The 141951-nt window shown below is 40.4% G+C and overlaps 11 protein-coding genes and 1 pseudogene across 20 annotated transcripts in view; 5 read left to right on the top strand and 7 right to left on the bottom strand.

The window, feature by feature from the left end:
• Nucleotides 1–5273, bottom strand: part of cse1l (CSE1 chromosome segregation 1-like (yeast)) — a 9489-nt gene extending 4216 nt beyond the window's left edge. Inside the window, exons 1-18 of the mRNA XM_073468861.1 lie at nucleotides 5169–5273; nucleotides 4243–4335; nucleotides 3957–4099; nucleotides 3713–3814; nucleotides 3470–3615; nucleotides 3272–3362; nucleotides 3033–3140; nucleotides 2455–2547; nucleotides 2176–2343; nucleotides 1960–2089; nucleotides 1743–1808; nucleotides 1281–1483; nucleotides 1090–1174; nucleotides 888–949; nucleotides 656–792; nucleotides 363–466; nucleotides 141–238; nucleotides 1–29 (exon numbers count right to left, since the gene is read on the bottom strand). The exon at nucleotides 1–29 is cut by the window's left edge and continues 122 nt beyond it. Coding sequence (XP_073324962.1) covers nucleotides 1–29; nucleotides 141–238; nucleotides 363–466; nucleotides 656–792; nucleotides 888–949; nucleotides 1090–1174; nucleotides 1281–1483; nucleotides 1743–1808; nucleotides 1960–2089; nucleotides 2176–2343; nucleotides 2455–2547; nucleotides 3033–3140; nucleotides 3272–3362; nucleotides 3470–3615; nucleotides 3713–3814; nucleotides 3957–4099; nucleotides 4243–4327 — 1850 coding nt within the window. The 5' untranslated portion in view covers nucleotides 4328–4335; nucleotides 5169–5273. The remainder of the gene's footprint in view (nucleotides 30–140; nucleotides 239–362; nucleotides 467–655; nucleotides 793–887; nucleotides 950–1089; nucleotides 1175–1280; nucleotides 1484–1742; nucleotides 1809–1959; nucleotides 2090–2175; nucleotides 2344–2454; nucleotides 2548–3032; nucleotides 3141–3271; nucleotides 3363–3469; nucleotides 3616–3712; nucleotides 3815–3956; nucleotides 4100–4242; nucleotides 4336–5168) is intronic.
• A 269-nt stretch (nucleotides 5274–5542) lies between these two features.
• Nucleotides 5543–18107, bottom strand: LOC140998442 (protein polybromo-1-like). 3 transcript variants are annotated; one of them, XM_073468734.1, is made up of 30 exons: nucleotides 18028–18107; nucleotides 15820–15969; nucleotides 15592–15689; nucleotides 15362–15509; nucleotides 15087–15236; nucleotides 14245–14361; nucleotides 14090–14158; nucleotides 13903–14001; nucleotides 13732–13817; nucleotides 13556–13641; nucleotides 13219–13435; nucleotides 12429–12570; nucleotides 12246–12340; nucleotides 11888–12167; nucleotides 11684–11789; nucleotides 10963–11602; nucleotides 10630–10841; nucleotides 10335–10520; nucleotides 10065–10222; nucleotides 9719–9970; nucleotides 9480–9646; nucleotides 9035–9192; nucleotides 8736–8919; nucleotides 8297–8498; nucleotides 7990–8191; nucleotides 7743–7895; nucleotides 7066–7224; nucleotides 6611–6660; nucleotides 6234–6447; nucleotides 5543–5952 (listed from the first exon to the last, which is right to left on the bottom strand). In XM_073468734.1, the coding sequence occupies exons 2-30, from the start codon at nucleotides 15958–15960 to the stop codon at nucleotides 5789–5791; spliced, it is 4935 nt and encodes a 1644-aa protein (XP_073324835.1). In that variant the 5' UTR covers nucleotides 15961–15969; nucleotides 18028–18107; the 3' UTR covers nucleotides 5543–5788. The 3 variants fall into 3 exon arrangements, with proteins under 3 accessions (XP_073324835.1, XP_073324836.1, XP_073324837.1); XM_073468735.1 differs by having other exon boundaries at nucleotides 9480–9625; XM_073468736.1 differs by lacking the exon at nucleotides 7066–7224 and having other exon boundaries at nucleotides 7827–7895; nucleotides 9480–9625.
• A 2105-nt stretch (nucleotides 18108–20212) lies between these two features.
• On the top strand, nucleotides 20213–23588 carry wdr77 (WD repeat domain 77). Its single transcript, XM_073468566.1, has 10 exons — nucleotides 20213–20588; nucleotides 20826–21011; nucleotides 21102–21243; nucleotides 21353–21402; nucleotides 21728–21798; nucleotides 22010–22067; nucleotides 22588–22659; nucleotides 22744–22852; nucleotides 22936–23004; nucleotides 23094–23588. The coding sequence occupies exons 1-10, from the start codon at nucleotides 20480–20482 to the stop codon at nucleotides 23236–23238; spliced, it is 1011 nt and encodes a 336-aa protein (XP_073324667.1). The 5' UTR covers nucleotides 20213–20479; the 3' UTR covers nucleotides 23239–23588.
• A 669-nt stretch (nucleotides 23589–24257) lies between these two features.
• LOC140997776 (uncharacterized) lies at nucleotides 24258–33968 on the bottom strand. The gene is made up of 5 exons (XM_073467801.1): nucleotides 33873–33968; nucleotides 30552–30640; nucleotides 28024–28117; nucleotides 25377–27528; nucleotides 24258–25270 (listed from the first exon to the last, which is right to left on the bottom strand). Exons 1-5 carry the CDS (start codon nucleotides 33949–33951, stop codon nucleotides 25177–25179), a joined length of 2508 nt encoding a protein of 835 aa, XP_073323902.1. The 5' UTR covers nucleotides 33952–33968; the 3' UTR covers nucleotides 24258–25176.
• A 237-nt stretch (nucleotides 33969–34205) lies between these two features.
• On the top strand, nucleotides 34206–43429 carry guca1ab.2 (guanylate cyclase activator 1Ab.2). Of its 2 annotated transcripts, none has more exons than XM_073467803.1 (6): nucleotides 34206–34353; nucleotides 38145–38246; nucleotides 40286–40485; nucleotides 41323–41472; nucleotides 42484–42574; nucleotides 42702–43429. In XM_073467803.1, the coding sequence occupies exons 3-6, from the start codon at nucleotides 40288–40290 to the stop codon at nucleotides 42830–42832; spliced, it is 570 nt and encodes a 189-aa protein (XP_073323904.1). In that variant the 5' UTR covers nucleotides 34206–34353; nucleotides 38145–38246; nucleotides 40286–40287; the 3' UTR covers nucleotides 42833–43429. The 2 variants fall into 2 exon arrangements, with proteins under 2 accessions (XP_073323904.1, XP_073323903.1); XM_073467802.1 differs by lacking the exon at nucleotides 34206–34353 and adding an exon at nucleotides 35558–37510.
• A 2026-nt stretch (nucleotides 43430–45455) lies between these two features.
• irf6 (interferon regulatory factor 6) lies at nucleotides 45456–52225 on the top strand. 2 transcript variants are annotated; one of them, XM_073468529.1, is made up of 8 exons: nucleotides 45456–45681; nucleotides 46011–46189; nucleotides 48394–48589; nucleotides 48680–48778; nucleotides 48901–49167; nucleotides 50222–50614; nucleotides 50739–50857; nucleotides 51200–52225. In XM_073468529.1, exons 2-8 carry the CDS (start codon nucleotides 46016–46018, stop codon nucleotides 51428–51430), a joined length of 1479 nt encoding a protein of 492 aa, XP_073324630.1. In that variant the 5' UTR covers nucleotides 45456–45681; nucleotides 46011–46015; the 3' UTR covers nucleotides 51431–52225. The 2 variants fall into 2 exon arrangements, with proteins under 2 accessions (XP_073324630.1, XP_073324631.1); XM_073468530.1 differs by having other exon boundaries at nucleotides 45594–45681; nucleotides 46015–46189; nucleotides 51200–51587.
• A 1914-nt stretch (nucleotides 52226–54139) lies between these two features.
• Nucleotides 54140–61028, top strand: eps8l3a (EPS8 signaling adaptor L3a). Its single transcript, XM_073467690.1, has 19 exons — nucleotides 54140–54189; nucleotides 54769–54848; nucleotides 54964–55037; nucleotides 55123–55187; nucleotides 55271–55429; nucleotides 56299–56448; nucleotides 56537–56601; nucleotides 56690–56763; nucleotides 56859–56983; nucleotides 57114–57222; nucleotides 57297–57370; nucleotides 57487–57561; nucleotides 57763–57908; nucleotides 58675–58873; nucleotides 59156–59242; nucleotides 59333–59437; nucleotides 59886–59971; nucleotides 60615–60747; nucleotides 60832–61028. Exons 2-19 carry the CDS (start codon nucleotides 54784–54786, stop codon nucleotides 60841–60843), a joined length of 1803 nt encoding a protein of 600 aa, XP_073323791.1. The 5' UTR covers nucleotides 54140–54189; nucleotides 54769–54783; the 3' UTR covers nucleotides 60844–61028.
• A 176-nt stretch (nucleotides 61029–61204) lies between these two features.
• LOC140997740 (AMP deaminase 2-like) lies at nucleotides 61205–96096 on the bottom strand. Of its 6 annotated transcripts, none has more exons than XM_073467731.1 (19): nucleotides 96031–96096; nucleotides 95612–95683; nucleotides 72628–72758; nucleotides 71994–72124; nucleotides 71335–71403; nucleotides 69827–69938; nucleotides 69526–69712; nucleotides 68286–68427; nucleotides 68107–68196; nucleotides 67880–68009; nucleotides 67593–67787; nucleotides 67341–67472; nucleotides 67087–67250; nucleotides 66560–66686; nucleotides 66304–66467; nucleotides 66074–66194; nucleotides 65298–65471; nucleotides 65016–65126; nucleotides 61205–64904 (listed from the first exon to the last, which is right to left on the bottom strand). In XM_073467731.1, the coding sequence occupies exons 2-19, from the start codon at nucleotides 95619–95621 to the stop codon at nucleotides 64686–64688; spliced, it is 2409 nt and encodes an 802-aa protein (XP_073323832.1). In that variant the 5' UTR covers nucleotides 95622–95683; nucleotides 96031–96096; the 3' UTR covers nucleotides 61205–64685. The 6 variants fall into 6 exon arrangements, with proteins under 6 accessions (XP_073323832.1, XP_073323833.1, XP_073323834.1 ...); XM_073467732.1 differs by lacking the exon at nucleotides 96031–96096 and adding an exon at nucleotides 95969–95987; XM_073467733.1 differs by lacking the exons at nucleotides 95612–95683; nucleotides 96031–96096 and adding an exon at nucleotides 93746–93811.
• Nucleotides 96097–102942: 6846 nt separating this feature from the next.
• LOC140998905 (G-protein coupled receptor 61-like) lies at nucleotides 102943–104346 on the bottom strand. The gene has a single exon (XM_073469322.1). It carries the CDS (start codon nucleotides 104344–104346, stop codon nucleotides 102943–102945), a length of 1404 nt encoding a protein of 467 aa, XP_073325423.1.
• A 13339-nt stretch (nucleotides 104347–117685) lies between these two features.
• Nucleotides 117686–119179, top strand: LOC140997708 (amphoterin-induced protein 1-like; the record flags this gene model as incomplete). Its single annotated transcript, XM_073467689.1, has 1 exon — nucleotides 117686–119179. A coding segment is annotated over one exon (1473 nt), but the record flags the coding sequence as incomplete, so codon positions are not given.
• A 6108-nt stretch (nucleotides 119180–125287) lies between these two features.
• On the bottom strand, nucleotides 125288–130057 carry LOC140998303 (pepsin A-like). Its single transcript, XM_073468549.1, has 9 exons — nucleotides 129999–130057; nucleotides 128089–128227; nucleotides 127889–128006; nucleotides 127499–127617; nucleotides 127021–127217; nucleotides 126787–126903; nucleotides 126515–126659; nucleotides 126328–126426; nucleotides 125288–125413 (listed from the first exon to the last, which is right to left on the bottom strand). The coding sequence occupies exons 1-9, from the start codon at nucleotides 130052–130054 to the stop codon at nucleotides 125288–125290; spliced, it is 1116 nt and encodes a 371-aa protein (XP_073324650.1). The 5' UTR covers nucleotides 130055–130057.
• A 4684-nt stretch (nucleotides 130058–134741) lies between these two features.
• LOC140998342 (RNA-binding protein 15 pseudogene) lies at nucleotides 134742–139340 on the bottom strand (annotated as a pseudogene).
• Nucleotides 139341–141951: the final 2611 nt, after the last annotated feature.

Raw genomic sequence — 141951 nt, 5'->3', positions numbered from 1 at the left:
TAGTGGTTAAAGTGAGGCTTGCTAGGATTCTGAAAATGGGAGACAGATTTTGGATTAGTTGACATGTGTATCCCAGAAACAAACCAGCATGATGGTGAATCTATCTGTAACCATAAATAGTAACAAAGTGTGTGTGTTACCTTGCTGACTAAGAGGAGCTTATGAGTGAGCTGACCGATCAGAGTGGGAATGTAGGGAACAATGGCCTCCTGCAGCAGGGAGAAGCTGCGCATGATGGCTTTAAAAATTAAAGAAAACAAAACAAAGACATGATGAGGCTACTGAACATAACTCTGGAAGTCTGACACTGACTGGGGAATATTAATGAAGAGCTTTAAATGATTGGGAACAGTCAGGATTACCTTTCATGATGTATTCATTTTCTGCAGAACCAGGAAGAGCAAGCGACTTGAACAAGTTGTTGAGCAGCTGTTCAGTAAAAGGTGCCATCTCTACAGGAGTGATACTGAAACACGCAGAAAGGATAAATAACTAAATATTAGCTTAATAGCTATTATTATTATTATTATGATTCTTGTTATAGAATTTTCTTCTCAGTCGTTATAAAACTTCTTTGTGAAATGTGTGTTTGTACAATTACTCTCACTGCCAGAAGCTGGAGACAAAAGTTCCACACTGCAGGTTTAATACTCACAGCGTGGTGTTGTTGGGGCCTCTCATCGTGAACAGCCTCTCCAAGGCATGGGCAGCATAAGTGTGCTCAACTGTGCTCTCTGCCTGCAGGTGACTGATCAGAAGAGGAACTGCCTGCAGCAGCTGCTCCTTGGGAAGCTGCAGGAAAAGGACAGAGAAGAAGAAACCCTCTATAATGCGCCCAGTTAACTTTTGAAGTTAAACAAATTGTGGAGGAAGTTAACAGTTCATACCTGGCTTCTGAAGATCATGACATACTTGATGGCATCTGCCTTCAGCACTGGGAACTCATTAACTACGATGACAATGAGTAAATGATGTTTATTAACATGTGTGCACAAATAAGTGTGGGCAGCGAGTTGCTCATGTTTATATTAAACACGCAACCCATTTTGTAACTGTAAAGCATAGTGAGAGCAGTAAGGGGTTTCTCACCATTGTGGGATTTTAAGTCTGAGAGAATGTGGTTCACAAAGAATTCGTTCAGATTCACCAACTCATTGGCTTGTGTTATTCCATGCTGGTGGGAAAACAAAGACAACAGCAGTTTTTAAATGTTAACTGTATTAGCTGCTTAATCTTCAATAATCCTCTGAAGATTAAAAAAAAAAAAGAGTCATCAATACCTTCTGCGTCTGCGCTTTAGATGCCAGTGATGTGACCAAATAGATGGCAGCATCCTTGTGTTTCCAGTTCTCACCGGGATTTTTGGCATACTCTGCGAGCATCGAGTTCACGTAGCCGGAGAAGATTGCCGTGACGGGACCCTCGAAAAACTTACAAAGGCCTCTCACCAAGTCACAGGCCGCCCTACGACGAGTGTCGATGTCTGAGGAAGGACAGGAAGATGATTAACAATGGGGATGTGATTGTAATTGTACACTTTTGTTAACTGTACATTTCTTTGACAAATTGCCCATAATTCCTCAATTGACTATGTAACTATGCAGATAGAGTTCAACTTGTATGCCACAAAAAAGACAAACAACGACAGACATCAAATAGCAAGGCGAGTCAACATATTTTTTCAAATATTCATGTGAATAATGTACATTAGGGGAGGTGATAATAATTAATGAAACATTTACCAGATCCTTCAAGGTCCCTTCGAATGTATTCCTCAGAGTTATCTTCAAAGGCCTCCTCATCTGCGCCTAATGTGGCAATACAGACAGTCTGGTCAGTATCACCCAGTATACAAGCACATGTTTGTTTCCAAGCAGGCAGAGTCTTGAATCAGCCAACAACTACTGTTCACATTTCTAGGTGCAATACACTGACTCTAAAGACAAAGCATTTACTTACTTCTGAACTCCATGTTGGGCACAATGACCTTCTCACAAATGCTAGTGAGTGTGTTCTGGTCCTCAAATAGATGCTTATAGTGTGGCCTTTCACAGACTGACGCCAAGAACTGGATAGCATTGCTTACGAGCTGCAAAAAAGACGAGGAGTATTGTTAGCTCGAGGAAAGTGAACTTCACACAGAAGAGACACACAGTCTGGGATCAGAACTCTCACCAAGTCGTATTTGACTTCCTGGCCAGTAGAAACTAAAAGGTTCCAGATAGCGGTGACGAAGCGCGGCAGATATGGCTGGAATTCTTCATCGTACTTCTGAGCGTAAAGAGCTGCGTTGTCACATATCTGAGACTTGAGCAGCTCCAGGAGACCTGCTTCCTCCTCGTCCTGCAGAGTTGTCATAAGAGATAGAAACACACAAATGTTATGTTATAAAACCAGTTTGTAGCACAGCAGTGGTGAAAATGTGCATGAGTGGGGAAAAAGAATTAAACTCACGTCTGTCTGTAAAAGCTTATTATCCAAAGTAAGCAGGCCGTGGAAATTGGTCATCCAGGTTTCCATGTTGTCTTCAAAAAACTCTGGAAGGTCCTGTGTAATCATACAGAGGAAAGTTAAAGTCAAATGTTTCACATCTATGATGACAGTGTAAATAGATTACTAAGACAGAAGCTGTTTGACTTCTACATGGTCCAAATACATCATACACTTCAGTGGGAGATGTTGTCCTTCGCAATAATTACAAATGTATTTCAATTCAATAATGATGAACTATCTGACAGCATCCATTTCCAATTCATAATACAAGTAATATTAATAATAAAACCAAGAAATGATGATTGGCTGTTGAGGGCTTCAGCTTTGGGATGCGACGATATATCAGCTGAACACTGGTATCAGAAGATATTTGCCTTGTTGACAGCCATTAGCGTTTTGGCAAAAAGATGACGCTCACAAATAGCAGTTGCTGATGTTTATCTCACATCAATTTTGCACTTGCACATTCATGCTACGAAAGAGACAATTCAACTGTTCATAGGAGCAAAGCCTTGAAGTACAAAGAAACTTGAACGGACCTGGAAGTTAAGACTGTAGAAGAGCTTGGAGATGAGTGTGAGGGAAGAGAAGAGGACCTTCAAGGCATTGACGTCTGTAGCATGAGTCTGACACAACTCAATAGTGGCCTACAGCAAAGAAGAGACACAATTAACAAAGAAAACTTCTTCAAATTGGACTGTCACTATAACTATGTCATACATTTAAATATTTGTTAAATGCTATATAACTGATAAATGAACTGCAAGTCATTACAAACCTTGAACAGCTCTGTCAGAGGGAGGGCAAATGTGTCCAGTACTAGTTTGATCTCTGACCAAAGCTCATTTGACTTGAACTCATGGCGATACCTTAATAAAATAGAAAAATAATAAAAATAAGGGAGGACAGAAGATAGACAATTTCTGTTTGATGCTAATGATGGGAACATTTTAAGCTAGTAAGAAGTGAGCACTACCTCTTGAAGAGGGAATGTGCGGTACGAAGCACTCCATTGATGATGTGGAAGTCTCCACTTCTGAAGCGGGTCACCATCTCTGTCAGCAGGTCGGGCCATTTTTGAGGGAAATCTTCCCTTCCTATGATACTGATGGCATCACTCAACTGTGGAAATTCAGAGGATAAAGAGGGGCTTGGTTAAGCATCTTCTTCACACCTTCAAATAGGACAGTTGAAGGCACTGTGACATGTGACAATTTACCTGTTTTTGAATCTGCTCTGGGCTGCTCAGCATCAGATTTACTATGTTTGCTTTGATCGCTGTCCGGTCGGGATCGGAGACTTTGTTTGGTTCATCTTCAATCTTTGGGAAAACATAAAATAATCAACAAGACCAAAACAACTACGGTTCTCTTCACACAGTACGTAATCTTTACTTTATGTACAGGTTGTCCCATACAGTAAAACATATCTATGTAAATGTGCTGCTATTTGGTGAGACTCACAACACGCCAGTTTCTTTTGATGTAGTTCTTGAAGGTGACGGCAGCACAGACACGAATCACGTTGTCTTGGGACTTCTCAAGCAAAGTGAGCAGTAATAAGGGGTAGTTCTGGTTTCCCTCCACAGACTCAAGAAACTTTTCAGCTAAGAAAGAAAAAACGATACACAGAAAGGCATTGGTTTCTCTAGCAAGTTAGTGCTTTCTATAAATAGGTCAATGAGTGCAGTTTTCTTTAGGAACTGTACTGAGACATGTAAGTCGATGTTATGACATGAGGTTGTATTACCTGGCCGTCTGACAGTTGGGTCTGGGTCCAGTGTTTTCCTGAGGAACTCGGTGAGGGTTTGTAGGTTAGCATCATTCAGTTCCATGCTCGTAACTAAAGGGGAGACAAAACCAGTGACAGGAATTCACTCAAAAGGCTAACTGCCTTACTACATGTGAATGGACTTTATCTAAATGCTGAGTAATTCTGTGCAGAAATGTTAGCCATGCGTTATTTTAACGTGTGCACTGGATCCTGTAGTATCACATTACTTAAAGTTACTAATGTGTGCCTGATTTACTTGTTGAAATAACCCGTGTTGTGATTAAAACGCCTTAAAGTGTCACTTCCCTGTGTGACGAGACAAAGTGAATCATGGTACTAGCTACTAGTTTACAGCTTCGCCGCTAGTTTTTCAGTCATTCATGCATTCAGCCGGTACCGTTAGCTTGCTAGCAGCTAACCTAGCTAGACAGGCTAACATCGCCTCAATCTGGCATTAGCTCAGCTGGCCCCGCTGACTCCAGAGCGGTTCATGCAGTGTAATGTCTAAGCTAGCAGTGTCTAGTCTTCTCACAGTTCAAACATAAGCACATGGTGGTAAGGATATCGCATCAAGTTGATCTTACATTAAGTTATATTCAACAGAAGTTATCTATTGATCCACTGTCCCGAACTAACATTATAACGTACAATACTATCTACAGCGGCATGGAAAGCAATAACCCAATTCCAGTGAATAGACTGATCCAGCAGCAGGTCTCCTCCAAGTCAGCCTGCTAATGTTAGCGTTAGCTTGCTAATGTGTTTTGAGCTAACCATAAAGTTAGCTAATTTCCGAACGTAACGCATCCGCTCGCAAGATACTGCACTGTGACCCAAAAATTCAAAAGTCTGAATCCCGTATTGCTGAATATGATATCTGTTGAAGCATTGGGGCGTCATACCGTTCCAGTATATTTCAGTCAGGATGGGATGGGAGGCACTCCAAACCGCTCAGACGTGCTCTCTCTGCCAGCTTTCAAACGTCGTCTGGAGCAAAAGGAACTGCGCGGTCACTGTACTGCGCATGCGCAGATGTCAGACGAAGGCTGTAAGACACGCCCCTTCCGGGGTCCCTATCAAGTGCAGCAACACAAGGCTACTATTAACTAATCATTCAATAGTCCAAGTATAGGTTATTAATAAGCGCCACTGTGTGAATATGTTAGAAATATATTTGAAATGCCTTTTCTACATCACTCATGGCTTTTAGAGGATACTTAAATTTAAACACAGACATGCGATAAAGGTCCAACTACGTAAATAAATCACACCGAACTGAACTCTTCACATTTTAATCGTGAAAGCATGAAGGCAATCATCACAGAATGACAATCATTAACAGTAATGCACTTAGAACAGTATATCAGAAATGTAAAACAGAAAAACAGCTTCAACACAGAAAGCTTTTTGGACTACAAACACGTTTCTTTTAACGACAACACAAAATGAACACTTTTAGTGAGCTTAATCCTCTCCCTGTCTCACAGGTACAGAGGGAACAGAGGCTCAAAATACGGGCATGCTACAGGTTGTGCGACTGACGGACGTTCAGGGTGTCGCGCAGCATCAGGTCACGGATTCGCCAAAGTGCATCTGCCATTGTCTTGTGGGCCCCCTTACTCTTCAGCCAGTGGGATGGTAGTCTGCTCTCCTGCTCTTTTGTCAGGCGCACATCTTGTTTTTGAACTGAAAGTGCACAAATAAAAAAATTACACACCTGGGTATTTTCATTCTACATTTGTTTGTTAATAACCTATAAGGATTAGAGAATATGACATTGTTGTTATTCTATTAAAGCCTTTAATAGTGTGTAAATAATATTTTAGTGCATGTGTCTTGCAAATCAGGTTTTACTCTTTAAAATTGCACAAGCAAGACCCAGAAACCCATATCTCCAAGCTATGTCAGCCAGTGTGATCATCATTTTCAGCAGTCTTCATCACTGGAAATAGAAAAACAGGATTGACCTGAGAGAGTGTGGTCCCATTTGCTAATGGTTGAGGACTCAGCGGTAAGGCCCTCGATGTATCTGAGGTACGCCTCAGAGTGGAGCAGCCGCTGAGACTTGGCTGGTGGGGACACAAACACCGGGGTGGAGGGCTGCTGGAGCGCTGGTTGTCCTATCTGGCCTTGTCCTGGGTACGGAGGTGGAGCCTGCTGACCCGGGCCCATCAAACCCATCTAATGAACATATTGTGTTATGTAAACTTAATTTAATACAAATCTTTATGATATCCAGGAGTCTCATATTCACCTCTGAAGACATCAAGGCAGCAACGTGTATCTAAACTCTGATCCTACATGTGGATTGGTCATTTCTTTCTTACAGAGCTGTATAGATTACCTGGGATCCATGGTTTCCTGATCCAGGTCCACCTCCCATGCCACTGACACCTGTGGGGATATTCAACATCAAGACAGTGTCAAAAACCACAGTGGGCCACCTGATATTGGTTTGTATTTCAAATACATTATTCAAAGTCCAATACTGAATTTAACCAGAGTTTTAATTTATTTTAATCACATTAGAACACCTAAGAATGCCAATTACAATTAAATAAAATTTACTTTTGTTCTCATTGGAGACACAGAATTTCTCTCAATGACACATTACGTCCGAGCCTACTGATACTGAGAAGGACAAATAACCAACCCCCAGTTCAGGATATGTGCTCTCAACTGACTAGTCATCAAGTCAAGGACCTCAGCCTATTGGTACAGGTAGCCCCTCCAGCGAGTCAGATTGGCAGACAGGAAGCAACTGCGTGGCAGGTGGGGTGGCTATGACAGCACTCTTACCAAAATAAGGCATTCCAGGAAACCAAGGAATAACAGGCAGGAGATGTTGGGGATAGACAGGCACCCCAATGTGATGTGTTGGTATGCCAGTCATACTAACCATGCCTGCAACATGGCCCCGCGGGGGCATCATTGCTGACCTATACGCACCCATCACACCTTGTTAGGAAGGAACAGCAGTAACACAAGAAAGCAACATGCATCAGTCAGACATGCATCAGCTAGTTCACAACCAAGCATGCAGAAGTATGTTAATCTGCCTTCATATAATGATCAGATTATGATGGATATGCATGGAAATAAAAGCAACACACATGAAAAATGCATGATGAAAACAACTATGTGCACATGCACTACTGCCAAGCACTGACTCATTTTCAAGTCCCAATTCTCAAATGGTGTACAGCAAACTTTTCACTTCAGGTTCTGCATTCAAATAAAGGCAAGTGGTGTCTCCCATGATGTGAAGGTTGAAGAATAAAGAGTACTGTACAACAATCAAGGTTTTGGCTTTTCAAATGATTTCTAGAAACAACATACGACACTGCAACACCACAAACATGCTGACATGGGTGTGATTAGAAGACTTAAACAATGTGAATACATCTAGCAGTTCAGCTTCTTATTCCAGCCTTGTAGTGAACACTGGAGATCCATCTGCATCTATGAGGGGTTACCTGACACAGGCGTCATGCTGGGATTTAGCATCCCCATTGGGGTTGGGGGAGGCACCACCCCCATCAGTGCCCCTACTGGGGTACCTGCTCTAGGGGACGTCTGATGATGGGCCCTGTCACGCTCCTGCTGCTCGGCCACTTTAGCCGCTCGCTCTGAAGCAAAAATAGACAAGCATAGGGTGTTAACTTTACATGACTCACATTTCCTCAAAGAAGAATCTCTGGATAGAGCTAGAACTTTGCTCACCTTCGTATTCTGCTTTCTTGGTGGCCTCCAGGTTCCTCCACTCTGTGCCAACGAGGCGGCTCAGCTCCCCGAAGGAGAAGTCTGGGTGCTGGGCTTTGATGACCGCTCGCATCTCGCTGCTGAACAGGATGTAGCCGCTCATGTTGATCTTCCGCTTTGCACCCTCCTTCTTTGAAAGGCCCTTTATGGATTTTGGCGTGGACTGGCACCCAAAAACAGGAGAAACATTCACAAAAATGGTACAAGCCAAATGATCGCTTGTTAGTTTGCAGGGAAAATTTACATTTGTAATTACACCAACCCTGACCTGCGGAGGTGTGTAAGGCATGATATCCATGTCACTAGACAAGGAAGACTGCATCATAGGTAGAGACTGGTCCCCTAGCTCGCCATCATCATCTCCAAGATCCTCTAGCTCCTCATCTGTCATATCAGCAAACTTGGCCTCCAGTTCCTCAATTTTCTTGTCCAAGAGAGGGGACGGCTCCTTCTGGGGCACAATGAGCTTCCTGTAAAAGACCATCAGAAAAATATACTGTGCAATTTATCCACCTTTTCCAAATAAATCCTTTAGTTAGGAAGAACTGACCACTATACTGTAAGTTATTTCATAAAACTGGAAAATAGGTATTGACAATCAAAAAATGTCTCTGCATTTGGGAGTTGTGCTTTGTTGTGCTTTGTAGCTCTTTAACAAAGTTTTTTTTTCTTTTCTGTTCCGCTGCTCTTAGTAATAGTTTTTTCACCTAAAATAGTAGGTTTCATCCTCCACCACCTTCCCAGAGAGTGAAAAGCGCTTAAGACCCTTGAACTTCTTCATCTGCTTCTCACTCTCAATGTAGCGGCTCTCACAGAGCAGGACGTTCTCTTCAGGCACTTCAGTGGGCCGACATGACAGGTAGTCTTTGAAGGACGACACTATGCACTTCCCTGTGAAGCAAGAACACTGACTCAGTAAATGCATTTAGCTATTTTTATCAATTAAATACATTAAACCTTATACACTGTAAACAAAGCTCAACCCATTGTACAGTAAGCAGGGTACCTATGATGCAGGTCATAGGACAAGTCTCCTCCAGGTTGCTGAGGAACACTTCCTTCTTGTAGAACATCTTAGTGGGCTCATGCTCCGTTTCCTCTGGATGGATGAAGATCGGACCAAAGAAGTAGCCTGCTCCATCTCGCATCCACATTTTCTCAACCCTGTTCATTATATATATATAAATATATAAATATATATATATCCATGTATATAAGAAATATAGCTGCATTAGATACACCGCAAATATCAGAAAACCTTTGTATCTTTGTAAACACACTAAAAAGCCACTGCACCAAGCTCCCTGTGTACCATATGTTTAATTAGCATGTATGCCTCTAAGAAAAAAATCCTTAAAGAAATTAAACAAAAGTGAGTGGGAAGGCACTACCATTCAAATACAATGCATTATGAGTATGTACCTAAAAGCCTGCAAATGTTTTTACTCTACCTGCCCACTCGGTGGCGCACTAGCCCATGTGAGGCGATGTAAACACAGTCTCCCACTTTCAGCCAGTGGTTGTTGTAGCAGAGCTGCTCATAATACTGACAACCCGGCTCCCCATTGGTCATATCCATCGGAACATCCTCTCTCTCCTGCAGACACAAATTGTTTTCCTGACAGTAGTTACTTCACGTATTCTCCGTCAGAAAAAAAACAAACAAACAACAAAAAAAAAAAACATTTACCTTGTCTACAGTGACATCTGTCATTTTGCTTTCTTCAGCCGTCTCTGGTGGTTTTTCCTCTTGTTTGGGAGCAAACATGGACGCCACACGGACGACAGGTAGAGGGACCTCTCTGGGAAGAAACCGAACAGAGCTCAAGGGCATGGCCCACAACTTGATCTTCTTGAAGGACTTGGACTTGGCGGAGTAGCGTGACTCACAGACGTAGACATCCTCAGCTCTGAAGCCTTCTGGGTGAAGTTTGAAGTATTCCTTAAATTAAACAAACCAAAAGTATTTGGTCAATACACATTCAAACAGCCCAAACTTATATTTAACGAATGTATAGGAAAAAGACAGCATTTACCTTCACAAACATGACCACACATTTGCCCAGAATCTTGCTGACAGGAGCTTTGTTGTAATAGTCGCTCTTAAAAACTTCCTTCTCCAAGAACTTCCTTGTGGCCAGATGAAATGTTTCATTTGGCCTGTAGAACCAGCAGCCATACAGCCACTTCTCACCTGCAAATATTAGAGGAAACAGATGAATAAATTAGAACTGATCTCAATAAACAGTGTGTGTTACTGAACTTGAACACTACCTGAAAGTACTAACAAAGACACTGAAACTAACCAGTGTCGTCTTGCCAGAGGCGTTCGATGTAGATGATGTGAGGCTGGAGGTTTGGCTCTGCCGGCTCCACGTACACATAGTCCCCCACGTGGTACATGCTGTCTTTGAAGCTGCAGTCCTGACTGTATGTGCGTTGCAGGTTTGACTGCCATGATCCTCCAACGGAGTCCTCTCTCTTCTCAGCTTCTGGGAAATCACAACTAACTCAGTAAAACAATGCCACAGTATATGCTGAGACAATACATGATTTAACTCCTATGTGCTGCGATCTTTAATATAATTTGTAAGAGAATACCCCTTTTTTCTTCCTCCCTCTTGATTTTGTCCTCTTCAAACTCCTTGGGAAGCTTCTCTTTCTTTTCCTTTTCCACGTCACTGTGCAGGTGTTTGGAGGTATAGCTGAGGGCAGGAGACATCAAGATCTCTCCGTTCTTACACAACTCATCTCTGATCCGGATGAAGAACTGCTGCAGCTCCACAGCATCTTCAAAGATCTCTGAATCAGTCCTGTAACGAACATATGGTGTAACAAAACTTTCTTTAATACAACAAACCTACAACATCAATGCATTAAAAGTTGATTAGACAATCTATTTGGTTTTGTATGGGATGGTCAACAGTACCTCACCTATTCAATCGTCTGGCCTTTTCCAGCACTTCAAACATGTGATCCTGGAATACATCCAGCCTCTTATACCTCCCTCGATCCACATTAGTCCTGATGATCTCAAAATTGAGTCGTGGCTTCTCAGGATTAGCAGGATCCAGGGCGGGGATCTCAGCGAGTGAATCACTGTAGCAACGGCCCTCGTCGTCTTGGTGACCGAGCACAGAGACAAAGAGGCTGCGGATGAGTTCCTGGATGAGGCGGGGCACATCAGGCACATGGGCGTCGTCTCCACCCTCCAGGTCACGCCTGGTCTCTAACAGCACCCTGTGCAGCACGAGGGCGTCGCGGTAAATCAGAGACTCGGGCTCGTTGTAAGTACAGGCGTTGTTGAACATGAGCACCAAGTCCTCCACCAGCGCGTCCACATCCTGGTACTTATTAGCCAACATGTGGCTCTTGATCTTCTCCATGTCCACAGGTTTCTTGATGGCGATGTAGTAATCGGGCAGCTCGGCGCGAGACGGCAGCCGCAGGAAGATTGTGCTCAGGCGACGGCCCCGCTTATCGATGAAGTTTTTGACGGCTTCGTAAAGCTCATTCAACTTCTGCTGTAAAGGTGTCAAGTACTTGGACTTCTTCAGAGTAATGTTGTTCTTTCCTGCGATCAAACACAGTGTATGTATGTGAATTACAACCAATCTTACCGCTGACTGATTTCATTTAATTTACTAAGACATACTTATTTTCAACTTTGGGGACATCATGTCATCATCATCTGTGGCTGGCCCAAGATCCTTGCGTCTGTCTTTCATAATCTTCTCTAAGATGTCAGCATCATTGTACACCTTGAACAAAACCTTGTGTTTTTCAGACTAGAGACTGACTTAGAGAAAAATAAATTATAATCATTTTTATGTGGGCACAAACACCGAACACATCTTACCTGGGAGCCTTCTTCATTGTAGTGTCGAGCATTGCGGAACATCAGCTTCATATCCTCCACCATTGCGTCTTCAGTCATGTACTTGTCTGAGCGGATGTTGTGCTCAATGGTCCTGAGGTCCATCGGTTCCAGGATGACCTTGTAGTAGTCGGGATAGTCCTTCTTCGAGGGCTTGACCATGAAGAGGTCGCACAGCCTCCGCCCAGTGCTGGCTTCTCGCGCCTCAGTTACAGAAGCTAGGAGGACTTTCATTCGGTTTTTCTTCGTGTTTTTCTTGTGACTGAAAACAAAATTCTAAAAGTCAAACTCGCACAAACCAATGAAGAACTGAGCATGAAAAATGTGACAAAGTACAAACCTTTTTCGTTTTGTGCTGCTGGTGTCAGACGTGGCAGAGGAGAGCATGCTGTCTCCATCGTCATCGTCTCTCTGCAAAAGCTCTTTTCTCTTCATCTAGACGGAAACGAATAATACATATATCAAATGGTTATGCTGCCTCTTTAAAATACCACAACTCCATCAGGTACGCTTTGGGACTGACCTGCTGAATGTGCTGGAGCTTGAGTGCACGCTTGTAGATGGACGAGTGAGGAACATTGTAGCGTTTGGCATTCTCGAACATCAGCGTCAGATCTGAGTCAACATGCTCGACACTCTCATATTCGTTGTTCTTCATCTTGTTCCTGTGGGGAATTACGGGCTCTCACATTTGGGAAGGAGGGCACAGAAATACTGTACTGTACAGTGAGTGTGTGTGATGCCGTAGGGGTAGAAAATAAAAAAGAGAGAATGTTGGTGAAACAAAATAAAACATGAACAAAAATTTGAAGAAAATGAAGCAAAACGGGTTCTCATCCAGATAGTGTTTATAAATTCTGATATATTTCTGTTTAGAAAGATTGTATAACGGCAAATGTCTATGTTATTTCCACTGCTAAAACCAATTGTAATGTGTTTATTGAAAACATATTAAATTTTTCTGATAGATGTGTTTTGTGACATTGAAATCACAGCATTTATTGAGACACTACCATTTTAATAACTTAACCTATATTGCAATTTAAATGAAAACAAAAGAGTCATATCTAACTTAAGCTGACATTAAACCCCTGAATCGATACCGAATATCTTATTTTGTAAGAGAATTTTTGTTAATAGGCTTTCCTGGGCTTTTTAATGAACTCTTGAAAAGGGATTTAAACTAAAGAATGATTCGGGTGGCGATACTGCAGGAGGTGGAAAAGATGTGGACAGGTTTGAATGTTGCTGAGTATTAAATGATTCTGGCCTTTGTGAACACAGACATGAAAACACACAGAGTTTGATCCTACTTGATCTGATGGAGGCAGATGGGCTGATTGATCTGGTGGAAGTAGTCGGGGTAGTCCTTCCTGGAGGGCAGCTGCAAGAAAGGCTCAGAGATCAGCTGGCCCTGGCTGTTCCTGGCACCTCGCACGGCCTCATACAGCTGGAAGATGGGATTAGTCATGTCCATGTTAGAGGTCATACTCTCCGCCTCAGATTCCCCCTCGTCATAATGGACAGAACCTGAGAAAAATAGGCGAAGATGAATAAATAAAGACACACTCATCAATAACAACAGAGCAACTTCATCAGTGCCCGGTAGATGCATGTATGTTTGATGAAGATAATGAAGTGCAGATGTACCAGAGAGTATGCCCTCCTCATCACTTTCATACTGAAGAGCCATGGTTATGGCTGAGAGGCGGTCTCCCTGGGCGGACCTTCTGTTCCTGACAGAGCAGGATAGAAGAAGAACAGCGACAGAGTTAAATGTTAACGAGACTTTTTCCACATTGTTCCCAATGTTGTCTCCAGTTTACCTGATACGAATGCTGGACTTGATCGGTTCACCATGTTCCATCTCAGACTTCTTTTGAGAAAAAATCTTTTTGATGGTGTTTGCATCCTGGAACACAAAGTAGCTCATAGTATGTATGTCACACACTGCTAATGTACTCCAACATGTATTATATTCTCAGTTACACACTCACCTTAAATACTTGCGATCCAGGCTCATTGTAAGTTTTGGCATTCTTGACCAGCAAATCTATGTCTTTAGCCATGGCGCCGACACTCCTGTAGTGGCCCAACTAATGGCAAATACATTTATTCAGCATTTTATCAAAAAAAAAGGAAATAATTAAATCAATATTTAACAGAGAAAATGTAATACCATACCTGAATCTTTTGAGCGATGATTTTCAGATCGATTGGTTCCTTAATGATGGCATAATAATCTGGGTATTGCTAAATGAAAAAAGGCAAACTACGAATCAAAGCCAAGTCACTCATTTGAATAATAATGTCTTAAGCCACACTGAAGGTGCTCATACCATTTTAGAGGGAAGCTTCTGGAACAGCTCGCTGACCAGACGGCCAGTGGGTTCAGTGTAAGACACCACAGCATCAAGGAGCTGCTCGAGGACCTCTTTCAAGCAGGAAGGTGTACTCTGTTACACACAAGTGGTCAAACAGTTTAGGTCAGGAAATACTGTGTCAGCCTTAGTGATACACAGTATTCGATACATTATGCAGTCATAGGAGAGCCATAAAATCTGTGGGGGGAAAAAAAGAAATAGAAAATAAATGTTGCAATATAAAGAGGAATAAATGAAAGAATAACTAAATGCAGAGATTAAGACAACAAATTATAAAATAATAACTGTACACATCCTAATTTATTGTCAAGTTTATATACATCTGTATGTGTATTATATATATTTTAAAATATATATTTTACTTTTCGCATATACATTTTTTTATTTATTCATTTTTATAAAATGTAATTTACTTTATTTTATCCCTTTTTTTCTCCTTATTCTTTCCACATATTACTTTTGCGTTTCCTTATTATGTGTGTGGTTTCACTTTTTAATAATGTCCTTGCTACAACCAAAAACATCTTGTTACAAGACGCACCTAAGGTGCATAACATCACCTTTAAATCAAAAAAACAGATATATAATACCAACATTATAAGTAATGGAGCTCATTAAAAATCATGCTTTAGCAAAAGCTACATAGTTGTTGTTGTTAAAATGAGCACTGTCATAAAAGTACGGTAAGTCAGTGTAATGGAAAAAAACCCACATACTTTGTATTGTTTTAATAACTCTCAAGATGAATGTTATATGATATGATAAATCAGTGTCATCAGTAATGTTATGAGTGTCACCTCATCCTCAGTAGACCCTCCAGGATTGTCTCCCGCATCGTACCCATCTTCATCATCCTCATCATATTCCCCACGCTGAACAAATTCATTCTTGGTTCGCAGGTAAAGGTCCCACAGTTTACAGGCTGCTCTGTACTCAGGACTGTCGGGCTAGACGGACACAAGCAGCACATATTCATGCAGGTGCACAGCCTGAGCCATGCATAAGATATCATTTCTGCCAACACACACAATTTTGAACTTACTGTAAGTTGTTTTTTTTTTTGTTTTTTTACCTTGTAGTATGTTTTTGCGTTGTTGAATAACAGCTGAAAGTCACTGGTGAGCTGTTCAACGTCATCATACTCCTCCATCTTTAATTTCTGCTGGATCTTCATCATGTCAATAGGCTGAGACACCACATGGTAATAGTCGGGTTGATTCCTGTAAGAAACAAGGACTTGAACACTTTCTGTGGGATATAATCATATGCACATATCTAATGACCGCTCGTTTCTTTCCTCACCTTCGTTTGGGCGCTCTGATGAACAACTCACATAACATCCTGCCCTGGTCGTCTTTATAATCTCTGATTGTGTTGTACAGTTCATGACACACAGCAATCTGCAAGGCAGAGATTAAACACTGAAAAATATCCACATCCTTTCCCATGTCAACTACTTAAATTGTGTAGGTAGTTTAATTCTGACAGTACGTCAAAAACAAGTAACTGAAATTTGTAAAAACAAATTACAGGATCCACAGTTGGAATGTTTGAGGTCCTTCTCCTCTTTCTCCCAATTGAAGACACTAACGATGAAGTCTGGCTATCGTCAAAATCTCCTCCACTCACACTGCTAGAGGGGGATGTCGCCCGTCTCCTTTTCAAGGCCATGACGAACCCCTGAGGTAAAAAGGCACGGAGAAAAACTTTACATTAAAGCTAGAGACATTATGTAGTCAGTTTTCCAAACTATACAGTGATAAAATAATCACAATGAGGGACACTGGCTGTGCTCTGAGCAGTCAGTTACACCTGCTGATTGTGTTGCCACCCATGTCAGAACTTGATACAGATTACATCCTCCCTGAAAAGCAGTGCATTCAAAACACTGTTCCTAATAATATAATAAATTCATGGAAAAGCATAAGTACAGAGCAGAAGTCAGAAACTGGGGGACAATATGTATATACAGACTGGCAATAAAGCAATATGTAGGTCTGAGGAGGAGCCAAGCATTTTTTTTTTTTTTTAAATATTGTGAGTCATGATATGCAGTTCCTGTCTTTATCAATAATACAAAAACATAGAAGAAGAACAGACCAAAAACATCTAAAGTTTGCTTAAGCTTTAAAATGACCTATTGGGAAGAACAACTGAACAACTTTCAATGACTAATCAATCAGGTTTTTCACAGGCCTTTAGGATCCGTTCATGTGTTCGTCTACAGATTGAACTTTTCACTGACAAGTTTTATGTTTTACAGCTTCACTTACATGATGTTCTTTAAAAAGGGGAGGAAGGGCCCTCCTTTTATTTCTTTTGAAGAAACACGATATCTTTGTCAAGATGGTAGAAAACTTTACATCAAAAATGTTGGATATTTTAGTTAAAGTTAAAGGTGCACTGTGTAGTTTTGAAAAAACAAATCAAACTCAGAAAGTAAATATTAACAATCTTAATGAGGTAATAATACCAACTCAGAAATAGTTATTTGATATATTTGCATATGAACAAGCCGCCCTCGAGGGAAATAAGGTCCCCAAAACATTAGTCACATTAGAATATTTACCGACAGCGATTATATGATGCAATTCAGAGCAAAAAACCTATCTTTGTCACTTTTCACGATGCATGGTGGGTCAGGATCTCAATCACAACACATTATAACAGCATCCATGTGATTATAAACAGTCGGCAAATACATTTTTAGAAGTACAGGTGGAAACTGGAGGAGGAACCACATTAAAAAAAAACACAGATCTCAACGTCATGATGCGTACCGTCACGCCTCTTTTGGTTGCACAAAACCAGCATGCCGTATGAAATGACACAGTGGAGCGGCTTTATTGTAACTCTGTGTGAAAAGGGCTATCGTTTAAAGCTGGAAAGGTAGCTACTTTAACACAGTAAAAGAGTCTGAAATCGTGTTGTCTTCAGAGGACAGTCATTATCATCATCAGTCATTTTATTCAGCCGTAAAAATCAATCAGTTAAGAGTTTTCTCTTGCCTAAAAGTTTCTTCCCAAAACTTCATAGTGCACCTTTAATATTTTACTTTACTGCAGCTCACAGAGTACTCCATTATAAATGCTCACATGATGTCTACTGGGAGCGGGGCCATAGGGATTGGAGACACTCACATGTCATCCATGAGGAGTAATGTCATGTCACCTCAGATGAACTCTGAACCCTGATTAAATTCAGACAACTGGACAGGCGTGGTAAATTAAATTCTCCTCTCTGATGGCAACAATTCACGGGTGTTTCCCACAGACCCTCTGCTCTCCTGGCAGGCTTCATGTCCCTTATGTTCAGATTAGAGAGGTGACATCCACGCCAGCTGACTATCATCACCTGGAATGGTATTTCCAGCGACGGACATTAATGATGCTGGCACGTCTGGAGGTTTGACTAGCCAAAAAATGTTAACCGCTCCCTCTTAATGCCATGTAGCTGTGTGCTCGCATCAGCTGCAGTAAGCTAGCAGACGGACCGCAGCAGCCGTCCACGGACCTGTCACTCCGTGTGGACAGTCGGGTCCAGACCTCAGCGCGGCTAATGTTAGCTACAGTTCACGGTTAGCCTTCAACATCATCGGACGTTAGTTAGAGCCGAGACAAAGGCATCACTGTGACAACGACCAACGTTACCAAGCTACCGCTCAGAAAAATCGACGACACTTGATTGGAAAACATGTCATTTTATAATTCTGTCCACTTCACATAGTTGCGTGCTTACCTTCTGCGGGCACGTTACTAGACCCGCAAATTCTTAACCATCAAGAAAACCAATCACTTATCGATTTTAGACAGAGCGACACAAGTGCCAAGCTAGCGACACTTCAACCGTCGCTTCCGTTTTCTCGCCTTCAAAATAAAAGCGTGTACCGTTTCGACGTGTTACAAGTGCGTGTTGCATACGTGTAAAGATTATTTCGCCTTTTCTCCCGTCGGTGTTGGGATTCTTTGATAAGTAGGTCGCATGTTAGGGGGCGCTTTAGTGTTTAGAAACCATACCCATGGCACAATTAAAAATCAAAACGTCTAATCTCCGACGTCGCAGACTCACTTCCTGTTAGTTAAAGTCCACTTGACACTCGTCGTTTGGGCTGAAAAAAACACTTGAGAAGTGGTTTTAGTTCAGGGGAGGGCAGGGTGAGATGAGACACTCTTTACATGTGAGCATTTCACTGCAAAATATAAGTGTATTGATGTCAAATAATATTTTGTTTACTATTTATACCTCAGGTTGTTGCGTGCCAATGGAAATTAAAACAAGTTATCAAATTTAATGACCAATCTGAAGAAAAGTAGTCCTATGGCACAACTCGCCCCAGTAAAATAAGCATGGAGTTGGGGTATATTGAGCCCTCTAGGGTTAAACAGCCACCTTTAAAGGTGCACTAAGTGGTTTAGGGGAGGAAATTTGAATCTTTATTGTCTGATTCTTATGCCTAAACAAACTAAATAAACCATCTCTCTTTGTTTTCATGACTGAATTAACAAACTGACCTTAAAGCACAACACGATTTTTACTTTTTTGACCTCATTCTCCTCTGAGAACAGTCCGGTCATTCAGTTATGGAAAAAATATATATATTTCTAGAATATTTATATTTATTTATTTTAGAAAGATGAACTGAAATATAAATACTTTAAAAAAAAATCAGAGCAAGGGGACCTGGGGACCTCCACATGGACACATGTTAATATTACAAAGGTGTCCTATCTGCTAATATGAAGATCAGGAAGAAGCAAGAAGAATCTGTGTAGCCTGGATGATTATAAATATCTGTGACATACCAAGACAGAAGATGGAAGAAGCAGAACCACACATTGAAAGAAAGAATTACCTCTAAAGTGTCGTAAGTGCCAAGAATGAGAGAATTTTCCTTTCATTCTTTTACGCATTGGATTCATGATTGCAACTCCCATAGCAGGTTGTTGGCAGGTTGAACTGCATTTTTCAGAAATGACCAATAGTACCAATGAAAACAAATGAAAAAAAATATGGCATAGTTTAAGTGTCACAACGTAACAATAGACAGGCAGGAGCAGAATTAACTGTAGTGCCATCTGACATCAGAAAAATGTCCGAAGTGAAACCAGTGAGAACTGTTGGCAAAATGAGTTGTATTCCAAGCAAAGGAAATTAAATGTTAATTTGTTTGAGGAAGTAGAATAAAGTACTATGATAATGTATAAAATCAAAATGAGAATTGCACAGATGTTTTAAACACGGTTGATGCGGTTTGATGTTCCTATTGTTGATGTATTCATGGAAAGCTGTGCACAGAGCAGTGTGATCCCACTGAGTGATCTGTTGGAAAAGACATTTTATGCATGCAGGTTTCTTGTCTGCCATTTTGAAATAAAGAATAAAACATAACACAACATGCATCGTGTTATGATGCATGAAATCAATATTTCAAATGGTGTAATGGATGTTGAGGACAAGCAGGAGATGGTTTCATTATGGTGGGTGACAGGGTTACTGGTAAAAAACAATAATTATAAAATAAGGACACTGAGCAGCCTTTGTTGCTATGATTTGGGGCACTCTGTAAATAAGTTATTTTAACTTTTATAATAGTCTTGCATAGCCAGACTACTTCCACAGCGTGTTTGTGTATATGTCTTTATTTATTGTTTGTGTTATTTGATTTAATTGTATTTTTTTTTTCAAGCGTCTAGGTTCCAAGTTTTTGTTTTTGTTTTTAGAACAATTATAGCCTACAGCTGTATTATGTGTATATTGTTTATGACAAAATAAAATAAAATAAGATAGAATGAAATGAAATGAAATAATAATTTAGCCCACGAGATGGCACTCGTGCGCCACCAAGGAAGCCAACTGCCTCGAAGCAGAAGAAGACGTAGAAGAAGAAGAAGCGGCCCAATCGACGAAGAAGAACGGGGCAGGAAGTGTTTGTCCATCGGTTCCATGTGTTGCCGTTCACTCGTCCATTCATTCTTGAAACGATAAGTTAAGCTACATCACATATTTCAGTCTCTCACGGAACACGGACATCATTGCTGTTTCAGGATACGATAAATAATCTTTCCCAAATAAACCAAAGACGAAAAACTAGTGTCTCTGTACGTAAAACAGTGACGCTAGCTAGCTAACGTAGAAACAGCATTAAAAGTGTTTGGAAAATCACACTGGGAGACTCGAGTTCATCATCTGAATGAAAAGCGCAGTGGATACTAGCATGATCAAGGAAAACCGGTGGAACATACCCCCCAATGCCCCTGCATGCATGGAGAGGCATCTGTGCGCGGCGCAATACAGAGCAGGTAGGTAACAAGACGAGCTAGCTGAAGGTTACTTAGGAAAACACGTGGTGCATACAATCCGCTAAAATGTATACAAATAAATTGTTTATAACAGTTCTGCACATGCTCAGAACCCCAGCTAGGGTCTTCATTCTGTTGATGACAAGTTAACATCTCAGACAAATTGCATTTCGCAGCTTTACTATGAGCGAGTTGGTTATTGTTTTAATGTTTTCTCTCTTAACATGTCTTTTACAGATGGCACTCTGCTGCTTGGTGCCTCCAGCCTCAGTGGCAGGAGCTGGCAGGGATCTGTGTGGATCTTCAGTGACCCAGCGAAGGCCCCTAATGAGGAACTCTGCAAAGCTGGTGTGCAGACTGAGGCTGGGGTCACAGATGTCAAATGGGTATCAGAAAAGGGTGTCGTTGTCGCATCAGACTCAGGTAAGGAGCAGAATCACAGCAGTCACCAACCAAGCACTGGTCTTGAGACTTGAGTGTTAAACTGATTTTGTTTGACTTGGTCCTGTGCAGGTGCCCTGGAGCTTTGGGAGCTGGCGGAGGATGAGCGCCTGCTGGTTAATCGCTTCACCAAACATGACCATGACCACATTGTCACCACAGTGAGCCCGGTTACTGGAGCAAGCAGTGCCGTCACTGGCAGCATGGACTGCCGGTTAGACCCTCTTCTATACTGATGTGTACACGGTCTTTTAATCATTATTATTATTATTTTTTACCCCTTTTTCATTGCAATGCATGATTTTTTCCTTCCTTCATTATAGAGTTAAAGTCTGGGATCTCGGTCAGGAGACAGCTGTCAATACCTACAATGGTAAGAGAGCATCCCAAAGCTGCACTCAGAGTATCTAGATAATAGAGATGGGAAGTGATGTGCTGAAATTGTGACATGGTCCTTTTTTTGGAAATGTATCATTTTCTCATGAACTACTGCGCTTACTTGAATTGAGATAATTAGGTAACATGTGTCCAATTGTCCAGTTGCCTCTTATGTGCATTTTAAAGGAGAATTAAATAAATTTGAAGCATTTTATAGTTACAATATGGCATGTCAGTAGTATTTTAAAAAATGAAAATGGTGATTGATAAAGATTGTAAAAACCTCAACTGAATATCTCTGAACTTTTTTGTTCCTCAAGCACACACGCAACCTATCAACTCTGTTGCATGCAGTCCTACAGACGAGTCCCTCTTCGTTTCCTGTGGGCAAGTAAGTACTAATAAACATCTTACTGTATGTGATGTGTTGTAAACACAACAAATAACATACATAAAGTAATGGAACTGCTTTTTCTGCACACTGCATAAATGTGCAGCTTAATAATGAAGAACAGATTTTCCTCTGTGTCATACTCGTAACACAAGAAAGCTACTGTGAGACTTTATTCAAACTCAACCTGTTGTGATCCTCCATCCATTAGGATGGCCGGGTGCTGATGTGGGACAGGAGGAAGCCCAACAAACCCGCTTCTAGAATAGGTGAGTATGTCCAAGCTTAAAAAAACAGGTTCTGACTTTGTAAATTTTCACTGCAGAAGAAATATCGCTAACAAGTGTCTAACCAGCTACCTAGTGTCTTTATCTTGCGACTACAGATCCCAGAATCTAATAGTCTGCCTAAGTAATTTAAAGGGGCACTATGTAGTTTTCTACAAACTCAGAAATACTTATTTTTTCCATAACTGAATAAACAAGCTGTTCTCAGAGGAAAATAAGGTCCCCAGAACACTGTTTGAAGCTAGAAAGGTGGCGGGTCCACCACATATAAACAAAGTAAAACAGAATAAAACTGTGTAAGGTCTGACTTTAAGGTCATAACAAAGAGAGATTGTTTATTTAGTTTGTTCAGGCATAAAAAAAAAAAATCAGTAAACGACGATCAATCTCTTCTGATTTTGAAAATTTCTTCCCCTAAACTACATAGTGCACCTTTAATGTCAGGACATCTTTTTTTGTTTTTTAATCATGTACGTTATTTATATCTTTGTTTTTGTCTCAGATGTAGGGAACCTCTGCTGCTCCCCTACCACTGTAGCTTGGCACCCCCATCACAGAAGCACCATTGCTATTGGTAAGGCCCAGCAGCAGACTAGTGAGTGACAGTGAAATGAAATTGGCAGTCCCTGCGTGTTTAATCATGCTTAATGTGCCTTAGGTGATGAGCTGGGCAGAGTGACTATAAAGGACTTCCTGGGAACAGAGCCAGCCCGGGTGGAGACCGTCCACAGCCGCAAAGTTACTGGGCTTGCCTTCTCTACACATAGGTAAACATAAAACCTGGCATATTATCATTTGCTCTTACATTGCTCCTCTGTAATATTCCTAACTCCTTTGTCTTCCTCCCCAGTGCCTCCATGCTAGCCTCCATAAGTGATGATTGTTCCCTTGCTGTTTTGAACTCTGAAATGCAAGAAATGTGAGTTTTTGAGCTTTATAGTAAAACAACTGGTTAGTCTTCTGTACAATTACAAAAAAAAATACTAATCATGTGTTGTTCTTCTGTAGACTTCGAGATCGGCAACACCAGGACTTTGTCAAAGGTGTGTGCTGGCTCCACGGCGGCTCCAACACCCTCACAACTGTAGGATGGGATCACCTTGTGCTTCACCACACGGTGGGTCCGGATGCTGGAGCTCCCAACTCCACTTAGACCAAACATACCTTGGAGGAGCCCTGTTTATAAATAACTACTTTCCCCCCTATTTTTGAGGGGCGTCCATGTGTATCTAAGATAGTAAAATCTACCTTGTCAGTCAGGAAATATGGATTAATGTGTTCATTGTCATGTAGTATTGCAGATATGTGTACAGTATTTGGACTTTAGCTCTCCCGGTCCTGGCTCTGGTGCTTTACTACTCCACCACGCGGTCTCTCCATTCACTTCTTTCATACTGTATAGAACGTCCATGTGTAACTACACTTTAAGCAACCAATTTGTATTGCATCATTTTACATTAAAGGTAACTTAATGCGGCAATAGCCAGAGCATTTTGGAGCATATTTCTTTGTGTTTCTTGAAATCTTATATACGATAGTCACACCACTATATGAAGAAACTTTGAATGTGCAGGGATGAGAAGAACAGCATATTGTGTCAGAATTAACCTAAAGGTCTTGCACTGATAAATCTGCATGACTGACGCAGACCCCATTCACCCACTGTCAGGTCAAAAGAGGGAAGTGTGTTTATGTGTGACAAGTGTGGGCGGTTGGCTCAGAAGTTAACAAGATTACATGTGTGATTTTCACTCCAAGTGGCAGGTATGGTGTCATAGCTAATCTGTGGTCTGACTCAGTGAACTGGAATGGTCTTGGATGCCATAATCATCATCACATGCACAACGTGGCACACAGCCACAGCAGCACCTTAACAAATGCTACATTTAGTGCTGTCATAAAGTTACTACATTTATATTGACAAATAGAGTAATAGAAAAAATACATTACAGAACACAGCTGTTAAGTTAGCATATAGTTGGTACTTGAGTATATTGGCCCTTAAATTCTGAGCCAAAATATAAATAGCTTTTATATTTATTTAAAATGTATATTGAGTCAGAAAGCTCCATTTATTCCACTGACTTTATCTGCAGCTACTGTATCATTATATGATGAGATGCCAGATTTGTGAGTATTTCAGTTTATAAGAAAAGCACATTTATTCAAACATACATTTACTGCTTGGATTTATTTTCCAGTTATAGAGTTGTTGGACAGCATTTCATGTAGATAAACAGCTCCGCTTAAAGACCATCATTGATATTTTAAATATTTTGATTATACAAACTTAACAGGTATATAAAACTACATCTTATAGTATCTAGGTTCTATTTTAATCGTATACAAACTGATATGTACAGCATAAACACGAGTCTAGGCGCACTGACATTTTACTGCAGTAGAATATTACACAGGTGAGAAAACATTTTCTAAATCAATAAATATGAGAAACAATCCTCTGACACGTCTGAATTAACTGTTAGCTTTGTTCCAATGGGACCTACATAGCGTACATGTAACAGTGAAAGAGCATTTCAGTAATGGGACATGTAAATACAGCATGAGCCACAATAATTACATTGTACATTATTATTGTATTTTACAATGAAGATTTCAGATAAATCTGTTAATATTGTAGATTAATTTTCACGCGTAAAAGTTTTATGAATAAAATTTGCTTACTACTTACTTAATTTACCCATGTGGCAATGAAACTGATTAAAAGCTCTGGTTTAAAAAGGCGACATATTGCAACATAAATCGCTACATTGAATACACAGCAGCAGCCAAATAAAAACCTGACTGACACATCAAAAATAAAATATATAAAAAAGAAAACACTATTTGACAGTGTTGGTGTGTTCTCCAGAAATTGAGCAATACATTCAGACTCTCAACTTCCAGAACTTAACAGACTCTTCTTACGAGACATTCGTAACATATTTAAAAACCACATTTGTGTAGCTCATTTGTTCAAAGTGCTTTTTTTCCCCCCATTGTACAAATTCCTTCTGATGCAAAATCACATCATCCAATCACATGCAAGCTGTGTTAAACAGAAGAACACCTGTCTCTTTAACACATCTCGTTAAGACTCCCCTTGACGAACAAGAGTAATGGGCTCTTTGGTTCCAGGCCGAACTGTAAAGGTCCTACCAAACTGATGTTTAGATGGTCCGTTGCTGCAAAGAAGAACACATTCATGATCATGAGTGGATACTGAAGCTAAACACTGGGCTTATTGTCTCAAGAAGTGATGGTGGCATACTTGAGTAGTGGAAGTCTTACCTGGTGGGAACTTTGACTGAGGATGTGTCCTGATATTTTTTGATCACTTTACCCTCCAGCTCCCGCATGTCCAGGGTTGCTGCTTTGTTGACCACAGGGGTATTCTTACTCTGTGGTGTGGCCCAGGGGACAACAGGGACCTGACTGTCCTCATCAGACAAGGGGGTGCCCCAGTCATCTGAACTAGACTCTGCCTCCTTCATTGGGGCCATTTTGTGGTCCATTTCCAACATCTTCTTTTGTAAGATACTCAGGAGTGTGGCCTGACTGGGCGAAAGATTAGGTGGGAGCTGAGGAAGAGCCACCTTGGGTTTTGTCTGGTCTTGGGGCTTTGGTTTGACATCAATGTGCGGTGGTGGGAGTTTTGGAGGTGTTGGGGGTGCTGGGGGTTTAGGTTTTGGAGGAGGAGCTGGAACTTGAGGAGGAGGAGGAGGGGTCACAGTTGGCCTTGGGACTGTCTTCATTGGAGGAGGAGATGGAACATGAGCTGGAGGAGGAGGGATCATAGTTGGTGTTGGGGCCTTCTTCGTGGGAGGAGGAGATGGAACATGAGCGGGAGGAGGAGGGATCACATTTGGCATTTGGGGGGCCTTCATGGGAGGAGGAGATGGAACATGAGCTGGAGGAGGAGGGATCATAGTCGGTGTTCGGGCCTTCTTCATGGGAGGGTCAGGTGGAGGGATGGAAGGAGGGGGCTCCATAATCTCATCTAAATCATCAAACTCTGGAGGCGGAGGGAGTAATGCCATACTTAACTCCTCTTTATTATTCTCATCCTTTGTAGATTGAGGCATTGATGGACTTTGCTCTATGTTTTGCTTCTGTGCAACCAGGTTGGTCGGTCTTGGGGATGCAGCCATTCTATTGAGAGCTGGACTGTTTAACGGCATCTGATCCCTCACCAGTGCAGGACTACTGGATTTCTGTGGAGTCTGAAGTGTTTGCGTATGTTCCACAAGACTGGCTGGCTTTGGACTCTCCTGTATCATGTCTTGAGATGTTAGAGAAGAGGATGAGCCAGACCTTGGGGTGACAATAAAGGAATTTGGACTTGAGTCACTTGGTTGAATGCTTGCACTAGGATGCTCGGTGTTCTTGCTGCTGTTTTCCCGTGACAGAGATAGAGTTGATCTTTGTTTGTCTCTTTCTTTAGCAGCCATTAAAAGAGCAAGTGGGGAAGCTACAGGCCCTTCTCGTGCCACGTTGGTTTCCATTCCCTTCAGGTTGCGTAGTTTACGATCTAATAACGGACTGAATCTGTGGCCTTGACTTGGAGTTACTTCAAATTTGTCCTTATTGGGCTCTGAAGGACTGTTCACTTTTGGAAGCTGTGGCGATGTCTTATGTATAGTTGGGAGAGGTTTGTCTACCTCTGATGGTGCTGAAACTGTCTCTGCTTCAGCCTCCTTTTTTGGCTCAGGCAGGGGTGAAGGAGAGGGTTGGGTAATTGGTAAGTTCTCCTTTGGTTCCTGTACATCTTTGGAAACTGGTTTAGATGTTGTAGCCACTTTCGGGGCTTTACTATCCACCTGGACAAGCACTGGGTCAGACTGGACAGACCCAGAATCTTCCAGAAGTAACATCTGCTTGGGTTTTGCTCCCCGATCCTCATACCCACCTAGAATCGAGTTCTTAGGAATACTGTAAAGCTTTGCAGTGTTTTGGGGATTGAAGGTGGATTGTGTGGGTGTCTGCACAGGTGGAGGTGGAGCAGGAGTCTGTGGTGGGGAGTCATGAGTGGAGATAGAGGACAGTCTAATGGGTTTTGGAGGTGGTGTCTTATAAGTTTTCTGTTGCTTTTCAGAAGGGGGCTGGGGTGGAGCAAATTTCGGATAATCAGGAACTGGTGGGCTAGAAATGGGTATGGATGATGCTGAGCCACTAGAGCAAGTAGATGGAGGCTTTGGCGGAGCCATTGGTGGAGGTTTTAAGAAGGTTAAGTCTTCCTCGGCCATGAACGGTGCCAGTTTTGGAGCGGGCATGGAAGGAGGCTGGAGGTTTGCCAGGTCTAGGCTGTTCAGGTCGCCCATGAAGTCTGGAGGAGGGATAAAAGAGGGCGGGGGTGGAGGTGCCGTTGAGGGAGGGGGAGGAACAAATATTTCCCCCTCCACGAGGTCGGGTATAGATAAAACAGATCCATTGGACACGCTGACTGGAAAAAAGAAGAGAGAATAACTGATAAAACAGTTGTGTTATACACTGTGGAACAGCAGTATTTAACATGTGTTGCTTTCCCTTGTTTCATGCATTAACGTACTGTAGAAGTATTCAGCACTATGTGATAAATGTTAAGCATGTCAATAAGATAATACAACTCCTAAATTTAACTGGATGTGATCAGATGCCTGATAATCTGATAATCTTTAATACACCAAGGAATGAATGATAACCACTTCTTTCTATAAATGCAAACACTCCCATTCTGTAAATATTCTTGCCATCTGGTATCGCTGTTGGGACGCATGCAGACGAGCTATTGCACAACTGCCTGGACAAACATTTACCTGCCCTGAATATTCAACTTGTGCCGTGATCCATCAACTGAGTCTGACTAAAGGCACCACAAATGATCAGTGTGTAAATAATAGAATTCAAGCATTTGCCATGTTAAACTTAAAGCACATATTTGTGGTTGGTCAATGCTCACCTGAACCGTTGACCTTTGGACCATTGAAAGGGGGGAGGATGGGGACTTTGGGTGTTGGGACGGCATATCCTTGAAAACTGTCTAAACTTGAGGACTGTGAGGGAAAAAAACAAACGCCATCAGAATGTTGACATTTCAACATTTGAAACACACACACACTACATCCTGTTCTCGAGGCACTAAACAGTTGTTTTTCTGGCAAGTATTTAGTAATGAAGTGATCAAACCAGTTCTCAACTAACACAGCTCTCAACACTCCTTGAAAAAGATCAGCATGTCCAGTACATCATTAGCATCAATAGAACAATACTTGCTAATTTCATTAGCTCTCAAGTATTGCCTTATGTTCAAAAAAAGGCAATGGGAAATAAAACTCATCATTTTACTGCAACTTACTATTCTGCAACAAAAATACATGAACTTTTAGCTCAGTCTTAGTTTTGCCGTGACTAAACTGGAGGTGGAGTTTTCTAAAGGATCAGTTTTGTGCCTCACGCTTTCACATACTTCAGTTATGAGGAGCACTTAGTGAATCAGAGGATACACCTATTATTCTTCTCATTGTCTAGTGTTAAAGTGGGCCTGGCTGAGAAAATCGCACACTGTCACTGCTTGGATACCGGTGTTTTTGTGTGTGTTGTGTACGCGAGAGTGTCTCTGTGTGTGTGAGTGTGAGGGAGATTTGGATTCTTCACGGCCCAAACGCCACCAAAAATAAACACTGACTATGTTGACACTATACAAGTCCAGAGAGTGAACTGGGTATGTGCCCTTCAAAAGGTCAAGAAAAATCATTCCAGCAATGGAAGATGTTTTCTTTACTCCTGTGTCTCTTGACGTTATTAAGCTGCAGGCTTTTTGAGTAATCTGCTAATGGAATAAAGCAACAACACACTAGATTTGCTTCAAAAAGTCTTACAAATTAGGCTCTGATACTGATTTTTAGCTCTATAAAGGCCTATTTGTATGCATGTAATACAGCTACGCAAATCATAAAGTTCCTATATATAGAATCAAACTACTATTGTGTACCTTCTAACAATCCACATGCCAAACAAAGTCAACAGATGCCACTAGCAGGCAGTTGAGAATTAAAATATGTGAAAGATTCTGCTCCCTTTGCTAATGATGACAGCACATTCATGTAGCATAGCATAGAAAGGTATGAACACTGAGGCGTGTCAGTAAAGATGGTGTATGATCCAGTTTGATTCCGTCTGTTTGTTCACTGCACTGTGACTCACTTTCAGCTGTCGCAGAAGTCTGAGCTGTCCTGACCGTGTGCTGATGGGTGTGCCACATCCAACACATGCCACAGACGCATTCACAGAACACTCCCCAAACTCTGAGGTGTGTGAACTGGAGATGAGCTTTTCACTTGTATCCACATCATGATTACATAATGGAAGGCCTGACAGTCATACAGACTGCTAATGTAGTTTTTAAGTTAAAATGTAAAGTAAAAGTACTCCATTACATGATAAAGTTTACATGTAAAATGTTTAAGTAAAAGTAATAAAGTATTACCAGAATAATATACTTATGATTATCCAGAACCAACCAACCACATTTGCATAATATCGGCTATATTCACAGTAAAAGTGAAGCTAACTGAACATAGAATACAGTACGGGGCCGACCAGAGACACGGTGAGCGGTGCTGGCTCAGGCGTGTGTGAGCTGACCAATCAGAGGAGACTGGGTATTCGGGAGGGGGGCCATAAAGAGAGCTAAAACATAGTGTTTCAGACGGGGAATAAAGTGCTGCAGCACTGGACAGTCAGAGAAAACTGATGTGTTTTTGAGCATTAAAGCATGTAACCCTTTTCTAGAAGTAACCCAAAATAAAGTTATGAACCTGAAAAAGAGCATAATATGTCTCCTTTAAAATTCTATTAAGTTGAAAGCACGTCTGAATGCAAAAAAAAAAAAAGCATAAAGCACTGCACTGTTTCTGACTTCCTCTTGACTTCCTCTTTTTGAAAAACTCGATTGCAGATTTGTCTTATGCATGTTGACAGTGATGCCTTCTTTATTGTGGACAACATGTTGTGATAATATCAGAGCCATCAGAGTTGTTGTATAATCACAGTGATAATGCATATCATTCGAGAAGAATCCACACATGAGAGTATATTATAATTCTTAGAAGGGAAAGTGACTTTCACTAAACAAACATTTCCAAACTCAATCGATGCCACTGCTCAACTTGAAAAAATTACAAATGATTTATTTAACACTTGGTAGAATTACCCAACAAGGGCTCAGATTCATACCTATCTTGGCTTTGTGCTTTTTTGAGCTGACACAGATTCAAACACACTACACACTAAACTACCCCTTATCAGCTTATTTGCATCTGTTCAGCTCTGCAGATATGGAGGTCAAGATGAAGTGATGCTTCAGTTGCAGGTAAACAACAGGGTAGAGACTATTCAGAAGCATAGCTACTTGTGTTATTCCAACGTAAGACAATTATTGATAAATGTGAACATCTAGATTAAATGCACCATTACAGAGATACTCACTGTGTGATGCTTGACGGTGGGTCTGGCCCGCACACTGGCAGTTCCTGACTCGGGAATCGCTGATGACTCCAGCACCAGCTCCACATTGTCTGAGGAAATAAAAAGCAAAAGATTTTAATCCTCTGGAAATCTTTTGTTTGCGGTGCAAGTTTCAGTTCATTTTAGTCATTCAGTTTCTGCTCAGAGAGGACAAACAATGGGGTTAGTGTACGACGCAGATGAGGAGATATTTGGCGATTTAAAAGAACAAACTCACATTATTGCTCACTCTGGGTCGTCTGCAACGTTATACAGTATTCATGAATATTTTTCCAGAAATCTGTAAGTTTCTAAAAATGCGAAAAAGGCTCATGAGAACATTTCACTGCACTGCGTCCACCTGTGCATTGTTCTTCTCTCAGGTAAGATTAGTACATTCTACTCATTGCACAGGTAAGGAGATACTATACGAACCAAAGTGGCCTCTTAGTAGTTGTCACTCAACCTAATGATCCACTGTGCTTTCACAGGTGGCTTTGTTGTTGACAACTAAATAGTTATGGGCAACTGACTGTAATGACTGTAATCTGTATTTATATTTCACCACTGTGCTGAAATCAAAGCTTGGTTATGATGGCAACAGAAGTCAGTACTGTCAATCATATTTAAATTTGGGTTAAATTAACTGATCTGTATTTATATTCACTCTCTCCAACAGAACTGGCATCATCATGTCTGCGAAACATGAATGTATTTAATGCTTTTAAAGTATTGTTCATAGTGCAGGCAATGGAGGGTAATGATCCTGCAATTTGAAGTTAAAGCGGCAAAGGTATTAATATAATTCTTCAATGTTAGTGGAAATTAGGGTGTTTTCTTTTTATTGTGGTATGAGACTGTATATCGTCTTATATTTAGGATGTAGTTATATTGTGATATGTCACAGATGTTGTCTTTTCCTGGTTTTAAAAGCTGCATTACAGTAAAATGATGTCATTTTCTGAACCTAACAGACTGTTCTACTTGTTCTAACACTTACCTTTACCCACTTAGTCATTGTATCCATGGTATTGATGACTATTTACCACAACATCAATATCGAGGTATTTGGTCAAAAATATTGCCATATTTGATTTTGTAAAAATATCGAGATATATATTGTGTATCGCAAAATAGCTTAAAAATATCGCATCATTTTCAGGTCATATCACTCAGCCCTAGTGATGGTCTTGAGCTCACTTTTGTGTTCCCAGAACCAAGAGGAAGGTGAACATAACTTCAGATGTCAAAGAACAAACAAATCAAGACCAGGACAGCTGAAAGACGCACTCTGCTAAACCAACTGATAATATCAGAGGTCACTGCGGTTGCTTGGAGAAAAGACATTTAGCAGCCGTACATTCCTCTGCTGTTCATTCCAGTGTCAGACATCTTGTCTGTCCAATGAGTGACTGATGAAAGAAACTTGTCGCTGAGAGCGATTTAGTCTGCCTTCTACGGCAGCGCTTCTCACTGAGGCTGAAGAAAGAGCGACCAAAGGGCTTGACATTATTAACAAGGAAATCAAATTGTTTGTCCCTTATTTAATGTAGGCGTCACTCCAAAGAAAATACCACTGAGGGCTCAACAGTATGAAAGCATGAATCAGCTGTGGTGTGAAACCAGTCTAACCAAATGATTAGTTTCCCTTTATTGTGCACCTGCCTGATTTAAATAGACAAATGTTCTCTCTCATGTTGCAGCTTTGCATAGCGCTCGTTTCCTGCTCACAATCAAATGGAACTAAGAGCCGAGAGGTTTATCAGTAAACTGATATGTCAGAGTAGTTATTGTCTGGGATCTGTGCTACCCTAATATTGTGGTATCGGCTTTTAAGGGGTCTGTTCCTGGTTGATTTGCATTTAAGCAATTTAACTGCATTATTTAGCTGTTTATGCTGAGGGAGAAGAACAGTGTTTCAGCATTTGAGACTGTTTAATAGCTCTTAAAGTCCCTTATTGTGTACTACAGCTGCCACAATTAGTCGATTAATCAGTAACTCAATCAAAAGAAAATGTCTTGCCAACTATTTTTTTATAACTGATTAATTGTTTTTCAAGAAAGCATGTCAATAATTTGCTGGTTCCAGCTTCTTAAATGTGAGGATTTGCTCCTTTAATTTGTTATTTATGACGGTGAACTTTGGGTTTTGAACTGTTGGTTGGACAAAAGAAAAGATTTTGGAAAATTGTGACGAGCATTTCATATCATTTCTTGACATTTTAAAGACTAAATGATCAATCGCGGTTGAAAAAAGTTGTTAGTTACAGTTTCAGTTGTCAGTACAGTATGTGTACATGCTGTTATACAATGATGGGATGAGTATATTTACATAAGTACTGCACTTAAGTACAATGTTGAGGTAGTAGTACTTGAATATTTCCATTTTGTACTATTTTTTTTACTTCCACTACACATTTTGGAAGCAAACATTGTACTTTTCACTAGAGCCTGACCGATATATGCGTTGGCTGATATTATCAGCCGGTATTAGCCTGTTACAGATATATCGTTGTATATGTTGTCGATATCGGCTGATAAGAAAACTTCTTGGTTTTAAAAAAACACATTGAGAAAAGATGCTTGTGGTAATTTGTAATTTCCAGCGAGGTTTACTGTTTCAGTGCACTGCTGTCATTTTAGACATTTCTTACAAAAAGTTTTTGTGACTAACTCCTGCCTTCGTTACATATCTTTGTCCGTGGTTGATAATCACATTTGAGAGATCTCTGTATTCAAACAGAAGTAATATGATTTTTCTTTCATCAGTATCATTCAGTCCCACTCATACATTAGCTGTAATAAATAATTACTAATAAATATAATACTGTTGTGTATCTGAGATTGTTTGACAGGCCAGATCTGAAAACACCACTCAAACAAACACACTGAGAGCAGCTGTCTCAGACTTTTGGAGCTTGAAGACATTCAGTTACACAAGTTTGGACTTAAACCAAAACACATAACTACAAATAGCTGTGACATTATGTGTGAAGAACAGAGGCAGACATGCAGGGTCACCCAGATCTACCAGGTAGGGACGTTAACGTTTAAGAACAGGTTTCTCGTGGATGAATCACATTCCCATGATGATACCTGCTGCTACCTGTTCATCACAGCATGTCATGGAAAACACTGAGGAGACTTTCTCTGAGATCAACAGCTGTAAAGTCTTCGTGGAGACAGACTCGTGCCCGTGTCAACAAGTACAAAGGTCGTGTTATCATTCAGTAAAAGTCACAGTGATTACATGTACCTGTTGTACATTACAGTGCACAGAGGCCCTGTGATCAGTGAACTCACCCATGTCCTTCATTTTGATATTGGTGTCGAAAAGAGACTGGTTCTTCCGACCCAGAAAGTTGAACGCTCCTCTCTTCATGATTATTGATGAGTGGATGTGTAGATACGACTGTTCGGCTCAGGCACGATTCATTGACGCATTTTTGATCCACAGGTAAATCCGAGCGGGTAAAGGTGAGCAGCTGGGCAGGTGAGCTGGACTTGTCGCGACAGGTGCACCGCCGCGCACGCACACAGGTGAACCTGACTCCTGTGATTTGGTTCAAACTTTTCTGGACACACAGAGAAAATGGAGCTGGGCCCGCCCACTCTCCTTTCACTGTGCCTCCCTGTTTTTTCTTTTCTTTTTTTTTATACACTCCTACAGGTGAGGCCTCGGCTCTCCTTTGCGCACACATTCCAGCACAAAACTCACCTGAACGAGCTGATCTGCTCTTTAATTTGCTTTAACGTCACCAGAGTGTAATTGCTCGGCCCTGAGGTGAGTCTGTCATCATTATAATCTCTTTAAAACACTGTGGTCAAAGCAGGTGAGGAGGAGTGTGACACTGGTTTCACATCAGGACGATTTGAATGATCATAAACACGTTCAGGAACAGTTTAACTTTACAGCCCCTTGATAAAAAGACAAACGTGCTTTTATTTTAAATGGCACACTCCAGCAGGAAATATGATGGTGATGGGGAATCAGTTGGGTAATTTCGCCCTATAGATGTGTCATAAAACAGCTGATAAGAAGGTTAAACTCTATAATACTCTACTTATGTATCACCTTCAAGTCCGAATTATAAAGTGTTTAATAACTTTATATATTATAAAGGACATATAGTCATGTTTTGTACTTAGGCTACACGCTATTCTGAGTTACCTGTATTTTATTGAGTGTTTCAATTTCATACTTCTTTCCAGTGACGTGGTCTCAAGTCACTGTGACTTGGACTCGAGTCAACTCAAGTCACTGTTTTGATGAGTCGCAACAAGACTTGACAGAAAATAACTGACTTGGACTCGGGAGTTAAAGACTCGTGACTTGAGTTAACTTGAGACATGATGACTCAAACGACTGTGTTTCATGTGTTCATTTAGTATTTTCAGTTTGTTTTTTGTTTTTTTCATGCTGTTTTACTTTGTTTATATGTGGCGGACCCTGCCACCTTTCTAGTTCAAACAGTGTTCTGGAGACCTTATTTTCCTCTGAGAACAGCTTGTTTATTCAGTTATGGAAAAAAATATATATTTCTGAGTTTGTATTATTACCTCATTAATATTGTAAATATTAAAAATTCTGAGTTTGAATTTCTTCTCCAAAACTACACAGTGCCCCTTTAAAAATGAGAGGTTTTTTTATTTTTAGGGTTAGGGTTAATTATTTGTTTTTATGTTTGATTGCAATACCTCCCTGACAATCAGTAATTATAATAAAAATGTAATTAATTGTCATTCTTGTTAAACAGGTTAAATAAATTGGCCACTAATATTTACCAATACTGTATTTTCTCTCTAAAGGTGCAATATGTAAAAAGTTACTAAACTAAAATTATAAACAGACTGAAGAAATAAATATTTACATATTATGTCATAGACATCTATGTTTTGTGTTGCCAAGATATCTACTGAAGTTAGACTGCTAACCAGCCGGCAAGAGGTGATAACCATGAGATACATCAAGAGATTCGGGTAATGGACAAAAAAAAAGAAACAAAACAAATTAAAAAGAACAACATACATTTATTGGAGTATTTGTTACAAAATTACAAACATCAGCTTATACATGCAGGTTTTGAGGCTTTCTGCAGTGTGGCACAGACTAATCTGATAGTGATCAGGAGTTTGTACAGTGATCGCATGATCGCCCTTTGTCCTGAGCCTGAACTGTGGAAGCTCTTACAACATTTGGCCAGAAAAATATCAACACCAGGTGATGGAGCCAAACCATGCAAAAACATAAACAATCTAAAATGAATTATTTAATAAGCTGTCCAGATATGTTCTCCTCTTTTAGCATTTATCAGAACAAATCAGCCCATGCCATATTATCCCTCTTGGTATTTACTCAAGTATTTATGAACTATGGTTGAGTTTTTAATATGAATTAATTTTTTAATCCTCAAAACAAATCTGTGTCAACGCTCAGATATTACCTGAATTCCATGGCATTATTTACTAAAGGATGGTGAAGCATGTGACCTTTGTACTTTAAGCAGGATCACTGTAAATATGATGTTGAGGAGCCTCGGCTTAAGAGGATCAAGAATCCTCTAAAGCTCAGAGCTCGCTGACCTAAGACAGCGACATCATTCACTTAATGTCCGTCTGAGCCAAACAGCTATCTTTATTTGGGGAGCTGAGGAGGTTGACAGTGTGGTTACTTTGGTCCTAATATCTTCTAACATGATAACAATCCAGTCCAAGGGCAATTGATCTATGTCCTTGATCAGATTGATATTAAAAGTAGGATAAGGGGGATGATCGCTCCCCCTGCTGAGTCCACCAGTCGTGTTGCCGTTACTTGTTCATCTGTAAGTCCCTTATTGGGAAGTTGCCATCGTATATATCTGATATGTTTCATTGATCCCCTGGTACTGATCAAACTCCATCTTATGACAGGCTTTTATAGCAAGTCCCTCAAGTTTGTACTGAACATGGAAGATCGACTTTTAGTTTCTAAAAAGAACCAATAGCCTGGCACACTTTACAAAGCACCCTAAAAATTAACACTTTATTTTGCTATTCTGTGCCATTTGGCATCCCCACAGTTTCTCAGCGCAACACCAATGCTGTAAATACAAATCCAGGGTTCATGTTGCAAATTTATCAGATGTAACGCTGGATGAGATAATTAGTTATCGGCAGCTACAGTTACTTTTGCAACAGATGAAACTATCTGTCCGTCAGGAAACTCTGCAATCACAGAGTTGAGCAGCCAGAGGACATCAGCAGGAAAGCTAGAATACATTTCTCCATAAAATATAACCCAGTAACATCAACGTAGTTGGCATTGTTCGACATAGTGCAGTCAATGCACTTCACGTTCGGCACTTTGCCTGGAGATTCTACCCCCCACTCAAGTTAGTGCAATTACAAGTGACTGGGGCGCAGAGTGGGACAGACAGAGCGCCATTCTCCATTTTACAAGACACAGTACCATTAAAATGATTTTGAAGCTCTCATTTTAAGGTAAAAAAAAGTTACATATTGTTGCTTTAAATCCAAACCATTCAGTGTCTTGTTTGTTTTCCATCTTTAATGAACTGTATTTATATACTTTCTGTTTTGTATCTTTTATGTAATTTGCTCGACATCAGTGTAAATGAGGGCCAGTTTAAATAAAGGTCAAACATATTTAAGTTAGGAGCAGTTTTGCCCCCATGCTTTACACAGTAGTACTTGATTTTTGAGATATTCACACTAGCCCATCAATCTTTTTTTGTCCCTCTTGGTTACAGTCACAGTATTTGTCTGTCTGTCACACCTAAACCTCAGTTGTCCCGGAGACAAACCAGACTGGTCCATCCGGTTCCTCTGTCCTCACGTCTACTGATGCTGGCTGAAATGTGAAAAATGTGCTGGCAAGAGCCTTGAACACTTTACCTGCTTCCCTGTGCTGAACATACTTCCTTTACATACTATCATAAAATGTGAGTTGTAGCAGTTATGGCCATCATTGGCACGTTTAAAAAAAATATCAATTTAATCATACAGTTATTGCCACACGTGATGGCAGATTTATGTCTTTTAATTGTATGTAAACTAATAAAGACACTTTACATAGTTGATAAAAGTTTATTGAAACATAACAGTGTCCTAATGTGGTAACACAGGCAACCATAAACGCATTTTTCTGATCAACTTCCACTACCCTTACCTTTATTCCCATAATTTATTTCCATTCTGCCACAAATCATCCAGACTCTGACTTAGACATTGGACTGACAGTACCCATTTACACACACAGTAAAAGGAAATGAAGAACAAAAGACCATAAATGTTTTCCATGCCATCGTGATGAATCAGTTGTAATTGTAAATGAAACTACAGATGAAGGCCGAACCAGATTTATGGGGTAGAAGAATATAGTCGCTGAGATGACATAAGCAGTTACAGTGTGTTTCATTACAGATCTGTCATTTGAAGGCAGCGTTTATTTTCATTAAGGAGCACTTCTCTTTAGAAAGTAGTTCCAATGCTTGCTCTTTGTGTCTGCCTCTGTGTTGCTTGTTTTAATTAGTACCTGATAATGGAGCATAATGAGGTGTTGTCATCTCTGTCCAGTCCCACAGAGCAGCAGCCACAGCAGTGGACCTGACAGCAGATGGAGGAGCTTTAAGTGGGTCTAAAGAAACACAGTGACTCCACTCCTCCAGTGAAACTAGGGTAAGCTGAGAGATCACTTAGGATGACAGTGAGAAGACTTAAGGAAAAGAGCTTTATGAATATGGCCAAATATTTTCAAACTGATGTTACCTTTACATACAAAAAATGTTTAATTCTGCATTTTATGGTTGGCTTCTCTTGTATGCATCGCTCTATGTGTAACTCCAGTGGAGGTGCATTTACCTTTTCTGTTCCCCGATGTGTCAATGACCTCCTCGCTGTGAGGTTGAGTTCATGTAGTAACAGAGGAGTAACACATTAACTGTGTTGACTGATGGACAACCCCAACTTCTACACTCCAAGGCCCTCTGGGTCACATTTAACCCATCTGAGGCCTCCATTTGCCCTGCAAGACAATAACAACACATTGATATTAAAGACCAGGACCCAGTGATGGAGAAGACTAAATAACATCTGACAATAAAGCAAGTGCACATCCACATATAATCAGTCATACTTTATGATATATAATTAAATTTTATAGAAGGTTTTCCTTTTTCTTTGCCATGTGAGCAGCGTGGCTCCGTCACGGGAGTGCCAGTCTGTCGGCCACTTTGCTCCAGCCTGAAATATCTCAATAAACATTGTAGGGATTGCCATGAAATTTTGTACAGAAATTCCTGGTCTCAAGAGGCTGAATCCTACTCACTTTGGTGAATCTCTCACCATGAGGTTGACTTTTTAGTTATTTTATTCAAAGATCTCCTCAAACATTGGAGGACTTGCAGGAAAATGTTGTTCGTGGATTCTTGGTCTCCAGAGGATGATCTGTGATCGTTTGGATCTCCTGATGTTTAATCTGCCACCACCATCTGTAGTACTTTCTCTACAAAATGGCACTTCAAAAATAATGGAACAAGTGAAAAGCGAGTCCCCTTATCTCTTTTCAATGGTACTTTCTAGATTATTGTGTCCTATATTAAGTGTAATATGGTATTTTGACAAGAAATCAGACAAAAATACAATTCTGATTCTGAGCAAGTGATGCCATTTTTATCAGCCTCAATCATGAAAATTATGATGAAGTAAATTATTTAAAAAATAAAAATGGTGACATACTGTCCACACACACAGAGAGAGAGAGCGTATCTATATACATACATATATATGTATATGTATATAAATCATCTGTACATGCCTACAAGATAACCCTTCCATGCATGGAAATCAGCCTCGGTGTTAGCGAATGCTACCATGCTAAACCAACATAGTGAAAATGGAAAATATTCCACTTGCTAAACATCAACAAGCATTATGGTTATAAGCATGTTAGCATACTGAACTGAGCACCCAGTACAGCCTCACAGAGCTGTTAGCGTAGCTGTAGAACAACTGAACAGAAACATGGCAGGAAAGCATACATTCCTTATATTCTACAATCCCACTATGTACCCATATGTACAAAACAGGCAGAGAACAAAATGAAGCATAAGACACTAGCAACAAGAGGGTCAATATTAAAATACATTTACAATCACAGAAAAGTCACAACCAGAATGATTAATTCACAAGACAATTTAGGGGATTCCTTGAAGAAGGCCTACAATAGATAATCTCTCATAAGGGAATAACAATAATAATTTATTATACAGCTGAATATGGAAATGGTTTTTGGTCAGCCATTTGTATTGCAGAGTTCATTAGGCACTATAATGCCTCCATAGAATGTAATAATTGATATTAATTGATATGTTCAAATTGATTGATTTCATATTAGCCGGTCAGAAATCTTAAATATAGATTTTTTTTCAGTAAGCCTGTGTCATGTTGTACACAAAGATTTATTTCTGCTATTAGCTCTCTTCAATTAGCCTTTGAGAGGCAAAGTGGATTACAACTTCTGAGCCTTCTCCCACAGATGCACAAAGAGATCATTGGCTAACACACAAACACACACACACACGCACACCCACACACTGAGCCCTGCTGCTTGCAGTGTTTTCCTGTCCGCATACTGGCCAAGCCCGGATGCTTGGTGGATGCGTACGTTCTGGTTATGATTTTGACTGGATTTTTTACATCTTTATTCTGAAAAACAGACATGGGAAATAACCCTGGGTCGAGTGTGGCGGAAATACAAGCTTGTGAGAGTCATCAGTGGTACAGAAAATTCATGACTGAGTGCCCATCTGGACTTCTCACCTACTACGAGTTCAAGCAATTTTTTGGCCTGAGGAATCTGTCAGCTACGTCGAACGCCTACGTTAAGACTATGTTTACAACGTTTGATATGAATGATGTAAGATGATTTCTAATTTTCTGGCGGGGCAATATATTTATCATCATATTTCTGTATTAGTAAAGGTGAATCTCTAAGTGTTCTCATCATTAGTTGCTTTTTAGATTTGCTGAACAGTGAAATGTTTATAAACTGTATCATCTAAGTTTTAGGTCACATTCAAATGTATCTATTTGCAGGTAGATATCTTATGATAATGCTGCTAATATGAATGATCCAAATAATATGTAGAATATGCCAATAATACTAAAAATCTACCAATCTATCTATTACTATCACTAAAAACAAGAATTATAATGATCATCATCATCTTCAACACTGAGCCCACAACGATTTTAAAAAACATTTATGTTTATGATTATGTTTATGTTTATCTATTATTTATTCTATTTCCTGTTGATTAGCTGTATGAGCAAAGAAACTGGTTCATGTTCATTTAAGTTTTATAAAAACATTGCATGTATTTTGTTTCAGTGTTGCTTGTGTTTTCAGCAGAAGAAAGTCTCTCTTGTTATTTCTGCTGATAGAAATCTGTTCTCAGTCTGTTAGAGAGGGAGGCTTATCCCATTGACACTGCGTACCCAGCTGATCTCTTTTGCAACCTCTTTTTACATACGTGGGAACTAGGAGCAGGTGTGAGCTCCCTCACTGGGAAGAAATGGTTTTCTGCAAAGACATGTTTATTCAGGAGTTATGACTGCATTATTAGATCTTTTGGGGGGTGTAGTTTTATAAATGGGAAGGAAAAAGGTCTTAATTCAACAATTTGCCAGTTTTTTTCACTCATTCTTTAATATGTGAATTTTTTTAATTTTTGCTTTGTTTTGTTTTTTGCAGGACGGTTTCATTGACTTCATGGAGTATGTGGCCGCTCTAAGCCTGGTGCTGAAAGGAGGCGTGCAGCAGAAGCTCCGCTGGTACTTCAAACTCTATGACATAGATGGGAGTGGCTGCATCGACCGTGATGAGCTGCTTCAGATAATTAAGGTGCGCATGAACTTTCATGGCTAAGTAAAAGACCCATGAAAATCCCACTCTACTGTCCTGGAACAACCTGTTAAGACCACTCAGATCCTTCCCCTGAGGCTAAAAGGAGTGTGGGACAAACTGTGGCAATTGAAAGGTTCAGAGGGCAAATAGCTGATGCTTAGCTGACATCTACTGGTGGAAGAAATGTGAGCATCAGGAAATCAGTGTCAGTTTTTAATTGTGGAGGAAGATCTTTTGCTGAAATAAAATTACCAGCACAACAGCTTAGAAATGCTACATTACAAGTCCTGCATTCAAAATGCTACTGAAGATAAGTAAAGTATTATCAGATAAATGTACTTAAAGTATCAAAAGTAAAAGTACTCGTTCTGCTGAAAATTGACCCTGTGAATGATATATATATTATATTATTGTTGTATATATTGTTGTTATATGTTGTTATATGATGCATCAAGCTTTTGTTTCTGTAATTATTTTATATACTATTATTACTATCATCCGGTGCTCCCCAACCTGAGTGTCACACAATAAATCTGATGCATGTTGAGATCATGAAACGGGTAGAAAATAAGACAAAAGGCTTCTGCTACACACATTCTTATTATTATCTTGTTTTTTTGTGAACTGTTTGAGGGTTTTACCTTGTAGAGTCTGAGATATTTATTAAAATTAAACCATTTGAGCAACGTAGAAATGTTTTCTGTTAAGTTGCTAACGACTAAAGCCATAAAAACAAAAGTAGTGAATGAAATGACTAAATAAAAAGTGCAACACTTAGCTCTGAAATCTAGTGAAGTAAAAGTATGAAGAATGTAGAAGGTGTATGCAGAGTAACACTTTTTTCACTTTCTGGTCTCCTGTCAGTGATCAGCACCTCATTAAAGCTCTTGATGTACATTACCTGTCTACGATGTAAAAGCATAAAGTAGCGTAAAAATGAAAATACTTCATGTATTTAGTTACATTCCAGCACTGGTTTTTAACATGATCTCCCATCTTTGTGTTTAGTCCATCCGTGCAATCAATGCATTGCCTTGTGAGATGTCAGCAGAGGACTTTGCCAACATGGTGTTTGACAAGATCGACATCAATGGAGACGGTAAGAACCGAGGCTGAAATCTTCAGGCGGACATCGGCAACCACAGTTAAATATTCACTTAATATGAATTTCTGTCCCCGCCAACAGTGAAGGATTTGAGTTCAGTGTATGTGTTTCTGTTTTTCAGGTGAGCTGTCCTATGAAGAGTTCATGGAGGGCGTCCAGAACGACGAAATGCTGCTGAAGACACTAACAGAGAGTTTGGACCTCACACACATTGTCCATAAAATTCAAGGAGAGTTAAGGGCCAACGTCTAATATTTCCTGAAATATATAACTTTTGTGTGCCACGGCTGAAACTGGGTTCAGGATGACCCACGAATCATCATCAGGACAAATGGATGTGGATGGATCTCTGTGTCGTTATCAAAGTACAGCACAGTTGTACTGTTTTGATTTTTCCGCACATATTCATGGGCCAGCAAAGACTTTCCATCTATAATGAAGCTGTATTCATTGAAAGGATACAAACTTCAAAATTAGAAAAGCATGACACCTCATACTGTAGCTTCTAATGCTTTTAACATGCACCTAAAACATATATTTACAAGCTATCCACTAATGTGACGATAATTCACAATGAAAACAAACAATTTCAATGTTATAAAGACAAATCAATAATTCATATTGTCCAAAGTGTTCAGGTGCATCATCTGTTGGACTTAATTAACACTCCATCCAGTGGTTTCTATCCAATGTGCATTAAGTACCATTATTGCCATGAATTCTAGTCATCGCTGTTAAATACATGTTGAGTTTTACGGTAAAAATGTACTTCTAGATTCCAGAGACCCTTTAATTTTCTTAATTGTATTGTTGTATGTCATGTGCAGTAAATGGAGAGATTCTCCTTCATCTGAGATTACTGAGCCTCTATTATATTTAAATGAAGGTATTTTTTAAAGCCTTTACAGTAAAGCTCTTTTATACTTTGAATGAATTAGATGCTGAGTTAAAACTGAGCTACTGAACAGCAGCTGTAATGTTTATTTTAAAATAAAAACGGCGATCAAAGCCATGTGTCTTTCTTCCTTAATCAGCCGCTTGTTCCAAATTAAAAAATAGCGTCACAGAAAGTAAAGTAACTGAAATCAACAACACTACAACCATGACAAGTTTTTAAATATCGTGTTCTTCTTCTTTGTCAGCCTGTAGTCCGGTGTTTTCCTAAATTAAAGTTTGCACATTAGATTAGTTTCTGATGCTGTAGAGTCTGCTGACTGCAGAGCTTTGTGTTTAAAAAGAGTAAAGATTTCATTTTGCTGAAGGTAAATGATTGATGCTGCAGACTATGTGAAAGAAAAATAAAGGTCGTTCTAAAGTGTGAAGCAGGAAGCAGATCCAGTGTTAATGTAACAGACAGTACATGAAGTAGCACATTCGATCACTTCTTTGTTGTCATTCATTCCTAAATTTGTAGCTTAGGACACTTTATCACAAGTTATGGCTTTAACGTGGACAGTTAAGGAGAATTTTGCATATTGGCCAGGCGATGTGGCCTTAAAATAATATTGTGATAAAAAAATTCTACAAGAAGATGATAAAATTAGTGCAAAATAATTGTGTGTAACAGGATTTTTTTCTCTTTAATCATCTTTACGGCCCCCTTTAGGTTAGATTTACTGTAACTACCCCTCAGAGCACCCTGACCCTCAGGTTGGGAACAGGAAATCCTTTGTGATGTTAAAGACAGCTGTCACTAAGTGAAATAATCTGGACCCAAAACAATCCAACACATCCTCCCACTACAGCTAACCATCCATCCCCATCGCAGAATGCTAAACACAGCATTAGCATCACACACACGGCAACAGATCATTGTGCATATTATGTCGAAACCAGGAAAATCAAAGAGAAAGGTGGCAGCTGACAGCAGACACACGCACTCAAAGCCAGGAGTAGTTTCAGGGAGTGGTTTGTTATTAGCGACGGGATCATCATCATCACCTGTCCTCTTGTCTTGTGCTACTATTGTTCCTCAGGATGGAAAATCCCTCAGTGCCTGCCAGCTGAGTCAAAACATGTCCGTCATAAATATTGTGTGTAATCTGAGTTCTGGATGTGGGCCAGTGAAGGGATATTCAGTCTAACCACAGGCCACTTAAGATAGCTTGAGCCTACAGTAGGATATGTATCTCTTCTCCTCATGCTAAATCTAAATAATTATATGTTAAAAATATCAGTGGATAAAAATGGAATAAGTGGGTCGTCAGACCCTTGAATGGGCAAAACAGAAGCCTTCCTCTCCTCTTCATGGAGGATTCAGCAATTCAAATGCAATGTAATAGTTTTTCTGTGAGATAATACAGAAAAAAAGACATGAAAACTAAGCTTGATGAAAAAAGTCCTATGGTAAATCATAATTATTGATTAATTATTAGATAGAAACTTAACATTTATCTCAATTTTGTCTTTTCTCTAATACTCTCAACTTTTTATCTCATAATAGACTTTTTATCTCATAATAAAGACTATTCATCTTATACTTACAACTTTTTTTTTATCTCATAATAGACTTTTTATCTCATACTTATAACTTTTTAATTTCATAATTATGAGTTATCAATGGACTATGTCTTCATAGTCCCAATATTAATTAGCCTATAATGTAAAATATGTCCATAACTGTGTGAACAAAGCCAAAGATAACGTGTTTCAGACTGTGACAGACAAAAGCTTATTAAAGATATTTACATGGAGATTATGATTATTTTTATAACTTATTATTTCTGTGTCCGACTGGATGATCAAATACTCCTTGAGACTGTCTCGTAAATAATAACGCCCCCTGTCCACGTGCTTCCTGAAGAACTGTCCCCAGCTGCTCAGAAAAGGTGTGTCAGCACCGTGACGTCACGGCCGTACCTGAGTTTCGGTGAGGGAGAAGGGGAAGGGCCAAACCGAGCGAACAACATCAGCTCTCCAGAGCTGTCCGAGATACACTTTTCTCTTGTTATTATCCTCAGCCTGCTCTGTCGGAGTGATCGTCGGTGGACTGTGTCTGGACCCTGCAGGGTTTATCTGACAGGAAACGCTCGGGTTTAACCTCAGCTGTCCGTCAGCAGGACGTCGAGGAGAGAGCTCTCCCACTTCCTGGTTCTCCACAGGTATGTGTGTCGTTCCTAAGTTTCGTGTTTGCTCGCTTTGTTCATTCGAGGTTTGGATCAAGTCCACTGCAATCCTCACATTTAAAGAAACTAAGCCTGTCACACAAAGTCTAACCTGCAAGTTAACTGCTTTTTACTTTGAGAAAGAAATGAGTTCCTTCTGTCAAGGTGTGGGCGAGCAGCTTCAAATGTTTGGAGTATCCGGATGTGCAGGATTTCGCCTGCAGCATTGTTTGTCACTGAGTTTATGAAAGCCGCGCAGACAGTTGTGGAGGTGAATCAGAGTTTTAATCCACTGTGGGCTGACCGGTCTGTGTGCTCCTCGTCAGTCAGGATGTCAGTCACCCCTCGGCGTGTCCGGCTGAAGCCCTGGCTGGTCGCGCAGGTGGACAGCGGGCGATACCCGGGTCTGGTGTGGATGGACCGTGAGGCCATGCGCTTCAGGATTCCATGGAAACACGCCACACGACACACACCCCAGCACGAGGACGAGGACACCATATTTAAGGTTAAACTCCAACTTTTAACAGAACAAAACCCCGTGAGATAAATGCATGGAAGTAGTGTTTGTTTCCTGAGACACTCGGACAGAGTTGGAAACTTATTTGTAGTCCATACTTTTTAATGTCATGTTTATGGAAGCTTCAAACTTTTGCTGATGCTTTAAAAAAGCAGAATCTTGCAGGATACCATGAAAAACCTCTGCTTGTTTCATCTGGTTTTGCCAACCCAGTTACATAAGCCATCTCTCAAGCTTCGAGCCTAAGGGTAGATCAGGGGTCCGCAACCTTTACCATCGAAAGAGCCATTTGTCCCTGTCCCTAACCAAAAACATATTTGTGTTTTTATAATGAAGTCAACACAGCCTATAAAGTCTAAATTAGCCTATCAATATTATAAATAGGTTTAAATGAGCATTTGTTAATATTTTCACATGATGTGGGAACTCGCAGTGGGCTGCTTATCCTTATAAGGTACTTGAATCTTGCATTTCCATTTGAATGATGCCATGTTTTGGTCCAAAAGTACTAGCCTACAATAAATACAACTAGAGAAGCAATACAGAACTATATATATGCAGTCCTACTTAAGTCCTCCCTGTGTTTGTGAAAATGTACAAAATAAAAAATAGCCCCCTTTGATAATAAATAAAACGTAAAGTGGCAGCCTAGATTTAAAGACTGTAAAAGTACATTTTAAAAACACAGGACTGTTTCAATTTTATTTTGACCTAAGTCCATTTCAGTGGAAGTCAGAAGTGGAGTTAATCCTTCTTCTTTTATCCTCAGACACATACAGCAACCAGCCCTCGGGCTTGAGCATTAAACACAATGATATTAGCTCAGGATCATTCAAGTAATCACAACTTGAGAGAACATATACAATTCTGTGTGAATTCTGCCTACAAAATACATTTCCATGTGAAATGTCACAGTCACATGGAGCCAAATCAGAGGGGCAAAAGAGCCTCATGCGGCTCCAGAGCCACAGGTTGCCTACCCCTGGGATAGATGGATCAGTGTTTCTCAACCGGTTAATTTAACAACCCCCCAGAAAAATTAGGTCATTCAGGTTTCAGGTTTTTGTGTGTGTCCAAGCAGAACTCATCTGCACGCACACGTTGACTCAAAAACATTCGATCAAATCTTTTTTAAAGCCGTATTATATCACTGGTACAGGAAATGTAGTGTAAGAACTATTACACAATGTTTTTTTTTCTCCACAACCATCTGGCAACCCCTGTAAATGATCTTGCAGCTCCCCTGGGTTGAGACCTAATGAGATGGACTGTATAAGTATAGGTCCATAAGGGATAGGTGGTATGTCTAACATTAGGTCTGTATTTGTGCTGTTGAGACTGAAGATCTAAAACAGTGATGTCGGGACATTGTCTCCTATTGTTAAGTGATTATATGCTGATGTTTAATCCCAGATGGTGCATGTTCCTTGTCTGAGTATATTCAACAGTCTTTTTGCCAAATGTGTAGAGGAAATTAAATAAACTAATACTTAAAGTACACAAAAGATTAGTGTAAGGTTAGAAAAACTAAAATATCTTGATACTGAACACATACATTGGGTCACATTGTACATGTGCTTCACAAGAAAGGAAAGACAGGAAGGAAGTAAGAAAGTATTTAGAGGGTAGTGTGTCCCTTTTTAAATTGTCTGTTTCCACTGGTATAGTTGTAAAAATACATGTCATGGTTCATAACCATGTGTCATCACGTAGGGCTGAAGCTAACGATTATTTTCATCGTCGACTACTTGTCACAATTAGTTGTTTTTTGTCTACAAAATGCCAAAAAAAGTGACAAATGCTCATCACAATTTCCCAGAGTCTAAAATGACAACTTGAATTTGTTCTTTTGTCCAACAAACAGTCCAAAACCCAAAGACTCTTCATTTACTGTCATAAATGACAAAGAAAAGCAGCAGATCCTTACATTTAAGAAGCTGGAACCAGCAAATGTTAAATGTTTTTCTGGAAAAATTAATCAATTAATCAACAATTTGTTGCAGCTCTAATCTCAAGTAGATTAAAGTACATGATGGCCAAACCATCATTGTCTGTTATCTTTGATATTTCACATGCATCAACCACCCACTGTACTGAAACAGTACAAATGTGTGGATTCAGTGCAGAAATATAAAAAAGTCAACACAGGCTTGTGATACTGACACCTCCGTTGTATTTAAACATCCCTCCAGGCGTGGGCTGTAGAGACCGGAAAGTTCCAAGAGGGCGTTGATGAACCTGATCCTGCGAAGTGGAAAGCTCAGCTCCGATGTGCCCTGAACAAAAGCCGAGAATTCAACCTGGTCTATGACGGCACCAAAGAGGTCCCCATGAATCCTTTGAAGATATATGACGTCTGCGACATCCCGCAGCCGCTCAGTAACCAAGGTGAAGAATCACGGGTTGAATGTGACTTTTCAAAATCACTTTCGTTTTTGTAATATTTAACGTTTCATGATGCTGTCTCTCACCCCGCAGCTTCTTCAGACGCTGGTTCTTGGACTCCGCATGATGAAGAAGGTATTGAGGAAGATGTTCCAGATACACCAGAGTCTCTCCCTCCTTACCCATCCAATGGTGAGAGGCGTCTCCTCATACATTACATGTATATTTATTAACATCCTCGCAGTGCATGAGAAAGCAAAGAGATTCAGTTTGATTGCTGTTAATGACGAATTCTTCTCTCTTTCCTCCTTCAGGCACCAGCCCCTCTCCTCTCATCATGTGGTCTCCTATGGGCTCAGACTCCTCCATGCAGCCCCCCAGCTGCCCCCCATCAAACGAGGTCTGGCCCAAAGAGGAGCCTGTTAAGATCTGGCCCAAAGAGGAGCCTGTGGATGTGGAGATGCACCCCACAACCCTGGCTGACATGCCCCCTGCTCCTCTGCCCGATCACTCGATGCAGCCCCCTCCTCTACCTGACGCCCTGTTTGCCTCTCCGGAGACGTGGATCAGTTCCCTCCCGAGTAAGCGTGCACTTCAGACAGTCCACCAAAATGCGCCAATTTGTTTTTTTCCTGTTTCCCAGACTGCAGTCAGTAGATTCAGATGGAGTTAGTGCAACAGTTTGAGGTGTGTGGATACCTCCTGAAGCTTCGGGCACAGCTGCTACAGCTCAATCCAGTGGAGCTTGTTTGGCATGCGGTTAGCCACAAAAGACCAAATATGACATGCACCGTTACGTTCAACAGTTTCGATATTACATTGAGACAGAAAGCAGGTGCAGTGTGTAGAGAACAGGCAATATTCTGTAGACTTGTTATTGTCAGATGAAGAGACCTCAACCAACAATGTGTTCGTATTTCACTTAATACATAAATACTCACCAACCTGTCCGTGGCACTGAACCGCTGTGCTGTGCTGAAACAATTCTCACATGCAAAACTCGCCGCTCGGTATTAATTATGCAAATGTATGACATGGTGACGTAGTGTGATGTCACCAAGTCACGGAATTAAAGGCGGGACCGTTGACCAGGCGTTTTAGGAGCTGAGATTTCTGTGGGAGAGAGGAGCTCCTGTTGGCGTGGACTTTTTAACTTTCAAGCTCTTTTACATGTAGGAGTGTTGGCGAGTCTGCAAAAAGATTAAGTAGTGCCTTTGTTGATTTGGTGAATGTAAATAAACTAGAGTGCCCGTGTTCATGTTCATGAAGGAGCGTGTCAGCCAATTATGTGGCTCACTGATGTGCTTTTAATAGTCTTTGGACAACAATAGATGAATTAGCACTGACAATATACTACGTTATAGGCATCAGTTCATTTGATGATAGTAAAAAAAAGTATAGAATATCACCAGACATTTTATTTTTTTATGAAACTTGAATTCCAGGTACAGTTGGATTATGTTTTGGTTGAACTGTCCCTTTTTTAATTTGAGCCTTCAGTTGTAAATGAAACAATATGATAATTAACTAATCCCTTTTGGCATATTCTCAATTGAAAACCGCACAAAGACTACATATGTCATGTTGAACATTGAACATAGTTTTAATATGCGCCTTCATTTGTCTCTGCCCCAGTGACAGACCTGGAGGTGACGTTCCTGTACAGAGGAAAGGAGATGTGTCCCACAGCCAACGTCAGTAACCCTCAGGGCTGCAGGCTGTTCTACGGAGACCTCGGCCCCATGGTGAACCAGGAGGAGCTGTTCGGCCCGGTGAACCTGGAGCAGCTGCGCTTCCCGACCACAGAGCACATCACCAACGACAAGCAGAGGGTCTTCACCAGCCGCCTGCTGGATGTGATGGACAGAGGCCTGATCCTGGAGGTCAGCGGCCACGATATCTACGCAGTCCGTCTCTGCCAGTGCAAGGTGTACTGGTCGGGCCCCTGTGCTCCAAATCCAGCTGCACCAAATCTTATAGAGCGCCAGAGGAAGGTCAAACTGTTTTGCCTGGAGTCTTTTCTCAGTGGTAAGCAGAATTCTCATATTTAGTGTAAAATGATCTAGGTTTTATCGAGATGTTACTGAAATAATCTGTATTTTTTATGTAATGTTAGAAAGAATTCTGATAAATCTATTTGTGTTGGATGCAGGGGTGATAGCCCACCAGCGCGGTCAGACACCAATCCCCCCTCAGTTTGAAATCAGCCTATGTTTTGGAGAGGAGTGGCCTGATGGGAGGCCCCGGGAGAGGAAACTCATCATGGTTCAGGTAAGAAGTTGTAGAAGTTGTTTTGTATCAAGAGTTTGAATGACAGTAATCAGGACTCAGTCTCAGATTAAACTGCATGAAAATATTTCTCTGAATGAAAAAAATGTTTTTATGATGGTACAAGATGAAAATGTCTTTTTTATTTAAACATTTTTTTTTTTTTACATTTTTATTTTTTATTATTTAAAGGAAATGAAAGCTGCTTAATTTAACTTCACCTCTTCACACCTTTTATTCACACAACTCTCATATTTCTTTTTGATACATGACTTCACTCTATTTTTACTATATTTTGTGTTAAGAGTCTGATTGTGTGACTCATACTGGTCCTTCATCCGACAGATCGTTCCAGTGGTGGCCCGCATGATCACTGAGATGTTTACCGGAGACAACACACGATCCTTCGACAGCGGCAGCGTTCGCCTGCAGATTTCAATCCCGGACATCAAAGACAACATAGTGACCCACCTAAAGCAGCTGTACTGCCTGCTACAGACCCACCAGGGCCAGGACGGCTGGGCGCTGCCGCCCGGCCCAGGCCTGAACATCGTCCAGGTTATGCAGGGACAGTGAAGCAGCCCACACTGTGAACTAACATATATCATAACTGAGTTACCTACTGTTAGCAAAGAAGTACTTATGTGTAATCGTATTTAGAAGTGTGCACAATTTACTGTAGGATTCTATTGCTTTTCTCTAGTGTAAATGTGTTTTTCTGTATAAAGAAGTAGGGCTTCAGACCTGCACTACTCTGCATTATGTGTTCATGGGCCATAGACAGATGTGGTGACTGCATGGGCCAAAGTCCTGCTGGCGAACATTTAACCTAGTTAATGAGTTACAGAAAGTGTCCTGTGCCTTATGTCTCCAAAACGAGTCAGTGATTACCAAATCTTTCCTATAGCCATGAAGCAGGGCAGAATGATTTTTATCTTTTGAGCTCATATGTAATGTTTTGAAGCATAGGATTTGTATATTTTTTAACATATAGGTAAATGTGAATTAAAGCATGGGTAGTTTCTTCTTCTGTTCATTTACAATTAAACGGACTGCTGTACTCGACTGTCTGATATCCCATTATCCTGCGAGCACATGTTATTAGGTGTATCATGTTTTGTTGTCCCAAGTATCAGTTTCCTTTGTCGTTGGTTGTTTTATTTCTCCATTTATATTGTAGGATATTTTTGTATTCATATCTTTGATTTTAAGTCATTTAATGTGTCCAGCTAAACAACATTCAGCTGTATGGATCTGTTTTAATATGGATGCCACTGCACTTTGAGGTGCTGAATTATGTTTTATGCCTAGTTGAACGTGCATTTATCCTGATATTGTATGTTTATTTTATCAATAAAAAAGCCAAACTAACACTGGAGATTATCAATGACTTTGATGATTACTAATGTGTTTCAGGGCAAGAAGAGTTCAATATATCAGCTCTGCAGCCCCCTCAAAGGGCTGTTAGATGTTAATCACAGCTTTGTATTTTCTAAATGTGCTCACGTAGCACTGCTGACCTCCAGTGGTTTAGTTTAACAGCAACAGGTCTGGGACAGGTTCAATGTTGTGTGATGTGTTTTTGGGTCCACATCAGAAGAGGTCCTCAACCTCCCAAGTGAGGTTGTTTGGTTTGTTACATTCATTTAATTTACAGCCACCTGATGATAAAGGGCAACTATATCATTGGACTTACTGGTAACAGAATGAATCGCTGTTCCTCATCTGCTCTGACACCAGAGTTTATTATATTCCTACATACAAAATGAAAACAGCATATTTGGTATAGATTGCTAAAGTTTTGATACCATGCTGATTGATCTGTTAAATAACATACATTTGCTTCATAATTAACAGCACTGGTGAAAGAAGTATTCAGATAGATTAGGTAGATAACAGCAAAATACCCTGTTACTAGTCAAAACCTGAATTTATTGTTATTTAAGGCTACCTTTTTATTGTTGTTGTTGTAGTTGTTGATTCTATGGACAAAAGATCATAATGTTGAAACAAAGTAACCTTTTTCTTATCACTGGCATACCACCAGACTGCAGAGCTGCTTCTCTCCTCAGACTCCTCACTTCATCCTCAGCACTCCAGCTATGTCAGTTTTAGGACTTATCTAACCCAAATCAGTCCAACCTGGTGACAGGCATTAAAGCAACATTATGTAACTTTTTTTTAACCTTACAATAACGGCCTCAAAATCATTGTGATGGTTCAGTGTCTTGTAATAGGGTGAATGTTTGAATAAATGTTTCTGCACTGCGTAACTTCAGTGAGAGGGTAGGATCACAGCGTTACATACATGTTTACTTTAACATACACGTTTACAACACATAACATTGTTATGACGTAATGAGTTTTGTTTGTAGTTAGCACCTACATTATGTCTGACAAAAATCGCACCAAATGGCCAATTTCTACATAATGTTGCTTTATATGGAATGACGAGAAGGTGACCCTTGTATTTTTGTATCATTTTCAAACATATGACTCCCCTGAATGATCCTTTGAGCTTTATATAGCCATGTTGTTTACCTCGTGCTTATTTCATCACTAAGGAATTCATTCTAGTTAATGTTTGGCCTTGTGATTCAGAAGACATGGTGTCCACTTGTGCGGTTTTTATGAGGAGATGAAGGGTGGAGAGAAGAAATATTGACATGTGAAGTGCTACAACTTGACAACACTGAGGAAATTTCCTGTGTCTGTCATCTTTAAGTTCTTTCTTCAGTACTGAGCACATGTAAACAGTATATGAGGAGGGGGCATTGAGAAAGACACCAGGAAGCATTTAGAGGTCGATGTTTAATAGAGATTAATTTGATTGACATTGATTTTTTTTTTTTTTTTACAAAGATAAGACCCTCCTTGAATATAATTGTTCACAATCAATGTCAATAGTGCAATTCAATGAGTGCCCCTTTATACCTTCTTTCAACGTAATTGTTATTTTCTGTGAGGATGAAAAAAAATAGGAGAGTTGGAGGTCGAATTGTAGGATGGAAAAAATGACGAAACGCTGATAGGGCATACAAGCTCTCATTTATAGACCTGGAAACCTTTACATTTTTCCAGGGTGAGGAGGTGATTTCCTCCATATCAGTTACCTTTGCTCGGACTGGATGCCACACAGAGATCTCACACCCTCAACGGAGTCAGCTCAGCAGCTACCGACGCTGGACTTTGTCCTTCCCTTTTACTACCTGGCAGAAGGTCTTGAGTGTGTGGTATCGTTGACTGAGGAACAGGATTAAAAAATGCGTATTCGAACTAAACGGTAAAAAATACAGAAGGAAGTACCAAGAACAATCACCTGTCAGACACCAAAGGTAAGAGCTTTTGATAATGAATCTCCACTACACTGGATGTATCTTTGTCATTTGTGTAAATGATCTGTGGGGAAGGTTCCTGTTTGTTTGCATTTAATTTAGGACAAATCACACAAAATCCACGTCACCACAGTCTTCCTTATAATCCTCACAGTGACACAACTTTAGGAACAGATCGGATTAGAACAGATAGTAGACTTCTCTATTATTATGATGACCTCCTTTATGTTTTATGTCACTATTTATTGTGTAAACTCTTGAAATATTTTAACAGCGCCATTAAGATGTCTTTGTCAGGTTTATCACAGTGCTGTGTTGCTAGGTGACTATAACTAGCTAATGATTAAAGAGCCATTTATTGCTTTAACAAAGGTGATGTTTTCGCTATGACTCATTTTGTGTCTGACATAATGTGTGAAAGTTGTGTTCGTCAATCACAACTTCACAAAACTTTGGATTTCTCGGCTGATTGTATAACAAACCTCCCAAAACAAATGATTGCAAGTTGCTGTGTCAGCTCATACCACTGACATGACACATTTATGATGTGTTTTATTCATATCATACCTGATATTACAGGTGTGGTAGATCGCAATGTTCAGGAATAACAGTCCCTTTGGTATTGACACCAACAGCTTTGCAGATTCGATCGGCTCTAAGTATGTATCTCAAAGTTTTATGTGGTTGATTGATTAATTGGTTGATTGCTTCATTAATTACTTTATTCCTTTGAAGATGATCAATGTTGTTAAGGTTTTGCATTTGTTGTGATAGTGGTTACTCCACTATGGATGATGTGTCATCACAGGCATCGAATCTGTCGAAACCCAGCGCAAAGTCAATTTACTGTAAGTTAACACTGCTGTACTTGGCATAATCAACTGTTACGCATGTTTGATGAATAATACAGAGCTCTGGTTTGTTCTTTAACAGTGCAAAGGCAGGCGTATGCAGTATCAATGAACAACATGATGGACAAATTTCAGTACAGAGTGGAGGTATCATATGTCACATTACCCAAACAAGTATGACCCTTTCTGAGTCATGCCATGTTTGATGTTTCAATGCGTCTCTGCTGCAGCACTTATTCACTTGTGATCTGGATGGGAAGGAGTTGAAAAACGTAGCTGACTGTGTGGAGCGGCTGAACCTGCTGGAAGAGATGGGACGAGTGTGGGGTCAGAGAATGATGATGGAGGTGCGCGGTCCCTCACTGCTGCTCACAGACATTGAAACCAAGGTGAGTTCCAGAGACAGACATGACGGTGACAGATCCAGGATGACAGTGACCACACCCAGAGCATTAAAGATCAATTACGATAAAATTAATTATGCTTTATAATCTTCAGAGTCATCAGATTTTGGAGCGATATGTTAGCCCACGCTCTTCAAAGACAATGTTTTATACAGTTGGAGATGTGGCTTGGCTCTCTGGCACAACCCTTACCCTAACCCTGCTCAGAAAGAGTACATTTTGTCTTGTTGTGTTCCCCAAGGTTTAGTCCGAGGCCTGATTCTTCTGTCTGTAATCTCTGCCATTAGGGTCTGTGCCTTTCAACATGGCAGCTGCTTTCACCTGTACGCAGATGACACCCCACTTTATTTCCAAGACTGACCCCCAAGAAAAATAACAAAATGTGTTGTTTCAGCAAATCCCTCCAAGCGGAATATGTTAACGTTCAAGTGACAAAGCCCTCTAGCTGCTGTAGGAGGAGCAAAAGGAGGATGTCAATTGACGTTATGATCAAAATGTCAGACTTAAAAACTGGAGTCCACCATGTGTCTCTTGTTTCCTGACACAAGTCAACGTTCGTATCCAAACATGGAATGAAAAGTGTTGCCTTGGTGCAGTTATGAAGAAAGACAGTTCCTTGTTGAGTCCCATTCCCAGGTTGTGTCAACCCAAAGGTCTTCAGACCTTAGAGTAGTAATTTAAACCCAAACCATTATGTTTCCTGAACCTTTACTAAGTACATATTTCAGCCAAAATTGTGATCTTTCCCTAAACCTAACAAAGATGTTTTGTGCCAAAACCCAACCAAAACTCAGCGGTAGGATTGCCATATCATAAAACAGTTGTATGTCTAAAGACCCGCTGTGTTTTCTCAGGAGGAGCTGGAGTCCATGGCTCTCAGTGACGTCTTGGATCTAAAGGCTGTGTTGGACTCTGGAGTGTATAACTCCCTGCTCACAGTGTTGGTCCAGGCCGGGAGAAGAAACACCACCACTGTCTTCTTGTTTCAGTGTGATGATGTCAGGGTGAGAACAAACCCGTGGACATGGCCTTTATCATGACTGTTAAGTGAAAGTAATGAGTGAGTCAATATGTTTTTGTTGTTATTTACAGGCTGACTATGTTCAAAAAAATCTGTCACAAACACTTGGACGCAGGAAAGAAAATCCAAGCAACAGGTAAGACCCTAAACAAAATAAGAGCAAATATCTGAAACTTTATTATTGTTTACTTTTTTTGTAAAAATGCCTCTGACACTTTTTGAAGCAGCAATGCAGAACTTAAAGCTGGACAGAAGCCTGCAGTTGACCCAGTGCCTCAGTGGGGGCCTCCTGACTATGGTGAGTGTGTGACAGGAGATTACTGCTGCATTGATTAACAATGATGGAGTCAGAATCAATACAAACCCTCAGTCTCCTTTGTACATACTATTAAGAGGAGGATGCCATCTGTGATCTGCTTGTACCTGAGGAAGAGGAGGAGGAACCACTGCAGCCTTTCATCACTGAAGAAGAACCTCTGTCTCCTCCAAGCCGGTACACAGAGCTGGACAGGGATGTAGTAAGTGTCCTCATTCAGACACAGGGAATGTCAAAGCTATAGTTAATACACTGAAATGTTGTGACAGTTTTTTTCCTAACATTTAAGAGAAGAACGTGGAAATGATTTTCCTGTCCTCCTTTCTTTACAGGATATCTTGAACCATATTTTAAATGACATAGAAATCTTTATGGGACAAATCGCTGCAGTAGAAGCTAAAAATGCAAAGAAGAAGAAGAAGAAAAAGAAAAAAGGAAAAGGTAATCTAGCAAACGAAGGACAGAAATTGTACCAGTTGTGACGGGTTCATCATGTTTTTATTTGATTTTTTTAGTGATGGACGGCATGCCACCTGCAGAAGACTTCGCAGCGTGTCTCCATAAGATCAAATCTGGTTTCAACCTCCTGGTGAGTGTCTTTAGTCACAATCACATCCTATCATCGTGGTCTGTTATTTCTGTTCAATCTGTCATGTACAGTATGTGTGTTATATATTATTCATTGTTATGTTTTCATGTTTACAGGGAGAGCTCAATGGAAAGATTAATAATCCCAGCGCTCCTGAATTAGTTCACTCCTTATTTTCCACATTAGCATTCGTAAGTGACTAAATGTTTTCAATTTTAATTGATTTTGGTAATTTTGAGTAACTTTAACTTTGATTCACTGTTAAAATGTTCTATTAGTGTCACTTAATCTTTATATTTTTGAAGTGTTGTTCACGAATTTTCTATGATATCTGTGTTTAATAATTCCAGGAGGTTTTTTGTTAACAGAGAGAGTTATCTTCTCCTCACCAGGTGGTATCTCACTGCCCTGATGATCTGCCACCCACCATTGTGGCGCCGCTGCTGATTCCTCTGTGTATCCGTCTGATGAGTGAGGAGGCGTCCACAGAGGAGGACCAGCTGTGGCAGACTCTGGGCGATGCCTGGAACATCCCCAGGTGGGACAAAGGACACTGTTTTATTATCTGTACAAGAGAACGATGCTCACTAAACCTAAAGTAATGTACTTAAAGAGGCTATTTGTAAGATATTTCCAGAATTCTAAAACATTCAAAACCTTCACAGAATGTGAAGAAATAACAGTGTTAATGTCATGTTAAAGACGTCTATGTATTGTGTTGCATCCAGTCTTGTGATACCACTTCGAACCTCATTTCTTTCAGCTGGGACATTAATGCGAGTGGCAAAAAAAAACATACAGTATGCTAATGAAATACTATATATCATTAAAGACTAAACAAGTGGCTCCCAACCCTTTGGGCTTGCAAACCCCTAAGAAAAAGTCAGTGTTTAGATTAAGTCTCTGTTCAAACTTCTCCGAGTTGCATTAAATAGCTGTCCCAGCCCCAAAGAGTTAAAACTATAAAGTTTTTCACAATAAAAAAGATCCCAGAAACCGATCCAATAAAATGAATATACAGTTGTGGAGCATAACTTTGTCTTTTGTTCTTAATCATCTCACAACCCCCAAGATTTATATTGTGAACCACTGGACAAATCTACCAACTGAATATAAAGTAGCCTATCTTCAGCTAACCCAGCTGCACCAGTAAAATGCTGCTAATGTCACTTTTGATAACATGAGTTTATGCCAGATTACTGTAATTAAGTATTTTTACATTACATTCCACTGTTGCATTGGTACTTTTAAGCTGCTGCGTATCTGTGAATAATAATCCCTTATGATTTTGACAACATTACCAGCACCCAGTGGCCCGAAGACGATGAGGACATCCCGACGTACACTCTGGAGTTCTCTGATGGCTGGCAGCCCCCTGAGGTGTCTGCAACACCTGAACCACCTGCACCCAGAGAAGCTGTGAGCAGACGGCAAAGTCCACCACCTGCACCACGAGAAGCTGTGAGCAGACGGCAGAGTCCACCACCTGCACCACGAGAAGCTGTGAGCAGACGGCAGAGTCCACCACGTGCACCCAACCAGGTAAACCTCCACATCAAACATTCACCAGTGCAGATGGACAGGTAGTGTGGAGACCAGAAAGAAGAAAAAACATAACAAAACCTTGTATTTTTTCTTTGTAGACTTCAGCCCAGTCGAGACCACCACAGACCCCCAGAAAATCACGGTATGCACAAGCACATAAAGTATAATTCAATGAACTGTGAAGATTTTAAACCTCAAAGGTTTTTGATGCCCTGTGATGTGTTTTTCAGCTTTGTTGAGTCACAACCGAAGCCCATGCGTGTTATTGCCGATTTCATTTCAAGAAATGACAGAGAGCTCACCGTCAGAAAAGGAGAACTTGTTATGGTGAGTATTAAGATGAACCAACAGCTTTTTCTGTTCTCTTCTCCGCTGTTTCAACCAACAGCATGATTTCTTTGTTTTGTCGACCCACAGCTGCTGGACAAATCAAAGCAGTGGTGGAAAGTGAGGAACAACAGAGGGGAAGAAGGCTTTGTTCCCAATAATGCCCTGGGGCCTCCAGATGAGCAGCCTATCCAGGTGGGTGACACTAACACGAAGGTCAACTTCAACTCAATATTACAGGAAGACTTAACACCTGTAGATGATCCTGGTGATGATGGTGAAGGAAAGCAGGAACTTCACTGTCAGAAAACAGGACATCAGCCTCAGATTACACTTTTTCTCAACCACTGGAGGAATTGAGATACTATTTCAAACTATATTTCATTAACTTCTCAGTGATTTTGACCTTTTGGCTGACATTTACTGGAGAGGAAAAATCACCACTACAGTGCAAACATGCAAATATGATTAGAACATCTACAAAATGAAATGTGACTCACTTAGTGTTTTTCAGAGCTTTGTTTAACCTGCAGCTCTGAAACATTGTATATTAATGCTGATTGTGTCATTGGTGTAATCAGGACGTAGTTTCCATCCATACATTCAAGTCAAATCACAGTGAATTATTGTTCTGTTTTGTCAGCAAACTGAAGGACCTCCTGTGCTAACAAAGAAGTCCAAGCCTCCAGAAGTGAAAGCCTGGCTCGAAGACAAGGGTTTTAGCAAAATGTAAGTACTTACAGTTATTACATTTAATATATATGTGATGATGCAAGTTCCCACTTACAATGTCTTCCTTTTCTCCTCACTGCCTTATTATTTGTTACTGAAGTGTATAAATCTGCGTTACACAGCCATAAAGTCTAAGTGTTGTGGTGGATTTGTTTCTATTGTTTTTGCACTTTAAAGGGGCAGCCCTCCTATTTTATACATCACGTGTCCCCTAATGCTGCTACAGTTAATGTTATGTCATCAGGATTATTTTGTCATCTTGGTACAGACTTGACACTTGAACTTTGAACGGAAAGCCTGTATTAGAAACTGGTGGTGTGGGTTAAAGAGAGCATTGGGCATTTAGGATGCGGGAGAGGGTCTAATGAAAGACACTGTTGAGTTGCTTTATGGGAAATGCAGGATCCAGTGTTTTGGACCTTACCTCTTGTTAAAAGCCAGGATATATTGTCATCTGCTGCTTTGATTTTTACTATTTGTTTCATTTTTTTCTGCAATACAAAATTGCTGGAATACCCCTTTAATAATTAAGCTATTGTTCAGAGTGACCGGAAACCTGTTTGTTGAAGTGACACTTATTCTTCTCGAATGAACCCCATCATTGATTAAGGACAGATCAATATTACTGTATTACTTGCAGCACTATACGCTGTCTGGGCGTGCTGAGCGGCTCCATGCTCCTGGGGATGTCGAGAGAAGAACTGAAGACAGTGTGTCCAGAGGAAGGGGGGCGAGTCTTCTTCCAGTTACAGGCAGTCAAATCTTCTATGACTGTAAGTAACGGACTGCAGGGCAGCTTCATTTGATTCCAGGTTCATTATTATCTCACTGATGAGTGTTTTGTTTCAACACTGCAGGCTGCCAGTTAAGGAAGCAGGAGGAGAACGCCAAAGAGGGAGAAATCATCACGGACGAAAACAAGTCAGCAGTTGTCAAATATTGTAAACTGTCTATAATATTCAGCAAGAAGTGAGTTTAGGTTTACAGCTTCTTTGGCATTACATATTATCTTCCACATATTGTATCAAAATATATATATTCATAGAGTTGTAAATCGGTGGGAAAGTTATCTGATCAAATGTAAATTAAAGTGCATGTAGACAGTTTCTCCAGCAGCACTGTGGTTCACAAACTGTCACGGTCTGAAATATGTAACGAGCTCAAACCCTAATCAATGTGCTCATTATGTGACCTGTAAATAAAAGATCTATCTGACACACATACAGAGGCTTCGTGAATTAACATGCTTTATTTCATTGTTCAGACATTACACATGAACCTTATCAGAAGCGTCTGTTTAACACTGGCAATCAGTTTCAGGCAATAATATGGCTACAGATCAATGGACAGAAAAGTAGGCAGAATTCAAATTGTAAATCAAAAAATGACAGACGATGTAAAAACAAAGATAGTTCATGAGAGAAACATCAGCTGAACACAGAAATATCTTGAGTGTGAGCATCAGGACACTTATAATGAACGTCTGAACAACAGAAACTGTGAAGTATAAATCTGTAAATATATAGAGTAGTTACATACGTGAATGACTGGTATGATTTTGTGTTGACATTCAAATAAGCACGGTATCGTAGATGGTCTTGGATGTTATATCTCTTGTGAATCTCTTCTCATGTGCAGTTACTTACTGGGATTAAACAATTATTTGTTTGACAAAGACGTAATCAAAGTAAAAGTGACCAAAAGTTAGTCGTTCAAGCTTCTCAAATGTTAGGATTTGTTGCTTTTTCTTTCGATGCTAAAGCAAATATTGTTGGACTTTCAGTTGGAAAAAACAAAAAATCTGAATACACAATAATTCATGCATAAAAGAGAATTAAAATGGGCCTTTTAACTTTTTTTAAAATATTTTACAGACCAAACAATTCATTGATTAATCCAGAAAACGGTCAGTAGACGAATCAATACTGAAAATAATCATCAGCTGTGTCCTTGCTGTTGTTGAACACAGCGTCAACATGACAGAGATTAGTATTTGTGAGGTAGGGTGCACTATGAGGTGAGTGCACAGTGAAGTGGCTCTGTGGTAACTGTATAAGATCACATGAAGTGGACACAAAGTGTGAAACTGATTATAACATGATATTATAACATTGCAGGGTCTGTTGTCAAACATTTCTTATTTCCATAATTATCTTAAAAATGTTCTAAAGTAATCAACAGATGGTTTTTAAAACATTAAAACAAGGAAAAGCCAATAATAAAATTAGACATAAAAAACATTAGACATAATTAAAATTTGTGCTTCAGTCTGATTATATCAGACGGATTAGGACAAAAACAGAAAAAGCCAAGTCTATAGATGTGACTTATAAATTAGGGTTAGTTTTTTTTCTTTGTGCGTGCGGATGGTTTCTGACAGTAGAGACAGCTTTTAACTGTATAGTAAGAGGTATCTATCATTGGTGCAATAGGTGCACTATAATAATGAACGGAGAATGATCAGGAATAAAAAATAAAGTGTGAAAAAAAAAAATAGGCGGAACAGACACGTAAATGTCCAATTAACAAATTAAAAAGGCAAACAGCAACAAAACTGTATTGAAGAACTCTATTTTCATGACATAATGCCAGTTCACGATGATCAACAGCAACAAAACTAAGTGTTAAACCTTGACATCAATATATTGTGAATATAAAATCTCTTATCTCTATATCGCCTTTAAAAAAATACACTTTATACATGAAATCCAACACAAATTTTGTGTGTTCAGCGCACATCTCCAGTGCATCCCCTGAACACTTAGAAGCTACTGTATTCTTGCTGAACAAAGACGAGTTCCATCATTTATCCTACTCATCTATAAAGCAAACATGTACAGTATATATACTAATACATTATACTTGGTTATTCAAATAAAGGCGGACTTTTTCTGATTCACTCTGCTAATCTTGGCATCAAATATTACTGAACGTTAGCGTCTCTGTTGAAGAAGAAGGCTCACAGTTTGATGGGAAGTTGGACTGTATCCATTGGCAGGATGTGATAACATGATGACCGTACGATACAAAATGTGATCCCAGCTTTGATCAGAAAAAAAAAATGCTACAAGAACCATGCAACAGTCTTAACCATGTCCCAGCATGGTTTGCTCATTTCTACATGGTGAACAATGAGTTTAAATCTGTTTGTTCACAGCAACAGATTTCGGACTCAAAAGCTGGTCGGCAGCCCTGAATTAGGTAAGATGCTTTACATCACAGCTTCACTCATTCTCTCCTGCTGATCATTATTCATGCAGGCATGCAAAGAAAAACGCTTATAAGTAGAGAACTAGAAACAAATCAGCTTTCCTCCTCAAACAAAGGCCAAGGTAAAAGTATTTTACACCAAGCATGCAGCGAGGTGCTTTCAGTTCCGTTGGTGTGGATATTAAAACAGCATATCTACTGTATGTGACTGAGGAGAAGAGGTGTAATGCTTGTTGCAAGACAAAAACTGGGCATGCAGCGCCCAAAGCTGAAAATGAAAAGGCACTGTGAAGTCTTTGCTTGGTGCATATGTACAGTGCACTGCATGCAAAGGGGAAAAACTTTCTAATTTGTCCTCAGGGGAAGGAATGAGTGAAATCAGGGCCCATATCTTCATGGCTACAGCGAGGTAACAGTGAGGGCGTTCTCCTCGGACGATGCTGAATTCATCCACATTCATTTGTGCTGTGATTCAACTTTACAATGTACATTCCTCCCTTTATATCCTTCAGAAACATCCCATCAAATCAAGATGATTTTGAACATTTACTGGAGCTCATTCGCAGCTGGGGAGGACAGTTTGGGTCATGGAATGTTTGCAGTCAGCCACAGGAAGTGTGCTTCTCTCCTGACTTGACTCTGAGCTGATTAAAGTCATGGAAGAACCATTCTGTGTGCAATTTGGCAAATAAATGATCTGAAACCACGCCAAGCACCATGCAAGGCCGATATTCAGTGCTGCAGCATTCAGAGAGAAGCTATCATCTCCAAGCTTTAAGTTGTCCTGAAGTAGCTTAAAACCTTCAGCAATCACTAGACTGGATTATTTCAACAAAAATGCATCTGTGACCCTTCATTATATGTGCGTATAATGAAGATGATAGATGCATTAAGTTAAGTTAAGCAGCATGACTGAACAGTGGAAGCTACGTTCAGAGCAGCTGTGGAGAACGTTTCAATGTGCTGGTTGTTTTCTGTAGTATACAGATGCTACAGAGATACTGCATGCTGTTTAATGTCTCTGATGAAGTAAAACTTATCGCTGAATAACAATAAACTACAGCAGGGATCATCTGATGGCTTCGGCTGGACAGGATGGAGTCAAACTCTTTGAATAAAAAATGAAGAAAGTGTCTCTGGTCAGCGTTTCCCTGCTTTTCATTCACAAAAAGCCCTGCTGGTGGTCTCTCTGACGCTGAACACGTCAGACAGAACAACAGAAGAGCTGGGGAAACCTTCATTATAAATCTGAAAATTTAACCATAAAATGGAATTAACCTTAAAAATGGCACGGACAAAAGAGGAACATTGAAGCTGATGTGCTCTGGCAGAACTGTATCCTTGGCTTCAGTGTGCGACATACTTCTATAGTGATGTTTTGTGGTGTTTACACTGTATACAGGATGAATGACAGAATTACTATCACGCGCATCTTTCTGGTGTCATGCTAGGTGGACTGCGGGGTTGGACATTTACAGGGCAGGTTCAGGCGATTGTGAATCTAGCGTCCTCCCGCCGGCAGAGGGCCCATGGACAGAGAGTCCTCCTCATCGATAGTGTCCAGCTCTTCAGTGCGCACGGCGTGAGTGATGAGTTGAAGCTCCTCTGAGAGTGTCTCGCTTCGGTATGCCACGCGGATATCGGGGACGTTGGTACGGCGGATGTCGTTGCTCTCGGGGCCCTCCCTAGAATAACTGGGGCCCAGCCAGTAGCTTTTGGCCTGGAAGTAGGAGAAGATACATGAGTGGGAAGCTCAGAGACAGTAAAACACTGATGGAAACACGATATTTATATATTTTATAAATAGTGTCAACGAGAAGCGCTTGTTTACCTTGTGTGAAAACCCGCTCATGAGGACACTGTTTCTAGCCAGCTCACACATGTCACAGGAACTTAGCTTCCACACCTGAGTAGCAATGCTGTACTCCTCCATCAGAGGCTCCTGGACCAAGACACACATGCACACACACAGACACGCACACACACACACACACACACACATACACACACACAAAAATATCATTTCAGCCTCATCACTTCTCATCTTGTTTTTGCAGTTTTTACCTTAAATGTAGATCACATGGGGATTCAGACAAACTTCCTTCACACTGACCTTGGTGAAGTGGAACTGAAGAGGATCGTCAGTGGACAGAGACACCATGAGGCCTCTGGACAGGTACTCTGGCAGCGGGTTACGATGGTAGCTGAGGAAGAGGCTGTTGTTACTCAGTGGTGACATGGCAATCCCAACTTGAGCCAGGTAGTAGAGATACTGCAACACTGGGGCCTGATGGATATCAAACAGAGCGAAAGGGACAAACAAGTAAACATAGCTGGAAGTACATCTTTGAGTTACACATTTCAGAAGCACCAGCAGATTTTCACCCCTTCTGCTCCCAAAAAGCAAACAGCAATATAACTAGAACTTTGTAAGGATGATCTAATTTGGGACCTAATTAAATTTTTTTCCTGTTTTTATATAGTTAGTTTTTTTATGTACTTTAGTTTTATTTATGTTGTTTTTATCTTTTGTTTCATTGTCTTGGTATTTGTTTCAGCAACACTAGTTAATTAGGACGGTGACGCTATGTTTTCATGGATGAACAAATTGAATGTTGAACTTGTTTGCAATTCCAGCAGTGACGGCCAACAGGGACCCATTAGTACAGTATTTATTTCTCTTTATGCTTCCCAAATTTAATGCCGTCCCGTGGAGTACAATAAACTGCTCCCTGATAGAGTCTCAACTAAATTTGAAAATGATACATGTCAAAAAGTAGTATTCATACAACACATTCCCCCGTCAATACACTACAGGGTCTCTTTTTGAATGTCACACAGTATAACAATGTTGGAGTCTTTTGGAAACAAAGTATGCTCTGCTCTTACCTTTCTGAGCAGCAGTCCGTGGGAAATGTTCTCTGATAACATGAAACCTGACACCAGGTGGTGGATAGGTCCGGCTTCCCCACAGTGAGGTCGGAGCACAAACATGTGGAAGCCTCGTCGCCTGAGTCAGACAATCAAAACAACATTAAAACCTCAAGTATTTTGTGACTGATTAATGTGTTTAATTGAATCGATGGGGGGCTTAATGAAGGATCAAAGCTGGCTCGTACCTTCGCAGGTGGTTGAGCACAGTCATGTTGGCATAGGTGTAGTAGAGGTAGTAGGAGTAGGGAGGGTTGTCTTCTTCTGTCCAGTCGACTGGCAGCGGACTGTCCAGATTGAAAATGTGGTGCTCTGGTTTAGACTCATCGTCCACGCTGTCGAAGCCCACCACCTAACAAGAAAAAACGACAAAGCAACAACTGCTTAGTGTCTCTCGGTGTGAACGATTAGGAAAGCTTTGATTTCCTGTGAAGGGAAACTCACATGCTCCAGGAAGAGGTGCAGCTCGGGATGACTGCGGGGGTTGATCGTGACTTCAAACAGAGGCATGAAGATGTTCTCCAACATCTCCTGGAAATTAGCCAGCTGCTTTTTTGTGTGGTACACATCACTGGGGAGGTGATGAACGGACAGCAACATTTGTTAACATAGAGATTTTATTATTTTTTAAAAAAATAATTTATTTTAAATGTAGGTTTCATTGTGAAGCCTAGAATCAATGTATTTGCTAGTCAAAGAGTAAGTTATAGCTGCTTGTTCTTTGCTTTCTTTCTTTCTTGAGCAAAACACTACAGAAATTCAACTGCTTATTCGAGATGTTTTCTTTCCCCTAGTCTGAAAGAAGACATTATATGGAAGCAAAACAGCCCAAATCACAAAATGAACAGTGCATTAAAATACAATGACTTTGCCTGTGGTGTCTGACCTTAAGCAAGAAGGAAGCTAAGATAGCTTGTCTTATAAAATGCACCTATTACCGCAAAGGCAAAGCAATTTGGGGGAGTACTCACAACAGACGGGGCACCTGGATAAGCCAGCGCACATTATCAGAGTACACTCGATGTTTAACGGCCCACTGAGCCAGCTTATCCCACTCGTCTCGGGAGCGACCGTAGATGGACAGACGTAGCTCTGAGTTCTGGTACTTACTCTCCTCCAGGTCATACATCACCTCCTGGACAGCAGTAGACATCAATGTATCAGTTTGTGTTGATAAATTGTTTAAATGAGACACTTCAGATGTAATATATGAATGATTTCACACCTTGATTATGTGTGCAAAGTATTTTCCTTCAATGTGGTTGTCAGTCTTGATGAAGATCTCTCTGAGGATGGATTCTCCGATGGGGTTGTATTTGGCGTTGAACTTGTCAAACCGATGGAACGTGTTACGGTCCTGATGAGTAAATGAAACCAGTCAAACCTCAGTTATATCTAAACCACATGTACTCATGTTCACATAATCTTTTAAAACACTTTTAGTTAGATACTGTTTACTGCCGCTCCAATTTCTCACCGCATGCATGTCGAGAGTGTCTACGCTCAGGTCGAAGGCCGTCAGGTTCATGGTCTCAAACACCTCCTTGAGGGTCTGACCGCGGCCGCGCTCAATGTGGACGATCTCCTCCGGGTATTTCTTCATGGCTCTCTTGATGAATCGCAGCAGGTGCTTCTGATTCATGCAGGATGATGCATGTATGTGTGTGTCCACCTGGAGTAAGCATGGAGTGGAATAGTTTAGTAACGCTTGTCATCATTTCAGAATGTCTTGTTTAAATATTTACATCACATGTCGGCTCTTGCCTTTCGTATGTTGTAGAAGTCTCTGTGTGGGACTTTCTTCTGAGCTGCCAACTCCTTCATCTCATTCAGGAGGATGTGCATCTGGAATTTAGAGCTTAGGTACTGTAGGCGGCGGTAGCAGAAGGATTTCCTGTAAACATCATCCAGAGGAAACACAGACATATTTAATTTACAGTGAGCTGCAGAATGATAAATTTGCAGAATAAAGATATCAACAAAACACTCACACTGGTCCGTTGATAATAAGGGCCATCATCACATTCATGTCTGCAATATACTCCTTCAGGTCAGGATAGGGCAGGTCCAGTTCTGCACTTCTGAAAAGGAGATCAGTATGAAAGTTATACTAAGAGACTAACCCCTTTTGTTTAAATTAACATGTCACCTTAAAGGCACAAACACATACTTATCCATGTTCGTTTTCTTAGTGTAGACATGGACCACTCCATCCACCATCTTGCAACCATATCCGGTGTCTGCTGGCATATTCTTAGGGTCTTGATTGTCATAGGGGTGTGTCTCTGAAACAGGCGGGTGGACGGGAGCATCTGGAAAACATGAAATTGATATTTATCAGGTTACATCATCTATGCTGCAGAAAATATCTCAAAATGATGAACAACTGCTCATATAAAAGAGACAACATGTAGGCCTGTTTATTACACAGTGGTCCTGGGTGGCTACTGTGTTTTTATTTGATCTAGATTTGAGTTTTGCAGCTTAATACCAATAAATAAATAATAGTTGCTTAGGGAGTATTTCTCTTACTGTTTATTGTTTAGTGGTTTTGCTCACTAGTTGGCATTTCCTTGCTGTCTCAGTATAAATATACATGGCTATTTATGTGCTGCCTGAAAGGCTCATCGTAAAGACTATCAAGCATTTTTCAAGCTTCTTCATGCCCATTAGTTTTGGTCCTTGGAAACCCATTTGGAAAACAAATTGTGATTGCCCGTCAATACAACATGAGACAAGCTTGCAGAAAGCTGAAACACATTGCTAATGTAATAACTAATGGTTTTTATTGTAAAATGGGAAACAGTGCTGACCACAGATTTGCTGAAGAAACAAATAAAATCTGCCCAATTCTGCCCAGGCAGAAACATTTTTGTTGAAAATGACTCAAACAATCAAAATTTTTTTTTCTTCCTTTTGCTCCTAACACTTCTTGTATCTAAACAGGCCTCTTCCTGTAGGGATGATGCAATCATTCCTGGTATTTTGAGGTTTCATAAGAAAATATTCAAGCTTCCTCTTCACAACACGCCCAGGTACGCTTGAAACACTTGCAGCCTCTCTTTTGACAGGTAATCCCTGAATGAAATGGTAACCCTAACTAAAAGGTGTTTTCGGTGCTACGGTTTAGTTTCAAAGTATATATATATATATATATATATATATATATATATATATATATATATATATATATATATATATATATATATATATATATATATATATATATATATCAGCCATTACTGCCTCCTTGTGGGATACATCAACCATCTCTGTGGAATTCAACAAAACCCTTTGACTCAGTACAAAACTAAAGAATGTACTGCCTCTATCAAGCAGTTCTGTCCTTTCTGATGTTGCTTTTTCTTCCCAAATGTAATAGAATATGTGTCAGTGCTTGCGTGTCATACCAGCATCTACAGGGGTCTCTGGTATATCCTCATAGACTCTCAGATCCAGAGGTTTCATCCCGAGCTCCTGCAGGGCGTGAGTGGTGGTCTTACAAAAGTTCTGCATAGATCGATTTATGTACTTCTCCCGGATGAACAATGCCTTCACAACACACTTAGCAGCATCAACCAGGTCAGTGAAGGGCACCTGGGAAGACATCAACAGAAAATGGAATTACATTGAAAATGGGTGTGAATGGAATTTAACTTACTGGAGTTTAAGTTTGAAAACATTAAAACTCATTTGAAAAAAGTTCCTCACCCCACACTTTTCCTCTCCAGATATTGAGACCCGCTGGTACTCTTTCTCCAATGGCATCGCTCTCTCCATAAAGCCGTCGTCAACAGTGTCCACACTCTTCTCTTTCATCAACCTTACAGGATACAGACAGAGAAAAGGAAAGTTAAAACGAGAAAAAAAGGCAGAAACAGGACAGGTGAGGACAGACAAACATGTGAAGAGAAGCAGGAATGCAGATGAAGGAGAATCCAGATGTTATTGTTGATTTTATAAAGTTTTAATGGTAGCATCAAAGGTTAGTGAAGTTACAAATGGGTTTGGAAAGTATTCGGACTCCAACACACAAAACTCCATAAACAAGGAGATTTTGTTTTACACACACACAATTATCTTTTATTTATTTACAGTCACGTTTAGACCCTTATTTAGTACTTCATAGAAAGATTGTCAATTGTCATTGGAACTTTCAGTCTTCTTGGATATTACAGCTTTGCACATATTATGTTTAACAGTTTGTGTACTGCAGATAATTTTAGGAACATAAGTGACCAGCAATCTTCTTTCCAGAGGATTGCTGTGGTTCAGTTCTTGGTGTCTTTGAGAGCCAAACATCACAATAATGAAGCTAGCAGTGTTCCTGTGAACTTTGCATGCCTTTTAAGGTGCATATCTCAAACACAAGTCTACAAGTAATTCACAGCTTGTTTTTTGTCCTGACAAACACAGTGAAACTCTGACTCTATTGACTGAAACTGCCTCATGCGATCCTCTTAAATCAAGTTGTGGAAACATCTCAGGAATTACTTACAGAAGATGCATCCCACTCAATTAGAAATGCCTCTGCAAAGGGTCTGGCAACATATCTAAAGGTATTTGTGTTAAATTCAAGACATTTGCAATCATCTCTAAAACTTTTCAAAGTAAATTCATTTTGAAAAAGGTCAACAAAAAGAGAATAAATATGAATACTTCTCATACCCACTGTACACATAGGGAAAAAGCTAAATGGTATGTTTAATGTCAATGTATCTATATTCGAAACTTTAATACTTAACCTGCAGAGCTGCCCAGTGACCAGAACCGTAATATAATAAGTTTCATTACCAAGAAAACACCAGAGTTCATATCTCAGTTAATTCAAATCAAGATCAATAGAATATGCCGTCCCAGACTTAAGACATTCACACTTAACGAGACTTATTGCTTTTAGATAGAGAATTAGCAAAAGAACAAGGTAACCATTTGTACATTGCACGTCTACCAAGTGGCCAGCAGGGGGAAGATGAGGTTAATCTCCATACGCTGATAATCTCTGAAAGTGGTTCTGGAGAAAAGTACTTACAATAAACTCTTGGGTTCCTAAATACTGCAGACTACACATTGATAAGTATCTCGTATCAATACGCGCTACAATATTCAGTTAAATGGAAGAAATAAAGGAAGAAAAACGGAAATGAATTGAAAGAAAAGAAACGACCAAAGAGAACATCACCACATAGAACAAACATACTGGAGTAGTTCTGACTCACTCTAGGTCTGGAGCACTGTCGATTTTCATGAAGTCCTGTTTGGCGCGGAGCAAGATCTCTGGCTCAAGCCTTGGGGTGATATGCAGCAACGCAGGACAAGTGTGGGCAAGGCAGGGGAAGGGGGGCAGATGGGCATCAGAGGTAGTGAGAAGAAATTAAGCACAGAATAGGAGAGAGACCAAATATGCGCACAAGAGCACACATAAGCACACACTCAAACAAGCACCCTCTCTCACACACATACACATACACACAAAGCATGTATGTGATCAAGGAGATTGACACAAACAGAAAAATATCATCAGTTAGTAGTGGTACACCCTGATTGGTATACAGCAGATTGCAGGTTTGAGTGAGATAACCACCCAAACGATCAGCTTAGTGGTGCAGATAACAACCGAGACAGAGCCCGCCTCCTTATAAAAGTGTGTGTAGAAGAAGATGGAATAGCTGGCCAACTGCTGGCAAGCCCACATAGCTGATTGCTAGTTAGTTAGCCCACAAACTGGCATGTTGGAAGCTGATAAGCGTGTGTGCATGGGTGCAAGAAAGACTGTGTGTACAAGGCGGGGGCAGGGGGAAGCTACATCTGTCAGAGGCCATGTAGAGAGTGTATTTGACTGGCTGTGTGTGTGCGTGCTGCGTTTGCATTTCCTCACTTAATGTCCTGGCTGATCTGCCTCTCTAGGCGGTGCCGTCGCTCTTCGAGCTGTTCGATGGGACTGTCCTCCGGGAACTCGTATGGAGCACTTCGCATCTCGCTCTCTGCCATGCTGCGTGAGAACAGCTCCTGGTGCAAACATGAGTTAGTCTATTTATGGTGTCATAAAACAGGCAAACAGGTCAATTTCCATGCAACTATGAACTTATGGCAGGCTCACACTAGACCACCTGTTACATTTACCTTCAAATAAAGCCAGAGCAAGTTCTGATTCAAAATATGAAACTTTGATGAACTTGTGGCATAGTTTCAAATCTTTTTAGCTAATATCTAAGGTATCAGTCTTGATTTTTATGGGCAGGCAGTTTAGTATTACTTGGGGACTTTGAAGCTGACATTATTCTTCAGGCAAAAGCCACCAAAACAATATACTGTACAGTCATTAATTAGTTAACTGTTTAAGATATCAAGATTTTCAAACTTGCCCATAAACTGCTAATTTAAAAAAACTAAAAAACTGGTGGTGCATGGGTGCTAATCAACAGTACACCAGATCTAAAGTAATCATGAATCATAGAGTTTCTGTGAGTTTACTGTATGGCAACATTATCTGTGTGGCTTTGAATTTTTACCTCAGCAATCTCTTTGTACTTTTCTTCCATTGATGTCCGCAGGTCGATTGGGTATTGTGTGATAGAAACCGGCGTCCCTGGAAGGGATCTCTGAGGCTTGAGGGGCTTGGGGACGGATGCACCACACAAGTCTGTAGACACAGACAGAGTTACAGTATGTGATAGAAACACATGGTGCCATAAAATCAAAAATTATTCATTACACTGTTTTCTTTTTGGTCCCATTAGGGCAGAGAAGGAGATTAAAATTAACAACTAACACACTGTAAAAACTGAGCCTTTGAGTGCGATTACACAAACAAATAAACTTTCCGACATAAAACAGCCAGAAACCAGCAACAGGCTGAAAAGCCAGAAAGCAGAGCAGTTAAACATATAAAATGCCCGTAATAAAAGGAAAAGACCAGACACATAGTCATTAAAACGAATTTTAACTCTTTGAGATCTATAAAGAAACTTGAGCAGTGAGTACATTTTCTGGAAAGCAACATATAGTTCTACACTGTCAACTGAATAGCATACATTTTAAGTAGGTTTCCTTTGGTCAGAGATAGTTACATGGTTTCCTGCTTCTATCTTTAAGTCTGCCACTCATCCTTTAAGTGTTGCATAGGGAAGATCAGATTCAACAATTAAGTCTCTTTTCTGCAAAGTAACTTTGCAACATGAAAACTATATTTATCTTTTTTCTTGGTATGTCACACAGATACATATGCTCGAGTAAAATGCTGTTGAATGAGATGAAAGCGGCAGTACCCTCAGCTGACCAATGAATTCTAGAAATTATTCCACTAATGTATGAACCTTAGTGTCTGTGGAAAAGAGCCATATGAATTTTACCAATAACACAAGAAAATACTATGCGTGTGCCTGTAGTTTACAATGTCAATGTTTACTATTAAAACAGCTATGACAGCAAAGGATTTACAATCCATAAGATTTCTCTCTTTAAACACACCAACACACATACAACATGGCTTCTTGACTGCAGACAACATCATGTGCCGTGAGTTGCAGAACTCATCGGGGTTCAGATACACATGGACCATCTGGGTGCTTTGCAGCACACAGCTAATTCAATAGTGATGATTTAAATCCCTCTACAATTATTCTTCATTTCACAGTCTGTTGACAGCAGAGGCAGACAGATATGTAAAAACAGACAAAGCGAGCTAGACAGGAATAGAAAACAATTTACAACTGGTTGACCAAGGATTGCAGCGAGTGGTGGTTTGAGTGGGGAAGACTATGACACGACAGCTTAGACTCATGCGATCCTTTTAACTAATATCAGAGCAACATTTATTTAGTTAAAGCTATAGTTTTTAGACAAACTGCTAATACGAACAACTGTTCTTACCACTTTATTTTATGAGAAACTAAAAAATCAAACAAGTAAAAACCTCAAATAAAGACAGGCTATTCAGAGTAAAACAGTGTTGACAAGATTGAGAAATCTGTGGCCGACAACTTCCTTTGTTTCCTTCCTTCAACTGCAGAAAAACATTTCAAGACATCAGTTGCAAATACTACACAGTTGGCCAAAAAATAAACACATGCACATGACCATGATTACCTCTGAAGCTCTGGTGACAGTGGCCGTGGCTGCAATCTGGGACAGAGCATGGAAACCCTTGTAATGTGTCCAAGAACAGAAGCTGGCTTAAGCAAAGACAGCTGTAACAGCAGATAGTGTGTCACTTCAATCCCACATGGGCATGCACACACTTGAAAAAGAATTACCCCAACTCACATGTACACACTCAGTTGTGCATACACACACCTGAGAATGACACAGAGGGGCCTTCCCCACCCCAGACCTGCTGGAAACAGATGACGCCAGCTCCACTCCAGACTAAACCAAACACAAAAGAGGTTTAACTACTAACGGAACAAAATGTCTTTGTGTGAGGTACACTGAGGAGCATCACTTTACTGATTCTTGAGTACTTTCTAAAGAAGCCATGTGTTTAAGTCAAAAGAGACCAGTAATTTAAAGAGTAACAGAGCTCTGTGCACACGCAGTAATTCAGTCACTCATAATAAGTCTATGGCTTTGGGAGTGGTGTGCTCACTCGCCTCTAAAATTGTTGCCATTATTGGTGCTGTGTCTGGTCTTTGACAATTAGTCTCTGCCATCTGCTGTCTGCCTCCAATGCTCTAGAGTAAGGAAAGAACAGAGGGTAACTCTCCACAGGGTATGAACACTGGCATGACACTGGGAAACATTTCAATAGCGCACAGAAGTTTTAAAGGATGTGACAAGGACATAAAAACAATGCCTGAACATACATGCATACCAAAATGCTACTCAGTAGAGTGTATACCTACTCCAAGGCCCAGCAGTCGCCTTTAATTCAATCAAGCTTAATCCAATATCAAACTCAATAGCCCTGTATCACCACATCTAGGATCTGCGTCAAATTGTACTCACTCATATATACCAGCCACCTAAATACACAACATTTTTTTCATCAAGATCTTCATCAAGATCTCTGATGTAATTAAAATCACTAAAAATGTTGAATAACGCTTTAAACAAAGTGAGAGAAAAAATCCTGGCTCCTTCTCTTTATCCGGTTCCACACTTAAAGTCCATGGGGTCTATTCTGGGCTCATTCGTTTTCGTGTGATAGTGCTGACAAACTAACAAAGAAACAGACGCGGGTGAAAACACAACCTCCTTCGTAGAGGTAATTAATAGAGCCTGACCAAGACTGGATTTTTGAAGCAGATATCAATATAAGAGTTTTAAAACATTAAACATAAAAAAAGAAATTCATAAGGGTTCCAAAAATGAGATTTTTAAAGATTTCTGATTGCAATATTTACTGTACTAAGTGAACCATATGACCACTGAAAAATAAACCCATTAGAGAAGTACCGATTGTGTGCCTACAGCAGATTCCAATGTTATTTTGTGGTTGTTCATTTTGTTTGTTGTTATTTATTCCCCTTCTGTACAAAGGAAACAACAAAAAACTGTTCCCTTCATTACACTGTCTTTTAAAGAGCACAAATTCGATCTCACAAATTTATTAAAAAAAAAAACTTCAATATAACCTTTCACATGAAAAAGTATCATTTTCTAACAACAGCAACTGCTTCAAAAGCCCTTTAGCCCACTACACACCTACATACCCAATGACAGGAATTTTCAGTACTTACATGGACATGGACAAATTGAGGGCAGGGATGTCACGAGCCCGAAGCTCATGAATGTGCTGGTGCAAATTTGATGTGGCACATCAAATAAACATCGCCGACAGCTATCAGTACATGTCATCTTAAATCGGTGCATCCCTAAAACTTTTTTCTCTTGTGGACAAACTACAGAATGACAATGTGTCTAAATTCCCCCTGCCATATCTTTGTCATAGCTGCCTGACAGCTTATCAAATCATATGCAGAGTGCACACGTGTGTGACTATAAGGACATGTCCATTATCTCATGGACAATCAGAGGACTTCAAGTATAAAGACACAAACGAACACACACACAAACAGAGTCATCCCCATTGTAGTATCCATGTAATCCTCCTGCCTTTCCACCACAGATAACTCTTAATCCGGCACCCACAAACTCTATTTATCTCTGTGACATCACAGTAGTAGGGAGGACAATCCTTTTACATAAATCTACACAAGTAAACACAACAAAACTGGGAGAAACTCTGCAGTAAAGCCCGACCGATGCCTTGCTTTTTGGTGCCACTGCTGTTTCCGATATTAGTGACTGACTGATACACACATTTACACTGATCCCTAAAATATGGTGATAAAATAGCTTGTGACAAAGACATGTCATGGAGGCAGGATATTCTACAGATTAAGAATCAACTCTATTGTCTAAAATGACATATACGCCAATACCGATATATCTGTGAGAGGCCACTATCGGCAGATAATATCGGCCAACTAATGTATTGGTCGGGCTCTACTCTGCAGACTAAAATGTTATAAAGTAATGGAAAGCAGAAGAGTCAAAGTTTTGACTCATATTCTGTTCTGCACTGTGACACCACTTTCAAAAATTACTGACGTGCAAAGACAACAAAAACACAGCCAAGAGCCAACCATTAAAACTACAACAGAGGAAAGTTCATGATGGAAAACTTCATGAAAGACTTGAATTAGTCATAAAGGCCCGAGTGATTCATTTAGTTCATAGTTAATTTAAAAAAAAATCTCTCTAAAAAGCAACGAGACTGATAAATGAAAACACTGTCAATCTGTCTTGACAATGTTATCTATAATTTTTTTGAACAATAAATACAAATGTGTTTGACGTCTGAGACATGATGGCGTCCAACTATAGAAAGCACTTGAGGTTTTTTCCTTGAGACAAATTTACTCTTTGTGACTCAATTGTGAAAGAGAGTGTGGATCAACATTTCTTCATTTCCTTTTTGCAATAGTGTTTCTGTAAATCCCTGACTGCCTGACATAAAAAACTTTTGTTTGTTTTGTTTCAAACCACTGTGCAGATCACATGAGAATACATTTTGGCACACAGGCTGGCCAAAAAATCTAGCCTCGCCTCAAACACGCTGTTTACTGTGCAAGTGTGTCTCATCTATTTCAGAATGAAATGCTCTTCTATATTCATGCTGCCATTGTGAGTTAATTTGTCAGCCCAGAGAATGATATTGACAAAGCTCTCCATGTCAGCTCCCTCTCACATCCCTGGGACCCGAGTCTGCACACCACCCACACACACCACCTACCTGTTCATTTAAACCCCACCACCGAGAGTCATCAGGAATCTGTGGAGCTGCCTCCGCTCTATGAGGATCAATATGCTCCATCCAGCCTCTCTCATTCTCACTGTCCTATGGGCCAAAAGTTGCAGCAGACTCATTTTGGCCATTCCAGTTCATATTCTGAAGTGATCAAACACAACACTCCAACTTTTATTATCTTTTCAATCTTTTTCTTCAAACGTTTTGTATGCAACAAGTCCTAAAAGCCCCACATTGTTACCAAAACATGCCCATCAGGCCTACTGGCTGAGCCATCTACTGTGATGATGAACATTCAGATATCCAGAGAATTAATTAGATTTAGCTACCATTGTAGCAGCACTTCCTCTACTTGTAGAGTCAGTTTATGCCAGTGTAACTGATTAGCACATCTGTCAAATAAATTGAGTATGCTACTGATTAAATCTCCAAATTATTGCACAACATTGTGCTGAAAACAGACCATGTTGTTAGGCAGCTATTCTCAGTGAAATGTCAAAGACACAGTTTTCAGCACAATAACAACACCCAAGGAAACTGGCATTTCGGGGACTACATTTGGGCTTGCCCTGCCTCATATCATCAGGCACAGTGCATCTTAAAGTCACATGTTGTAGTGCTCTTTGCCCTAACATAACAGTGGAGCCAATAGCATGTGATGGATGGTTAAACCAGTTCATGTCTCAATTAAATAAAGGGAAAAATATACATTTACATAAAATGTACTCACATGTAACCTTACAATGTGCAATTCCCTTTATCATCATGGTCTGGCATGTTAAAAAAAAAAGAGTGTAGATAATTGATGGTTCTAATCTAAAAACTGTAACAGCTCGGGGGCTGGATTTTTGTTGACTCAGTGCCACCGTGGCAAGGGGCCAACTCTTACAGGCGTCATTTTTTTTGCATTACCTGTTTATCAGGTAATGCAAAAATGAGTACAGCTGCAGTAAATTAACTACTGTGCAAAGCAAACTGTGCTTGTTTCTCCTCTCTGTTCTTGTTTAAATTTTTTAAAGCACACTCTGAATTAACTCCATGAATTCAGAAATGTGACTATAGCCGTCCAATTGCAGCAAACTCTCTTTTGAACTGCAAATGATGACATTTGAATGGATCCATAGTAGTAGCAGACCCATTAATAATAATGTCATTAAAAGTAAATATAGCTTTTTCCCTGCCACGAGAGGTAGCCCAGTGACCCCCACATGATCCTCAGGAAAAATAAATAATCATCTTAAATACTTTGATCACATTTACAAAAACGGGACATGGTGGAAAGTATGGCATTATTATCACAAGATTAAAACGCTTTCTGAAATCAATATCTCAGTGTCACAAATGTATAAACATAAAATAATCAGGTAATGTTCAAATTCAGTTCCACTTGTAGACATTACATTACACCAGATTTCATGCGTCAAAAGTAAATCTTCAGCAAATAATTTGAACACATAATAATTACAGTTTTCTCTAGATTATTTTCTTCACCAACAGAAATTTGTAGAACAACAATATAATGATCATGTCCTCACAATATAATACTTCTACGGAAGTAATGCCCAGCCCTACTTATTGTTGCACAGATGACCATATGTTTGTACATGTATTATTCAGACATGCAAACTCCAACACAATCAGCTTGTGTGTACCATGATGAAACAACGAGAATAATCATTGAGAATAATCAATTAAATTCAGACTGTCAACCTACATTTGTAGTGATATTAAATTGGTCTAATTCAAAGACAAGGGAGCCTGTCGACTGTAACTCGGCTAGAAGTCATGGCTAGCCAGGGATGTCACGCAACAGCAATGCCCATTATGACCTCTCAGAATGAGAGAAACTGTTGATGGCATAAAAACTATGCTAGTGTGTGTGTGTGTGTGTGTGTGTGTTTGTGTAAAGTGTCCCAAAGTGTTTTGATCTACTCCAATTGTGGCTCCAGTGTTTTGAAACATTTGTTTTTCTTCACGGATTTTACGTTATTCCCTGAGAGGAAGAGTGATGACACACGCCTCAGATGTTCCTAAGCAACCACAGATGAGAATAAACCTCTACTTCGGGTCTACGTCTCGAAAATATGTTTATCAGTACTCAGCGGGCTGAGTGCAACAGAACAAACATGGGTGATGAAATATGCCAGCAAAAAACTATCGCCTGCAAATTCACTTTGTAAACAGCTGGGGCATCATTTTCTTTCAAAAATAACTTAATTGAGGCCTGCTGGAGAGACAGAAACACATTTCCATGCATGCATAAAAAACAACAGGCTCATTCTCAGTGCTGTGGTAAGAGAGATTTACCTTTACTCCTACTCCGTAGCTTTCTGTAACATAAACAGCCTTTAAGAGGAGACAGATAAGCCATCACATACACCAGCATACAAAACAGATGTCAGCTGTTCTCACAAAACACTGCCCACATAAACATCAGGAAGGTCAGCATGTTCAGGTGGGCTTCTAAAAGACCCCAGCAGTTCTGCCTGAGGTGTACAGTGTTCATCTTAACTACACTGGCGTAAAGCCAAAACTCACCAAAATATCGTTGCACAAAATGACTTTTTCACTTCCTGTGGCCAATCAGTGAACAGCTCTATTCTTAATCCAGTGTTTCTTACTGTGTTGTCTCTTGTGCCCAGGGTCTTTAAACACTTTGCTATGCAATAGCGAGGAGGCTAACTGCTAAAAGTAGCTCACGTTAATCAACAAACAACAACAAAAAGGTATGTAACTTAGTACAAAGCATGATGGCAATGGAAAACTGTTAATTAGCAGTTGTTAATTAAAAAGTTATCTAACTCTATATATTTGCTTGCCAACCCCACAATGTTAGTGTCTGATGTCAAATTTGGTGAAGTTACCAGCTTTGCTAGATGTATAATGTTATTGTGATGTTAGTTTGTGTACTGTTCAAGGGATTTGTCCATGTCTGACAGTAGACTAAGGGAAAAAAATGATAATGTGCTACGGGCTGTTGGAACATTTAACCTGTGCCTATGAATGTAATTTCAGTTGGTACAACCCTTATAATGTTTTAGTGTATAATGTTACATGTTATAAAGTTAGAAATAACATTGTAACTAGCATAACTGCCAACCTTTGCAGGAAAAATTCTGTGCATGCGCAGCCAAAAGTGTAATTTCTTATCTGTTCTTTTTCATTAATAAATAATTGGAGTATATCTATATATTAAATATAACTAAATATAATGTCTAGAGTAGCAATCATCATCAGACATGCAAAGGGTCAGCATCAGTCATTAACAGTATCGTACAGTAAAGAATGTCAGAGCCTTTAGTCATCCCTCCTGTCCTCTGTCCTCCTCCCTCTGCTGACGTGATTTACTGCTTGCAGGTATCATACTAATGGCTGAGGAGGATAGGCAAGTTCCATTTAGGATAAATCATGGTCAAGAGCGTTGCTGTGGATCGAAGCTAGTCTCTTGAAATGACATTTCGCATTTTGTCAATCATTCCGACTTAAATAATTGTTTCGTAGGCGGGTGAAGGCAAGGAACAAATCCAGCGCTATTGGTCTAACTCTTCTTCTTCATTTGGTTTTTGGCAGGCTACAGGCTAATTGGCGTATAGCTACTGCATCTTGCTTTTAGACATGAATACTGCTGCACAGTTGGTCAAATTCATAAGGTGCTTTTCAGCTTTTTGCACACTTAAGACAAAACGTACCAGCGTATTTTTATGTCAAAATGTGTAACTGCTACGCAAAGTGCATACAGGTTGACAGGCTAAACTAGACATACATTTGAACCTAAACATAGCTGGTGCAACCCAGCACTGATTAAGATAATCATTTTCTTTTTTCAGTGGCACTGTTTCAGCAATTGAAACTTTGCTGCAACATCCTTCTTGATTCATTTACAAAACTTGTGCCATGCACTGTATATGTTTTGTTTTCCGTAGCACTGATTAATCCACTGGGTAATATCACTGCATCATACAGGACTGTGGCAAACAGCAGCAGGGAATAGATGCCCCAGATGTTTACTCACTGCAACAGCCAAACTCTGCAGCGAACTATGGAACATATCAAGCTGTCCAAATATCAGCATCGAAGCAACAGAACAAATGGATGACATATTTTTCTCTCCCATCTGCTTATGATTCCCCCAAAAGATCCCCCCCTTCTCATTTTTAGATTTCCTCTCACTGTCTTTTGCATGCTGTCAGCTTATTCCAGTACACAACAGCAACTGTGTTTATTAGCTCCTCATCTGTCACTATAGGCTTGCTTGTGCAGTATTTCTACACCATGCATCACACACAACTGCGGCTTAAACTTCTAGTAACACAGTAGTCGCATTAACAGGCTCTACAGTATATATAGTATGGTGTTGTTCATCATTACTCAGCATGGGTTACAGTACCTCTGTCTCCCTGCCTTGTCCTGTTCTCACAGTCTCCGTAACGGTCGCAGTGGCCTTGTCTGAGCTCCTGCGGGATGCTGGGACATGTAACTAGGCCTGGGACGGCTCGATGCACCCTCCCCCGCCAGCACAGAGGAAGAGAGAGAATGACAGCAAAGAGAGAGGAGAGGGACACAAGATACCCTCTCTCCTAAACACAAGCTGCTCTAACACCAGGATCACACAGTTCCCCCCTCTTTTTCCCTTTCCTTTCTTTCCCCTCTTGTAACTGTCGCCACCTCCAGTGTGCTGGCAAAGCAGTTTTTTTTTTCCCCTCTTTCCTCTGATTCTCTCCCCCTCTCTCTCTCTCTCTCTGCCTCTGTCTCTCAGCTGCTTCCTGGATTACACCGGTTTTCAGTACATGAACAACACAGCCTCCAAGCTCCCGGATTTAAATACTGGGTTGGAACATACCACGTGGCAAAACAGGGGAGGGACCGGGTGAAACCACTTCAGCCTCTATTGTGCAGTAAAATGGAGGAGGCCCTGCATCTCTGGCCACTCCCACTTCTTCTCCTCACCTCCCTCCTCTTATTCATGAACGCTCTGCTTCCATCATGACCGCAAACCTTTAAAGTGGTATGAATACCATTAAAGACATGTTTAATTTGCACTTAGATCAATAGATAGATTCCTTCTTATTATATTACTGTAATAGAATCACTTAATTTACACTACTTCAGTTTGTGTGGCTGATATGCAGTTAACAACACTGGAGCACTGTAATATGGTCCTTTGCTTGTCATTTTCTTAGTATGTCATTCTTTTATATTCATTTTATCTGTTTTAATCGGCTTATTTCTGTGACTTAATCCTTTACTGATACTGTGTGCTAATCACTCTAATTGATGTCTTTTAACGTGCTTGCTGTTGAACAGTCTGTGCTGATGCGTCAGTTTATCCATGCTGCAAGCCAATTTTACCATGCTGGAAATGAAAAACGACTTTAAGTTAAACAATTTTATGATTTAAATTATTTTCATGTGACTGTCAGATGTTTGAATTCAGTGTCTGAAGTGTGAGGTCAATATTCATATGACAGAGCACATACAGATATATGGGTGTACTGAATGACCAACCTCATTTACACACTGCATGCCATGTTTCCGTCTCCACCGAATCACATGATGCCATGGGTGGCTATTTCCCTCGTACTTCACATGAGTGCTGTATCGCACAAGAAAGGCCTATTTGCTGTATTTCACAGTGTATAAGAAATTTGACAGGCCTCTATTTAAGTTCCATTTTTAGTGACTTTTTAAAGGATCATCGTGGAATTTTCCAGATGATGGCTGAACAAATATAGGCACAGAGAGACACACACAAACATCAGCATGAAAAACACACAAAGGGCAGACACAAACCACACCAGGTACTGAATTCTGGACAGATCCTCATTTTTGTGCAATGCCATCACATACAAATGACCCAGCTGCAACTAAAGACAAGCCAACAACACTCAGAGGACAGTATGATTACCATGTTCCCCTACTTGTCTGACTCTAGAGTGAGAGTTTGTTTTTCACCTTTTTGAGTACTCAGTATTGCGTGGTAAACTAGTTTGAGAGCAAAATGGCAAAAGCCTTTAGGCTAAAACAAGACATTGGTCTCTGGAATCAACTCATGAACTGAGATGCATTTCTAGTTGTTTATTCTAGAGCACAAAGTTAAAACAAGATTTTAATGAGTTTTAACGACAGAAGAAACATCTTGAAATATCATAGATCACAATCAACACGACCCACCACCCACAGTTTTTGAAAAAAAGTTGACCTAGATACACAATACAGTCGCTGCTCTGAATGTGAAGCCTATTGCATGATGGACCCAACATGTGTTGGTCATTGAGGTTTCCACATCCTGTCTGTGGAAAGTGTGGGGGGGGGGGGTACTTTTATAGTTGAGCAGAGGCCTAACTAAACCACAGCAAATCAACAATCTATTGGCAGGTTGTTGCTTAAAGCAACATTATGTAACCTTTTGACCTTACATAACAGCTTCAAAATCAATTTGATGGTACAGTGTCTTGTAATAGGGTGAATGGTGTCTCTAGCCCTTTTCACACAGAGACTCCGCATTAACCTTTCATTATTCCCGCACTGAAAGGGCTGTGTGAATGGGGCTTCTGGCTCAGCCACTTTGCCCCCCTATCACTTGTTTCTGCTCTATGTAACTTCAGTGAGAGGGTAGGATCACAGTGTTACATACATGTTTTGCACCTTTTTATTAATCTCAAAATTTAATCAGTGAGTGGATTTAAATGTGATAGATCTTAGATTAAGGATGAACACAAAATATGATGAATAATAATTGAAATTGAAAACAGCAGTCATGACTTTGTTGAATCAAAGAAACAAGTGCTCATTCCATTAAAGCTTGCGGTGTACATTTTGAGTACAAAGCTTAAAATGACAATGGTTTGTAGATCCTGGCACCATGGAAAAAAATAATAACTAACCTAGAACAGTTTTCTACATTAAGGTGTGCATCATTTTTTGCCCTGCTTTGATCAAAGGTTGTGCAGCATTTCAGACAGCAAGTCAATCAACAGCAGCTGTTGCTGCAAAGTCAGCTCCAGCCTCTAACCTAGGGATGGGAATTGAGAACCAGAACCTTTGAAAACCATTAAAAAATTTGTCTTGATTGGCATCTTATGCCTCCGAGCTTATCTATTCCTTTTATTGGTGCCGATGTGTTTTTCTGGCAGTTGCATATTGCAAAACAATGACTTTAAACCCATGCATCTACACTGTTGGAAGAATAATTACATCAGCGCCACGCAAGCAAACTTGGCACATTTCTTCTTGACTAAGCTAACCTAAATGAAAACAAAAGCCATACAAATATTTGCTCATTTCATCCATTTTAGATGACGACAGACATCTAGCTGGTACAGCTAGCTTTCAGGCTACAGCTAGTTCAACTAAGATTGACCAGGAATCAGTAAGATAATGAGACAGAATTGTACCAATAAGCAGAATCAATAAGGGCAATTGTATCAATAAAATCTTATGTATTCCCATCCGTAATCAAAGCAGGCTGTAATGTGATTTGTTTTTGAAAACATATAGTGATGATAATTTAAACTGTGTCTGTGTAGAATTGTAAACATATATACTGTGTGTTTAAAACATGTTATCTCACAATAAAATCTTTCTGGACATCGTCTTGCATTTCAAATGGCCTAAACTAAAGGAGCGGAAACACTATGACTGTAATTTAAGTTGATTTTCACGTAACAATGAGCGAGATTCAGATTTAGAAAGTTATAAAGGAAACTGTTAACAGAGAGGTGTTTAAGGGGGTTTAGTCGAAGGTAACAGGCCATTTTAAGATGAATACTACTGCCACCCTTACTGGTTACAGCCACCTGAAGTGTTGAAGATTTATTTTACCTGTGACCTATCCTGAAGTGCTTGTGGAGATTTCTCATGCATTACATTTCTGTGAACTTGTACAAGCTTGAGGCAAATCTTTTTTTTTTTTTTCCACTTTCTGTTCTGAGCTTAAATGTTAATATGGCAGTATGTGTTGATGACTTCAAACTATAAAACCAGAGCAGGCTGAAAAGTTCCCTGCCAAAAGACAGCTACAGGCTGGTGTCAGTTTTAATATAGACAAGGTCTACTTTTTTACTTAAAATTACATTTTTTTAAAGCAGTCAGAGGTTTGGTGTTAGTTTCAACCCCAGTTTGACATTTTCTGCTATTAGCTCTGTTGTCTTTAGCATATCTTTTTCCCAGGAGACTAATCAACAGCACAGGGGAGTAGCCATGCAGCATTTTCACTCCCTTTCTCCCAGAAGAACCATGAGCTGGCATTATTGTTAAGGCTGTTGTCAAGCACACCTAATCTCTAATCCTGCACAAAAATTCCCACGTGAATAAAACAGGACAAACATTCCAAACAAATACTCATGGCTTCCCAGCATCTGCATCAGGAAAGTTCTCAAAACAATAAATCCTCCCTGCAGCCCATCACACACAAATACACTGTATACCCCCATACACACACACACATACATGATAGCCACACACTCCAATCCTACGTGATTATCCAGAGACTTGTCCGCGCACAAAACCTCTTGCCACTTCTGTCAGTGCAGCTCTCACCATATCTGAATATAGCAGAGAGGAGCACTGTGTCACTTGACACTGTCGACATGTAGCACACAGTGCTTAGCACTTCCTGGACATCAAGAGGTTAAAATCCCATTCCTGAGACCAAAGGTGTGTCAGGGATAAGAGCCAGAGGCAATAAAAAGACTTCAGTGACATGCCTGAGAGAGGGGGCTTCTGATAACACATGTGCTTCAATACAGACTCACATGTAAAAGCACACAACTTTTGACTGCTATCTGTACTTTGGGATGCTGAGACTCACCATTCTTGCTTTGATTTAGTGTCTTGCTTGTTTGGTGGAGTGATGTTTTAAGGTGAAATCAAAGTTCAGGCTCTTTCAACACAATGTGTGAGCTTTTAGTGACATAGTTGCATATTCACTATTATGCAAATAACATTTGATAATCGTATCGCTAATTAAGTCTTCGCAAAGTAAAAACATAGTGAATTGTTCACTATTTTTACAGAATCATTTGGACAGATAATCTGTTCAGACCAGCCTTGAGTCAGGAACACCCCTGCGATTGTCTGGAGGGAGGAAATGGACCCAAATTCTGCCCAATATCCTCTTGCGTAGGGCCAGCATACGGCTTTATAAGGAAAGCTCAATTTTTTCACAATGGAACACATAAAATGCTCTGATGTGCACAGGAATGCACTGTAGGAAGGGAACACCACAAAAGGAAGAATTTGCTCCTTGATATCAGCTGATATCAAAATATGTTGAACAGTTTAAAAATTGCAAATTGCAGAGGGGTTTATCAGACTATCTGACGAGATCAGTGTCGACCAACTGTGGAGCCAGCATCTCACCCTCTGCCAACAATGTGTGGTTTATGGTGTTTATTATGCAAGTCTCATAAGCAAACTGTGTAATAAGTGAGTGTTTGTAGAGAAACAATTTGGGTGTTCTCCTTCTGTTGCATCTTTTTACACTGCATCAGTGTGGAGGCACACGTGTGTATTCCTAAACAAAGCAGGTCTATGAGCTGGGAGATCGTTAGACGGGCGAATCACTGACTCGCTGAGGTCACAGGACAATAAAAAGCCAGCCGGGGACCAAAACATCAGCTGACGCTGGTTCATCTTCATTAGGAGCCATGCTGAGAGCAGAGACAGACCAAAGCTTAACTGTACCACAGCGATGAAATACAACCCATCATAACACATGAGTGTTAGCAGTGAGATATGCTATGTCCAGTGGCATAATGTTGAGTCCAGCTGCTCTGTGCATGTGTGTGTGTTTCTGTTGTGGTGACAATTAACAGGGCCAAGATAGTTGCTCTGCTGGTTATCTGCTCACCCCAGCAACAACAGGCCCACCTGTTGGCGTTATTGCCTTCAAGGCCTTAGTTACTGGTTCCTCCAAAATCCCTTTTCCAGAATTGACACACTTCCTCTGTTACATGGGAAGCAACTGAACTATTCATAGCAGAAGAAAGCCCTGGAATTTTCCACCCAAACACTGAGCAAACTGGTCCTCAGTCATGTCTGACTGCAGAGCAGCAATAAAGACCACGGACTCTGACAACCAGCCACTTGTTTAAAACTGATGGTCTGACTTTACACACTTTTGTGACTCCCTCTAGTGGTGAGATGGAAAAGTGCAGAACTGTACTTTTACATGCGTTAATAAAACATATTGTAAAGAAGCAGTTTGTCAGATCATGTTCTAAATATTCATACAATATTTCAAACTTTACCAAAATAAAAGCCCAATTTATCCACACAGGACAGATTCAAACACAGGTAATGGACTTTTTGGTGATACAAAAGTTATTATTGCCAAAAGCCATACCTTGTCGTTGCTCTTAGTTCCAAATATTGTTCAATGGTTCCCCTTAATGCTCTTAATTTTACAGTTTAACAATACAAATAATACATTTAACTATGCAGTGTCACTGAGATCTGCTCCGTCTCTCACTAGTGAAGACAAAAATCACAACTGACACCTTTTCATCAGGAGTAGGTAACACCTACAGCTTCACGCCCACAATCACAATTGTTACGTTATGGGGCCCTGGGCAGGGACTCCCAGTGTTTGCTTGTCACATGTTTCTGTCTGTTGCGGGGCCAGGAGGTGGGGGCAGAGTGAGATGGGTGAGTGGGGACGGGGGTTGCCGATTGTGCAGGTTAAAGTCCATAGGGTAACAAGATGTAATTGTGCTAAAGATTCAGTGAGGAGCGTAACAAAGCCCCCAGCGGGTAACAGAACAGAGCCCACATGACTCAGCAAGTCATGAGATACAGAATATATTTGAATTTAAGAGAGAAAACCGCAGAGGAGACATGCCATGACAGGAATAGTATATCTGATTAATAATGAACCAGAACAAGGGGAGGCTGGAGTAGTGGAGGGAGTACAGCAAATAGTCAACTGCAGCATGGAGCAGGATGTATAGTGAGTGGGAAGCATACAAATGAATGTGGAACTGACAGGCTGAGTCAGTCAAATTGTAATCACATCTGAAATGCACATGCCAGAGACCCTCTATACTCTCTATACATTATCCAGTACCATACAGAAAACAGAAATCCACGATGGGAAATCCATGTAACGGGGCAGAGATCACAGTACTTTGCAAATGTGAATGAGTTGACAACCCATTTTGAGAAAAACAAAGACAATCTGCTGCAACAAACTCATCTGACAAGCTGGGCTACCCCATAGCCTGCAGATGAAAGGTACAAAAGGTAGTGTCAGTAGTGCTGGAGAGAGGAATCCCCTCCATCTCTCTGGCAGATACTTTTATAGGCTCTATATATCACGTCATATATAGCTGCAAAGCTAGTACATTACGTATTCTGTTTCATGTGATGCGATAAAGGTCCAGTGGGAGAGAGCAGCCTGCAGGCAGAAACAGACTCCTGCAGATGAGAAAACTGACCGAGCAATCAATGTTTCCACCAGCAAATCAACACCAATACTGACATAAGTGAGCTGCTTCAAATGTGTAGGAGTGAAAGAGACAAGAATTTGTTTAAAAAAGGAAAATATATAAATAAATAGACTTCCGTGAGACTTGAAAGAAATTTGCTGTGATGCCAAGCTATTTCTGGTGAAGAAGTGACAGGAAATCTTGAAGACTTCAGTTCATGACACGGATAAAACACCAGCTGCTCAAGCTGCAGCTACAGTAGATTTTTTTTCTGCATGCAGCAGTAATTTGGCATCCAGAATGATAACAGCCTGGTGTGGTCAGATGGAGGTACTAGAATGGGTGGCCTACATGTGGACTGGGAGTGCAGGGGGGCTCAGCCAGGCGGCTAATTGAGAGGACTTAAAAATGACTGCATGGATGGAGAGACCTCTAAGTTATTTATTACTGCAGCAAAGACAGGCTTCCTCAGCAAATACGGTACAGTGTGAGTCAACATGAGCTACTGCTTGAGATCTGCTGCTGCATCCCTCCATACACCCAGCGTTTGTGCTCTGCTACGGCACACGGAGAAGGCAGCTTCAAATGAAATCAATATCAACATTTAATTGCTTCACAGATAAAGTGCTGGTCTCCCCACAGAGACCAGTGAGCATCAACTTCAAAGCTAATCATAGAGCTACGATCATTTGGCCTGTATCCCATCACGTTAAAAAGTTAATGAAACCCCTACGCATACCTTGTGAATTGACACTACTCTAACACTAATTAATACACCACCATATGCTAGTAAGATACAGGCCAGTGCTAACAAAGTCCAATCAAAATGTCAATGTCAATGACTATATCTAATTCATAGAGCAGCATTTGAGTTTTTAGATTAATTTTGCAACTAACAACAGTGATAAATTTAAGTCAACCAAAGTAGCTTTAACCAAATCATCAAGTAGGAACTGTGAAACTGCATTTTCTACATTCTATGACACAAACTTTGCTGCAATCCATCAAATTTTGATCTAAAAGTCCAGAGGTCACTGTCGCTAAAGCAAGCTAAAGATAGATGCAACAGGACGCAACGTTCAGGACTCAAAGTTCAGCTAGGGATAGACCGATTATAAGCCTGTGTGATCATCAGGGCAGATATTTTTTCTGATTATCGGTATCTGTCTTTTTTTGTGTCCAATTGCCGATGGGGGAAAAAAAAGAATTTGAAATGTGCTTTTGTGGCTCTGATGGGTTATCAGCAGCAATCGTTTACTGTCTGTAGTCACCACTCTGTGATCTCACTCAATGTCCCGCCCACAACACTATCTGGTTGGTTACACATCAGAAGTAATGGCTTATCAACACTGAAAAAGCTGAATCTGCAAAGTAACTAGTAACTAAAGTAATCAGATAAATGTAGTGGACTAGAAGCACAGTATTAATTAGCAGAAAATGGAAATACTCAAGTTAAGTACCTCAAAGAAGTTAGAGTAGTTACAGTACTTGAGTAAACTGTACTTAGTGACAGTCCATCACTAGCTATTCAAAATTTGGACGGCAAGATTTTAATTTGTACAGCAAATATCGGTTATCTTTCCTTGATTACTAATAATCTGTATAGGTATCAGCCCTGAAGAAAACCTATTGATCAATCCCTAGTTATCTCATCTGGGAGGCTGATGAAGGAATCTAATTGAAGTATAAAGGGAGGAAGAAATGCACCAATCTTAAGCTGCATTAACAAAAATATATGATATAATTATGTTTCTTTTTTTCACATGGACACTGTGTATTCCCCTAAACAAAAATCATAAGAATTTGGGCAAACAGTTGGGGAGGGTCCAACGACAGCTCTGTCTAACGTACGCTGATGAGATAAGGAGAAGCCAGAGCAAAGGGGCCCTTTAAGGGCACGTCTTTAAGAGTGCATATCTACCATATACCAACACAACCATTATGTATGTGAAATATCCCCAAAAGGCATTTTCTATAGTGTAAAATATTGTGCTGTTTCATCAGCATGCACAGTTTGACAGCAAAAAACACAGTGACATCTATATTGCGCTGTGTTGAAGTTTGACTGTGATATAATGTATTTATTTATATATTAACTGTGGTACTAAAAACACATTTCTTACTTTGAGGGTCAGCTACTGAGCAGTCAAGATTATTGTTTTCTTTTTTTACCAATTACAAAGTGAACGCTCTTTCTGTTTTTAATTGTTGTTTTGGCTATGAAAACATTTAATGTGCTTTTAATTAATTTAATTGTGCAATTAATTGATTTATTTTTTTTTCCAAACATTAACTCAGTCAGTTGCAGCCTTAGTTAGTTAGCTTAGTTAAACTATTACTTGTAGGGAATTGCATTACAGTTCCACACAAAGCAGCATGCACGCTAAATGATACATAAAAAAATCAGTCACAGCTTCAAACACACTCAACCAATGTCCCAACAACGGATACAAAACTGAGCAAAAGACTACAGTTACAGCAGTCCTCCTCTCTGGTGTGCAGCTTGAATTCTTAAATGCCACTGCACAAACATCTGTGTAATTTTCTGCCTCCACGTTCATGTAACAGCTCAAGAGTTCACTCATTCCTTCTATGGGACCCCCTCTGACCCACACTCACCAGGGCTGGTGGTGCTCTGCAGACTGCCCCTCTTGCGAAACGGGGATTTAGGTTTAGGCTTTCCTTGTCCATCGTTGCTGTTGGAGGAGGAGGAGGAGGAAGAGGATGACATCTTGCTGCCTGTGCTCCTGCTACTACTGGAGCAGAGCGAGTCAGAGCTGTGCAGTGGCCAGCAGAGGGAGGGAGGAGCACTAGCTCTAATGCTGGAGCTGTGTCTCACGGTGGGGCAGCGGGGCAGCAGGACCCATACTGGGCCGGGAGAGGCTCCTCTGCAGAGTTGGCTCCTCCTCCCAGCCCACGGCAGGTCAGCGGGCATACTGCACAGCGACGAGCTGAAAGGCAGCCCAAGGCTTCCCCGACTCCTGCTGGGGGCCATCCTCCTTGGTTGCCCTAGCAACCAGGGAATGAGCTTCCTGTATCCAATGCAGGGAAAAACAGCCACCGAGGAGGGCATAGCAGATCAAAGTGTGGAGCTAGCATGACAGCCAGCAAGCCTGGAGAGCGAGTACAGCCTGCCAGCTGAGCACCAAGGTGAGTGAAGGACAAAAGTTTTTCCACTCATCTAAAAATAGCAACTCGATACGCTGGATATCATGAAGACGTGTTTTAAACCGAGCGAGAGAAAACACAGAGAATCCAGATGAACAGGTGAAGAAAAAAGACAAAGAATACAGAATGGTCAGAGTGGATAAGCACAGAAACCAGCTTAGTGTGTAAGCTGACTAATGAACTCTCAATCTTCTTTGCTGGAAAACTCTGAGGGAAGACAGACAGCCTAAACACACACAGCACCGGCCCGCCTGACATGAAGTATTATAAATAGTGACCACCAATGGCTCGCAAGAACCGGTAATGCAACCAATGACTAGCATGTGGACAACTTTCTCTCCTGTACTTCCTGAATCCAAAATGTCTGCAGAGCATGACCAAGTAAAACAAATAGCTTTAATATTTCTATTTTGTTTTACCAACAGTTTGCTTTTTTAAAACTTGACTTTAACTTGGCTTTACTGCTGCTTCATGCTGTGGGCACACTCATCAATGAACTGTAAAATAACACTTTCTTTGAAAGTCCTCATTAACTACAAAGTTTAAGTTGTTGTCCCTCAAACTCGGACATTTCATAACAAATACAGATACATTTTTACAGCACATGATCATGTAAGCTCTAATTTGGTTTTTCCTGTCACATATACACATATACAGAATGTGCATCACATCTACTGTATATTACTAAGCCTGACAACACTGACTATTGATTGACTGACTATTTCATATTGTTCTGAACGTTGGGATTCCATCACATACAGACTCGACAGCGCAAGAGAGCTACAAAAAAAGAGTAAAGATCCCCCTCTAGTGGTATGAAAGTTTTATGCACGTTTGTCAATTCTGAGCACTTGTCTGCTGCTAAAGCAGCCTCAGTTTGTCAAATCTGAAACTGTACAGACGATAGACAGCAGTATACTAATAATTTAATGAAGTGTGATCATTTTTACTCTCTGTATACAAAATTATAGCACAGTTATCAGGGACAGTAATTTTTATAAAGTCAGTTTTTAATGCACTGTAGCTGCTGTTTTTTAACTCTCCAGCACTGAAGACTTCTTCATTACCAAAACATCCATTCATTCATTTCCCCAAACATCATCCTGTATTTACAGTTAACACTTCAGATAACAACTGAATTGACTTTGCAACTGCAGGAATATGCTTACAATGTTTGTTTTTTAAAAAGAAAAAGAAGTGGCCTCTGGTATTAATGCATAGACTGAACTTGATCAACTCTGAACAAATGCTCAATTTTTTTTTTAAATAACTTAAAATATTGAGAAACAAGCAAAATTTAGATCAGATATTTAATAATACAACTGCCTGAGACCAAACCCAAAAACACTTAAACCTATCAGACAGCCCTCTGACACTGAAACCCAATCTTTTTTTGGTTAGAATTCATTTGAAATTTAGCTAAAAACAAAGACTACACTGGCGTCACAAACCTGTTCAGACTGTGTCCTGAAGATTTTGACGACCTACATATACAGCAATGGAATCTTTCTATTTAATGAGCTGAGCAACAACATCTCCTGGTGGGTGACAAAAGTAAAAGAATGTTAATCCTTCCCAAGTAAAAATACAAATCTTGTTACAGGGTGTCTCCAGCCTTTTCTGAAATCTGACCCAGTTTTTGAGAGAGCTGACGCTCACCATCTGGTGCAGCAGCAAAGGCTAAAAAGCAGAGGCCTAGTTTTGTCTGAAACAAAAATCTTAACTACCCCCATGAATAAACATTTTGCTAAAAGCAAATGACTCACATTTTCAAGGCCTTACCTTGAAACTGGAGAGACAGTTAGCCTGATAGCTCTTGTTAATCCTTCTTTGGTTTTCTTCTTTGCTCTCTGCTGCTTAGTCAAGCTGTCTGTCTACACACCCTTTTGCTAAAAATGAGACCACTGTGCATATCACTGGCTGCTGGGGGATTTTTTTTTCACTCCTTCAGAGCAAAGCTCATGGAATTCAGCATTTTGTTTGCAGAGGCCATACACCAAAAAGAAAACGCAGTATCTCTCTTTCCATGAACAGCCGTTCATAGGTAATGTGAAATGCCATCAGACGCATCTGAACACGGCATATTTTTAGAACAGGTCGATTAGGTACAATTTGTATTCAAAGGCTGATGTTGCCAAATCTGTTCATGAGTAAAGTTTTTTTTTTCTTTTTACAAAACAGAGCCATGGCATTTTCCTATTAACAGCACTACTTGTGTTTGCAACAGCTCGACTGAAACCGAGCACTTTGTTTCGGGGGAAATTTTATGTTTATGCCTGTTTTTTAACTTTAACTTGCAATAGACAAGTTTTGTTTTTTTTAGACTGGTTCTCTATAAACCAATCTTAACACTGATGCTGGCTGGCACCATTTCTATCTGCTTTCATGTCTCCATGGTAGACTAAATGAATGAATGCATTCACATATTGTGCAGTGTTGTTGGCAGTTGCTACTCTGATTAAACACAAAGTGATCTGGTTGTCTTTGGGACAGCAGCGCCAGCAATAATACCACTTGGTAATGCTAGGGGAAGAAATGCTGTTTGTTTTCTGATTAAGATTTATTATAAACAAAAGCTGTCACCAACACAAACATCACTATATTGAAAATAGTAGTAGGGTGTAGTCAGGAGATAGTTAGGATTAGGATGCCACCTTGATCATTGTATTTATTTACAGGCACAGAGCACAATTAAAAGTAACTCCACCAGAGGTAGCTAGCAGCGAATTTGCATCTGTTGTCCCTGAACAGGTAAAATCAGTATGATAGACAGTGTATGCAAGGCAATCATTAGTGATGACACTTTTGTGCTGATTTTAGCCAAAACTTAAGCCTGGTTTTAAGCCAACTGTCTAAGTCTCTCAGCCTCAGACTGACCAAATGCGGTCCTTCTGAACTGTGGTACCCGATCACACAGTGGATGCTCTAGATCTACCAACTCTGCCACAGCTGGGTTGAGCTACACATTCTCTAAGAGGAGGGGGTGCAAGATTATGAAAAGTCTAAACATCAGGCCGGCATCTGAGTAAAATAAGAAGCTATCAAAAAAAACCTTTTTTAGAATATCACAGTGATGATAATCCTTTGGCTTTTTATCTAATACTTTTAGGATTTGTTTATACAGTGAGTACACAGGCTTGACTGTAGTCACCCCTTCCTGTGATCAAGTTGTAATGCAGTAGGACTAATGATATATATCAATATATATCAATATATATATATATATATCGATATATATCAATATATATATATATATATCAATATATATATATATATATATATATATATATATATATATATATATACATATATATATATATATAAAGCTATAGCTGAACTTGACTTCAGTACTCTTTTACTGTAGGACTGAGCCCTATTTAAAAAGCCTGTTTGAGAGGATGTAAAAGCCACTTTAGTTACAAGGCCAGTGAAGACAATAAAGTGCAAAGAAAGACCTCTGACTCAGTCATAAAATACATTCAATGAGTTTTAAGGTGCTGGAGGCAAACAGCTTGCTTTGTATCTTTCAGACTAAACGCCCTATTTAGAATTACACTGAGTTGTGTTACATATAGCCTTGTCCATAACTAAATAAGTGCTTGTATTGAATGAGATCTTGACAGATGTTTGCACTGCTTTCTGACTTACCATCTGACATTGTTGAAGACCCAGCGGGAGCAGAAGTGAAGTTAGACTGTGGCACAGGACAGGAAATGTTTTCTGTAGGAAACACACAGCAACGTAACACTGTGAAACTGGCAACAGACAAAGTTAGCTAGCGAGCCGATAAGCTAACTTTATCAGTCAAACCGATACCTCTGCAGCCAGGTGATCTATTAAGGTTAGATATGATTAACAGTCCTGTACACTGTGCTGAAATAACACCACCACACACTTGAATAACGTTGTTTTAGCGTCTGGCTCCGAGCTGTGATTGACCAAGTTAGCTCCCAGTTAACGCTTATTAAGTTGAGTCATGTCCGTGAACGTTACACCTGAACTTACCTGAACAACGAGGTCATAATAGTTTCATCTAGTAAACAGTTACTACAGCTCTTCTTCCTCACCTTTGTTCGACGGGCTGGCTTTTGTTTCCACCGACGTCTAGTTTCCTCAAACGAAGGACCAAGTTTTGTTTTTAAAGGAGCCGCCTGCTGTGAGTCAGTGTGGTTCAAAGGTCTTCACATGAAACACACACTAACAAACCTTCCTGTAAGATGGTTAGTCGTTCACCAGGAGCTCTGCACTATTTTCAATGAGCTTTGTTGGATGTAAGAGACACTAAAATCACAGTGATAATAACTATATTTTAACAGATTAATTTGGGGAAATTGATTTTTTCAAGTTGCATTTTTATCTTTCAAGCACGATGTGAAAATACTTAATCTCAAATTGGCAGACAGAAGTATTACCATGTAACCTATTAAATAACCCTCTGGTGGAAAGTGAGCAGGCTAATTATATTCACTGAAGTATTGAAAGCATGCTTATTAAAATTTTTCAGATACTTGTACATGAGTACTTCACTTTACTTTCCTTTAGTTGTCTTTACTTGACTTTTATTTACCTCACATCACTTTACTTTGCTTGACTTTATTTTAGTTACTCTACAGGTTCACATTATCACTTCACTTACTTTACTTTACTTTAGTTACATTACAGAATTAGCTTATCAACAAAAAAATATGATGTATTATTATCAATGGGATAAGAAATTGTGAAATTCACAAGCGACCGTGTAGAATTCAAAGTAGGCTAATTAAAAATAGCTCCACCTTTACCATCTGAAACATTATAGTGATATATCAATAATTATATTATTATTAATAAAAATATAATAGGCTCCACATAATTCTGAAATGGGCCATTCTGCATAATGAGTACTTTTACTTTACTCGCTACTTTAAGTATACATTTGATGCTAAAACTTAGATAAAGGTTTTGAGAAGCCTTCTTCTTCCACCACTTTTAACTATTTAACTATCAAAAGTAGGTATCGTGCAGGCATAATGTCTCTGTCAGTGTGATAGTAAATTATAGTAGTCCAGTGGAGGTGGAAAGGATTAGAAAAATGAAAATACTCAAGTAACGTAGTGTATTTTACATGCTTAAGTTCGTGTTTTCCTTTGAAGTAACAATCAACAGGCAGTCTGCAAAAGCAAACTGGAAGCCTGCCAGACACAAGCAGTAAAAATAGGAACACACACTGTGGCGGTACACTGTTTGCTGACTCAGGTCCAAGTTCAACATTTCATTTAACCATGTCTGTCAGTTGTTATTAAAAAAAAAACCTTTCATCTTTATTTAACTCAACTGATAAGATTTATGACGATAATTTAGTAGTTCCTGTTACAATATGATCATGATATGATGTTGATTTATGCACTGGTAAAGTACAAGGTTCCAGTCTGAGTGGTAAATGGTTTTCTGACGGGAAAGTTACACTCTAAACACACAAGGATTTATATATATTCAAAGGTGACTGTACTATAAATGACATTATTGATTCATTAGTAGCTGCATTATTGCCTTAAAATGTCGAAACCACTTTTGCCTACTGTGTAATGTTCATGATTAGACTTAGACTTAGATGACTTTTTTTATTATTCTGCCCATGTCTTATTTCCTCTTCTTCCCTTTCACTTCCTTTGTCTTGTCTGTTTGTTGTCCCTCTCACAAACAGCACTCTTTTGTGAAATGCTTACAATATGCCTGGAAACATAAAAAAGACATTGTTGTTTTCTTCCTTTTCTTTCTCTCTGTCCATGTTTCTGCCACAGACTCCGGCTGTGACCTTCTTGTCCATCTGCTTTCACTTCGTCTTGATCACCAGAGGCAGGAAACGTGGTCTCAAGCACTGACCTCCATCTGGAGTCAACTTTTTGGGTTTGTTCAGTAACAATATCACCCTTACAGGACAGGGTCAATAACAATTACAACTGAAATAAGATTAAGATTGCACAGCTTGGCCCTCCATCTGTACTGAGGCAGCAGAATACATTGGTGACTGCTGCTAAGAATCTACCAAAAGTGTTAATTGGAAACCAAATCTCGCCTTGGCTGCAGTATCCCATAAGGATAAAAGCCTCAGCAGTATAACCATATGCTCTCTTAATAGTGGCAGACCGTAATCTCTACAGCTGAGCAAATCAGTATTTGTATATTGAAAAAGTATCAAATACAAAAATACAAAAATGTGTTGCTTTTGGTGACAAACACAGAAAACTATCAAACGAATCCGGCCTATGGAGAGTTTTAGCATCTTTCAGCTCATTATTTTGGTTTCATGACCTTATATCAAGTGTTTTTGTTCAGTTTCATCGATCCCATCAGATGCAGCAGCAGCAGCTGTTTTCAGGGAAAACCTCTGATTGTATTTTACCTGACAATCATCAAATGGCAGAGAGACACAGTCAGTAACTAGCTGGTGAACATGGTGAAGCATTTAGCTGAAGAGCAGCTTACATTTCCCTCAGGAATTAGTAGAGCCCAAACCAGAGCTAAAAGGAGAGTTAATATGAGATTTATATTCATCAAGTTGACACAAGCATGACTCCATATAAGTTCTGATGCTGGTCCATGTCTGCTGGATATGTAAACAAGTTTGCTAAGATTTTCACGATAACAACCTAATAAAATTACAATATTTATTGACCCCCAAGTGGCAATAAATAAATACTGAAGCTTTAAGTAACAAGATGCATTTAGGTGGTTTTAATGTTCCAGATCTTTCCTCCATGCTGGTAAATTATCTCCACACATACTGTATGTTCTCTTCCTGCTCTTGTGTATAACACGTTCAAGGTTATGGTTCATCATTTCACTGTAGCTATAAGTACATTTTGCCCTCTTCCAGGCACTGAGTGTTTCACATTTTCTTGGTTGGTGTGTATCTTTATATAATCCATTATGTGTTTTCTATAAAGTGTGTATTTGCTCCTTTAATCACCTTTCTTCGCCTGTTTTTATAAAGTTGACTTGGGGAAATATGCACAAGAAGCACTTGTACTGCCCTGTACCTGTGCACACTACAATAAATCTAATCTTGTCCACCTCGTTTGCAATTATGCTGTTTTTGGAGGGTTTGTCTTTTCTGTTTGCAGTTAGTTTTTATTATGAAGCATATATGAGAAGTGCATAACAATAGTTTTGGATAGTTTTGTTTTGTTTTTTGCTTTGCATGTCTTTGATCCCATGCCATTAGGTTAGATTGATTTTATTGTAAACATCTGGTAGCAATTCATTAGTTGTACCTTTTGCAGAAAAGTTTTTTTTTTTTTTTTTTAAAGTAATTGTAATGAAAATATGAGGACATAAGTCTTAATTCATTACTGTGTATAGACCAAATGTATATATGTTTACAAACATTATGAAATAATTGATTTTGTATCTAGGTTATAATTAAATTTAGTCTGTATCAAAACCCAACATTTAAGCTTTACTTAAAAACTGAGTAAAGCAGAAGATTACAGAAAGAAATAATCAAAAGGTGGTTATTATCAGCAGAATATGCAGAGGGTTATTTCAGTTTACAGTATGAGATACTCACACCAGCAATCCCAAGACTGTGAAAAAAAAAAAGTCAGCTCTGGTTTAGTCTAGAGAATTTATTTTAAGAAGTCACACATAAATGTGTCTTGTTGGATTCCCAATAGAGAAAGCTCCTCCTACCACCCACTACAGCACTGAGAAATGTCACTAGGTAATAATTGCCATGGGGATGGCAGAGCCTGGCGAAGCTGGGGGCGGGTTGACTGAGGTCCATCGTTGAGGTGTGAGGCCCATCGCGCACCAGCATCTTCCAACTGAAACACAGCATCTATCAATCTATCTATCAATCTATCTATCTATCTATCTATCTATCTATCTATCTATCTATCTATCTATCTATCTATCTATCTATCTATCAATTTATCAATCTATCTATCTATCTATCTATCTATCTATCTATCGACAGTTATATTTTCTTTCTGATGAAGGTCATACCTCTGGCTTTGGCCTTTGAAGTTTAAATGTTACCCTAAGGTCAAAGTGTTTGAACTTTATCCTCCCACCCTCCTCTTTGCGATGGAATATCAAAGGGAAACAGGGAGATTAAACCACACACACTGAACCAGAGAGTAAAATTATACAGAAACAGAGCGAAGTAAAGCAAGTAAAGAATACCCTTAATGTTAAGCATTGAGCATAGTGTTGGTGAAAATACGAGAATGCGTCCAAAGTGTTTTACAAACATAGAAACTCTTTATTACAACAGTATTTCGCACTCAACCTTTAGCCGTGTATTTTTCTAAACATTCGTATCATTGCAGTACAGTGGAAGTCATTCTTTTATTTTAATCACAGCATAAAAAACAATCTCTGAACAGGTGAAAATCCTAACACAAACGTTCAACATCATTCACAGTTTGGGATATTTAGACGCGATGGAAAGAAAATATCAAGCTCAACAAGCTTCTGATTTTGGATTGGCATTGTCACTCAAAAACAACCATTGAAAAAAATATCTTAAAAACCCTGTATTCACATTAGAAAGAATCTGTTATTTCAATCAAACATTTCCACATTTAGTTTATCATTTTTATCCCTAACACTTTGTTAGAAAATACTACTTCATCTCATCATCAAACTCAAGCTGAAAAACTTAGCAAAGTCTACACCCTCGAATAAAAACCTCTTGAAAAAGTCACACCTGCTTTAGCCTCCTTACAACATTAGAAGCGGTCAGGAGTCACACTTGTCTTGAACTGAGCAGGACTGTACAACTTTTTTTCCTGCATGTGAGGTAAAAACCCCTGATGAGCAGGGTAGTGAAAAGAAATCTAAACGCATTCTCCTTTCAGGATAAAAAACAAAGAAGACAGTTACTGCATACGTGTCAAAATACATCAGCTCTCTTGAAATGAAATTCATAACAAATGCTCAAACTCCCTCATAAAAAGAAAATGGGAGTGAAACACACAAATCAGAAATGATATAGTTTTACATTTAACAAATGTAAGAATCATATTTGAATGCAATGCACTGATCAAGAGAATACTGATTTTTAAGATCTATGTCCAAATACACTGATAAATACGTCACATGGCAGAAAGCTGGGTGACCCCTTGAGATGAGATATAAAGTCAACTTAAACTGAGTCACAACAGATCTGGATTGTTTTTTAGGAAGTAAAAAAAAAAAACAACGTGTTAAATGTCCAGTGTGTAGAATTTAGTGGCATCTAGCAGTGAGGTCAGGGATTGCAACAAACAAAATACCCCTCATCTCACCCCTAAGAACGTGAAAGGCCCTCCCCAGAGCCAATGTCTGGTTTGTCTGCTCTGGACTGTAGAAACATGGTGAACTCCATAAAAGGAGTACCCACTCCTGCTGTATCAAGGACTAAAACTGCCAAATCGTATGTCTTTTAATGCACCAAAAATAAATGTAAGCATTGATTAATTTATAAAATGTGACATGAATTGATATTCTATATACTATTTATTTACTTTCCCATCTAATTTTCCATTTTATTAAAGCAGAAATATCAATTTATGTCACATTTTATAAATTAAAAGTCATGTTGATAACATTTTAATGTTGAGAATTTTTTTTTTAATAACACATCCACAGAGCTTGTAGAAAGTTGCAGAATAACAGTATATTTTTTTCTTTAAAACCATTATTATGATTGTGAATTAATCATTTTAAAATTTTGTCAGGTCCAAAATTATTGTGTTGTTTATATCTATGTAAGAATTATGATGGTTTGTTCTAGCTGTTGTTAACTTATCACGTGGTATCTGTGTTTCGTCAGTGATCAGCAGTCTTGTTAGTTGCCAGTTTGAGGAAAAAACATAAAAACTGGCTTCTACAGCTCTACAGTATGCGCCCAGCATACTATACTGCCCTAATGTTAGCTAGTTAGCTTTAGCTACTTGAGTGGCAGATGATTCGAACAACAGCGACATTGTAACGTGAATGCAACGGTAGGGGGGAGATGGAATGACACATTTAGTTGCTAATGTTATCAATAACGCCTTCAATCAATGCAATACATTTCTTTTCAATTAGATTTTTTTGGCAATTTCAGTCCTCTATACCCTCTGGAGATGTAAAGAGCTCAATCTAAGATAATTCTTACTTTTATGCGATTAAACGATGATGAAAATATAATTATGAAAATTATATTTTGCCAGTAGATCCTCCTGTCCTACAAACTGGACCTTTAAAACAAGCACCAAAGAGTGAGAAAAAAGAAATCAGATGGTTTTCTGTAAACAACTTGTTTATAATCGGATTGGCATAAGGGTTCAGAGTGGCATTTTCGTTGATAAAAGTCCAACTACCAATCAAAAGTGACAGTAGTGCTTTTCCCTCAATGGATCCCCTAAATACTAATTTCGTGTGTTTTATTGCTGTCTTCTTTGACGTGACTTTTCTTGCAGTAATTTACAAAACTCTTTTCAAAAATGATTGATTTGGCAGTTGCAAATATAGTGTCAGTTTGTGTGTGGAACCATTTAATCTTCATTTCAGAATACCAAAGGCAATTTGGCTGACAGCGGAGCTTTGCTGCGCAATAATACAGTCACTCATCGAGAGGGAGCCGGTGTGTTTCAGCATGTGTTCCCTAATTTGATATTCTGAAAACATTAAACTCTGAAAACTATTCAGATACTTTTGTAGAATCAAATACATGATTAATGTTGTTTTTTTTTTATTTTCAAAAAGGCTTCAACAAGTCACATCAATATTAATTCACTGAGTCATTAACTGTACAGAGCTGAGCGGTTGTGTGGAATTTTTTTAAATCTAGCAGTAAATTCCCTGTTCACAAACAACTGCATGTAATAAATATTATCATCGTGACTGTTTGAGGATGAAATCTGATGAGGCAAAGTGCAATGATTCAAAGAACGTGTTTTCACCGAAGTAACTCCTGAAACAGTTTTTATCTGAATGATCAAAATTACTTTTCAGGAAATAAAGAGAACTTAATTGTCTGTATACATGTGGTTATTTTTCACCTGTTCACTCTCAGTAAACTCTGAAGTGTCCTCTGCAATTTGTCCAGGGATACGGAAATCAATCGGGATGGGCTGTGCTGGCTCCGGTGGTTGGGATTGAGACACGGGGCAGCAGGCCTCCCCTTTAGGACTGGAGGTGCTGTGAGAGTTTTGTGGATCCAAGTTGCAGCCGGTGCCCTGGAGAAACTGAAGGAAATTCTCCTCTATGGATCCTTCACGGCTGGGCAGTCTGTCCTCCATCTCGACCCCTGCTCGACGAAACAGACAAGGCAGATGCTTGCCCAACTCCTCCCGGATCTGCCTGTTGAGACAGCCGTAGAAGAAGGGATTGGAGGTGAAACAGAAGTAGCCAATCCAGGTGACCACCTCCTCCAGAGAGGCTAATGTGGCTGGAGGGCTGGCAGCCAGTGCTGAATACAGGTGGAAAGTAAAGTAGGGCAGCCAGCAACAAAGGAACTGCCCACCTACTGCTGCCAACACCGCTGCAGCCTTTCCTCCCCCAAAGGGGCGCTGTGGAGTCGCTCTGCCTGTCCCAGTGCCCGTCCCAGAGCTGGTAACCATCGTGGAACGGCTGCTGAGGGATTCAGACCGCTGGCGACGAGGCGTGTCCATCCAGGTAGGCAGAGGCCCGTGGTGCATGGCTGCGACCCGAGCCACCTTGAACATATTGCAGTACACAACAAGAATGACCAGTAGTGGACACAGGAAATACACCAGAGTAAACAGGACCATGAAGGCCAAGCGGTTCGACCCTCCTCCTGTCCAGTGTAAGGAGCAGCGCCTGTGACCCTGAGTAGGGGGAGATGGGACTGCCCCACCTCCTCCTGCCCCAACCGCACTACTCTCCAGAAGAGGAGTTCTTCCACCTTGCAGGAACCAAGCGAGCAGCGGCAGAGCAGACATGGCCAGGGCTTTGACCCATATCCCCACCAGCACTGACGCTACCAGGCCAACAGTCATCTTTACTTCATAACGCATCGGGTGTATGACGTAGTAGTAACGCTCCACATTGATGACGGAGATAGAGAGGATGGCAGCGCTAACCAGGCACACGCTGAGAAAGAGGTAGCTCCGGCACAAGGCCTCCCCAAAGAATGCTCGGCTCGAGAGCATGCCAAGGGGCATCAGCACCAGGGCTGCCAGCAGGTCCACCACGCATAGGTGGAAGACGAAGGCAAACTTGTGGAGCTGTGGGGCCTTGGCAATGACCGCCATGACAGCCACGTTACCCACTACAGCCAGCAGATCCATGAGCAGCATGGCCAGCAGGGCTAGCGACTGGGACAGAGCCCAGCCCTCAGGCAGAGAGGAGGCAGACATGTTGGACATGAGCTGTGGAGGTGGCTGGGAGGAGTTCCACGTTGGCTCCATTGAAGGGTGGGATGAGGCAGGCGGGCAGGATCAGTCACAGGCCCATCACCCATCCTTCAAAGCCAGGAAGTACGGCCAGAAAACAGCGGCTTGAAAATGAGGTCAAAAGCTGCCTTGTGGTCGGGAGGATGATGGTGTGATCAGCAGGAGGGTCAGACGTTATGATTCCTGTCCATTTAGAGAGTCTTCATGTCTGCCTTCAGTCACAATCACCCTAAACACAAGACAGGGAGACAGATTGAAACAATGAGACACTTTATCTCTGGGTTATATGAAACAACCCTTCCAATAAGTTACTGAGTTTCACGTTCGCCCCCTCGACCATTAGGATTAATCCACTCAGACAAAGTTTTATAAAATCCTCATTAGCTTCTCAAATCTTACTTATAACAAACCAATTAACTCAATTAACTTGAACAGATTATAATTTATAAACCTGCAACCAAATCCTGATGCGGAATCACAAATGAAGGATTTCTAACCACCTTCTTTACACTTTGATTTACACTACGACTGAAAAAATGGGTCATAGATAAATCCAGTCTGCTCCTTTCTGCAGGTGAAAAATACTTTTCAAGCATACATCCTGTCAATGCATAATTGCATGCTAATTTCCCAAAACCAACCCTATGTTGTAGGTAACAGCCCGTTTCCATTACGTCTACTCCTGCTGTGAGAGCCCATTGTTGAATATGTATACCCAGGGTCTAAACTGGTTGTGTATGGCTACTTATTCTGGATTTATGACAGGTCTTGCCAATGTGTGCCCAGGTCCGAGATTCACCGTACTGCATGATTTTGCTTGGGAACACTACAGTGGCATTTGTGCCACTAAGGAAGCGCAGTGAGTATGAGTGAGTTTAGCGTTTCAGATGCAAAAACCTGAGGGTATCCATAGGCTTCGGAGTCTGCATATGAACCCTAACCCTTACTATTACAGGCAACAAATAGACATAGGTGGCTGCTGCTTTATGTATGTGTCAAATCCAGTTGCTTACCACTATGACTGCTCTATGCCACTGATGTAGAAATTTCCAGGGATGCTCTGCCTCCTGTCTACAGTGATGACAGAATGAATCAGGGTAAAATCTGAGCTCTAACCTCGCTCATCACCTATGAATGACTGCCCTCAGTGAGCAACATCTCTAAATCACACATAGTGGTACTCCCAATTCAGTTGAACCCTCCTGCCTGGTTTAGTCATGTCTTACCGCCTACTCGTTTATATATTAATCATTAATGTATTACTCCCACTGTATGAAGCAGGGCCCACATTCTATATATCACATTACGATTGAATTAGATTTATCGTTGCACTCAGCAGCACATAATCAGCAGATTAGAGGAAGAGGGTGAGAACAGGCGAGAAAATGTGAGAATCAGGGAGCGTGAGAGGGAGAAGCAGAGGGAGAGCAAGGCAGAGAGCATTATGTACCTGAATCACAGTGTTTCCTGATGCAGCTGTCTGCTGCTTTTGGTCACTGAGGATGAAAACCTGGTGTAGCTCCCACTGCTGAGGTACACAGTGGACATCAATCACTGTACCTTGTGGATGCTGTTGAGGCACTTCCCACCACACAAGCCCGTCTCTCTTCCCATCCCTTGATGTGCCTCGTGCATCCTCCTCCCCGGATGACTTCGGCTGTGTGCAGCAGAGGTTTTTCTCAAGCGATGCTGATGTAAATGCTTGCAAAGACACCAGCTCACTCTCTGCTTTCCCCCTCCACTCACACTCAGTGACTGCAGAGATGAAGCAGGAGGCAGTGAGAAACAGGACCAGAGCTGCTGCCTCCACAGGGTCCTAGTGTCCTGACTGTAATTTCAGCTAACAGGAGCTGAACATGATGGAAGTAGGGTAATGTTATGTTGTCGATGCAGTTATTAGCATTGTAAACAGATTAGATCTGGTATTTTATAGTTGAAAATTGACACTATGTCTGCCTGGAAGAAGAATGTGCTGTTTGGCTGATACTGAAAATGAATATAATTTTGTTTTTTTACTGCCCTTTTTATGGGGAAGTGTGATGAACCTTGTTCAGTAAAATAAAAACAGATATTGATTTTGTAAATATAGATGACGTGCAAAGATTAAGTTGGCTATTTACATATGAAACCTAGAGAAAGCATGAGAGATGAGAAAAAAGCTCTTTGGATAATCTGTAGAAAGTGTGTTTTCACTGTACAGGTCATTTGATATTTTTGTCCTTGAATGTGTTTTTTTCCTGTAAGCAATTATTTATACTGAATTTGTTTGTGCATTTGTTTGTTTATTTATTTTGCTACTATATGTAATATCAGAGGATGTATGTTTTGTAATGTGATGGTGTCTGTGGTGCATGATTTTGGCATGACACAGATATAAAAATAAACCAAACTAAACTAACTAAACTGTAGCTAATCTATCAGGATGGTATTTTAACAGTAGCCTGGGCTCACTCTGTTAGTCCAACACTTCTCAAAAACTAATAATAATGTCATAATAATTTAATGTATAAGATTCCACCAAAGGTTCAACATTTCTACTGACCAGCGCTTCAGTGTATGACTTTGTATACTGTGTGACAGAATACCTTCAAAACAAAGACCCAAGTCTTGCTAGCTTTAGCTGTTTGAGGAACGCTAAAGTTATGTCATGCTACCATGCTAACTGTACACATGTTATGAACTAAATCTTCCTAAAAATTATAATGTCAGCAGTGATTGTTATGTAAACATGCTATCGTGGGCTAATTTTAGCAGCTTAACATCCTAACAGGGCTGTATCAAGACAATTAGCATGTTAGCTTGCTTATTTTCTTGCTTTTATTTTCTTCTTATTCTTCTTATCTTCCTTTATATATATGCCCCTATATCAAGAGTGATGCTGCTATATATGTTACCTATAAGACTATATCTGATTGTTACATACATACAACCTTGGTATTATGGAGATATATGTTTAAACATATATGAAATACCCACATAAAATGTGTCTATGTACACATATTAAAAGTATATATATGATGGATTTCTCATATACATGTACATAACATTCAATGCATGTATGAACACATATTGTACATTACATATATATCACATACATATACAATATGTTATACGTATAGATAATTATATATGTGACTTATATGCCTAAGTATGGAATTTACATACATAAACATACAGATTTGTATGGGCTGGACATATGTCAATAAATATAAATGTTTAATTTCTGATTTAATATATGGTTGGTACATATATTTACACGTGTATGTAGGAATAGCTAAGTTGTCTCTTCATTTTTCACCACCTGACAAATGAATTTCTGGTGCATAGCCTAATGAGTGTTACAGCCCAGTAAACCTGAGAGCATGACTACAAGCTTTTAGTCTTATTTTACACTTCCTTGAGTGCAAATGCTTTAACGCTTAACATGCTACCTCCAAGTGACCTCGGTGTGTTTACTCACACAATAGGTATGCGCACAATGCATGATCACCTACCTCCCCCTCATATCTAATCCATTATCTGTTGCTCCTCTCACAGTTTATTTATTTTTGTCAGTCAGTAATGATTCAGGTAGTAATTTCATGGACCAAAGTGCCCTCCAGTACAAGATTTAGTGAAGCAGTGAGGCATTGATTAGGCCAGGCCTCAGCCTCCACCATCCCAGCTTCTCAAACTGGGGCTCCTGTTGCCACGGTGATCTTTTTCATATACAGTCCATCTCATTGCTCCGTCTGGAGGACAATGAAATCTGGGCCATTATGGGTAAGGCTACTCTACTGAAGGAGCAAGCATGGAGCTGCTTGGATCGAGGTGTTTTTCATTTGCATTTGTAAGGTTCTCCATGATAACACACATAACATTTGCATTTCATGGAAATCACGGAAATGCATGTTTTAATTTGTTGCACCTCTCAGGAACTGATTGATTAATCTAGATCACTAATAGCCTTATTATCATAATGCCACTGGTTAAGTTACTTTGAGCGCTGAGGTCCTCTGGTTGAAATTGTATACAGTTTGTTGCTTTAGCCCACATATCTAGTATTTATTATGGAATATAATTAAACACTATAACTTCCTGCATCAGGAACGATAGACGCAATTATGAATGAACTATGGTGAAAGACACTTGTTCTCATATTGGGAAGTACTGAACTATTTAAGTTTTATTTCACAGATTATAATGTTACAGGTCTAAACCATACTCCTTGATTGATTCAAATGTGAGGATGAAAGTGAAATCCTTTGAATTTTGGACCATCTCACAAACAAAAGTAATTTTTAACTTTCCGAGACAAACTGTGATCACCACACTGACAAAACGTTTGACTTATTAAGGTGCAATGTGTGAGAAATATTCAAAAAGTAAAAATTGTCAACACAACGTGAAGACGTCAATATATTGTGTTGCAGAGATATCCACTGAAGTAGTTAGCGGTTATTCTATTTGTATGAATTTGAGTGGATGCTAATTCTTACATATTGCACCTTTAATAAAGAAAAAAACGCTGCAGATTAATCGATAAAGACATTTCATTGTGATATTACTACTACATATCACTCTGCCACTGTTCATGTGTAAAATGTCACTTTTGTCCGAAGTCTCACAATCCAAACACCTTTTCCCTTTGAACGTCACACATGACAGTAATAGACAACCATTACCACATTTTGTAGTGAGATACCTCTATTATTTACGTATGCCTATTAGTAACCTAAGATCTTTGAATGTTGTTTAAACCTGACTGATTGCAGGTTAATATCATCTGTCTCCTCCTGTCAATACATCAAACATGAAACATGCCTGTGCAGCAGAACATAAGAAAACATGATGCAGTTGGGTGGAGAGATTTAATGGACAGCGATTACTACTGTTGTCATGGTGAAGATGTATCAAGATGTCTGGTAGCACTGAGTGGAGATGGGAAACATACACATGCTTGTATAACACATGATGTCTCTCAAACTAAAACAGCAACACTACTGGTGTTGGTTTGTGTTTGTGTGGGTTTTTTTGCGCATTGTGCGAGTGAATCTGTCTGTTTTCATCTGTATTCAGGCATGTTCACCTGTGTGTATGTGTATGTGTGTGTATTTATCAGGTGTTGACTCATGACAAAAATAGCAGAGTCTTGCTCGGCCGGCAGCACCAATCGCTGCCACCACACAAATACAATGGTTTCCATGGCAACCGTGAAAATAGACTCCACATTCGCACTCAGAAATAGCAAAGGACGCTGCACTAACCCCAGAGAGCCCCCGCTGCCAATAATAACTATACCCATAGATACGGATGCATTAAAATATCAGCCGCACTCAGAAATAACATCATGCCATTACATTTACAAAAACATAATTACTGCAGCCTACACAAACAATCTACTCAAATTCAAATGCACATTTTGCACCTAGTGTACCGGTGCACCGGAGAACATTAACCAGCTTTGTGTAACATCAAAGCAAAAACACAAAGAGATTGTTCTGCCAAGCTTCACAATATTTGACGTTATGAAGGAGAGATTCTGTACGATACTATGCTAACAAGCATCTGTCATGTCATACTTTCAGATGTCTTGTAAATGTGTTGCAGTGATGAATGTTGCCTTGGAGACACTTGGGGAAGAAGGTTTACATATCGCAGCAGACAGTCAAACAGAGGGTGGAGGAACAACTAAAACAAAGTGACTGTGTAACGGAGGCACATTAATATCTCGTTGGGTTATTCTTGTTAACATTCGCCAGTCTGAGTTCCTGAGATTCATGTATTGTTTGGAGTTGGGAATTATAAACAACGCTGGATGATACGATGGCAGATCATATCAGACATTATGAGTCATTCTTGAAGGATGTTTTTCTGAATCACTGTGCCACTGAAAACAGTAATTGTTTCATCAATAACACTGGTGCATGTGGTTTGTACGATGATGATGTGGTTTTCTCTGAGGAGGTCAGAAAGTCTGCCATCAACTACTGAGAAAAATACAAAAAATAAAACCTGTACAAGCTGTTAATCAATTGGACTTATACTGGACATTTCAATCCTCAGGCTGCCCAGTGGCCAAGATAAAATGTTAACATTTAACATCTCAAGCTTGTGGTGACCAAAACAGGTATTCAAGGACATGATTTCTTTATTGTCTCCCATGGGAGAAACTTGTCTTGGATTAAGGGAACTGCAGCATCAGACCAAACATTACAGTAAGAACACATAAGAGCACATGCATAACAAATGCCTAAGATAAAACAACCGAACAAGTTAATCACAAAAGCCTGTCTCAGAGCATACACATCTTCATATATGGATTCATACAACCAGCGATATGATTCATTTACATGCTTGCAAACAAAAACCAATAGGTGGAACCTGCAGTTATCTTGGATCGGAGCTGTTTCTTGTGTCTGCTAACCAGGAGCCCATTAATGAGTTTCACTGACAATGGGACAAATGAATGTTTATAACGATTGTGCTTACATAAGGGGACCCTGCGCCTCCTTCAAGAGTTCATCAGCACATACTCAGAGTTCAACACATGGGAAGGGTCAGATAGGATCCTGTTGGCCTGCTGAATAGTACACAGCTCAAAAATGTCTTGAGGGGTGAGGGATGTAGACGTTCCCATAACCTTGCCTGCCATCTTAACCAGACTAAACATCTGAGCTTTAGTCCTAACTGTTCACCAGCTGGTAAAACCGTAATGTATGATGGACTCTAGTAGTGGACTATAGTAGCTCTATAGTAGCTCAACATAATAGTCTTGCTTAGACCAAACAGTCTCTGTAAGAAATGGGGGCACTGATGGATTCTTGCAAAGACTCTTTCCACAAACATGATGTTTTCCTGAACCTAACAAAGGGTTTTTTGTGCAAGTGTTGTCACAAGTTCAAATTGAAAACTGAACATAAAGAAACGTAAAGTTTCAACATATCCGTGGTTTGCAGAAACATACATTGCCAACATGTACTCTGGCTACTATGTTGCCTCAGATCAACATAAACTTAATGTGTTTTTACCAAAAGTTTACCTGATAAAGGTCTGACAACTGAAACATCATAAATAAAGTGACTCCAAACTTTTGACAACATCCAAGATTTTTTGTTCTTTCACAGTCAGAGTTTATGATATTATGTACTTCTTTTAAGTGTTGCTAAAACAGATTTCATATCTAAAGGTAGCAGTGTCTCTCTCTGTTCATTTGCTTCATAATATATTCCAATAAATACACGAGGGCTCCTCCAGTCTGCAATTTCTAGCACTTAAATTTGGCCTTACAGAAATATGTCAACCTTTTTTTTTAATATTTTCAGTCCAATTTGTAAGAAAGTCAATTGTTGAGTCTCATTTCCTGCTCCGGATGGTCACCACACCAAAGCTTTTTCACTCAGCAAAGTTATCCAGATAAATCTTCCTCTCCAGTCCTCTGAACATGCGGGCTGCACCAGATGGTGGCAGTGTGTCCACTATATTGTGCATGTGGTAGAGTAACTGCCTGCATCACCCGCTGTAAGAGAGGCTGGAGAAAGAACTGTTTTGGTATTACATTTTTTTAGAGTCAGACACAATTATACACACTAAAAAGGTCAGTAGAATATGCATGAACCTAAACATAACAGTGCCAGGAGGTAAGAGGCTAAATGTGTATTTTCTCTCTTTTAGATGAAGATGCAACACTTGTGATACCTTTCAAGATGAATTCCCCTCCACATACAGTTTATATGGCACACAGGAAAGGGACAACATGACTTCTTGGGAGTCACTAAAAATGTATTTCACAAATATAAACCTGGTATATATTGTTGGCCTTTAGTGCAGATTTGGATAAATATTACTAAATATTGTTCAGCTCAAAGTATGATCATGTGGGATTATAGAGAACATAACCTTAACCACCTTAATAATGTTCTTATGTTTGCAATGGTTATCTACACAGATAAGTTGATTTCTTGGATTTCTTTATCTCTTCTCTGTCTGTCTTTAAAGGCGCATCAGTGTGTGATACATCTAACACCTTAAAAGAAATACTATGGATCCTTCAGTGAGGAAAATGAGCCTGAGGAGATATCATTAAGAATGAGTCTGATGGCAAACTATGGTAATAAAACGAGCATAGAAATGTGCATGCTGCATGTAATAAATACAAATCTACCAGTTTGGTCTGAAAAACTCCACAATAAGAAATATTTTTTACCTTTTACCTTTATTCTAAAGCCAACAACACAATGATTTTTGAAGGAAAAACACAACTATCATACTATAATGCAATTTCATTCTGCATTACTAAAAGGAGAATAACAAACCCTGAAACGTATTTGTTGATCAATGAACCTGTTGTTTGTTTGCAATTTACCCCAAAGCAATCATTATTTTGAATCATTTGATGCACATGTATAGTATATGAAAATGTATATCCTGACCAAGCTATATTATTTATGATCATCACAACCTGTTAAACAATGTGCGGATCATCATCATCAACATCAATCATGTTCAGTATCAGTTCTTACAAAACAATCAAACACATTTTTTCAGCAGTGAGCAGCAGGCAGCTCTTCTTGAGACAAAGAGGCTGATCTCATTTAGCTGATGGAGCGCTGTGAGCAGGGTTGGACATTATACTAACTGCTGCCACTGCCCCAGAGCTCTGCCTCATTTATAATTCACAAGAGGACTGTAACTCTCCCAAGAGCAGAACGCCCATCCACCAGGCCGCTGCCTAAATCTACCCTGCTGTCTGATACTTCCCGATCGAACGCACATCAGGTTGAATCAGGCTGTTGTGACAGAGAAAGGTGTTTACACAACTCAATGTGCAATGAAATATACTTCTGCCAGGAGACAATAATAAAGATTATGCATGTGGGAATACTACATCCATCAGTGAGAGTCTGCAACTGTAAAAGGGAACACTGAAGCAGAAAAGCTTCCTCAGTTTTGTCGTCTATGAATTTAGAACTGTATACGTTATTACAGCAGAAAAGGCCTAATGTGCTTGATTTTGTGTGTGTTTGTTTCTTGCTTGTGTATCTATCCAGAAACACCCTGGTAATGATGTGTAATTACTGCTACTGAGATCCATGTCACATTATTATACAGTGGAGGCTGCAGAGCTTCAGAGTTTCTCTGCACAGCTCAGTCTCAGCAACACAGCTGCATATCTCATTGGACCTCAGATAATCTTGATGTATGTTGTCATCTTGAATGTATTATATTATATTATATTATATCATATTATTGTAGGCTTTAAAAAAAACACTCACCGCCACAAAGCTTAAAGCAAGGCTAAAACTGACTTTTTTGTAGATACGCAGTTTTCATTGGGGTCTTTCTGTGGAGTGGAGTGAGAGCTCCATGTTTCAAGGGCCAAGTCTCAATAAATCTTGTTTGTCTTTTGAATTTACAACACAAGTTACCAATGTTTCACACTTTCCTACAATGCTCAGCAGCTCCAGCAGACTCACTGACTGTGATACAAAGCAGTGTGTGATGCATTAGATTACTGGAAACACACATTGTTGCAGTGTTTAGAACACAGGTATCAAAAAAGTCATCCTCTCCATCTCCTGTAAGTCCACAATGTAATTTAAACCAATTTGGGAGAGGATGTAAGCATGGATCCCTGCAGACATCTGACACAAAGATTAATGACGATAATATCAGATTATACTCAAGTTACAGCACTCCAGATGAGCTGATCCATACACAGCATCCTCCACTGGGACTTTCAAAGAGGTTTTAGTCTGTTTCTAATTTGCGAGAGTTTATTTGATTGAGCTTCTGTCATTATCAAAGTTTTGACACATTCGTCATATCTCTGAAAGCATTAGTCATTTTCCATTTTGGAACAAAAAGTATGTATCAAAGGGGGGGGGGGGGGGGGGGGAGGCCTCATCTACGTCTACATCTACTGATGCTCATGTTGATGTCAAATTGTCAGTGGAGTCGTGTCCTGCACACCATCCCACATGTGCTCATACAAACACACAAACATAAACCTTCTACCCTCTGGCACCCATAGCAACCAGACCTGTGGACCATTTCATCTTCACCTCTCTTTTTATGTGAGGGTATCTGTGACCTTGTGTTCAGAAGATTGATAACAAGGCATTGAAATGCACAGCTACACGCTGGATGATCATCTGTCATGTTGGCATCTTTCACGTCCTTCAGCTTTTAGATTCCAATCACAATCCCAACACGTGTTCTGGCCGATATAGCCCCTCAACAGACCTTCTTCACACAAGTGATGACATTAAAAACAGATGCATTCAGGGTCCTGGTTGTCCATACTGGGACACTTCCGCTGTGATTTTTCCTGCTGTGGCAAGTCAAGTGGTTTGCTATGAAAAAGCTCTATAAAAGGGCTTATTGTTGGCTGTAGTTCGTTTCCTCTGGGGATCACCTGACCTGCTCAACTGCTGCTCAGCTCGCCCTCATTCCCCTTTTAACGTTGCAGTATACAGGCAGGTTTTCAGTACCAGTGTGTTGTCTTGTTAGTGCTAAAGCCTTTTCACATGGAACTCCCAATATGAACCAAATAAACTGCCTTCAACAATGCCCCATGTGTTCCTCCTTACTGCAAGTTATTCCAACTGTGATAGCCTACTAAACAGCGGGTGTAGCGAGTGAATCATCAATGTGTACACACTGGGTTATGACTAAACTCTCCATTTCCAAAAAGGCTCCAAAAGCTCCAGGCTCACTTTGTGTCACCTGGGTTGTACTAATTTAGTTTAAAGTTGGTTTGAGAATAAGAACCACTTAAGCACCATATCACCAATCATCAAACAACAATTTACCTTAGAAGTCAGAAGTCAGAGATGGGAATAACGTCATACCTGAGCTGACCCCCTTCCAGTACAAGTCGGAACCAGTACTGAGATTTTAACTGTGTTTCAGCTCATTGTTTAGCTGTCCCTCAGCTTTACAGCTTTTGTTCACTCTCACCGCTCTTATAGCATCATTTTCAGGAGGCAGCTGTTTGCTAACCTGACGCGCCAGAGGGTTTGTTTCACAACACCATCTGGAAAGAAACAGCAAGAAACTGTTAAGAAAAGGGCAGGCACTTTCAAAAACTACTTGGCAGGTAATTGGACAAACCACCTGACAGACTTTAACCAGTTAGATTAACGGTAGGAGATCGCGAGCAGTGAAGTCAGTTGCTAAATCAAACTCGTACCGAAGCCAGTCAAGAAAAGAGCGAGAACATCTTTTTCCCCGCAAAAATCAGTGCAGTTCTTTGCTCTTCTTTCAATGAAATAAACTCTCTAGTTAAGATATAACTGATGCAAAAGCAGCTACGCTAACCTCTCGAGATGCTGCCATTATTGTTTCAAATGAACAGCTGCTTCTCTCGCTGGTCATCACACCCACAGCTGCCGTCTTGAGTAGCAGTTCCTGTAAGAATGCTGATTGGTTCAAACCTGTGTGTTCAGCCACAAGTGCATATCTCGAAGCCTGGCAAGATGGATTTGTGAGTAATTATGATTCATGTTTAAATCAATAAATCACAAATAACTAATGTAATGACTGAAGAGTTGTATGCAGTTCACAGGACAGGACCCTCAGCTCTTTATGTTAACACATAATGTTCCTGCTTCTCTGAGCTCTCCATATTGATCCAATACTCACTGCTGCTGCATGCACATCACGTCCGGAGCTAAAGACTGCTGCAGCTGCAGTTCCCACACACAATGAGTGTTTGCCCTGTCCTTCACCGGAGTATTATGATGAACATGGAGGAGGAAGGGCGGCATCATTAAAGACATCATTGCATTGAAGGCACCCTTGTAAGTTAATGCGTCCTTACATGCAGGACAAATTACACAATCCCTTTAGGAAAAATGCGTCATTGTAAGGGACCATATAATTATCTAATGAGCACTGTGGGAAGAGAAGACAAAAGGGAAAATAATCAGCCCTGCTGGAGTGTTGAAGATCATCTCAAAGACATTTCACAGATGTTTACCACAGTTTTTGCAAATGTTGTCATCCAGGTCTAGGCTTTTAATTTGGATTTTAAAGACTAGATGATAAACCTGTCAGTTATTCATGTTTTCATCATCTGTGGAGTGACATCACGTACATTACATGACGTGAGTTACGTCACTTACGTAACTTAGGTTGGTGATTTTAACCCAAAGTATGATCTTTTTCTAACCCTAATCAAGTAGTTTATTTTCCGGAGAGCCTTTGTTTTGAAAGACCAGACTTTGCAAGTAATGGATTAGTGCTAACTTGGCTGAGGAGCCTTTATTTTGAAAGTCTAACCAGACATTTCATATAACATATTGGTGCTAACTCGACTGCAGATGAGCTAAACTGAGTAAATGTATTTACTATATGTGCATTATGAACATTGTGTCATTATGAACGCTGGTGCGGCAACAAAAACATGGTGGGAACAGAGAGTTTGTGGGTGGGGTGGGTGCCCCTTTTTTGTCTTGAGCCCCGGCCCCCCAAAATATCTGTGCACGCCCCTGCCACGCTGCAACATTCAACATGTTTAATAACAGATTTTAAAAGCTGATTTCAGACACATAAGTTGATGTTGTTATGGCTGTCAGCTTAATAGTAGAGTGCTTCACCAGCTGAGGAGGAGGTGTGATATCCCAGCAGGCCCCTCACATTCAGAGAGAGAGAGAAAGAGAGAGAGAGAGAGAGCATATGTGACACACCCCCTGCTCTGCTGTTTGTCCCCCATCAGCTCAACTATCAGATGGTTGCATTTCCTCATCAGCGCGGACCGCAGACAGGCTGTTCCGGTGCTACTGTGATGACAGACAGACAGACAGGAGGGACCGTGACCGCTGCTGCTGCTGCTGCTGCGGTGAGGGGAGGATGAGAATGTCCTGTAGCGGATCATCAACACCGGACTGTTGGAGACTCCTCGGATCTGAAGACACCGACACAAGGTAAAGCAGCAGCGGGCGGGACACTTCCTGCCTGCCGGGACTCATGTGCCTCAGTGAGGTGCGATGATGGGATGTTGATCGCAGGAGGCGAATGAAACAAACGCAACGTGCATAATCTTTTAGGTTAAAAGCAGATTTTATTAATTTGATGCCGAGATCAATCTCGCTAAATCATTGATGGCGTTATGATGATTGAGGGTAACTTTTTGACCTCCCTGCTGCAGTGTGTGTGTGCTTTAATGTCATCATTATCACCGCATATACAAGGCATGACATCATTTGGATCCTCAGTAAAACAGCTCTGCTTTATTGATCTCTTTGTCCTCACAGCTCCATGACTCTCCTCTGTGAAGACTAGAACTCATCCTGCTGTAGTTTATAATCCTGACATGATGGGGGGGTCGCTCTGGATTTCCCACCGTGCCTCTGAAGCAGCGTTCAGAAGAAGGAGCTTCATCACACTTCTGCCTCTGGCTTTACTGTTGTCAACAGTGAGAGTCAGTGCACAGTTGATAGGAAGCCCTCTGGACTGCCGCAAGACTTGTGTATGCGCCAGTAACATCATCAGTTGCTCCAAGGTGAATCTGACCAACGTCCCCACCGCTCTTCCAAAATATACAGCTGTCCTGGACCTCAGCTTCAACTCCATCACCAGGCTGCGTGCCGAGTGGACCAACATCACACTCAGCAAACTACACAGCCTGCTGCTCAGCCACAACGGCCTCAACTTCCTCTCCTCTGAGGCATTCGCGCACGTGACAGAGCTTCGTCACCTGGACCTTTCCTCTAATAGCCTCCGCCAGCTGGACGAGAACATTTTTGAGCCGCTGGAGCACCTGGAGGTGCTGCTGCTTTACAACAACTCCATCTCTCAAATAGATCGCACTGCCTTCTCTGCCATCGAAAGCCTGCAGAGGCTCTACCTGAGCCACAACCAGATCTCACGCTTCCCCTTGGAGGTGGTGAAGGAGCGGGGTCGTCTGGAGACGCTCAGGCTGCTGGATGTGTCCTCCAACCGGATCAAAGCCCTGCCCCTCCATGAGCTTCAGGCTCTGCCTGCCTGGATCAGGAATGGCCTGTACTTCCACAACAACTCTCTGCCCTGCAGCTGTGAGCTGTATGATGTGGTGGCACGCTGGCACCTTAGGGAGCTCAGCTCCACCACTGACTTCGAGCTCAGCCACACCTGTGTGCTACCAGGCACGCAGAAAGAGAGGATGGCCATACTGGATCTGGACAAGGTGTATTTGAACTGCAGTGAGGTCAGAAGTATAGATGAAGAAGCCTATCTAGAGCAGTTCCTGGTCCTGGACTGTGACACGAGACAGAGGGTCGTGATAAAGAGCTGGGCGCTGCCTGGAGACGTCCCCTTGTCTGCCACACACAAGACTGCTGCAATGCGTTCTGACGGAGGCCTCCAGATTGGGCCTCTGAAGGCGGAGGACTCAGGGGTGTACACCTGCTATGCCACCGGTGACTCTTTCAATGAGACGCTGTATGTAAATGTAGTGGTGTTTAATTCCACCATGACTGGTGGACTGGAGAACCTAAAAACGGCCTACACCACTCTTGTAGCATGTCTGATCAGCATAGTGATGGTGCTGATCTACCTCTATCTCACACCCTGCCACTGCGCCTGTTGTCCGGGTCAGGGCCTGGAGAAGGACCCCGGAGACAGCCTCCACTCTTCAACTGTGAGCATCTCACACGATGAGACAGGGCAAGAAAGAGTGGAGGGCGGAGGCTTCCCCTACAGACACGTGGCCTTCCTGGATCCCAAGGACCAGCTGGAGCAGAACGGGCGGTTGAACCCAATAGGTGAGGAAGACGAGGAGTGGCAGGGGGACGACAGGGAGAGGAGGAGGTCTGACGCAGAGTCTGTCAGCTCAGTGTGCTCCGATACCCCGATGGTGGTGTAAAAGTCTGGGTCACAGCCTGCAGCGTTGATGAATCGAGGCATGTGGCTGCTGCACAGAGGTTTGTGTGCTTTGAATGTGTGCAAGACTCCAAAGTTAGCATCTTCCAAACAAAGTTAAAGCTTTAGTTGGCTCTCACAGCTGGTGGCACAGTTGAAGTAGCATGTATTCTTGACAGAAAATACATGATCAATGTCTTGATTTAATATATATATGAGTTATCTGGTCACTTAAATTGTCTGCAGTTAAGGCTCTGATTATTTTCAATAATGTCACTTTTACAGCACTTTACTGGCTGGCCCTGCAAAGATTTGCTATGCAATTAAGAACACAAGAGTTGGAAATATTTTTTGCATTTTTGATGGAAAATTTTAAAAAATACCAACCCTCAGCATTACTGAGAGACAACAAACAACATGAAAGCATTTTTGGTGTTTTTCCTCAGCTTAGCTGTCCTCTGAATGTCCCGAGGCTGCAATTAAAATGAAAGTTTTCCAGCTTCTGCTGTTTATGCACTAAGGATCGCAGCACCACACAGATTAGATGTTTTAAAGATGTTGGACAGAAGCTGCTGCTTTAGCAAGATAAGCTGATTTTTATGCAGAGCCTGCAGAGCTCACTTAATTATTACTGCAAGATGTTTAATATTTACGCCATGTTTTACATTCCTGTTTGGTTTTATTGGCCTTTACAGGACACATCACTGTAAGGATTACTCTTATGCAATTGTATCTGTTTATATTATTTTAGATTTGAGTGTGACTCAATACTCAATCATTTGTGTTTTTGAGTACTGCTTTGACAATATCTTTAAACCTTGTTGCAGGTCTATTTTCAGTCATTTTGGATTCAGCATGATTACAGTCATCAGTCCAACTATCAACTTGTGACACATCATACTTTTACTGTAGCAGACTACATCCAGTGTTGTAGCAGTTACTCATGGAACAATGACCACATACACACTGCAAGTATTACTGAAACTGATGTCTAGGTGTTTACATCAGTACACATATCAATACTGATTACTAGAACATGCAAAATCCATTTAAGACGAGCCAGTAATTTCACTGCATGACAATGCAAAAAATATTGAACCAAGAAACACATTTTTAACAATGATGAGATCCAGTAGTGTGTACTCATGATATTAATCTTCTGATTGTAGCATATCTGCTCATTCTAACCATCTTATGGCGCCTCGTTTCCACATAGCTCTGTGTGCGTCGTGGATCTGACAACAGAAATGCGTTGGAGCCTTGTTCATTCCTATGAAAGCTGCTCAGTGGTGCATGAAGCCAAAAGTTCGACTTCCTGGATACAGAATTACCCGAATCTTCCGCACTGTGGGGCCTATGGAGCGTGCACACTTGAGACTCCCGCTGGCTGAGCTGGCTAACTTCTAGTTTAGCCCTTGGCTAACTTCAATAGGAATAAAACGATTTAACTGTGCGGCTCCTCTAGACTTTCCAAATTAGTTATTGATTGGAATGATTGGATCAAAGCCTGGCGCTCTTCTGAGGGCCTGGTGTGCAAGTCAACCCGAATTCTATTCATTCCTATAGGAACCTCCATGATCTTCGATGTGTTTACAAAATTCCTCATTCCAATTTTTCTCGTTTGAGAACAAGCCTCAAGAAACTTTTAACTTCTGGACCGACCATATGCACTGCGTGCCACGGGATGTTCGCATAAAATAATTAGCTAACTGATTGATAAATGTAATACAGCTCTATTATGTGAAATATTTGACAGCATATTTGGCTAACATTGGTAGCATGCTAGCTGTGTAACATATGGAGTGCACACATAATGTTAGTGGTTCACTTACATAGATTTATATAGAACTAGATACCAGATGAAAAGATGGCACCCATTCTAACCAAAGAGAATTGCTCGCCTAGCCCACATGCCTAAAAAGCTTCTGGGTTTACTTCCTGGTTATGCAGCTCATTGAATATGTGCAGTGACTGGATAAACACCTTGCAGCCCAACCTCCTCACATATTTGTCCCCATGCATTAGTGGTTATAATGATCCATGACATATAAAAAGAGAGAAAATTAGATTGTCTCTCTCTTTCTATCCATCCTTAAAGAAGCGAAGGAGCGTTTGGCAGCAATTAGGACACAAAACAAAACTGTGTGGTAACAAGGAAACAACAAGGTTTCTTTCAGAGCAGCTGTGTAAAGAGTCGTCAGAGACTGAATCTCAGAGCTGCTGACTGACAGAGGCTTTATTAGTTTCTCAGGGCTCTGCAGATATATCACAGTGTCAGGTACAGAAACATAAGCATTGTAATAAGCTGAAGCTCATTTAAAGCTTGAACAAACATTCCGCGAATCACCTAGCTATCCTCTGTCGGGGCAGCTGCTGCAGGTCGTCTCCAGTTCTTCAGTCTGAACGATTTAGAAAGGGTTAATGATTTCCAACAAATACAATAATGGCAGTTCTAGTTCAGACTGGATACATGACGTGAGTTCAAATTCCAAAAATAAACGTACTGAAGTGTTATGTTACAGTGAAAACAATGTGTTCAGAGTGAGATTCAGACTGTACATGTACATCCTGCCATATTGGACAGTAAATACAGCCAGGAAGCATCAGCCCAGGGGAAACAGATGAGAGCGAGGACCATCCACTGAATGTTTCTGGGCATTAGTGCCCAGCCCTGAACAAATCAGCAAGCGTCAGTCGGCCAGCCGCCAGTCTCATAAACACAATCCGAAATAGCAGCTTGTATTGCAGCCAACACACAAGCTGCCTGACATAGCTGAAATGTAAATATAGAAGTAGAAGTTTTTCAAACACGTCTTCATTTGAGTTACATTGCTAAAATACCTTCAAATTGTTGATTATAGTGTCACCATCGTATATGCACACAAGGTTATAAATCAGGAAACGCAGGAAATAAAGTCTCAGATGATGTTTTCACAAACTTAAAGTCACTCTGACTCAGCTGCTGATGAATGTTTGAATCCAGGTTAGTACCATTACTTATAATAGAAAAATCAATAAAATAATAATAATGATGATAACACACACACACCCACACCCACACACACACACACACACATCATAACAGTGACGCAGACAACAGATGTAGCAATGTACAGTAATGTGCTTTTATTTTGAAATCAGTTTTATTCTTTCACTTCTCATGGTGCTTTTTTTGCTTTTTCAAAATAATGTAGGTGAATTAAAACACTTTATTTACTGCATCTGTGGTGAGTGTCGTCTAAAAGCATCATTATGTAGCTAAATCATGACGATCTTCATGGAATTTATAGCTCTCAAAAGGGGCACAGATCTACTGTTGCTAATGTTGTACATATGTGTCTATTTTTTCTTCTGAAAGTTAAAGTTGTATAACCAAAGACTGAGTTACGTGCTGAGAATTAATAACCTGCTGTCAGAATTGTTAAATTGTCCTTTGTGTGTTGAGGTTATATACTGACTCTGTGTGTTAAGCCACAAACTTATAATTCAATATATGCAGTCCTGTGTAAGGACCTGTTGTATGTTATCCTGTCTATCACTGTATTATTCCTGTATTTCATAAACTACAAAAATATTGCAACAAAGAGTAACTGATGTCCAATTAATTCCTGTAAATTGAATGCACTTAATCTGTCACGCGGAGCTGCGGTTACAGAACGATTTTAAAAAAAACAGTTAAATGAATATTTTGACATTTTGGGAATAAGCCTGCAGAGAGTTAGATGAGAAGATCAATACCACTCTCATGTTCTATGTTAAATATGAAGCTACAGCCAGCAGCTGGTTAGCTTAGCTTAGCATGAAGACTGGCGATAGGTACAAAACCTGCCAACTATCTACTCAAAAGCTCACTAATTAACATTTTATATCACCTGTGTTTTAGTTAACCAAAGTTTTTTATGCCTTTGGCCGGAGGCATTATGGTTTCCGGTTGCCGTCCGTCCATCATCCCATGCTTGTGAACGCGATATCTCAGAAACGCCTTCAGGGAATTTGTTCCACCTGGTTTCAAGGATGAATTGATTAGCATTTGGTGGTCAAAGGTCACTGTGACCTAATTATGACAAAATGTCACACACATGTCAAATAGGTGATGATATACTATATTCTAAAGGTCAAAGGTCAACATCACTGTGACATGATAATTTTCCCTTTGTACTATGTAGTGTGACGTATATCCGGTTTACAAGCTGTGAATGAAAGTGAAAACGAGCAGTAAAGCTCTGACCTCACTGCTGGATAACTAACTTACGGATGAAAAAGCACAGAGATACCTATAGACACTGTAGATAGATGGATAACAGTTAGCTATGTTAGGCAGCCACACGCTAACATAATGGCTCGTTTTTGCACTTGGTTGGAAGAGCTGCCAAAAATGAAAGTGACTGACGTGCACCGTCTTGTGAAAGTGAGCAGTAAATCTCCGACCTCGTGTATATGTACGTAATATCCAAAAACGAACAGTGAACCAATTAACAATATATATACAAAGTGAACTGTGAAAAGCAAAGTATCAGATGAAAAAGCAGTGAGGTTACTATAGTTGGCACTGGAAGCAAAAGGACACGCAATTCATAAAGCGGATATACTACACATACACTATACACAATATTGTTCAAGTGGAACGCCATAGCTCAGGAACAACTTGAATGGTGCACTGAGGCATACAACTGCAAGGCTGTAATTCTAGTTTTTAATTACACAAACAATATAAGTTAATTAGCGAGCTTAAGAGTTGCCTGTATGCAGATTTTGTTACCTATTAGCAGAGCCAGGCTAGCTGTTTGTTTAAAATATAGACATGAGAGTGTTATCAATCCTGCCATCTAACTCTCAAGAAAGTGACTAAGCGTATTTCCCAAAATGTCCCAAATCTTTGTATTTGTTGTGATCAGGCGTCAGTCGGCCATGTGAGCGTGGAGCTCTACTGGTCTCATCTTCTGTATTATACTAATGACAGCCTTGTTCACTTGAGGGTGAAATGGGAGACCACACAGACCACTGGAGCAGAAACAGTTCATCCAGGGAGTCGTATTTACTGCACCTGTCTCTAACACTTACTTTCTTCTGGCAACATTCGGTGTTGCTGGCTTTTCAGCCTTATTTGGAAGGTTGTTGACCACAGATGGGATCTCCCTGAGCAGAGCGAGCTCTCTGCTCTGTATTCAATCTCCTCTGCCTGTTTCTATCCAGGACACAACAGTCAGCTGGATCAGTGACTGTTAGGTCTCAGATTTTAGTTTCAAAATGTCATCTTAATGATCACATTTCTACATGTGACAGTGCAGCAGATGTGCTCAGATCATTTAAAAGGGTTAATTTCTGTAAAGAAGTCACTCCGTCTTTCTGACAGATGCTGCAGTGTGAAACCTCACCTGCAGCTCCTCTGCAGGATGAATGAATGATTGAAGAGGTCTGCAGGGACCTCCACACTCCCTGTTTCAGTAGCTTCTGTCTCATGTTACCCTGTTTTCCCACACTACATGCAACACCAGCCAGGTGTTTGCAACATAACCATTTGGAAAAATGCACTGCAACGACGTAGCACTGACTACAGAGTTGTTGTGATGTTAAAATGCAAACACAGGAGGTATGAGGGGGTTAATGATAGCTCATGCACGCGTAAAAATGGAAAAGAGCTGAATGACGCATCCCTGTTGGATATTAAATCCCAGTTTATAATTAGAACAAATGCAGGAGCCTGGAGGAAATCTCAGATCACTGAACATCACACACACACAGGAGGCATGAATGTAAGCCAGCGCCTGTTGACAATGAATGACTGGCAGTTGCTTCTGTGTTTTACAGACTGAATTCTAAGTAAGATGACTCATCCTCGGCTCAGGCCCCTCCCAGGAGGATCACATGAATGGTGAAGTGACTGATTGTGCAGCTCAGTGAGCGCTCTGCCATCTAGTGGCCACCAAAACACAGACCCACATCCGAGGAGTTGAACTTTGGCAGAATATTCTAGGTGGGCTTCACCAGCATTTGAGTTTACAACAAAGACGGGCTGACTTTATTGTTCTAAAGGCGTTATTTTATTCATCAAAAAGAAAGTCAGCTATGCTTTGAGTATGTCAGACTGTCTTTTAAGGTGACACTAGATGTCATTTTAACCTGGCCCAGGTCTTCACACAGCCTGAGCAAAGCCCACCATGTTGTTGCCGACGTCGAAGGCGGTGTAGAACTGCCGCATGAAGACCTCGCCCAGGATCCAGGGGCCAGGTGCAAACCCTGTCCTGCACCCGGAGGCAGACTGAGGAGAGGACAGACAACAGATCAGCTCAACCACCATAATACATCTTTTTGAACTGTTTTTTTTCTCAGAGTTTGTTTAAGAAAATGGTGATGTGTGATGTACAACCACAGTTGCTCAGACTCACTACTATCTACCCCACTTTGATCTGAGGCAGACTCGAGGATATCGACTCCCTCAGGTGACATAATACAACGCAGAGAGGGTTTTAAGGAGCTTTGAAATTTGTGCACTCAAGACGTATAAACATAAAATCCTTCATTAACTTTTGAAATGGCCATTTTTAGACAAGGTTAAGTATGAGGTTCATAAGAAATTAAATCTGTAAGTTACACTTTAATATAACTTCACACACACACACTTGAACATACTTGAAGTCGATCCTGAATTTGATTTATTAAGACATAAATTATTCAAATAGTCTCTTAAAAACAACTTGTCTTTTGTCAGGTTGTGAAAAATCTGCCTGGTGTTTATCCTCTTTCAACTGAACAAGCTTTGTCCTTTAGCAACTCTCATAACTCTTAATTCATCAATAAGACTCAACCCCGTAGAGACCAACCAGACCATAATCCTTTAATCATTCATGTCAGTAATAAAGGCTCATGGATTTACCACTTTGCGATTAGCCATTAAGTTTGGAGCTGTAAATATTAACAGCTTGTTATTAGTTATAGAATTGAATTGTCCTTTGTAGGGGTCGTCTTGATGTATTAAAGAGCTACACTTGGGGAGGATAAACATTACCCAAAATAATTTCTACAACCCACAAGTTGTCCAACTTAATGAAGTATTAAAGCTCCTTGAAGCAAACATTGTTCCTAACAATGGCTTAAATGATTTGTGGCTTCATTAATGATGTATTAATATTGATAAATCCGTATCATTTATCACTCTGTGCTTCAAACACAAACCTTCATGACGTAGGCTGACGGAGGAAGAGCGAAGCTGTAGCCGTTTATGTTGAACACAATATCTGGCAGGAGTTTTACATTGCTGCAGCTCACAGAGGCCTGTGGGACAAATGAGCCAAATGTTAATAACCTAAAAAAAAGTTCATTGAACATATTTGTGAAAAGGTAAAACATTCAGAACACTCACATAATCATACTGCTCTGACATGGCTCCCAACCAGCCGTTGATGTTGGTAATATCACTACTGGCGCCGATGATTGCAGAAGTACCAGAGTCCACGATCGCTTCGCAACTTGCAGAGCACGCAACAGTGTTCCCATTGATGGTGATGCTGCAACGTGAAGGAAGTATCAGCAGAAATGCATCCATTACATACTGTACATTATAAGCAATAATTATAGGAAGACCTTGTGAAGTGACTTTATTGTTTAAATGTTTAATCTATCATGAGAAACTACCTCTGTATAAGGATGTTCCAAAAGTTAGAGGCCTGGTGCAGAGGGATCCACTTTATGTCTCCAGTGTAATATGAGGGATCTGTTCCCCCCAGGACCAACATACTGCCCTCTACAGAACTGGAGGCAGAGATATTTTTAAGAAATTCAGCATTGCATCATCCATCCAACACCATGATGTAGACCGCGACAAGAAAAACACACATTTCTTGGTTTGTGACTCTAAGAAGACCTCACCTGCTCAGGTACATGGAGAACATGTTCTGCGGGAGTTTGCCCTGGTTCCACATGTTGACAAATATAGTTGTTCCTCCCTCAGACGACATGCCAGGAAAGGCCAGACCAAGAATCCCATCCCAGGGCACGGAGCCCATGAAGACCGCCTCTGTTTCAGTGAGGCCAAAGAGCTGGTGCTCCACATAGAGGTCGCTTATCTGAAAATGTGACATCAGATATCATTATGTTTTATACTAATGAGAAAATACTCCACTACAAGCAAACATACTTCTTTAAAAATCCAGCAAAATGTACTTTAAGTTTCAAAATTAAAGATAGACTTGCTTTGAAAATCATATTTTACATCACTAGATTGTTAGAATTTAAATTAATAAAACCCTCTGAAGCATGAAGTACATACAATTGCAAAAGTACTTAGTTACTTTCCTCCACAGGTCAGCAGTTGGTCAGAAATGCAAAGTAATTGTTTGATCCTGACCTTTACTGTATCATATCCGGTGCTCCCTGCTGCAAATCCACTGTTGTATGAGATGTAGAAAGGCTCTGTCCCGGCCTGAAAAGTGGAGGATGCTGAGCTGTTGAACTTTGCATGAACATCTAATGACAGACAGACGGAGAGGTAAAGAAGAGCAGGAGACAAAACAGGCAAGAGAACGCATATCGTCACAATTTTGCTTCATACACAAAGACATCCTTAAGATTATGCACATACTCGTAGATTCAAAAATGTGGATTATAATTTCACAGAGAGAGAAAAGACCCAGCAAATATGTGGTTGAATCAGTAAATCGATAGGTGGCTCGTTAGATATGCAGGATCTAAACTATATCAGATTATCCTGATCATGAACCTTTATCATGACACTCACCACAAGACGAGGTGGTGCAGCTTATGGAGGGAACCCACAGGTCGGAGGAGCCGGTGTCAAAGAGAACTTTAAAGAACTGAGGTGGAGTCCCAAAGCCGATCGCGCCGTAGTACGTCATCTTTACCCAGAATAAGATTGTTTGGTTAGTTTGTGTATTTCATAAATGCACAGGGCAGCGCTCACAGTGTTTACATACTTACATCTAGGTCATAGGTCATGGGCACCTCACTCTGCTCAAACTTTGCTGCAGGGTTGTATGGAAACTTCCTCCTGTACTCCTCGAACAGGCCTTTCTCCTCCAACTGCTGTCTGGCCGACTTCCCTCTCATCAGAGGGATCCTGAACAGACAAATCGACCACATTAGCAGCCCATAAACCCTGCAGCACATTTATTATTCCAGCTGATCTAAAAGCATACTCACAAACATTTTCGAGAGGATGTCAGACCTCATAACTTCTCCTAAAAAGGAGTGTGCCTGGGAGGAATTTATGAGAATGAACTGTAGAGTTCTGAGCTAAAGAAGGTCAAGAACTCATCTTAGGGGGGTGTTTGATCATAAATTGCAGCATTTATAGAGCACATGTAGCCAAAGCACTTTTCAGTTTGCCTCATCAGTCTTTCCCATGGAGATTGGGAGCTGGGGATCAAACCGTCAACCCTGTGATTAGTGGACAACCCGCTGTACCTCCTGAGCATCATCTCGCTTGATGAGTTTTTCTCTTTCAAACGAGATAAAAGTACTGTCAGAGGCCCTGACGCTGCAATATTCATCACATCCCACAGTCCAAACTGGACAAATAATGTACGAGGACAACTTTTGTTTTCTTAAAGCCTCTCCAGTAGTCAGGCTAGAATGTGACCAGTGTCTTGTCCTAAATCCCAGTCTAATCAAGTATTTCCCAGCCAACATGTTTATGTGGGCACATGTTTATGAAATATGTGGGTTTGTCCGTAGGTACCATGGTGGCTCCACATGTGTTTGCCCATACTTAAAGTCTATATGGGCAAACACAGGTGGGGCCAGCATGGACCTGTGGACAAACCCACTTGGGACCCATATTTGCTCTTCACATTCAGCCCATATGGGGTCCACATTGACATGATGGCTGGGTTGTTGAACGCGCCAGAACAAGGTCGATTCACGGAGGCCCCACTGTGGATTGGGCTCGGCTCTGAGCCATCAAGGGACAAACACAGGACACATGGGGGGTGTCAGGGCAGTGGGGGTGCACCCTTTGAGTGCTGGGGGCTGTGAGGTGGAGCCACCATGGATCGGACTTGGTCCGGCGCATCCCTCAAATGCTTGATCAGATTGGGATCTGGAGAATTCGGAGGCCAGGTTAATGCTGAGCTCTTTGTCACATTTCTCGGGCCTTTACTAAGCAGCAGGCAGGGCGCATTGTCCTGCTGGGAGGGGCACGGCCATCTGGATTGCCATTGCCATAAGGGAATGTAATTGTTCTGCAGTGATGTCAAGTGCCACCACTTGAATGGCAGGAATCAAGGAACAAAGGTAAGACCTCTGCATTTTAACTTAAACAAAGTAGCTAATCTGTTTATTGATCAACTCTGAGAATCACAAGATGAAACAGTATTATGTTTCATGCACAATTATTTTCATCTTTTCTGTTTGAACATTAACACTTGTGAACACTGCACTAGGGCCGATTTTCTGCTAAATGTTTTCCATCTTCACATTAAATAAAATGTGTCTATTTTTGAACACTAAAGTCTTTTCTTTAAATGTGCTAGTGGAAGATCAAGATGATGGCACCTTCATTTTGAAAAAAAAGAAATGCAACCTTAATCTGACATCAAATCAGTTTGCAGTGTAATTTTACCTCTAGCTAGTCTTAAATATCTGAGCTGGCAAAAAAAATAACCGTGATTTCATTGTTCTAAATAATTTTAACTAATTTGAAAACAAATTTAGAATAAATCTTTTAAGCATCATCTTCATATTCTACGCTAAATTTCACCACTAGATCTAAGCTTTTTAAATTGTATATCTATTGACACTTTGAAGAACACCCTCAGTGACACTCTGTATGTTAAATAGCATATTTCCATTTTTATCACATGTACATTTAATTTTGTTTCATATCTTACCTGAGAAGACCTCGCGTGACGGCCAAGAAGACCAAAACCAGAAAGGCGGACTTCATTATTTCCAAAGTGACTCAATTAAGATCTCATACACAAGAGCAGCAGGTTTTTATATATGGAGGTCAAAACTAATCTAAACTCCTCCTTCTAACTGAAAGCTGGACTGATAAGAAACCACTTGAATCAAATCAAATGAGTAAATACAGATAAAGGAAATAATGGGAACAGAGCATGTTTTTCATAAAGTCCATTAATATGATGTCAATCATGAAAGTGTTAAGAACATAAAGAGTTTACTCAGTTCTGAGTTCTAAAGAAAGTAATCCACATTAAATGTCTACACACTCAACTGAAATAAAATAAACAATAATGGATTAATAGGTGTTTCACCTTTAAACTCGACTGTTTCTATTGACAGGCCTGTTTGACACTAATATGTGTTATACTTAAAGATGAAAAACCCTCCACAGCTTTATTTTACTATTTGATTTAGCTGTCTGGTGTTACAAGACCAATCAATCCATTTTTGAGTGAGAGGAAGTCTTGGGAGATTTTCAATGCTGGGAAAAAATAATTGTTTAAGCAAAAAAAAATAAAATTGTTCAACTAAAACTAATTTGTGTTTTCATTTCAGCACCTTCTCCCACAGTCACAAGTATGCACGTGAGGTACGCCAGGTGAGATTTGACCTTTCCCTGACTGAATGAGTCTCTGTTGACTTTTCTCATCGACAGTGTGTACATACAGGAAAAATGTAAAGTACTATAACATACAGCAACTTCAAAAGGTCCCTCTGCACTGACACATTATGCACTGCGTCTCTTCAATTTGAGTACTTTCTGCAGTGAGAGCAAAATCTAAAATCAGAATCCTTTGTGTCCCAAAGCCTTTTTCAAGTGTTGCAAAAGTATCAACGGTGTTTATAAGATAAAGAACGTGTGGACATAATGTTATTGACGTCAGTGTGAAATGTCTCATTTTAATTTCCCACCTGCCGACCATATACACTATCAGCTGGATAAGCTTATCACATTATTTATATATAAGAAAAGGCTGACACTGCATCATTTCTCTCACTCGGCACGTCTTCATGTTCTCTGGTAGTATAAAACTCTGCCCTCCACAGGACTGAGAGTCTAACAACCAGAACACACAACCTGTCCTTCTAAAACATTTTCCCTCAAACAGGAAGGATGGCCTGAAAATAAAAACTCAACATCAGGATATATTTCCAGAACAGCTGTCTTTATTTAAACACAAATCCAATGCAAGTTACATTACGAATATAAAATACTTAAATTAATATTAGAAGTGCAAGTTAAATCGTACTCACCAAGACATAGTTTCTCTTGTCTGATGAATTCCTTGAATGTGCAACAACTGTTCATACCTTCACTAGAGGTCAGTAAAGCTCTGTAGAGCTCGTTCAGTCACACTGCAGCAGGTGAAGGTGAGGACACAGCAGTTTTCTTCCTTTCTCGCTCCCATACTGACGTGACAACCTGAAACACTCAACATTTTTTTAATTTAAAGAAATGTTTGGCACGATTTGTCCAGGAAGTTCATAAACTTTCCAAAGAAAAAAAAACAATACTGTATTCACTTTTACATAAACATCTGTGGTTCATCCCTACATTTAGGTCAACAGCACTACATCTGCTGTAGTGCTCAAATTATTTAGAGTCTACTCAATTTTGGCTCAGTGACTCCTCATTACAATAATATTGAATACACAGTAAATAAAACACAGGTTGTTTGCTCTCTGTCAGAGTCCTATCAAGATTTACTTCCTAAAGCAGAGGAAACAACAAGAAAGTCCTTTAATTTGTATTGATTTGAGGGCGCTTGTAAAATCTCGCTATCTCTTATGGTGCCATCAGCGTGTCATTGTCATTGATTGACTTTTATCGCCATGATTGCCCAGTTAGCTCACCTCAACTCAAAAGGTGAGGGCAGTGCACATTTACTGTATGACAACTGTCTCAACTGTCAGTGACATTTTCTTGTAATATTCGTACTGCAGAAACCGTGAAATTCAAGTACTCGGCCCCTCTTTGTATACAGTAAACACAGACTCACACTATGTGTCAGCATCATTAATAACATTCTGGCGCTATTTGTATTAACAAAACCCTGAACCTGACATTGTAGCACAAAGTTTCCATTTCTGACATACCCCTGTATGATAAATGACCCAAGAGGAGGTTAATCCACTTCCTGTTAAATGACTCGTTGTTCTCCTCGTGTGCTCCTACTGAGGAGTGATTAAAGGTCATCTGAACATTTTCTGCCCCAAAAGTTTTGACAGTTTTTATTCATGACTCCTTCTCACCCAAAGCGAGTAATAACATGACATTGTGTTGCAGTTCTTTGCAACTGATTTATCATTAACATAAGCGTGGGTTTATTTGGGCTCTTGTGTCTGAAAGTTTCCTTATGTTGATACTTACTGACATATTTTCTATTTAGTACATTTGAGGGGTTGGTATTGTACTTTTTACTCCACTATATTTATCCGACAGCTATTGCTGCTGGTTTTACGCTTCATTTACCTTTGTTTTATACTTCTTCGTTATGGCTCTTGAGTTCCCTGATTTATTTGCATTTTATTTTATTTTATTTTATTTCTCTATGATTCACTTGCTTTGCACCTGTATTGAATGGTATTCATTTTGTGAGGCACCTTATAACTGTGATAGAATTTAAGTTTGTTTTTCCTTGCAGATTAGGAAATAAAACACAATGCATCGTCATTAAACAGTATAAAGTAATAATAATCTAATTGTATAATACAATAAAAATCTGAGGTGGGACATTGACATGAAGTATATTTTGTTGATAAAACTTACATACTTTCACATTGTAGTGTTGCTCCTGTTAGGCTGGGTTGCACCAACAAGGATGAATTTTTTAAACCCAATTAAATCATGGTTTCACTTAAAATTACGTTGCACGAACTTGAAAACCATCTAAAACTAAATTAAGAAAGATTAATTTTAATCCTCTAGACTATTAATTTCGGTTTACGCCAATACACTTGGATTTACTTAATTGAGTTTTTAATTGTGGAACTGAGATTTGCTTAATTTTACATTTGAAATGACTCATTTGAAACCTTTTGCAAAGTACAAATAATCTTTGATTAAATTTAAATCACTAATCAAAACGCACCCTTCTCCAACTGCTTTTAATCTGTGATTGTTTTTCACTTTTGTTTTCAGGATGTTGTTTTGCTCTCAAACTATGTAAGGTGTCTGAGTACTATGAAAAGCGCTAAAAGTATATAAACACAGAATGCATTACTATTGTTACTATAAATTATCATTTGTTGGTGTGATCCATGAATTGACCTGAGTTACTTCCTCTACCACTAAAACTCATTTTATTGTTGAGATGAGTTACTGAGTGAATTGACAAAGAGAAAAGTGTCAACATCATGATGAAATGTAACAAAGAAGGAAGTTGTATCAGCAAAAAGGAACGGCAGGAACAGTAAGCAAACCCTCACCAGCACTGACTGAAAGATACTCGGAGGATATTTAAAGGAGAAGTTCACAGAAAAATTAAAATTCTGTCATCATCTTCTCACCCCATGCTGATGTAAAGTCTTTTTGGATGAACTTACATAAATTTTGTTTTATTTTTTCAAATCTACATCTCAGACTGTCTCAACATTAACTGGGAATTGTATGCATTAGTTTGGAATTTGGTTCAGTGACATTGGATTTTTGTATTTTTTGTTAATTTTCACCCTCTAATTAGCTTTTAAAATTGGGCCTAGTATGTTTGTAGCAGTCTTAAACATTGGAATACGTACCAAGATCAGTAGTTTAGGCCATCTGAAGACTTTACCTGTGGAACAGGAGCAGGTGCAGCTGTGCAGGGTGACACTGTTACACCTCACAGCTCCAGGAAAGCTTGAATCCCAGCCGTGGCACCGTGTGGACACCCAGGGAAGCTCCTCGGGTCCTGAGGTCTTTTTGTCTGGAGCAGCACCATCTTGATGATACACATCCTGCTGCACTGATTGCAGGAAACTCTTCATTTTCTTTCATATTCAGTTTGGCACAGAATCTTTTTTTAAAAGTGTGTAAATCAGATGAACACATCAACTAATGATTAGGATTCTTTTCTCTCCTGTTGTTGCGTTTCCTTCCCATTTTATGGAAAATATAGCAGACACTGTCTCGACCTCTTCTCCGACACAGGACGAGACCGATTGAAGTTTGGCCCTAGCAGAGATCTTCATTCAAAACTCCAATGCAAGACCAATAAGCAACTACACACACACTTCTCTCCTTCTCCAGCTGCTGCAGGCGCCGAACCAACACTGCTGGAGTCTGATGAGAGAGAAGACCAGGGGAGGCCTTTAAACGCTGCTGAGCCTCCGCAGTCAGGCTGTCGAGATGGAGACAACCTCGGCCAACCAGAAGGATGAACACTGCTGGATCTCAGCCACACCTCCAGTCATACAGGCCAGAGATGACTGTGGAATAAGCCACACATCTGAAGAGACACAGTGACTCTAGATTTGCCTTTGCAGACGGACTGAAAAAAGTATTCTAGTATGGCCAAATTTCAATCTGAATGAAGGTCACAAAGGTCATTCAACACAATGATGATCAACAGAATGAAAACACAGAACTGAGAGGCTGACTCTCACACTTCCTCTCCTCTCTGCTGGGAAGTCTCCTGCTGTCAAAGTGATAGTTTGATAGACAATTCCAAGAACAGAAAAGGTCACAAAAGTTGTCTTCCGAGGCACTTGTGTTTCCCACGAAAGAGTAAATTTATTGAGACAAAATCAAGTGCGTGTTGCACTTTGCGTTTTTTTTTCTGACAGGTATACTTCTTAGGCCCATGAGCACTGATGTTCTCCATTTCTCTCTCCAGATATCCTGAGTATACAAATCTTTTCTCCATTTGAAACACAGAAACTCAAATCAAAAGCATGAAAAACATAATTAACAGTCCTTTCAGAGGAAGGCGTGAGGCCAGTGGGAAGTGGCCTTCTCTCCTCCGATTCATTCAGAGGGTTTTATCACAGTCCGTTGATAGCACAACAATATTTTCTAGTTGTAGACTCCTGATCAGTTATTAGAGATGAGCACGGCATACATACAACTCTTAATTTATAGGTTACATCATCTTCTTTTAACAGTACATGCTTTGTTGGGGTAGTTATTGTACTTAGTGAATTATGGCATAAGAAAAGTTAATCATTGAATCAACCAATTACTGTTTAACCAAATTAAATATGATGCCAATAAAAGTACAATATAAAAGGGACGAACACAAAAGCAATCCTGAATGTAATTTTTGTTTTGGCTAAGAGGAGCTTATTCAACTTGATGGTGATAATGTTTAGAACTGAAATGATTTGACAACTGACAGATATTTGAAAAGCAGCAAATACTGATAATTCATTAATCAAGAAATAAGTCAATTTTCAAGCAAAGCTGCGAAAAATTTGATGGTTGCAGCTTCTTAAATGTGTAAATTGCAACTGCATCATAGCACATGAAATGCTTTTGGTAAATATGGATATTTGTCACCATTTTCTGTTGTTTTATAGACCAAATATTCAATCGATTAATCAAGAAAAGAAATGCTAAAACAATTATGAAAACAATCAGCTCTAAATATTTGGTCATAACATAAGTTCGATACAGAGCTCAAAGTCTCCTCTCTAACATCATTTCAACAAAAACTAAACAGAATTATCTTTATAAAGGCTGTATTCTCTGTTTGGTTGTTGTATTAAACTGCATTATAATGTACGGGAGCTTGCTGCTTGTGTCCACCCCTGCATAAACGTACCAGTGCTGAAAAACAGACAAGCAAAACTGCATTTCACCACGTAAAGTCACATAACCTCCAGATGTGGCTCAGAAAGGAGTATTGATATTAATATAATGTATTTAACTGTAACCCTTAAGGCTCACGTTTGTTTTTTAACATATCCAAAAGTAAAAGTACACAAAATGTCTTGATATTTAAGCAGAACTGGCCATAGGGACGAAAATAGAAAAGTTGTCATAATGAAATTTGAATTAGTAAGTACTCAAAATGTTTACTCAGTCAGCAGAAACTTATACAGACTCACATCTGGAGTATGCCTATTAATGAGCGATGGGTAAAGCTTTGGAGCAAATAGATATATTTCCTTAATCAAGAGAATTTGCTATGTACAAGAGTTTGATTTAATTCTATCATAAGCTGGCTGTACAAACATTACAGTACAACAAACATGACCAGTTAAATCTATGCTGAGTACAGATAAAAATGAAGGCTAAATACTTTGTTTCTGATCTTAAATTATTTTTTCTTATAGGCAGGCATTGTATGAAAGGACATAGAGATCTTTTGAAATGAGATAAGGCAACATATAGTATTGATTCACAGAACTGTAGCTTGCTCTGATTTGCTTTAAGCAGAGTACCCTTCAAGTAATGTACATGTATCCGATTACTGATAGCAGAAGTCACATGTATTGTTAATCAAATCAGTCAATTTACCAAAATGTATTCAATTAGATGTGATTTTCATTTCTATAAACCTTCAACAGGATGAACAAGGAGCAAGCTGTTACTCTGCCTTGTTATCATTACTTCTCCCTGGCTTTACAACTCACAGTGTAACAGTTCATGAGTGTAACAAGAGACATTTATATTTTTTTTTCATGATGCTCCTCTGATAATGACCATCAACATGTAGTCATCCTCTGATTTGGCAAAAGCTTTGGCAGAGGCATCCAAGAACTGCTGCGAGAACTCACACGGGGGGAAAGCGTGAAGGACTCCTCCGTGGTCCTTGTCACGGCCGCCCCCCACAGGGAGGCTGATGATGCCGGCCGCCTCCTTCTGCTTAAGGTAGGACACCAGGTTCTTCAGTGGCCTCTCTGTGGAGTTGTTGGGATCCTGGACACCGCCGTCGTCAGACTTCCCTGGCACCGCGAGGAGGATGGCGTATCCGCTGGAGCCGGCTGCCTTGATGCGACGAGAGACCTCATCCAACTTGGGCTGGTCCAGACGCAGGCGCTGGCTGATCTTTAGCTGGTTCACCTGACCCCCTGTGGGGCCCTCCACTAGCAGGCTGGCGGCCACCGCCATGTCCCCCTCCAGCAGGTGCAGTGATGTGGGGAAGCTGCTATTCTTCAGCAGGAGGACGCCCTGCCAGACCTGACTCAACTTCTGGCCTCCAGGTGTCGACTTAGACTGCTGGCCAGACTTGGAGGAAGAGGAGGAGGGAGGGTGTCCCAAGCGATCCTCCTTTTTGGCTGGGCTCTTAGATAAGTCACTGGCTTTGCGTTTGCGGTCCTTCTCAGAGTTGGAGATAGGCTCAGCTGGGCTCAGTGTTTTTCTTCTCTTGTCTGCAAAGCCTGGGTCCTGCCGCTCTCTGGTGGGGGACGTTCTGCCAGAGCGAGGGAGACGTTCAGGGTCACTGTAGCGTCCCCCATCTCTGCTGCTCCCTCCAGGGCTGCGCTCTAATGAGTTGCCATGTCGGCGCACAACATAGTCACTGATGTCAGGTGAGTGATCCAGCCGCTCATCCAATCGCCTTTTGCGGCTAAGATCTCGGCTTTGGAACTCACGCTCTACTGACCAGGTCTCACGGGAACGCCTCTCCAGACGATCAATGGGGTCGAAGCCTGCCCCTCGCATCCTGTCATGGACACCCACGCCGGACCACTCGGCGCTGGAGTACAGGTCTCTGTCTCTGAAGCGAGCAGGAAGTGGAGGGGACCGCTCTCTCACTCTCACTGAGTCAGTCAGGCGGTGGGCAAAGGGCTCAGGAACTAAGTCGTAGTGTGGCAGGGGGAGAGGGAGCTGCATGTACTGCTGCTGCTGGTAGCGATGATCTGCCTCTGCAAAGTCCACTCTGAGTCTCCTGTCAGGGCCTCCGAGCGGGAAACCTCTCATGTTAATGCAAGCAGCCTGAGCAGCGTCCAAACTCTCGTACTGGATGTAAGCCCACGCCTCACCTTTCCTGTAGTCTATAGTCCTGATGGTGCCAAAGCGGTCAAACTCCTTGGCAAGTGCAGCAAGAGGAACCCAGGGTCCAAGGCCCCCCACCCACAGCCTGGTGGAGGGCGTAGGTTTGCCATAACCGATTTTAATCGGGTTGTGGCCCACCACTTTCCCCGCCATCGCCACTTTGGCACGATGAGCCATGTCGAGATTCTCAAACTTGATGAATCCATAGGTGTTGCTCTGGCCTCTCACTGCCCGCTTTATGTCCACCTCTGTTATCACCCCAAACCTGTCAAAGGCCCTCCTCAGGTCACTCTCTGTCACGCTGACGTCCAGATTGCCCAGAAACAACGTCCTGTTTGCCCTCTGGTCATCCTCAGGGCTCATTAGGTCCTCATCACGGTAAACAGCACATTCAGGGATGAACGGGGGTCTATTCCTGGCATCATACATAGAAAACTCTCTGTCTCTCTCCAGGTCTCTTATGTGGGGTGGTGGGGGAGGAGGAGGAGGAGGGGGGAGACGGCCCAGAGCCAGCTGCTGTAACCGGTAGTCTCTGTACCCCAAACCAGTGGGAGAGAGGGATCTCTGGGAGTGCAGATGTCTCTGTCCTGAGGGAAAATTGTCTTTTGCAACAGGGGAGCGGCTCCTTCGTCTGTTCATGTACACGGTCTCAATTTTCAGAGGCCGGTCGTACAGTACGAGCTTCCCGCGGGCGTGTTTGGCCGCCCGGGCGTCATCGGGCCTCCTGAAGTTCACAAACGCCACCCTGGCGTCGTTCTCTCGACTAATTTTAACACTCACGTCCCCAAACCTCTTAAACTCATGAAACAGTCCGTCCTCTATATCCTCGTCGTTCAGCTGGGAGCCCAGTTCACTTATTTTGAGAGTCTTGTACTCACTTTCTTGGTTTGACGGAGGCCGAGGGTCGCTGCGTGAACCGGACCTGGATGTTTCCGCGGCGATGTCAGCGCCACCATACGGCTTGCTCACCGGGATTACTCCGTAGTCGTAGCCGCTTCCGGCTCGACTGGATGAATTGTGTCCTTCTGAATCCCTCATGTCTCTTTTATCGCTGTGTAAACTTCTCCTTTGAGCAGACCCGTTGCCGTTGTTGCTTCCAGTCGTCGACAGCGCTCCGGTCTTCTTGCCGCTCGAGTGGCTTCCTCCTCGGTCTCTGCTATCATCCGGCGCCCGGGAGCGTTTCTTCACCGGAGATCGCTCTTTCCCCTTCATTTCCAACAGCCGATGTCTGCAGTCTCCACACACTAATCTGTGCTAATATACTGTGTATCTGCCACTGATATATACCTAAACTATCTCAACTTATCCGCGGTTTCCACTACACTCTCAAGCGAGCGACACAACCGCCATGTTGGACTACTACTTGCCTTACTGTACCGGAAGTTCCGCCTTCGCCCTGTCGAAGACGATGATTGGCTGAGCGGGTTGTCACTCGTGTGAACAGGAAGGCCGCTCGCCTATTATAAACAAGGGTGCGGCTCTGCTGTGGGGTCAAAGTACAGTCCTGAAGGCTGGGGCTGATTTGAAAATGACAGAGAACTACTGATTATGATCTACTGCAGTCAGATCCAGTCAAATACTCGTTTTGAGTGGATTTATATAAATGTATAGTTACAGTATGGGTTGATCTAACCCACATTTAGGTGCAGCACAACAGAGTTTGAGTAACACAGATGGTTCTAGTTAAGTATTTATACAGGACGGCTTTAGTGTGCCCTTGAAGTGAGGACACTGATAGTGTATTGAGCAATCCCTGGCAGGAAAACAACATTTCATTTAAAGTGGAGGAGGGGTGTAAAGTATGTACAGCAAGGATTTAACAAGCCGTTTGCATTTATGCACCTGAAATAGCAGGTGCAGCAGACCGTGTCATGGACCACCTGCACTGTGATAGAGCTGCACCAGATAGAATAAGATGCATGAAACAAAGTGCTGTGGACAGTGGTCTAGTGCAACTAAGTGCATTTACTGAAGTGCAGAAATCATAGTTGTACAGTAGTTGTGTGAAGCGATGTAGAAAAACAACATTAAATATCATAAACTGTGCTTTTAGAACAACTTTTAAACAGTGATTCTGGTAAGAGGGTCAGAAATGCTCAAGATGAGTCCCCTTGAGCACAATGAGTGAAGTGTCACCCCATATTTTAACCTGATATAAACCAGATAAATATTTGTTTCATATTCCTAGAGAGAAATGAAAGTTTGATGTGATTTTTTTGTGTGTGTGTTTTTTAGAATTGATTATAGGCTGTATACGTTTCCATAAGATCAGATTTTCTCAAACATATTCTGATGAAATCTTCACATCCCTGCGTGTAGAGAGCTGCAGATAAAATATCACCAAAGAAAGGATACTGTATACCCTTTCTCAGTGTACATTATAAGTATTTATTGTAATTCTTATTATGATCTATTTTCCAGACTTGTGTTATTGAGCAGCAAAGATGCAAAAGAAATAAATTACTGTGGTTGGTGTTGCTATGTTATGTCACAGTGTTTATATTTTTGGTGTCTTATCTGTCCCACTGATTATTTTACAATGACAATACAAAAGTTCGAACCGTGTTTAAAACTGATCAGGCTGTGTGTAACAAATGAAACAGAGGATTCATACTGAATATGTGTCTCTACTCCTGAAAAAACACATTTTACCCAGATTTCACCACTAGGGGGCAGAGAGGATCCTCCTAACAACCACACCAGCTGCAGTTCATCACTGAAACAGGAAGGTAGAGTACCAACTGTCTAGACTGACAAAACATTTGTATCCTGATTATTGACTGTAAAGAGAAAGTCGACTCAGTGGCTGCCAAGAGGGAAACTGTTCACTTAGAAAACTCAGCCATCCTGTCTCTATTTATATCCATTCTGTCTCCTAGGAGGAGCTGTAATGGATAATGTCCTGTATTACTACTCAGCATAAAACATGTAGGAACCATTATACAGAAAATATAAATGCAAAATATCCTATGTGCTCTAATGCCTTTCAAAATAAATTAAAATCATTCAAACCCAGTTCGACAAATGAAACAGATTTTATTATCACAGATTAAACTTTGATACATTTGTGCTGATTATTTTCTGTGTATTTATATTCTATCAAACACAAACACTGAAATTCCATCACAAACAAATACCAAAACATCATCGACATTTAGACAGAACAACAAACACATCAAATGTATTCATTATTCATGCGGTACTTATTGTTCCTGTACACAAATCCTGAAAGCGTTACTTATAATCACTGCACCAACCCAAGCTGTATAACAGCCTGAGCCATCATCCACATTACATCAGTCTGTGAAGTCAGTGGGGTTCTTGAGGACGTGTGGACTTTTCTATTATTATTGATAATAGACAGGAATAAAATGCTGAGGCATGTATGTAGGGCGCTCCCACGCGTAGGATTACCGCCTGTGTGACAGCAGGAGGAGTGGTGGTGGTCGTCCAGTTATTACACTGTGATGAGTTATGGACAGAAAAGCTGACAGTACATAAACTTCTAGCACCACTTTATTTCTCTTTTAAAGGGAGACTATGTAGTTTTGGAGAAGAAATTCAAACCCAGTTTTTTTAATATCTAGAATATTAATAAGGTAATAATACAAACTCAGAAATATTTTTTTCCATAACTGAATAAACAAGCTGTTCTCAGAGGAAAACAAGGTCCCAGAACACTGTTTGAAGCTAGAAAGGTGGCAGGGTCCGCCACATATAAACAAAGTAAAATAGCATGAAACTGTGTTGTCCAAGTCAGTTTGTTTATTCAGTTTAATCAGTCATGAAAACAAAGAGAGTTTGTTTATTTATTTTGTTTTGGCATAAAAAAAATCAGTCAATGAAGATCTTTCTCTTCTGATTAAAATTTGTGCACCTTTAATTTCTGTTTTTATGTCTTGGCTTGTTGAGATCCATAAAACTACAAACAGGATTACAAATGTTATTTTCACCTTTAC

Source organism: Pagrus major, chromosome 6 (genome assembly GCF_040436345.1).
Source record: "Pagrus major chromosome 6, Pma_NU_1.0".
In the NCBI taxonomy this organism is placed as follows: domain Eukaryota; kingdom Metazoa; phylum Chordata; class Actinopteri; order Spariformes; family Sparidae; genus Pagrus; species Pagrus major.
Note: the sequence above shows the minus strand (reverse complement) of the source record. Positions and strands in the feature narration are given on the sequence as shown.

Excerpts from the sequence above, each read along its gene's own strand:
- irf6 (XM_073468529.1), top strand. The coding sequence starts at position 46,016 with ATGTCAGTCACCCCTCGGCGTGTCCGGCTGAAGCCCTGGCTGGTCGCG. Across the intron at positions 48,590-48,679 it reads GCAGCCGCTCAGTAACCAAG|CTTCTTCAGACGCTGGTTCT; the intron begins GTGAAGAATCAC and ends CTCACCCCGCAG. Across the intron at positions 50,858-51,199 it reads GGAAACTCATCATGGTTCAG|ATCGTTCCAGTGGTGGCCCG; the intron begins GTAAGAAGTTGT and ends TTCATCCGACAG.
- LOC140998905 (XM_073469322.1), bottom strand. The coding sequence starts at position 104,346 with ATGGAGCCAACGTGGAACTCCTCCCAGCCACCTCCACAGCTCATGTCC.
- LOC140997776 (XM_073467801.1), bottom strand. The coding sequence starts at position 33,951 with ATGAAGAGAGGAGCGTTCAACTTTCTGGGTCGGAAGAACCAGTCTCTT. Across the intron at positions 30,641-33,872 it reads TATCAAAATGAAGGACATGG|ACAATGTGGAGCTGGTGCTG; the intron begins GTGAGTTCACTG and ends TTATTTCCTCAG. Across the intron at positions 27,529-28,023 it reads TCCAAAGGTCAACGGTTCAG|TCAGCGTGTCCAATGGATCT; the intron begins GTGAGCATTGAC and ends TCTTTTTTCCAG.
- guca1ab.2 (XM_073467803.1), top strand. The coding sequence starts at position 40,288 with ATGGGAAATAACCCTGGGTCGAGTGTGGCGGAAATACAAGCTTGTGAG. Across the intron at positions 40,486-41,322 it reads CAACGTTTGATATGAATGAT|GACGGTTTCATTGACTTCAT; the intron begins GTAAGATGATTT and ends TGTTTTTTGCAG. Across the intron at positions 41,473-42,483 it reads AGCTGCTTCAGATAATTAAG|TCCATCCGTGCAATCAATGC; the intron begins GTGCGCATGAAC and ends CTTTGTGTTTAG.
- LOC140997740 (XM_073467728.1), bottom strand. The coding sequence starts at position 91,868 with ATGCCCTCCTCGGTGGCTGTTTTTCCCTGCATTGGATACAGGAAGCTC. Across the intron at positions 72,759-91,414 it reads GCAGAGCACCACCAGCCCTG|ACTTGTGTGGTGCATCCGTC; the intron begins GTGAGTGTGGGT and ends CTGTGTCTACAG. Across the intron at positions 71,404-71,993 it reads CAGATCAGCCAGGACATTAA|GCTTGAGCCAGAGATCTTGC; the intron begins GTGAGGAAATGC and ends TATCACCCCAAG.
- wdr77 (XM_073468566.1), top strand. The coding sequence starts at position 20,480 with ATGAAAAGCGCAGTGGATACTAGCATGATCAAGGAAAACCGGTGGAAC. Across the intron at positions 21,403-21,727 it reads AGCTGTCAATACCTACAATG|CACACACGCAACCTATCAAC; the intron begins GTAAGAGAGCAT and ends TTGTTCCTCAAG. Across the intron at positions 21,799-22,009 it reads TCTTCGTTTCCTGTGGGCAA|GATGGCCGGGTGCTGATGTG; the intron begins GTAAGTACTAAT and ends TCCATCCATTAG.
- LOC140998303 (XM_073468549.1), bottom strand. The coding sequence starts at position 130,054 with ATGAAGTCCGCCTTTCTGGTTTTGGTCTTCTTGGCCGTCACGCGAGGT. Across the intron at positions 127,618-127,888 it reads CTGCACCACCTCGTCTTGTG|ATGTTCATGCAAAGTTCAAC; the intron begins GTGAGTGTCATG and ends GTCTGTCATTAG. Across the intron at positions 126,660-126,786 it reads TGGAACATCCTTATACAGAG|CATCACCATCAATGGGAACA; the intron begins GTAGTTTCTCAT and ends TTCACGTTGCAG.
- eps8l3a (XM_073467690.1), top strand. The coding sequence starts at position 54,784 with ATGTTCAGGAATAACAGTCCCTTTGGTATTGACACCAACAGCTTTGCA. Across the intron at positions 57,371-57,486 it reads AATCTGGTTTCAACCTCCTG|GGAGAGCTCAATGGAAAGAT; the intron begins GTGAGTGTCTTT and ends TCATGTTTACAG. Across the intron at positions 57,909-58,674 it reads GATGCCTGGAACATCCCCAG|CACCCAGTGGCCCGAAGACG; the intron begins GTGGGACAAAGG and ends CAACATTACCAG.
- LOC140998442 (XM_073468734.1), bottom strand. The coding sequence starts at position 15,960 with ATGGCCTTGAAAAGGAGACGGGCGACATCCCCCTCTAGCAGTGTGAGT. Across the intron at positions 11,790-11,887 it reads ACAATGAAGAAGGCTCCCAG|GTGTACAATGATGCTGACAT; the intron begins GTAAGATGTGTT and ends GTTTTGTTCAAG. Across the intron at positions 5,953-6,233 it reads ATGGGACCACACTCTCTCAG|TTCAAAAACAAGATGTGCGC; the intron begins GTCAATCCTGTT and ends GTGCACTTTCAG.